Below are 144,179 nucleotides of genomic sequence, written 5' to 3' on the forward strand. Positions count from 1 at the left end.
ATGAATTTAATGTTGTTTTTAAATGTTGATATTTGAACCAAAAACAATTGCAAATTCTTAGTAAGTTTTAGGACTCATCTCCACCAGTGTTGTGCAATTGCATCTAGGATATCTGATTTGGGTACCCAATTTACAAGTTCTCATGTAGGATATGATTTGGGCACCCAATCTATAAGCTCTCATGTCTTGGGGTCTACCATCAAATTGCAAACCAGAAATTCTTTCTAGAGGAGTCTAACAATCATTGTCCAAGAAAGTTAGCTCCCAATTGGACCCAAAGCAAGGATTTTGATTGGTTTGCAATGCTTTTTATGGTCTAAATTTATTATTCAATCTTGGAAATCTACTCCCACATGCTACAATGGTCTCTATGGGCTCACAACTAGTGCCCAAACTAATTGTAAATAATGTCCATGGTGGGAACATGTTCTCATAAGAACATATCCTTGTTAGCTTTAAAGGTTTGCAACAAGTACTAAACCCAATAAATTTATGGCTTAAATCATCTATTCAAACAACTTAAATGGATTTAATGTAGCGTTTTTATGATCACATTTGAAGGAAAAACAATTGCACATTCTTCCTATGTTTTAGGGCTCATCTCCAGGAGTGTGCAATCACATCTACGATATTTGATTCGGGTGTCCGATTTGCAAGTTCTCATGTAGGATACAATTTGGGCACCCAATTTATAAGTTCTCATGTCTTGGGGTCTACCATCAAATTTGCAATTTATAGGTTCTAGAGGAGTCTTCAAAGCATTGTCCACCAAGAAAGTTAGCTCCCAACTTTACCCAACAAGCAAGGATTTTGATTGGTTTGCACAACTTTCTATGCTCCAAAGTCATTATTGAATCTTGGTAATCTACTCTAATGTGCTACACTGGTCTCTATGAGCTCGCAACTAGTGCCCAAACTAGTTGCAAATAATGTCCACGATGGAAACATGTTCTCATAAGAACCTATCTCTATCAGCTTTAAAGGTTTGCAACTAGTACTAACACTGAATAAATCTATGGATTCAATAATCTATCCAATCAACTCAAAGGGATTTAATTTAGCTCTTTTATGTTGATATTTGAACCAAAAGAAATGCAAATTCTTCATAAGTTTTAGGACTCATCTCACCAATGTGCAAACGCATCTAACATATCCAATGCAAGTATCCAATTTGCAAGTTCTCATGTAGGATATGATTGGGGCACCGAATGTATAAGTTCTCATGACTTGGAGTCTACCATCAAATTGCAAACTAGAAATTATTTTTAGAGGAGTCCAATGATTATTACTGAGAGCATTATCCAAGATAGTTAGCTCTCAACTTTACCCAAGAAATGATTGTTGCTGAGAGCATTAAGATAGTTAGCTCTCAACTTTACCCAGGCAATGATTGTTGCTGAGAGCATTATCCAAGAGAGTGAGCTCTCAACTTTACCCAAGCAAGGATTTTGATTGGTTTGCACTGCTTTATATGCTCCAAAGTCATTATTTAATCTTGGAAATCTACTCCCACGTGCTACACTGGTCTCTATGGGCTTGCAACTAGTGTGCAAACTTGCAAATAATGTCAATGCTGGGAACATGTTCTCATAAGAACCTATCTCTATCCATTTCAAAGGTTTGCAACTAGTACTAATATTGGCTATGAATTGATGAGAACTTTTGTTCACATGGTTATTTTGGGTTCGATAGCTACATTTATATTTTTGAATGTAAATGGTTTGCCACAAGTAATTTTTGCAATGACAAAAAATACACAAATAATGATATTTCAATATTTAATGAAGATATGATTGGTAATTTTGCTTGGCAATGCTCTCATCCATAGCTCAACCTAGTTTTGGTTTCCAAACTAGGTGCAATTCCCAAATCCATGGAAACTTGCAAATTGGTCATCTAGATCTAATCCTAAAAACAATTCACGTGTTGGTGGAGACATGATCTAAGTTCTTACAAAGAAGTTAGATTGCACTTCATCTTAGATATGATCTAAAATCAATTGTGCAATCAAAGCAAAATGGTATTGGTTCCAAGGGGATACCTTGGCAAATAAAATCCTTAAGTTCAAATCGGTGGTTAAAATAGCAATTGATATTGGTGAGGGTAAAAGCAATTAATTAAAGGCTTATGCACCATTCCACAAAAGCCTCTACCAACACCAATACCATTGGAGAACATGTAGAATGAAATCCTAACTTATTTTGTCATGAACTTTGTTTAGGTGCATGCTAATCACCATTGCCCGATGCCATGGTATTGTCAATGTCGATTATTATGAGTACACACATATTACCAAATATTCAGTATCTTAAGAAGTACAACTTGTTAGCATATTATTCAGTTCATGTGTGAGCCCATGTTATATTTAGGGATTCAACACTTTTTTAGGAGTCATGATTTTGTTTGTTATGTTGGCACTAGTTTTTTGGGCAACATATTGGCCATGTGGTCATTATTTTGTGAGATGACCTAATTATTTTATGGCTTTAGATCTAGCCAACCAATTCATGCTTTTGTCCTATTCATAGGATTGATAATAGTTTCCTTCTCCTTAGACACTTTAGTGCATACTACATTACTTGTAGGTTCTATTGGAGAGGAAGCTAGTGCCAATGCCTACAAAGCTGGTAACTTATTGTTGTATCTCTATTGTCCCATCTTAATTTATGGATTTTATTTCTCTAGCATTTCCCTTTTAAGATTTTTTGTAGTGTTTATCTTTATGTGGAGTCTCTTGCTTCTCTTTGTGTTGTGCAGTCTACTACAATAGATTCTCTCACTCTTCCATTACTACAACCACTTTTGGCATGGTATCCAATTTCTATTTTCAAGATCTTGGTGTATTCTATTGCTACAAGAATGTTTTCACATTGGTCTCTTGCTAATCAAACTTCCTTGCTTGCCACAGCTTGGGCAACCACTTTGTGGGTAAATTTGGCTTGTTTTTAGCCTTTTGCCACTTGCGTTTAATGATTAGTAGAATATGTTTCTTATTTTTTTCCCATGTGCAATCATATAAGGTTTCATTCAATGCATTTCTTGCCTATATTTTTGTCTTAACTTTTTACATTTTTAGTTTTACTATTCCCTGTAAATTGGATGGTAAGCTTTTTTTGGCTTTGTCTTGATTGTCTTTTGTGTTTGTTAAGTATTTGTCTAGTTTTGAATGATTATTATGTATCTAATTTGATTTTATCTCTTTACGATAATCATTTTGTGGTCATCTATCCTTTATACTATGCGTGAAATTGTGGCAAGTGTAATGTCTATTGTATTCAAGTTGTACTCTCTCTTTGTCTTTCTGTTTTGCTTCATCATTAGGACAAAAAACGTTTCAAAAATGGCACTTGTAAGAAAATGATTAAGTTACTAATTAGTTGAGGTTTTAAAAGAATGAACCTTCCAAATTTGGCCATTTAGACGTGATTAATGAGAGAATATATTATTAATTTAAGAGGTCGATCATTAAATACCTAAGGACATTAACTCATATCAAGGGTCACTTTTCGATCATTATTCTTTCTTTTTGAATGGTTAAATATTCTACTATCACGTTTCCCACCAAAATCACACTTCTTTTTTCATCTACATTCATTTGAGCCATCGTTCTCTCCTTTTCACTTTGTTTCTTAGTTCTCAAAGTAGATTTTACTCTGCCGTAAAATTTCTCACCAAAATCACGTTCAGTTCTTACCAATAGTTTGCATTGGTCTCCCTTCGTCTCCTTTCATAAAATCTTGAAAAGGTGATCAACAATCAAAAGAGTCTGTATATAGAGGACCAACACCACTCACTTGCCGATTGAGCTATAGAGATATGATCCTCCATGGATTTGAAACGAGATCATCTCGTTAGTTTTCAACAGACCCAACTAGATTGGGACATCCAAGTCATCTTTACTTCGACCCCTAAGACATCCATTCTGTAAGATTTTGTTTCAACCAAATCTAAGCATTTTCTTCAATCTCTTTAATTTGATTAATAAGAAAATGGGTAAATGTCCCATGGTGTTGATACAAATTGGTAGGGATAGATATAATAAGGATGAACCTCAAGCTAATAGAATAGAAAGTGAAAATTTTCACCTTGATTTTGGCACTTGAAAATAGAATATCTTCATTATGCAGTGTTGTAATATCAACTTTTTAGCAAGCATTAATGGATGAGACAATGATAATATATTATAATTAGAAGAAAAGAAGTACTTTGATTTTTGGAATATATAAAAGTATTAGTGAGATTGTGTATCATATCAACTTTAGAACTAAGAGGATTTTATGTGTGCAGGATGCTTCGGAGAATATGAAGGATACAACTTCTTACTTGATATTAGCTCTTGGGAGTCTTTTTCTCATCATACCCTCAACTATGATTCTTAATAGCACTATCAGGTTTCAATATCATTGATTGCGATTCTTATTAGCACTATGTAAGAGAGGGGGATTTAATAATGGGAAAATACTAGCTACACTGGCTGGTATATAAGGTGTTAGGGACTTGATTTTTCATCATCAGATTTTAATACAAGTCTCCTTTCATCTTCATCTCCTTCTCCAAGCTCTCATGGCTTTTTTCTCTCTTTTTTCCTAGTCTTTCTCTCTCCTTGTCACTCTCTTTCTATAGTCTTTTTCTCTCTTTTGCACTCTCTCTCTCTCCTCTCCTTCTCTCTCTCTCTCCCGCCTCCTTCATTACAAGTGGTATCAGAGCTCTAGTTCTGATCCATTTAGTTACTTTACATGCTCAGTTACTATCATTTTCAGTTTAAAAATCCAAGAACCTTTAGGTACACAGTGACAGGCACAAAAATGGAGGAGCACTGAAGAGCCACATATCAAGAACCAAGAGGATAGCAGTCAAGAGCATTAATGGAGTTCTAGGACCAAGATTGGAGGCTCAAACACCACATTTAGCAGGTCGTGGGTCATTCTGGGTCAAATTTGAAGGTAAAATTTTAGAAACAGTGGTCACAAGAAGTAGGGAAGAGTTAGTTTTGGTTACTTTTCATATGCAGTCTTCTGTCTCCTCATTCTCAAGCTCTTGCCAAGCTCCCATGGAGGAGAAACACCATGGATCTTCTCAACCTCAGCCCCAGTGATCTTCATCACACTTCCTGAGCCTCACAGGGATCAAAGTTTTCAGTTCAAGTTGTCCAGGATTGGTTGGACCCTCCCTTTCTCTCCAGGAAGCAACCGGTAATTTTCGGCGCAAATTTCGGGCTGCATCCTGGGCAAAACCAACAGCAAACCAGGCCTCTTCTTCATCCTAGCCTTCTTCTCCATCATCTAACAGTTCATTCCAGAAAGATTGAAGCCTCCTTTTCATTCTCTTCAACATCCTTCAGCCTTTGAAACCCTAATAGGTGTGCAGGCCATGGACAACCATGGATTCTCCTTCAGCATTCACTGATTCTTGAGCGCTTTTGCCTTCCTTGGTCCCAGGGACTTGTACCTACAGGAATCCTTGAAGAAGCAAGCATCAAGAGGCCCGTACTTGAAGATGGAGGCAAGATTGCAAGCTGGACATTTGGGGCAGCCATAGCCATAGACCACGACCTTCAATTTCTTCAAGTTCCCTTCAAGATTGGGTCCTGGGGCTTCAAGATTGGACTCTTTACCATCAATGGAGCTTGCTTACTCAATGGGAAGAGCTATGGAGCACGGGAAGGCATTATGGGGTGAGATTTTGGGGCATTCTTCTTCTATGATCTTCAAGGCATGCTGAGAACTACTGGAGTTCCTTTCATTTCCCCATTGAAGAATCACGCTTGAAGACTCAATTCTTGGTTGAAGTTGTCATCATGGAGCTAATGGGAGCATTGGAGACCGATCATGGGGACATTGGCCACTGATTCTTAGCCGTCTCACCAATCTAAGAGGTAATTGACTCTTGAGCTCTCTTCTAATTTCATCCTCTTGCTGAGCCTAAGAAGCCTATTGTTGGAAGAGATTCAAGTAGTCAATCATGCATTCTCAGATTTCACTGCTTGCATGCTGCCAATTTAATTTCAGTTCTCTCTTAGGCTTCCTTGCATTTAGGATGATCCATTCCATGCTGAAAATTCTCACTATTATTTACTGATTGCTTAACCCTAACCTCTTGACTTGTGATGATTGCTTGAGCAAATATTAATCCCTGAAATCCATTGTAAATTAGGTGAGTTGGCAGTGAGTCACTGGTCGGTAAGCCCTCTCCTTATTCCCAATTCAATTCCATACACCTCATGAAAAGAATTACTTCCAAGCCACCCTGCATAGCATGCTGATTGCTTAAATAATAAATGTCTGCCATGTATACTCTGGGTGAGGAAAAATCCCGATGCCAAGCGAGGTGGCAAGACAAAAGAGGGGTGACCCCCCCTTGCTATCAAAGACCCTGAAGGGGTGCATAACCCGGCCCGGGGGGAACTTTGCCCACCTCCCGGTGATCCAGAGCCCAAAGTTGCTTGTAGGTGCAGGTACTCACTTGAAGAATTGAGATATTGACTTGGCACTAATGTATGGATGTATTACTGGCTGCAAATGTATGGAAATTTTATTGAGGATGTATTTGCAGACATGGGAATACATATGCAGTCAATGGTAGTGAATGCAATGCTTGGGATGTATGAGAGATGCTTATGCATGGGGAAATTGTGCTAAGAGATGCTTATGACATGCTCAGTTTTGGAATAAGGCTACAAACAATGAAATTGGATGAATGGGCAATGCATTATGCCACATGGGATGACCCTTCAGTCATGCATTGACAAGATAATCCATTGCAACCCCTTTCTTAACCCTCACAAGGTGCTGTAAGCAGTTTGTTTGCATTTATAGTGGTAAACCTACTTCCCAGGAACTGAGATGTAGGTCTTCCAGAGTGCCCACAGGTCCTACTAAGGGCTTGGATTAGTTTTGGAACTCTATTTGGACTCCACAAGATACTTACAGGTCAAAACAGGTCTCCTATAGGTGTAGACAGGTTGCTGGACTGCACAATACAGCAGTACTTTTCCTATTACAGAATTTTGTGTATAAAATTTGGGAGCGCATGCTTATGCTCAGTTCGAAGAGGGAATCCTTGGCTCCGGTTTGAACAAAAAAGTAGGTCAATCAGAGCTTTCTAGCTCAAGTTACGGGCAAAACAGTGACAAGTGGTCTAACAAGACTGCACCTAACCATGGCAGGGAATAAGGGAAAAACTAAGGAAAATGATGACCTTTAGCAACAAATAAAAGATGCACGCACCCCGAGGGCTAAGACTAACCATGAGGTGGAAGATGAATATTATTCTCATGGCATGGATAGCCTCAGTGCACTCACTAATACCCTTAGTTTGCATGAGACAAGGCATGCTGAGAGGCATAGAGAATTGATGGAAGGCATTGGTCAAATGAAGACCACTATGGACACCCTTGCTGCCCAGCTTACTAAGTGGATGGAATTCCAAATGAAAGGGAAGGAACATGAGGATAGATTGGGAATGCATGCTGAACGAGTGACTGTCCCACCAGTGAATGCAGCAAATATGAGCTCTCAAGGCATTTTGGGGAGAATGGGCATCCCTAACAGCACTTTTGAACAAGGAGAGCCTTCACATAGACAGGAGGAGCCCATGAACCACCAGTGAATGCAGCAAATATGAGCTCTCAAGGCATTTTGGGGAGAATGGGCATCCCTAACAGCACTTTTGAACAGGGAGAGCCTTCACATAGACAGGAGGAGCCCATGAACAATGCAATGAGGGGCAATTTTCAATCATCACAAGGGCCCATGCCATCCATGCGAGCTTCAGCCATCTTTGGCAGAAATTTCTCTAACAATAGTTCATTTTTGGGTAGCCACATGGATGAGCCGCAGTTTGGATATGTGGGATAGCCACCTAATCATGAAAGAGAGCTGAGAGACAAGATTGTCTTCTTAAAATTCAATGGTCAATCATCATCCCCAGTTGAAATTGAAGAGTAGCTCTCCAAGCTTGAGGATTATTTTAACATCCTACCCCGTAATGATGACCAAAAGATCCATTTTGCAACAATCCACTTGGAAGGATTTGCACATACATGGTGGAGGTACATTAAAAGAGAAAATCAGCAAGTGAACTCATTGGAAGCATTCAAGGCACTCATGGCGCAAGTATTTGTCTCACCGATGGAGAAAGAAAAGCTTGCCCGTCGATGGTATAGCCTTGAACAGTGCGGTCTTGCTGTTAGAGAGTACACAAATTAGTTCCTCAACCTTACTATGTATGTTGAGTCGATTAGTGATGATGCCAAGTTATAAAGTATGTGTATGGGATTGATCCCCAACTCTCGGCTGATGTTTCAGCTCAAAACCCATCAGATTTGTTCAAAGCTATTGAATTGGCCGAGAGGTACTCTCGCAAGTATCGTCGGGATGCTTCATTTCAGTATGGACAGCAAAGAGGGGCATCTCAGCCAGTGTTTGGGCAGCAAAGAGGACACATGCAGTCATATTCTAGACAGCAAAGAGGTGTTGTAAGGCCGGGGCAGTTTGGGGCCAGTTATGGTGGTGGTAACATGCTATTTAGCACTCTAAAAATCCCCACATACCCCACTTTTAATGCCTCAAGACCACAAGGCAAATTAAGGACAGCAAACAACCCAAGAATGAATAATAAGCAAGGGGACAATAGAAATAAAAATGCTTCAGCCTTTGGTAGTCCAAGATCTATTCCCATGGATTTGTATAAAGAAAGAAAGGAAAAAGGGCTTTGTTTCAAGTGTGGCGAGAAGTATACAGCTGATCATGCCTCAAAATGTGCTTTTAGAAATGCTAAGGCATGGGTTCACAGCATGTTGGTATTTGAGGACTTAGAGGAGGACCCTGAGGATACACATGCTTTTATGATGACTGCTGAAACAGATGATGCCGATGAAGAGTTTGCTCAAGAAGAGTTCTTTGATCCTGCTGATTCTTTTCCTTTTGAACCCTGTGGCCATTTATCATGGGGTATGGATAGAAAGATCAAACCATATGCTGAAATACATGCTGCCACTGCTTATACCATATCAATGGATTCTTGGACAGGATCCAGAAGCCCTAATACATTGCGTATTAAGGGCCAAATTCATGGGAAGGATGTGTTTATACTCGTGGACAGTGGTAGCAATCATAGTTTCATTAACAAAGTAGTCATGGATAGGCTGAAGTATTTTCCCACTGATTTACAACATCCATTGAAGGTGCAAGTTGCCAATGGAGATGAAGAAATTAGCATACAAGTATGCCTTGCTGTTCACATTCAGCTTGCGGAAAATTTTGGACATCAATTGGATTTAATTGCATTAGAAATGGGGCCTATAGATATTGTCTTGGGTTGTGATTGGCTGAAAACTTTGGGCACTATAACCACGGAATTTTCCTTGCTGTATATGGAGTTTGTCAGTGCGGGACAGCTCATTCATTTGCAGGGAATTCAAAATGATAGTGAATTTCAGCTTATTACTAGCAAACAACTCAAGAAAGAGTTCAAGAAACAGTCCCAAATATTTGTGTTGCAGTTAAATAAAGAAAATTCAGATCAGTCCACTAAAACAGTAAAGAATTCAGCATTGAAAACTCTTTTAGAAGAGTACAAGGACCTCTTCCAAGTACCTATAGCACTATCCCCTAATAGGGCGGTTGATCATCCCATAGATCTGGAGCCTCAGTCAAAGCCTGTGAACAAGCAAGCCACCTTACAGATTGTCTAGGTGCAAAAGAGAAGAAGTTACCAGACAAGTCAAAGAATTACTGGACTTGGGATTCATTGGGCCCAGTTCTTCACCGTATGCTTCCCCTGTGTTATTGGTTAAAAAAAAAGGATGGATCTTTCAAGATGTGCATAGACTACACGGATCTTAATAAGATCACCATGAAGAACATATACCCTATTCCACGCATAGATGACTTGCTGGATGAGCTCAAGGGGACTAAGTACTTTACGAAGATAGATTTGAGGTCAAGCTATCACCAGATCTGCATGAGGGCAGGGGATGAGGTCAAAACAGCATTTCAGACTGATCCGGGGCTTTATCATTTCTTGGTCATGCCTTTTGGGTTAACTAATGCACCAACCACCTTTCAAAGCTTAATGAACAAAATACTTCAACCCTTTCTTTTTAGATTTGTGTTGGTCTTCTTTGATGATATCCTCATTTATAGTAGATCACTAAAGGATCACCTTTGGCACGTGAGGCAGGTGTTTGATGTATTGAGGCAGCATAGGCTCTTTGCCAAGGAGACAAAATATTCCTTCATGCAGACAGAGGTGGAATACTTGGGCCATATCGTTAGTGAAGATGGAATTAGGGCTAATCCTAAGAAAGTGCAGTGTATAAAAGACTGGCCCACACCTGCAAATACCACTTCACTTAGAGGATTTCTTGGTCTCTCATCATTCTATCGCAGATTCATTAGGCATTATGCCACTATTGCAGCTCCCTTGATGGATAGGCTTAAGAAAGAGGCATTTTTCTGGGATGCCATAGCTGATAAGAGATTTAATCAACTCAAAGAATTGCTTACCTCGGCGCCTTTCTTGGTTTGCCTAGATTTTTTGAAAGAATTCACCATTTAGTGTGATGCTAGTGGCAGAGGCATAGGGGATGTATTGTTACAAGAGCATGGGGTTATAGCATTTGAGAGCCGTAAACTTGCTGAAAATGAGATGACCATGAATGCATATGACCAAGAAATGTTGGCTATCCTTCATGCCATTAAGAAATGGCACCACTACTTGTATGGCAGCAAATTTAGGGTCAAGAGTGATCATAGGGTCCTCAAATACTTCCTCTCTCAGTCTAATCTTACCCCCAAACAACGCAGATGGGTAGCTACATTGCAGAACTATGACTTTGAAATTACACATACACGGGGAAAAGACAATGTAGTTGCTAATTCATTATCAAGAATGTGGGCTTGTAAAGTTTCAGCCATTATGGAACTTCATAGTGATTGGATAGAAGAGCTTCAGGAGGCCTATTTGTTAGATGCTGATTTCAGCCACATTTTCTAGAAATTACAGCAGGTTTATGTAGAAGAAAACTCTCCATATCAGCTTAAGAATGGTCTCTTATGGTTTCAGGGCAGGATTGCCATCCCATACACTTCCCCATTCAAGCAAAAGATCATGCAAGAGATGCATTCTTCACCTACAGCTGGTCACTTGGGCATTTTTAAAACTTATGACAAATTTGCTAAAAGCTTTCATTGGAAGGGCTTATGGAAGGATGTAAAAGATTTTGTCTTGAGCTGTGTACCATGTCAACAAAACAAAGACAATACCTTAAAACTAGCTGGTTTACTACAGCCATTGCCTACACCTGAAGGCAAATGGACACACATCACTATGGACTTCATAACCGGCCTACCGGTAACCAAGAAGGGGTGGAACAACATCTATGTAGTTGTGGACAGACTCACCAAGGCAGCCCATTTTATTCCTACAAAGATTCAATATAATGCTTCTCAAGTAGCTAGCCAAATCATGGAACATGTTTTTAAATTACATGGCTTACCACAGGTCATTGTGCATGACCGGGATGCTAAATTCATGAGCAATTTTTTGTAGGCAGTTTTCAGCTCTATGGGCACTTAGTTAGCCCCTTCCACTGCTTACTATCCACAGACTGATGGCCAAACAGAGAGGGTTAACAAGTGGCTGGAAACTTACTTGAGGCATTTCTATTATGATGTGCAGAATACTCGTGGTTGCATCTGGCTGAGTTTGCCTATAACAACTCTATACACTCTAGCATTGGAGTTTCACCATTCAAGGCATTGTATGGCTATAAGGTGTCCCTCCCCACGGTTATCTTCAATGATAAAATAAACCCACAAAGCAAGGAGGAATTGGATAAAATGTAGGCCTTACTTCAGCAGTGCAAAGTCAAATTGAAGAAAGCTCAAGATCAAATGAAGCTTTATGTTGATGAAAAAAGAAGGGATGTTGAATTCCAAGAAGGGGATTTGGTGCTTTTGAAGATGCCCAAGTCCAGATATGCCACCCTTAAGGATGGGTCCAGCAATAAGTTAGCACACAGGTTCTATGGGCCATATCGGATTATCAAAAGAGTGGGAGACTTGGCATATCAGTTAGCACTACTGCCATCCACGAAAATTCATAATGCCTTCCATGTGAGCTAATTGAAACCCTTCATTGGATCATCAGTGGATTATGTTGAGGAGTTACCACCGATAGATGAAGAAGGCATCATTCAATACATACCCAAGCAAGGGAAAAGAAGCTTCGCTCTCGCTCCATCATGGAATACTTGATTAAGTGGCAAGGTTTACAACTTGAGAAAGCTTCTTGGAGGCTAGCTTTAGTTTGGAAGAGTTCCCATACCTATTAGAAGCAGGTTTGGCTGAAATCTAGCTAACTATGGCCATGTTTTCTCTCAGAATGATTGCAGACATCTCTCTGTTTCAAAGCAGATGTTACCTTACACTATGGATAGCAACATACACCATACATGGGATGAAAGTACTCCTCGAGAGCTCTGTTTTGATATATGGCCCACCCCGATCGGAGTCTCCTACAAAAAGTTATGACAGATTTACTACAGCAGGGTTCTGTAGTAAACAGCTTGCTGTCCACTGTCTGCAACTCACATTCACTCAAGATACTTGGGTCAAAATTCATTTTTTATAATTCCCTAATAAGACCCATGTAATGTACATACCCCAATGACCCGACATACGCAATAATACCTCTTCATTCATTTGTATACCCTTGTAATAATGCAGCAGAGTAGTACTCTAATCTGCTCCTATCCAATTAGCATAAGTGCCCAAATTATTTTTGAGGGCAAAAACCTTCGGGTGGGAATGGAATGTAAGAGAGGGAGATTTAATAATGGGGAAACACTAGCTGTACTGGTGGCTGGTATATAAGGTGATAGGGACTTGAATTTTCATCATCAGATTTTAATATAAGTCTCCTTTCATCTTTATCTCCTTCTCCAAGCTCTCATGGCTTCTTTCTCTCTCTTTCTGTCTTTCTCTCTCTTTTTCTAGTCTTTCTCTCTCCTCGTCACTCTTTTTCTCTCTCTCTTTCTGCAGTCTTTCTCTCTCTTCTGCACCCTCTCTCTCTCCTCTCCTTCTCTCTCTCTCCTGCCTCCTTCATTACACACTATCAGATTTCAATACCTAAATGGTAGCTTGATGTCATGGGATGATACTACTCATGCTATCATATCCTGGCAAATCTCTTAAGATCTCTTCCCTTGATTTGTAGGAAGAAATAAAAAGGACTTGACTCTATTTCTTTCTCTCAGAACTCTGATTCTAATGTAGACTAATTTTATACTTGAAAGCATCACTACATTATTGATTACTTATCCTTGTATATCTTTTTTCAAATGTAAAATATCTCAATTTCATTAAAAAATGACCATCAAAATAATCTTTGTGATTATAGATCTCCTTTACTCTATAGCATTCATGATCTTATTTATTTTTTTAAAATAGTTTAAAGAGTATTATATGATATTATACAAAGTCTTCTACATGAAATAACATGAACTTTTGATAAGTCAATGGAGTTAGATAAATAAATTATTAGTGGAGTCATTTATATAATAATATAAACTGTTGATAAATCAATGGAGTTGAATAAATAAGTCATTAGTAGTCAAATTCTTATATAAAACCCATGATAATATATATAATTATTCAATATCTCTTCAATCTTTTTATATAGCTCAAAAGGATAGAATATACTATTTAGCAAAGATAAAATATATTCCATAACTCTTCAAGAAGATACTCCCTCTAAAATAAAAATATTTTAGTGAGTTGACAGAATGATTAGCAAACATAATACTAGTGAGTTTGAGAATCTTTCAAATCTCATTTTTTGAATACTAAAAAGATGGCACTCCGATAATATGCTCATAAGTTTCTTAAAACCATATGATGTGACCTATCATTGGAAAGAGCATAAAAAATGAAATCTATTGAGCTATAGAACACTCAACTTGGAGTTATAGTGTTCAAGTTATGATAAATCCAAAGATTTGGTCGCCTGTCCCAAACTTATAGAAAATTTTCATATTCCCCAATATGGTGTTAGCAAATAAATTATAAAAATATATATTATCTCAAAAATATATACTTATTCAATATCTTTTATATATTTTTAAAGCTTTTAAAGAAGATAGAATTTCTATAGCAAATATATACTAATGCAATATCTATTCAAAAAGATAGTCTATTTTGGATCCAAATTATATAATGATAGGTAGAAAAAAAAAACAAAGAAATAGCCCAAAAAATTTCAAGCTTTAGAATAATGGTCAGATGTGACTCTCTGATAATGTTATGATCTTTATTTTTCATAAGACCTTACATCTATCAAAAATAAATAATTTTTTTTCATAAAAGTATTAGACTCTTAAAAAAATTAAAAAAATTTAAAGAATTTTTTGAGCTAATTTTTTATTTTAAAACTATTTTTTTAAAAGAGAAGAGAATCCTCCTTATATGTTGTAAGGGATAAGGGGAGTTGAGTGTGAATGGTCTTGAGGGGAAGGGAAAACCCTAATCCCAAAAAAGTTTTTTAAAAAAAGGCCATCATGATATGGCGCGAATGGGGGGGGGGATGACCCAACCCTCTATTTGTGTCATATCATGATGGCCTATTTTTTGGTGGGCTTGAGGGAAAGGGGAAACCCTAACCCCAAAAAAGCATTAAAAAATCACAAGAAATAGGCCATCATGATATGGCATGAATAGGGGGATTAGGTCATCACGCAACCCTCCCATTCGCGTCATATCATGATGGAATTTTTCGTGCTTTTTTTGGATTAGGGTTTCTCCTTTCCCTCAAGACCATTCACACTCAACTCCACTTATCCTCTATAGAATTAGGAAGATTCACATGCATACACTCTCAACACCAATGCCACATTGGATTACAAAGCATAACAGGATGCTCCCCCTTAATCCACAATAAAATGCCTTAATAAATCAAGCTACAATAAAATGCAATATATATTCAGAAAGATAGTCTCTTTTGGATCCAAATTATGTAATGTTAGGTAGAAAAAAAAAGCAAAAGAATAGTCTAAAATTTTTTAAGCTTTAGAATAATGGTCACATGTGACTCTGTGATAATTGTATGATCTTTATTTTTAGTAAGACCTTACACCTATTTAAAAAACATTCAAAAAAATTCCATAAAGATATTAGGCTTTTGAAAAAATGTAGAAAACTTTTAAGAAAATTTTGAGCTCATTTGCTATTTTAAAACTATTTAAGCAAAAAGTTCTAATAGCATATCATGATATGGCATGAATAGGGCCCGGGGAGGAGAGGTTCCGTCATCACTGAACCCCCCTATTCGCGCCATATCATGATATGCTATTTTTTTGTGATTTTTTTGTCATTTTATGACCATTTTGCTAAAAAATAGTTTTAAAATAGCAAACAAGCTTTAAAAAATCGTGAAAATTTTTAACTTTTTTTCAAAGCCTAATAACTTTATGGAATTTTTTTGAAACTTTTTTTATGGATGTAAGGTCTCGCAAAAAATAAGACATTACAGGAGGGTTGTACTTTGTACATGCATGTTTACTCCTCCACGATATGGAGCGAGGAGGACCCCTATGGAGATTTCGTTGTGCCACTCTCGTGCCATATCAGGTCATCCATGATACAGAGTGAAAAGTATAGTGCCAAAGATTATGCTTTGCCGCGCTTGCACTGTATCAACTGCTCCACAATACGACGCGAATAGGACCCTACGAAGATTTGGCTTTGCTGCTCTCGTGTCGTATCAACTTATTATCTCCGTGTTGTATTGATTATACTGGCAAATATTACTCTTCCTACCATTTTCTCTCATGCAGCAACAGTGATGACAAGGACAAAGCAGACAACTACCAAGGTTCCAATCTCCTCTAAAGTACTTGATCAGCCAACAAATCAATCTAGACCCTCTTCTACTCAAGGAAGTGAGTCTTCCAAGCCAAGGAGAAGAACATATCTAGGTTTTACTATATGTAGAAGTGTTTTACTAAGATAAGGAAGGCCCAAAGAGCTTTATAGCATGTCATTCCAAAAATAACTTTTATCAAAGTTGTCAAGGATATTTTTGATAGATTGTCAAGAGTGTTGACTAAAACTGGCTTGCAAAAGAAATGGTAGCTTGCAAATGATTCTTTCTCTTTAGAAGGCAGTTGAAGACTTTGTTATTGACTTTATGAATTATGCTTATATTTTTTCTGCTCATGCTCATAAGATCGCCTTGATGAACAAAGATTTTAGTATGATTAGCAGAATAAGGAACATGTTCAACAAGGTATTGCGACCCTTGCCCACTATTCCCCCAAAATTGTCTAGGAAAGAAAAAGGGCCAAAGATCGAGGATGTGATATATCTAAACCCAACAAGGACTACATCCCAACAAGAGTTTGTCCAAGAAGAAAAAACATAAGAGGTCATAAAATCGAGGATGATATTTACAACATAAAAATTGATGTGCTTGGCCCTATTAATTATAAGAGAATGGGTGAGGTGTATGAAAAAATGGTTATCAATATTTCTTACACTTATGAGGAAGAGGACGATCTTAGCATATCTCTTGAGGACAAGTCCATGCTAGTTGTTAAAAAGGATCTTTAATTGTTAGATTCTATAGTTTACTGTTGCATAAGGTAAGGCATTTTGACACTCAAAATTTTTAGTATATAGAATGATTGTGATGTTGATTGCAAATAACACGCATTTATTTTGCTATTATCTCTAGGGCATTGATTGCATCTCTTAGCCAATAAATCTCTAAAATTATATGTATTGGTGATCCATTGTTATCAATGGAATTGTTTTAGAGATTTGGTTCAAACATAGCAATGTCTTTCAAAGCTTTTAATTCCATCACAAACTACCTTATTTGTTTTCATTACATCGGATATGCTCACTAGAGAAATTATCCTCATGATCTCTCTAAGTGGTATCCATGGCCAAGAAAGAATGTGGGTTGAGTGGAATATTTCTTGTTGGTTAATTATTTATTTAATTTGATTGTCTATTTTAGTTACATGACTATCTTCTTGGACACCACATATGAGGATATTGTTGATTCTAAAAAACCATATAACTCTCTCTAACAAGAAGTACCATTGCAAAGTCATACATATACTTGTGGAAAGAAAGTGATTTCAAAAGTCTACATGATAATAGATTTAAAGATACTCAACATAGATGGGGTGAATGTAAGTCTCTTTCATATTGTTGATTTTTTTAGGGACCCTTTTTTAGTTTACTAACTTGTTACATTTTTTCTCGTAGTGCTAAGATTACCCTAACTCATATATGTGGTGGATAAGGGAGCAATGTATTGAGTTGATTTTGGATAGGGCAATCACACTAGTTGACTTCAACTCCCCTCCACAAAGCCATGAAACATGCATAATATATAAAAAGTCTTCCCTCAGTAAAAGAACCCACAATCTGATCAACATAGATAATGTCTGCAAACACCTTATGAATCGTATGGAAGATTCCACTTAAGCTTTCCATAGGTTGCCATTCAGTACATGTTGACAGAAATATATCTACAACCAAGAATTCATTATTAGTACTTGCTTAAATGGAAAAAAAAAGTACATACGTTATCAACTCAAGTCTTACAATGTGTTTGCTACGAAACATGCTCGTTTGGAGGCAAGTGCATATCCTTGGCCATGTAAACATATTGTAGTTTGATAAACCACTTTTCATACATAATTTCGTCAGCTTTGTGGCTATAGATAGTGCAAGAGTTTACTAAACGAGAAGGATGCCTTCTCGATGCCATACTTAAATTAAATTTGTAGAGAAAGAAGCTCATCGAGAAAGATGAATGAACTAAAAAGTAGAGAAAGAAACTCACCAAGAAAGGTGAATGAACTGAAAAGGAATATTCAGAAGACTAATGAAAATATATTGGGCACCAAAAAGTTCTCGACTTTCTAAAAACTCATAATTAACTTCACATCATTTTTATTATGTCATTTGTCAGATTTTCTAAGTAAATAAGAACTTTGAGACTACCAAAACATGTCAGACTTTGGAGATTTTGACTAAAAAGGAGGAGAGAATGACAAAGTGGACTCTACTATCTCCAAAAAAGAGGAGACAAGAATACGATATTCTTGCACATATGGCAAACTCTCTTTGGCCCTTTTCTTAATCCTGTGATTAACAAAAGTGAATTTTTTGAAGCGTTTTTGGCCCTAATGTCTAGTGTCTTATGGGTTCTAGTTGTACTCTCTCTTTACGTCATCTAGTGTCTTACTTTATGCTTGTGGGTTTGGGTCATACCTGTGCTAGGTGTTAGGGGCACAAATCCCTAGGACTCAAATTCCATTAGTGACCTTAGTTTCTTACTTTCATATATGGATATAGCACTTTGAGATCAGCCTATGTAATTGCGTCTTTAAATGTCATGGAAAAGAATACCTGTAGGCTAGGCACTAATTCTGTTATGCAGACATGGGTATTCCTAATGTCAATCGTGTGGATTCTAATATACAGGAATGGACAACACCATGCTTTTATGGACGTTGTTGGATGTTTTCAATGTTTGAGTCATGTTCTTTAAGTGTATGAATCTCTATTTTTGTATTATGGGATCATAAAAGGTTTTCCATTATGGATGTTGAAGTGTGTAGAGAGAATATGTTTATACTTATGTTCTTTATTCTATGTATTCTCTGCTTTCTTGTTGAGCATACCTTAAACAGGTGGGAAAAATGGTCCAACTTATTTCTAAACCCCTTCTTGGGCTCTAACGTAATTAGACTCCTTAATTATTCTCCCTTGACAATATGGCTGTTGTTATAATAGAGTTGATGAGCTTGCTTATATCATCATTGCAAGAATACCAGAAGGCAAGATAGAAATCGGCATATGCAAGTTGTTTGGACTAGGGGCTATGCCCTTCTTCATGTGAGAGAGAGCATAAGCTACTTCATCTTTCAAAATCGGTCTATCCATAGCAACAAAGTGAAGTTTCCATAGGTGGAAAAAATTTTGCAAAACCCAAATATACCTTACATGGTCATAAAAAGAGGCTATAATTGCAAATGTATAGTTTTGGAAGATAGTCACTAACTTGGCTTCATGAAGCCATGACACCTTCATCATTCATAATATCCATAGTCCAATCCTCTTTGTCACTCATTTTTCAATACTCGAATGGCTTTTTATGGGGGAACATTTTTGAAATCCTGCCACAACATCCTCTTCTAACTTAGTTTCCTACAAACAAATGACATAATATTTGCATTTCTTGGCCAATTTGATACAGAACTTCTTTCTCCTCTTTAAGCACAAGCTTCATATATTCCAACTCACAATGGTAACTTTTCTAGATACCCTTTCCATGTAAAGATCAAAATTTCACTGTTTGGATCAATGGTATGTTTCCTAGAGATCCTATCTATGTAAGAGAAATATTTAAGTGTTTGGATCAAGTTCGCACTATTGGGCAAGACCTCTTGCACTTTTAGGGTTAATTTCATGAGGAAGTTTGATTTTTCAGAGTTACACTTTGCTTTTAGGTTCTTTACTTGGTTTGGAGGGGTTGCTATTAAGGCCTCTAGGATTTTCAATTTTTTTGTCCCACCACTAAGCCTTCTCCTTTCCCTTTGCATCTTTGGTTGCTACTAAGGTACCAGTGCTTTTGTTCTTTCTTTGGCCATCTTCTTGTGGGACTTTGCTTTTGACTTATCATTGATGCCTCCATTAGGATGGGAGGTAGTGTCTCCTTGGCCTAATTAGAGTTAGCTTCTTCCTAGGTGTAGGGGTTGGGCTCTTACCCTTAGTGGGAAAAGCTCTAGCAAAGTGGCCTAACTAGTGGCCTATGAAGCAAGTGTCACAGAATGAGTCAAATCTAACTTTTGAGAGGAGTTCAAAACCCATACTATTCTTGACCTCCAAAACCTCTTGCAGTTTCATTCTATGATCTTAGAGTATGTAGATATTATATTCATCTCTTGGGTTAGAGGAAGAGGGTTGCTTAGGGCACCAAAGGGCCGGGGGGGGGGGGGGGCTACATAAAACACCCTATCTAGGTGGCTATATAAAGTGCTTCGTGAGTAAGGCATATTTTGCAAAAGAAACCAAAATGGGACACTTTGTGAGTAAGGAATATTTTGCAAAAGAGAGAAGAAATTAGGGTAGGCAATATACCAAGTTACCCTTAAAGTAAACTAAACAAGGAAGGACCCTATCTCTCTCCACTTAAGATCCAAGGAGAACTTGGTAAAACCTTTCCCCATAAGATTGATGCAGCCTCATTTTTCTATCGTGGTATATGTCTATTATGCATTATCTATTCACATGCAACCTGGTGGAAGCTCTTTTTAAATATGAGAAGAGAAAGATTAAGCAACAAGCACTTTGCTTTTCTATTATATCTAGTGTCTTATATAGTAGGGGACTGGATGAGGTGTATCATTGTTGCATGGTGCCTAATGAGATACCATTCATTTTAGAGGAATGCCATGATTCACAATGTGGGGTTCTCTTTGTTACATGACTTACTACCTAGGAAACTTTTGAATATGTTAAGCATTGTGATATTTTTTAGAGACAAAGTGCTAGGGAAAATCGTAAGACACCACTAAACCCTCTTCTAGTGACCTTGCCCTTTGAAAAGTGGCGCATTGATTTCATTAGACATGTGCATACTTCTTCTACCACATGGAAGTGTTCTATCATTGTGGTGACACACTACTATTCGAAGTGGTCCAAACCTTGTGCTACAATGAAGGATAATGACAATGAGATGACTAGTTTCGTTTTGAAATAGATTATTTGCCATTTTGGTTTACTTAAAGAGCTTTTGTCCAACCATGGGATACATTTCTTGAATAAAATGATTGAGGCTTTGACGAAAGCTCTAAAGATTTAAATACAATAAGACTATACCTTATAATCCCCAAGAAAATGGGCAAGTAGAGAAAACTAATTAATAGATTGTGGGGATTTTATCTAAGACTGTATCAAAGACAAGTGTGATTGGAATAAAATTATATGTGGCTATTTGGCCTTACAACATAATATTCAAAAGAGCTACAAGCCACATCCCTTTTAAATTAGTATATGGGGAAGAATGTGTTCTACCTTTGGAGATTGAGCTACCTACAATAAGATTTGTTGTAAATCATTCTTTGGGTGACAAGGAAGTGTTGCAAGAAAGGTTCACTTCCCTTACACATCTTGATGAGATTAGATTAAAATCCTTGTTACATCAAGAAATAGGGAAAAAATGGATGAAAGCACTTCACAACCTTCATGCTAAGAAGTATAAATTTGCAAAGGGTCTATTGGTCATATATAATGATGGCATCATGAGCTATTCCTAGAAAAGTTAGAATCCAAGTATGATAGCTCTTAAAAGATTTTTTGTTTAGGAAAGAATGTCTCTATAGTCCTTTTAGCATATTTGAAAGGGATAGATCCAAGACTAAAGTAAACTCAATAAGCTAAAGCCCTATCATGTGTAGGGGGTTCACTTTGGACTTGATGCCTTTGTAGGTCTTCCAAGATCTAGCTCAAACTTGCAAAGGATACAAAGACTATTGGATGGGAAAAGCTATTCCTTATCTTGAGCATCCATATTTAGAGCAGCATTACCACACTAAGGTAAAGTTATTTGGTGGAGTAAGGGTTATCACATTATTGAGTGGCAAGAAAAATCTTTCATGTGGGACATTTGAGTCTATTGCTACCATTGGTATCAAGTTTTGTCTTGTATTTCCATTGATTCTAGTGAGAAAGGAGGGAATGTACCTATTTTACATCCCCTCTCTAGGTTAGACTTTGATTATCATAAGTATGAGTAGGGTAATCATTATGGTAGATTACATCAATGAAGCCTTGGTGTATACATTATATTTTGATGGATCTTCTTGAGGACCTACTAAACATATGAGTGAAGGTGTAAAGACCCCCCTCGTCAAGTGGTAAACGAGTGTATTTAGGTACCACTTTTAATAATAATATGGTGGAATACAAGGCCTTGCTTTTATCAGGCTAAATCTAGCCAAAACATAGTGGTACTCGTACATTATTGGTGAAAGGTAACTCGCTATTGCTAATCAACTAGTTGAATGGGACCTATAGTGTAAGGGATCCTGCATGTAACCTTGGATATACTTGAGATCTTTGAGGCAATGACTTGCCAGTTGATTGATGCCAAGAGACATATTCCATGGTTGATTCCGTGAGTTTTTATTCCACGGTGGATTCTGTGAGGTTTTGCAGTGGATTCCGTAAAACTATATTTATTTGCTGGGGCTTGTACACAAGGTGGATTCCTTATGCAAGAAGTTGACGGGGACGCATGTCCTTTTCGAGCACCATGTTAATTTAATGTGCATATGGTGGGTGACTCCACAATGAGTGATTTCGTAAAATACATATTTAAATTAATGGATGTTTATGAGTTTAGAGTGCACTCGTATTAAACTAAGGTTAAGACAGAGTTTAACCTATTTATTTATTTTGTAGTTGAAGATTGTTAGGTATTCACTTTTATCGATTTAATTTTATTATTTTCTAACAATTGTGAATGCTTTAGTTGATGTGTAGAGCAGGCGACGATGGCGTTGGGAAGCACTGGGCGATAGCGTGTACTCAAATTACCTAGAATGAATTATCATTTTTGATGGGCACGCATCTTATCATTAAAGACGTGGCACTAATATTTATTTAGGTACGCTTATTTATTAAAGCACGATAAATATTTATTATTTTGTATGCGCATGGGTGTACTATTTAAATATTTTATTATTGGATATTGTATTTGGACACAGCCCGACTCTTGGGCCGTCTAACTGCTTTATTCTTTATTTGGACAAAAGCAAACACAAAAGCTAAAGCATACTTATTTATAAAATTGGGCTATTTTTTAGCTTTGAGATGAATAAATTTATAAATACATGCCTTGTGGAGCACTCACACAAGGCATGGGGGGGAGATTGTACACAATTGGTCTTTTTGCCTCATGTCGTACAAGTCTACCTTCTTGATTTTTGAGCTTAAAGTAGAGTTATTTGTTCTTGGGGACCTTCCGGTGCTCGCTACGTATGCATCTAGCATCCGATTTGCGTACCAGTGGTATCAAAGCAAAGCTGAGATCAAGGGCTTCCAATTGCTTACCATCTCGCACGAAGGCAAAGCCCTGGGAACAAATGGGCTCTACAGTTAGTCTCGCAACGATCCGTCAATACCAACATGTTCATGGAGGTGAAGAACCCCCTGTTGTGCTATCAGAATGTGAAGAACCACACCTAGGAAGCGAAGGACCACCTCTGAAGATCCTTTGTAAGTATTTGGTATAACAGAGAACAAAGAAGAATCTTTCATTAAGTTTGAGTTTATTAAGCTTAAAAAGCTTAAGAAAAGCTTAAGCTTTTCCAAAACTCGACATCGACGATGGCAGCATGTACTCCCTGGCGATGAATTCAGTGTCAACATACTGCTGTCCTGCCACGATTAATTTTCAATAGTTAAGATTTTTTTTAAAAGCTTAAAGTTTTAAGCTTATTAAAGCTTTAGAATTTCAATCCTAAGTCTTCTCCATAGCAGCAGTTCACACACAACCAATCCCGAACCAGTTCTGCAAATCTAGCAAGCCCCTGTTCGTATCTGCACTCTAATGGAGACAGTTTCCAACACGCAAACTGAAATGCATAGTACATTTCACGCTTAAAGAATGATTTCATCAACTTTCGTACCCACAAAAAGAAGAAAAATCGCAAAAAGCCATTTTAAAAAAAAGAAGCAAGCCTTATAAACCCAACTTTGAGCTATGCTCATCCCGCTAACAAGATTTCGAGTGTGTGAGATTGTTTGAAATTTTGCAGGATGACCGATCAAAATATGGAAGATTTTATGGCCGAATGTGATTTACCGGAACCAACGGTGAAGAAAAAATTGGACCTAATTATGATGCAGCTTCAAGAGAAACGAAGAACACGTCAAACTTTGCAAGTCCAACTGGCTCCTCTTCAACGATCTACTGTCAAACAAGATGGACTGCAACCCAAAGATGTTATACGATGTATGATCGATGCAACACTCGAAGCACAATCCATTAGGAAAGAAGCCAAGATAAGTAAAAGAAATTTCAAATTTCGTACTTTTAATGGGCTACGTGACGAAAAGATTGTTCTTGCTTTTATCAGTCAGTTTGATTATCATTTTCATGAGGAATAGTATGCCGAAAAAGACAAACTCAAGTGTGTCACTAACCATTTAGTGGACAGAGCATCGCTATGGTGGACTGTTGTCCGTAAAAGTATTGATTGTCCTACTACTTGGAAGGCTTTTCAAAAGAAATTTTTGCAGAATTTTCTTCCACCTCAATCCCACGAAAATGTAATCAAACAGTGGGACCTTCTGCAATACGAAGAGATCGTGAGCATATTTCACAATCTACCGAGTGTTCCTGGAACGCCTTATTGCAACTTCGAATGCTCGAAGATGTACCTGAGGCGATCCATAAGCGTAAGTTTACGTCTGGTCTGCTTGGTCACTTTTATGCGGAGGTGAATATGTTTAAGCCAACGACCCTCCAGGATGCCATTTCTTTGGCCCATGATGGTGAAGACAAAATTCGAGGATGAGAGAAGCGACCACAACAATTCCCAACTAATGGTAACTTCGGTACAAAGCAATTCAATTCTAACTTTTGAAGATTCAATCAAAATCACTTTGTTCCATCTTCTTTTCGTAAATCTTGGACACGACCCCCTGCTTTACCATCCAACACAAATCCAAATCCTAAGCTATCTTTCTAGCCAAATCCCAACATATACCTAAACTTCTAAAAGGTGAGAATGACTAAAGCTTGCTTGGAAGTGAGGTATAGTGGAGAGTAAGAGCAAGAAGAAAGAGAGACATAAATGGGAACTCCAATAGTCACAATGTGTGACCATGCCTTTCTTTATTCAAACTATCACTAAAAGAATTAAGAATAAAGTGACGATGACGGGTGCCCGCCACTTGCAGTGTGCAGTGGTGGGTACTATCAGTGTAGTAATATACGAGCAGCTAGGGAGAGGTGCATTTATCCCCAACAACCTTCCACTTAAAGAAAAATCTGCCCCAGTGAGGAGGGAAAAGAAAAAGAAAAGATAGTACAATGTACACATGTACAACATGATGAGGAAAAACATCATCTCATCGAACGCCCATCAATTTCCTGAGGAAGGCAAAGCGCTCAGTAGTGAGGCTTTTCGTGAGCAGATCTGTAGGATTTTTGTCAGTGGAGATCTTGACAAGGTCAATAGACTTGTCCTCCATGACCCCATCTATGAAGTGATACCTCACCTCAATATGTTTCGTCTTCGCATGGAAGATCAGATTCTTGGCTAGTTGAATAGCACTCATAGAATCTGAATGCAGTGTAGGGATAGTATCAATCCCAAGGTCATTAACCAAACGGCCCAACCATATGGCCTCCTTGCAAGCCTCGGTGGTTGCAAAATACTCGGCCTCAGTGGTAGATAGAGCCATACATTTTTGAACCCTAGACATCCAAGAAACAACACCTCCAGCATAGGTAAAGACATACCAGAAGTGGACTTCCTACTATCTGCATGTTCTGCATAATCGAAGTATGTGTAGCCTACAACTCCTATATCCTGGCTGTCACATCAAATACATATATATGTTGTGCCCTTCAAGTATCTCATGATACCCTTTACGACATCCTAATGCTTTTTTGCCAGGTGTAGCCATATAACGTGCCACAACACCAACTGCAAAGGCAATATTTGGCTATCATTGCATACATCAAACTACCCACGGCTGATGCATAAGGGATCGTGGCCATCTTGGCCCTCTACTCATCTATTTGCAGACAATCGGCCTGTGAAACCTTCACATAATAAGGTAATGAACAGCCAATAGGCACTACGTCCTACATCCGGGAACTCTCAAGGACTTTATGAATGTACTCCCTTTGTGAGAGGTAGAGCAGTCCCTGATGCCTGTCGCACTTAATGCATATACCAAGAATGTGAGAGGTCTGTCCAAAATCCTTCATCTCAAAGCTCTTCTTCAGTTGAGATTTAAGAGCATCCAACTCATCATGAGCTTTCCCTGCTATCAGCATAACATCCACATAAAGTACCAAAATAATCCAGGAGCCATCACGGGTTGTCTTCATGTAAAGACACGGATCCATAGCACTCCTGCTGTAGCCCTATGACTACATAAAGGCATCAAACTTATGATACCACTCCCTAGGCGCCTGCTTCAAGCCATAAAAACTTATCTTCAACTTGCACACCAGGTGCTCCCTGCCAAGTTTTGCAAAGCCCTTGGGCTACTCCATGTATATCTCATCATGCAAATCCCCATGCAAGAATGCAGTTTTGACATCCATCTGATACATGTCCAAGTTAAGCTGCACGACTAAGGCCAAAACCAAGCGTAGGGTGGTCATCTTGACCACAGGAGAAAAGAATTCATCAAAGTCAACTCCATACTCATGTTTAAAACCCTTAGCAACAAGTCTTGCCTTATAAGCCAGCTTGGGGTTTCCAGGGGTACTTTTCATCTTGTACACCCATTTGTATGGCAAAGCCTTTTTGCCCTGAGGCTATGCAACCAAATCCCAAGTCATATTCTTGTGCAAGGAGTCTATCTCATACTGCATAACCCTCTTCCAGGAGTGACTATCACCCCTGCGCATAGCCTCATCATAGGTGAGAGGCTCTGCTGCATCTGTAACCAAGACATAATGCATCAAGAACTCAAATCTATCAGGTGGACGTCTATCTCTAGTAGACTCAAGGACTCAAATCTATCAGGTGGACGTCTATCTCTAGTAGGCCATCTCAAGGCAGGCTCTGCTACTTGCGCAGCACTTTGGCCATTTGTACCAACTGCTGCTGCAGACTATCCAACTGGTTGTGCAAGAGCACCTGGCTCCTCCTAGAATATAACCTTGTGTATCTCTACCACCCTCTCAGGCTGCCTATGCATCTTGTCTTCATGGAAGACTACATCATGGCTGCGGATGACTTTTCGCACTTGCGGATCCCAGAGGTGGTAACCCATCTCGCTTGCATCCCCATAGCCAAGGAAAATGCATTTGACACTCTTAGAATCCAAATTAGTACGCTTGTCTTTGGGCACATGGCAGAATGCCTCACATCCAAAGACATGGAGATGTGCATAAGACGGAGGTTTCCCAGTCCATACCTCCTCTGCAACCTAGAAATCCAAACCACTAGAAGGTGATCTATTTATGATATGCATAGTTGTGCTGACTACCTCAGCCCAAAAGCTCTGTGGTAAGCCTGCATGGCTAAACATACTGCGTATACGCTCTTGGATGGTTCTATTCATCCACTCAGCCAAACCATTTTGGAGTGGGGTGGTCAGTGGCTTTATCTGTAATTTCTGCACCAATACCTGCCAAACTTGGCTCTTCCAATAGTCATAATTTGTACCATCAAGCTTAGTGATGTTGAAGATAGCACTGTCAGTGGAAAAAGAACCCATAATGCAGTCCAAAACAATGCAGACAGTTCAAAACTGCTTGTTGTTTTCTGCTATAAACAACCAAAATACCACCAAAACCAAGGCAAAATGACCATGAATTGATAGCTAATGATGTTGCTCACCAAGTACCATCACAAGTACATAAAATCAAGATGATTTTGCATGAAAATTCCACATCAGTCCATACATAATTGTTTGCTATAATAAATTACAGCCAGGTATAATGAGAGCAAACTGTAGGCAAAATCAATGCACCAAGTCAACCCACAGACTATCAAAGCATAACCAGTATCAAGTGGGCATAAATCAACATATGACAGTCATATGGACATTGAGAAAACACCCAAGCATGTCAAACGAATCCGTCAGTAAGCCGGCACACCCCCTGTGTAATAGGTCAAAGTGTATACAACACTAGTAAGACCTAACACAAAGAGGTGTATGCTCAGTAAGTGCAAAGCCCAAATCAGCCCAAGTACATGTATGCGGACCATGGCATATCAATCATGCAACATCCAAGTGAAGAAGATCCTGGTCTCAGAAGACTCAAAGCTCAATAGCATAAACCACCTACTCAATGTTTGTCAAACAACCAACGATGCCACTGGCACAAAAGCCATATGGATCAATCCAAGAAGCTCAAGTAAGGCATATGAGAGCACTGGTGCTGACGAAAGATCCAAGACCAGACATCAGTAAGACATCATGAGCATATAGCTATGTAGCCTCCAAGTATAGCATTCGTAGATATCAATTGTATCCCAAATACAACTCTGGCAAGCCAAGAAATATCCCAAGTAAGTTTCGGGAAGCCAGATGCAAGCCAAGACAAGGCACTAGTAGGAGTCAGCTCCAAACAATGAAACAAGCATGTAGTAGTGGCGTAGGCCAAGCATGTCAAGACTGGTCAGACATAGGTAACATACATGCCATATGTACATCCAAGACGGAGCATCAAATGCATTCCAAAGTTGAGCTCAAGTGCAAATAAAGATTCGGAACCAAAGACAAGCTCGATGTCGTACCTCAAAGGTCAATACTTCATTGCATATCCCAAAGGCATAGCCTGAAGCCAATAGGCATAACCAAAGACAAGCTTGATGTCGTACCTCGAAGGTCAATACTTCATTGCATATCCCAAAGGCATAGCCCAAAGCCAATAGGCATAACCAAACATGAGGTAATAGGCTTCAGCCCACTGTGGTACAACAATGATTTACTATTCAAAACTAAGTATTTTCAGCAAGAAGATCAGTCCAAAATGATGGCATAACATGTGCCTTGCATCCGCAAACAATCGGTGATCAATAGGTATTAAATCACTTGACTAGGAAGCACCAAACAAGTATACGCATCAACTGCTAGTGTAGGATTGACATTTAATGTTTGTAGACTGCTGTAAATTATTTCAAAACAATGCTACAAGACCTCAGATCAATGTCCAAGGCTCGGGAGGCTTCAAAGCATGTCAAGCATCAATGTCAAGGGAGCCAAATTGATCCAGGAGCAAGGCGGCATGACCTTCAACAAGTGGGAGATGAGCTGTCCAAGGAGCATGCACATTAGGTGCAAATCACGCTGATATATTGAGGGATTTTGCTGCTGCCGTTGTTGTGCTGGTCAGGATGGTAAGAAAGCTCTAGGAGGTACCCAAGGAGGCACACAACAAGCCTCAAGTGCCCAAATGTAGGAGGGAGCAAGATCCAAGCTCCAAGGGTTTGAGCTATGGCTGCCCTGATTGACTACAACCTGAGAACTAAATAAAAGCACTAAAAGAACACTTCAATACCTCTATAGCAAAGCCATGAGGATGCCTCAATAGGCCAAGAAGGTGCTAGAGAAGCCGAGGAGTGACAGGAGCTCGAGAAGGTTGGCTATGGCTGCCGGGAAGGAGACCCAATGCTGTAGGTATTTGAATGGGAGCTAAGAATGCCACGAACCAAGCTCGAAAATTCGGGAAGCCTTGCTCTGATACTAGTTGAAAGGTGAGAATGATCGAAGCTTGCTTGGAAGTGAGCTATGGCAGAGAGCAAGAGCAAGAAGAGAGAGAGACAGAAATGGGAACTCCAACAGTCACAATGTGTGACCGGGCCTTCCTGTATTCAAACTGTCACTAAAAGAATAAGGAATAAAGTGACCCCAATAACTTCCAATTATTACCAATAATGTTTTCAAATCCAAACCCATAGCCTGCTATAAGTGCCACCAACCTAGACATCTAGCAGTGAATTGTCAATCTAAAAAGCCAACTATTTACATCAACTACTTGGGAGAGCGACTGAAGATGAAGACCATGAACAAATGCCAGATTTCACGAAAGACAATGACGATATCGGTACTACTTTAGATATTTTACTAGGTATGCCAAATCCTCATTCTTTATTAACGATGAAATGTCTTGTACTTGCATGGTAGAGAAAAGATTGTTTTACATGATGGGAGTACACATGATTTTATTTCTGCAAAATTGGTCAAAGAATTGAATTTATATACTATTTCAACTCATTATCGCATCAAGGTTGCGTTCTTAGGTACTAGATACAATGGTACATAAGAAGTTTATGACTTAGAAATTAAAATTGGTGATTATTTTGAGCGCAAAAATTTCTTAGTTGTGCCTTTGCAATCTAGTGACATTATTTTAGGAATGCCTTGGTATCATAAATATAATCTCGATATAGATTATTCCACGCAATCAATGAAGATTCATTCTAATGGAAAACAAATCACATTACATGGTACGCATACCTTAGATACTTTTCCATTGCTTAGTCACACACAGACTAAACGTGCATTAAGAAAAGATAGAAAATCATATTTAATATGGGTGAATGAAATTAAAGCTAAGGAAAATCAGACGCACCCTAGGCATGCATAATTTCTTTCACAATTTAAAGATTGTTTTGCTGCTGACTTACCACATGGCTTACCACCTACACATCCTGAAGATCATAAAATAGATTTAATTCCAGGTTCTCAACCACCATGTAAAGTACCTTATCGACATAATCAAATTGAACAGAAAGAAATTCAAACCCAAGTTGAAGAATTGTTAACCCGAGGACTCATTAGACTCAACAGTTCTCCTTTTGGTGCACATGTCCTATTAGTTAAAAAGAAAAATAACACCTATAGGATGTGCATTGATTATTGTGCCTTGAACAAGATTCCTGTCAAGAATAGATATCCGATTTCTAAGATAGACGACCTCATGGATAAACTACAAGGGGCCACAATATTTAGCAAGATAGATCTTAAATCTGGATATCATCAAGTACGACTGGATAAACCTGATATTTTCAAAACTGCATTTCGAACTCAAATTGATCATTATGAATTCCTTGTTATACCTTTTGGTCTAACTAATGCACCAGCCACATTTAGTCGTATGATGAATCGCATATTTTTGAAGCATCAACATTGTGTAATTGTTTTCTTTGATGACATATTGGTTTTCAACAAGAATGAGAATGAGTATTATGAACATCTCTCTTTGGTTTTCAAATTATTGAAAGAAAATCAATTATATGCTAATCCTGAAAAGAGTGAATTTTTCCAAATCCACATTGAATACTTAGGACATATTGTTTTATCTGATGGTATTAAAGTTGATCCTAAAAGGATAGAAGAAATTTTGAATTGGCCGATACCTAAAATGTGCATGAATTACGTTCTTTCTTAGGTCTTGCTAGCTTTTACAAAAAATTTGTTAGAAATTTTTCATTGCTTGCATTGCCTTTGACAAAATTATTAAAGAAAGGTATTCTGTATCATTGGTCTGATAATCAGCAAAATTCTTTTGATTTACTGAAGCATGCCTTAACACATACCCCTGTATTGCAACTACCTGGCTTTAATAGACCATTCTTCCTAGTAGTCAATGATGCTAGTCGATCTGGAATAGGATTTGTCCTTATGCAAGATTCACATCCCATTCCCTACTCTAGCTGCAAACTTAAACAATCTAAACTTAAGTATTCTACCTATGATAAGGAATTGCTAGTAGTAGTATAAGCTTTATATCAATGAAAACGCTATTTAATGGGAGCTAAATTTATTATCAAAACTGACCAACAGAGTATCAAACATCTCCTTAGTCAGCCACAAATTTCTGACCATCATGTTAAATGGGTTGCTTTTATTCAAAGTTTTCACCTACTTATCCAATACCAACTTGGAAAAGAGAATGTTGTTGCCAATGCCTTGAGTAGAAGACCAACTATTCATAATATATATTTTATATCTTTTGATTCCCTTATCCCTATGAAAGATACCTATGACCAAGACCTCAGTTTTTAAGCTGATTGGAATAAATTAGTAACAAATAACTGGATTCCAATAGATTCATTGTCTTATACGGATGGATTTATATTTTATAAGAAAAAGTTGTGTGCAACTGTTCCATTTTGATCATTTGTGTTGCACGAAATTCATTGTCCCCTATACCAAGGCCATAGAGGTATTATTTCTACTTTGCGTACATTGATTGAAGATTTTTACTGGACAAATGGAATCTGATGTTTCTAACTTTGTATCTGAATGTTTAATTTATCAAAGAGTTAAGCGACACCATGGTAAGCAATATGATTTATTAATGTATTTACCAATTCCTGAACGACCATGGGAACATATTTCAATGGATTTTATTACTGGTTTGCCTAACACCCATGCTAATCATGATATTTCATTCCATGCAAAAAAACATTAACTGCATCTCAAGTTACTCAATTGTTTTTGAAAATTATTTTCATTAACCATGGTTTGCCAAAAGTTATTATTTCTGACCGTGATTCTAGATTTTGCAATAATTTTTGGACTACTTTGTTTGTTAATTTAGGCACAAAGATTGATTTTTCATCTACATTTCATCCTGAAACAAATACTAACAGTACAATTTTAGATCTTTTGCGTGCATACACAATTTTAAAACCACAAACATGGGATATACACTTGCATTTACTTCAGTTTGCATATAATAACACACCACATATAGCTACACAGAAAGTACCTTTTGAAATCATTTATGGACATAGATTGCCTACACCTGTTACATCATTGTCAAACAAAGTTAAAGCTGCTGATGATATTGCCAATATGTATGCTACTATTTTTGCTAAAGTCAAAGACATGATTGCAAAAGCCCAGCAATCATACACTAAACAAGCTAACAAGAAAAGAAAAGCTATGAGTTTCAAAGTTGATAATTATGTTTGGTTACACATTGAAAAGAAAAGATTACAAAGTGTTGAGAAACACCTTGTTGTTAAGTTAGCCCCTCAATTTTATGGACCTTTCAAAATCAATCACAAAATTAATAACAATGCATTTAAATTAGAATTACCCCAATACTGAAAAATCCATAATACTTTTTATATTAGTTTGTTACGACATTTTAGAGGCCAATTACATGTTCACCCTGTCTATAAAAACCCTCCTTTGTTAGAAAAAGAAAAAGAAATCCTTGAACCTAAAACTATTCTAGATACTGACTTTATGACAACTAGCACTACAAGGGAATGGGACAATAGCGACGACCATTTGCGACGCAAAAAGGCGGTGTCGCTAAAAGCATCGCTATCAGCGTCGTTATTTGCGTCGTGACGCTAATACCGATGCAAATAGCAATGCTAATAGAGACGCTAATAGCGATGCTAATAGCGACACCGGTCTAAGGAAAAAGTTTCGAAAACCCGAGCATAACATTTGCCGAGAAAACATTTGTGAGAAAGAATAAAGGAGAGCGAGAGAGCTTAAAGCTTTGAGAGAGAGAGAGAGAGAGAGAGGGAGCTCATCACCATCGTCACTGCCGCCATCACTATACACAAAGAAGAAAGAGAAGTGTGCAAGGGAGAAGGGAGGGAAGGTGCAAAGAGAAGATACAAAGGGTTTCATCTTCAAGCCTTTGAGGTAGGTGCATTGCCTCTTCTTGCTTTATTTTTGTGTTCTCTTGTTTTCTTTTTTTGTTTTTATTTGCAAAGAGATACATGGAAAGAGAGGGAGGGAGGAAGGGAGGGAGAAGAATGAAGGGAAAGAAAGAGGGAGAGAAAGGAAACAAAGAGAAAGAGGAAGAGAGAAATGAGAGATGAAGGGAGGGAGAGAGGAGGATGAGTGAGAGAAACAACGAGAGACAGAGGGGGGAGAAACAAAGAGAGAGGAAACAAAGAAAGGGAAATAGAGAGAGAAAGAGAGGGGGAGAGAAATAGAGAGGGAGAGGGAAGGAAGAGAGGAGGATGAGGTAGAAAAGAACGGTGAGGTAAAGAGAGGAAGGAGAGTGAAAAGAAGAGAGAGAGAGGGAGAAAGAGAAATAGAGAGATAGAGAGTGAAAATAGAGAGCGAGAGAGAGGGAGAGAGAAATAGGAAAACAATGAGAGAATGAGAGAGAAGGTTAAGAAAGAAAAGTAAAGGGAGAGGGGGGGAGAGAAAGATAAAGAGAGGTGGGGTGACATTTCTTTCAATATCTTTGTTTCTTAAGCTTTTTATTTTCTATCTTTGATTATCTTTGCAATGAGATGAGTTGAGTGAGAGTGGGGAGGAAAGGAGGGAGAGAAATAGAGAGAAGAAGGGAGGGGAAGGAAGAGAGATGGAGAGAAATAAAAAACGGGAGAGAAAGGGACTTCATAAAAAAGTGTTAAAACCCGAGCATGGCATTTTACAGGTTTGTAAACAAGCAAGAGAGAGAGAGAGAGAGACAGGCCGCCGCCACTGCCGCCATCCACACGAAGAGGGAGGAGACAAGTGTAAAGGAGAAGAAAGGAACTCCGGAAGGAGAAAAAAAATAAGAGAAGTACGAAGGGATTCTTCTTCAAGCTTTGAGTTAAGTGCATTATCTCTTCTCTCTTTGTTTTTCTCTTTTCTTTACTTCTCTCTTTCTTTTTGTTGATGAAGAGTGTATAGAGAGAAGAAGTGAGAGAGATCAACATGCGCAAGGGAGATTGAGAGAGAGAGAGAGAGGTCACTGCTACCGCCAATCCACCACAAAAAGAGAGGGGACAACTGCAAAGAAGAAGGGAACCCGTGAAGGAGTAAAAGAAGAAGGAGAGAAGTGCGAAAGCATTTTTCTTCAAGCTTTGAGGTAAGTGCATCATCTCTTCTCTCTTTATTTTTCTCTTTTCTTTACTTCTCTCTTTCTTTTTGTTGATGAAGAGTGCATAGAGAGAAGAAGTGAGAGAGATCAATGTACGCAAGGGAGATTGAGAGAGAGAGAGATGTTGAGATTCAACAATCACACTCACTAAATAGCCTCTTTGTATGAAGCTTCAGGGTCAAGGATATGCAGGCTAACTTATCCCATATGCACAATGGTGCCTACTGCAGTTTCCTACTTTCCTATAAAGCATTGTACTTGCTTCCTTTTCTTAATGCAATGATAGTACTCTTTTCTTTTCAGTGAAGTGTCAATGTCATTGTTCACATACACAAGATTGTGTTTATGAGTCCAAGTCTCAATCTTGGAACCTAATTCACTTGTGTAACAAACAGTATCTTTTCCATCATAAGTCCACACTTCTCCTTCCATCCTCCATAGCTTCCGCCTTTGCCATGCTCTAGATCCCGCATTTCTCACATGGTATCAGAGCCCAGTTGGGCATGGCATTGCTTCTTTAGCCTCTCTTGATTCCTCTCAACCTCAATCTAGCTCAGTATCAGCTCATGACTTCATCTCCCAACTCTACTCTCACTGAAGCTTCCATGGCAGCCATAGCCAGCAGTACCCTGTCAGATTGAGCTGCTTATATCTCACTCCACAGGTCAAATCTCTTGGAGCTTCCTTCTGGAAAAGTATTCCCCAACTCTCGAAGCTTCCCTATATCACATCAATCCAGGACATTTGACCATCTGAAGCTCAGCATTGTGAAAATTCTCAATCTCTGCTCTGTGTCGGCCATAGCCAAACAGGACCTACCTCACTTGGAGCTTCAATAACTTCTCAATCAGGCCATTTCAGCTCTTGATTCCTTCTAGGGATTGTTCTTCTACTCAAGGCACTTCATCCTGGCACGAAAATCGATCACATTGCTGCGCCCTGACCCCGGCATTACAGAAATCGCGGAAACCTGTCCTGAACTGCACTGAATCTGTTCGAGCTGCCTGCGTGCTTCATACAATCCACGATCTTGATGATTATCATGGGGCTTTGATAGCTCATGAAGTCAGTTTCCTAGGCATGTAAAAATTTTTGAAAATGATCAAGTATAGCTCCTACAATCTGAGAAAAACCAGGGCCCTGTCTCAGAAACCCTAATTCCACCATAGCCAAAATTTCTCAAGCTTTTTTTTCTCAGTTTTTCTTTCTCCTGATACTCAACCCAAGCCTCTGTCACTCTAATCCATTGACCCAGCATCAAATCAAGGAGGGGAAGGACCTGAGAAGATTGATGAACGACCGAACGATCCCAAACAAGAAGAATCAAGAATCAAGCCCAACATCGACACTGACATAGTGTGTTTTCACACTGTCACTAACTGTGTCTCTTGACACACTGCATTCTGCTCTTCTACTGATAAAATCTCAGAATTCTGGTGCTGATTTGCTGCTGATCTTAAAACCTCAACATGGGAAAAGACTCTCCAAATGCTCGATTCAAAGGAGTCGGGTTTTACACCTGGCAAACCCGCATCAAGCTCATCTTGATGAAAAAGGGTCTCTGGGCCATCACAAATGGCAAAGAGAAGAAACCTCGGGACGCGGACCTTGCAACTACTTGGCAAAAGAATGATGACAGAGCCCAGGCCATTATCAAACTGGAGCTAGACGACAGTTATATCCATCATGTGGATAACTGTGAGACCTCACAGGATACATGGAAAAGACTTGACACCCTGTTCGGTGCACAATCTAAATCATCAAAGTATGGTCTCCTGATTGAGTTCTTCAGGCTTGAAATGAAGTCCAGCACATCACTTGCCACACATCTCAATTACATGGAAGGACTCCTAACCCAACTTGCAGGAATCAACATTAAAATGGATGAAGATGTTTGCATCGGTGTTCTACTTAAGAGTTTGCCTCCTAAATATAATAATGTATCAACAACTTTAATCAACATACCAAATCCTGAACTTGTTGATATCCAGGCATCACTGTTAGAAGAAGAAAAGAAACTAAAAACTAAGGAAGAACCAAGTACCTCTAGAGATGAGCATGCATTATATGTTGGCAAAAACAGGTACAAAGGCAAGAAGGATCAGCTCTTCTGTGACTTCTGCAAAAGGATCGGACACACCGAGAAGTTCTGCCACGCAAGAAAGAGATCCCAAAAGGCCTATCTAGTCGCAGTCAAAGAAGAAGAAGAAAATGGAGCAAAGGAAGAAGAAGATGAAGATGAAGACCACCAAGATCGGAAGGACAAGACTCATCAGTCCTTCTACTCTCATAATTCTGATAGACTGTTTTAAAAGCCTTGTACTTCCTTGCCCTAATGCTTCCTACCATAAGCTTTGTAAACTCCTTATGTAACTTGGCATTACAGTCACTGTACACTTTGTGAGGCCCCTGTTACAGCCTCTGGATGTCCATCATGTTTTGGTGCCCACACTTAGCCTTTTCTGCAACAGCCTCTAGTGTCTACCATGTTTGTGGTGTGCCCACACTTTGCAGGTGGTTCTCATTATAGCCTCTACACACTTTGTGCCTTTCTAGTTGTGATTGAGGAGGGGTGTTGAAATTCAGCAATCACACTCACTAAACAACCTCTTTGTATGGAGCTTCAGGGTCAAGGATATGCAGGCTAACTTATCCCATATGCACAATGGTGCCTACTGCAGTTTCCTACTTTCCTATAAAGCATTGTACTTGCTTCCTTTTCTTAATGCAATGATAGTACTCTTTTCTTTTCAGTGAAGTGTCAATGTCATTGTCCACATACACAAGATTGTGTTTATGAGTCCAAGTCTCAATCTTGGAACCTAATTCACTTGTGTAACAAATAGTGTCTTTTCCATCATGAGTCCACACTTCTCCTTCCATCCTCCATAGCTTCCGCCTTTGCCATGCTCTAGATCCCGCATTTCTCACAAGAGAGAGAGAGAGAGAGAGAGGTCGCTGCCACTGCCAATCCAACACAAAAAGAGAGGGGACAACTGCAAAGAAGAAGGAGGGAACCCGTGAAGGAGAAGAAGAAAAAGAGAGAAGCGCGAAAGGATTCTTCTTCAAGCTTTGAGGTAAGTGCATTATCTCTTCTCTCTTTGTTTTTCTCTTTTCTTTACTTCTCTCTTTTTTTTTGTTTATGAAGAGTGTATAGAGAGAAGAAGTGAGAGAGATCAACGTGTGCAAAGAGAGAGAGAGAGAGAGAGAGAGAGAGAGAGAGAGAGAGAGAGAGAGGTCGCTGCCACCGCCAATCCACCACAAAAAGAGAGGGGACAACTACAAAGAAGGAGGGAACCCGTGAAGGAGAAGAAGAAGAAGGAGAGAAGCGCGAAAAGATTCTTCTTCAAGCTTTGAAGAGTAAGTGCATTATCTCTTCTCTCTTTGTTTTTCTCTTTTCTTTACTTCTCTCTTTCTTTTTGTTGATGAAGAGTATATAGAGAGAAGAAGTGAGAGAGATCAACGTGCGCAAGGGGAGAGAGAGAGAGAGAGAGAGAGAGAGAGAGAGAGAGAGAGAGAGAGAGAGAGAGAGAGAGAGGTCGCTGCCATTGCCAATCTACCACAAAAAGAGAGGGGACAACTGCAAAGAAGAAGGAGGGAACCCATGAAAGAGAAGAAGAAGAAAAAGAGAAGCGCGAAAGGATTCTTCTTCAAGCTTTGAGGTAAGTGCATTCTCTCTTCTCTCTTTATTTTTCTCTTTTTTTTACTTCTTTCTTTCTTTTTGTTGATGAAGAGATGTATAGAGAGAAGAAGGGAGACATCTCAATGCAAGGGAGATTGAGAGAGAGAGAGAGAGAGAGAGAGAGGGTGCCACTGCCACTACCATTGCCACTGCATCCACTAAAAGAGAGGGAATAACTACAAAGGAGAAGGAGGAAACCCCCAACCTCTGTCTTTTCTCCATCTTGCCCTCCTCTTGCATGGCAAGCACCAAGCAAGCATGTCCCATTTCTCAGCCATGGGAAGGCCTCATGCCAAAGCTCGCCACCTGGAGCACAAGGTGGAGCCTCCTCTAGTGCAGCAACAGGTGCTCCCCATAGAGTCTAACGACCACTAGAGAAGAAGAGGAGATGGAAACCAGACACTATCGCCCTTCGGGAGATAAGGAGAATGTAGTGCGGATACGAGCTTCTCATCCCGAAAAGATTTTTTCATAAGGACGTTGTTTGGGAAGTCATGCAAGACTTGGAGCTGAAAGGGATGGAAAGATTTTGGGCACGAGTGCAGGACGGCCCACCAGTAGGAAGGTAGAGTGCTGCAGCTATGATGACAAAAAGAAGAGCCTACATGATGTACTACATGTACCTTCTATTACCAAGAATCTATTGTCGATTGGACAAATGGCAAAATAAAATTTGCAAGAATCTACTGTCAGTTGGATAGATGATATCAACTGATACACATGGCTGTACATTCGAAAGTACAAGGATGAGGTACTCAATGCCTTTAAGCAAATGGGTTTATAAAGAGAAATGCAAGTCAGATGGTTCATTGGAAAGGTATAAAGCCCGGCTCGTTGCAAAGGAATATGCACAGCAATACGGCCTAGATTATGAGGAGACTTTCAGCTCAGTTGCCAAGATGGAAATGGTGAGAATAGTCATTGCATTAGCGGCTTCTAAGGGCTGAAAATTATGACAGATGGATGTCAAAAATGCATTCCTGAATGGTGACTTGCTTGAAGAGGTATATATGGAGTAGCGTGAAGGTTATGTACACAACTTGAGGTGTATATGGATGCTGGCTAGCAACCCCGTCTATCATGCTAGATCCAAACACATAGAGATTCATTACAATTTCATCAAAGAAATGGTACTTGCAGGATAGATTGATCTACTTCATGTGAAGGCAGAAGACCAGGTAGCAGACATCTTTACCAAATCACTTGGTAAAGAGAAATTTGTTCGTTTAAGGGATCTACTTGGAGTACATCAACTAGTATGAGCTCAAGAAATGGAGTTTGAGAAGGGGGGAGATGAGCTTGATTCTTTTGATCTTAAAACACCTCTATCCATTGAGATTGAGGATGAAGACAAGAAAGAAGAGATAGAAGATGACTTAGACGTAGGTAAAAACAAGAAGGAAGAAGTAGAACTTAGAGACACTACCACTTCCTATATAAGTGTTTTTGGCTCCAACACCATGGTATAACTCTTACAAATGTCCAAATGCTCCCCCAAAAAGACTTGAACAAGTTTGGAATAAGCTGGAGTGAGTAGAAGATCAATGGGACTTATTCATATCTCAGGGTCTTGACTATAATGAAAGTTTGAAGTGAAGCTCTTCTTCTTGGGCCTAACAAGTGATAAAAAAGCTCCTTGAGTAATACTTTTTTGAATTGATTATATCTAGCTTTTGCAATCACATTTTTCTTCTCGGGCATAAGCAAGTGATGAAAAAAGCTCCTTGTGAAATACCTTTTCGAATTGATTATATCTAGCTTTTGCAATTAAAGGATTTAGTTTTTTTTTTTGAAAATCTAATACAAAATTTTTAGACATTAGGTGTAGGTGACATTGGCAAATGAATTATGCAAGAATATTTAGTGCATATAGCTAGAAGGGTAGTCTAATTTTCCCCCCCCCTCTGTAACCGTCACTATTTGCGTCGGAAATTTACTCTGCAATCGTCGCTATAAGTATCGCTATTAGCGATACTATTAGTGACTCTATTAGCGACGCGAATAGCGATGACGGGGGTAATTTTTTCCATGAATAATTCCGTCGCTTTAAACGTCGCTTTATGTTATAGTGTAGAACTGGCTGTAGATATTCTAGATATTTGGTTAAGTTTAAAAATCATCATGTTGAAGAGGCCCAATGGATGCACGCCCGTGACCTAAGTGCTTACCCCTCACTGCTTGCTCCACATTGAGCTAATAGCAATTGAGGACAATCGCTATCCCACCCCAGGGGTATGATGCCAGGAGGCATATTCCATGGTGGATTCCGTGAGTTTTTATTCCACGGTGGATTCCGTGAGGTTTTGCGATGGATTCTGTAAAACTATATTGATTTGTCGGGCCTCGTACACAAGGTGGATTCCTTGTGCGAGAAGTTGACGGGGACGCGTGTCCTTTTCGGGCGTCATGTTAATTTAACGTGCACGTGGGTGACTCCAGAGTGAGTGATTTCGAAAAATACATATTTAAATTAATGGACGTTTATAAATTGAGGTTAGGACAGAGTTCCAACCTATTTATTTATTTTGTAGTTGAAGATTGCTAGGTATTCACTTTTTTCAGTTTAATTTTATTATTTTCTTACAATTGTGAATGCTTCAGTTGATGTGTAAAGCAGGCAGCAGTGGTATTGGGAAGCACTGGGTGATAGCATGTATTCAAATTACCTAGAAGGAATTATCATTTTTTAGGGATGCACGTCTTATCATTAAAGGCGTGGCACTAATATTTATTTAGGCGCGCTTATTTATGGAAACACGACAAATATTTATTACTTTGTATGCGTATGGGTGCACGATTTAAATATTTTATTATTAGACATTGTATTTGGACACAGTCTGACTCTTGGGCCATCCAACCACTTTATTCTTTATTTGGACAAAATTAAACACAAAAGCTAAAGTATGCTTATTTGTAAAATTAGGCTATTTTTTAGCTTTGAAATGAATAAATTTATAAATACATGCCTTGTGGAGCGCTCACACAAGGCATGGGGGGAGATTGTGCCCAATTGGTCTTTTTGCCTCATGTTGTGCAAGTCTACCTTCTTGATTTTTGAGCTTCAAGTAGAGTTCTTTGTTCTTGGGGACCTTCCGGTGCTCGCTACGTACGCATCTAGCATCCGATTTGCGCACCATTGATTTCCCTGTTAGTGTGTTCACTTTGTGAACTCCTTGGCTAATTATACCTTTATTGAAGATATCTTTCTCAATTGTGGTTTGGAGGGGCTTTTATAAGTGTCTACTACTGATCTCATCCTAAGGCTACTCTGGGGGCTGCTTTGCTGACATTTCTTGTTTTGGCTGTTGATGGTTATTGTGGGTTATGATCTAAGTTGCGATTAATCATCTTTCTATTTTTTAATGGACACATTGGATCATTCAATAGCATATTCATCGAATACCCCTTGCCATTTATGCATGGGGGATTAGCCAACAATTTTATGCATTCAGTGTAGGTTCTCAATGGCCCATCCCTTGGTCTAGGTTCTGTGATTTAGAAGACTTTATGTGGGGACCAAGGGTTTGCTTTTAGCAATAGGTTGCTAAATGATGTGCTTTACGGTTATATTTCATTAGGCTAAGAGGGTCATTTTATTTCTTTTCTTAGTACAAGTGCTTTTAATGTATGGGATGTTAGTTAGTGTTGTTTTACAGAAAAGTTCATCCATTTTCAAGGACATTGTGTTGTGCATCAATGTGGACACTTTATCAATACCAGGTGTCTATATCACCTTGTCCCTTATTGGTTATTGAAATTTGTTTAGTGAGGCACGGGTTGGGATCACTTATGTATATCTTTCCATGGATCTAAGGCTAATACTTGGCCTAGGGTTTAAGTATTCTTGTTGAGTGGGATGCCTTGCTTGCTAGGTTCTTGCTTGATGGTACTCATAAGATGACTTTGAATGTCAAGCTTGTCAACTTCATTGTTAATAGAGGGCCACCTTCGGTAGGGTAGCTAGTCTAGTAGAAGTGCTTAGTTTAATTTTCCATCATGATAAAGTCCCCTAATGAGTGAGGGGCTGGGCTTTGAGTGTGGCCTATGGGCTAATATTTGTTCCAAGTCCAATCATGTGGCAAAAGGAAAGAGAAGTGCTAGAAGATACTTGTTGCGTCATGAGGGCTGGTAGGTTCTTGGGTTTAGGAGGCCCAAGACCGATGCCTTGTCCTTGTTGGGATGAGACCTAGCCATGGGGTTATAAAGAAGAAAATAAAAGAGAAAATGATAAATTTTTGGTGTCTTCTTTGTGAGGTTCTTAATTTCATTGAGGTTGATACCTTGATCTCCTAGGGGCACTACAGTACAAAATGGTCATCCCCACCAAAGAAGAGAAAAAAGAAAAAACAAAATATACATGCTATTGGATTGACAAATTTTTTTCTAAAAGGGAAAATGGGCTTAGTGTCTTGTTTGTCATTAGTGGGTCTTGAGTGGTAAGGAGTCAACTTGGATCTCTTGCTTGTATTGTTGAGCCTTATGATGGGTTGGGTTGTCCCTTAGGTGACTCTCTGGCTAGGTTGGGTTGTCATTTTGGTCACCTTTGTGAGTATTGGATGGTAGGGCTAGTTATTGAGTGTCATTCCCTTATGGGGACCCTCATCTCTTGGTCCTTGCTTTGGCCATAGGATCCGTGGCTGTGGGGTTGAGTCTTTATTCCATTCTATTTATATTGTTTTATTTTTCCCTGTCAGTTTGTACTTTCACATGTGTTTTCTTGGCAATATTTGTTTGTGGATTTGAGAGGTTGGGTCGCCCTATCTTATAGTCGCCAATGAGAGGTAGATTTAAAGGTACACTTTTTGAGATTTTGGATAATTTTAGATAGATCCACAGGGCATCTATGAGCGAAAATCAAAATTCTAGGCTTTGTGATTTTCAAAAATTTTAGGCAAATTTACAAGACGTTCGTGAGGGAAAATGAAGATTTTAGACTCCAAAGTGATCTATGGTACAAAGTGGTCAAAGCACAAGAGACGGAGCATTTTAAAGTTTAAGATGTAGCAAATTGAAAAGTCGAGTCTACAAATAATAAAGAAGTGTCAAGCAATCACTTAGGCATTCATTTCACATGTTTGGGATGAAATTTGAGGCCCAAGACCTTAATTTGTGAAGGAATATGGTCCAAGTAGCCTGAGAGACCGGAAATTGGCCAAGATTTAAAGGAATGTGGAGTAATTTTAATGGGACATGGACCAAATATTGAAGAGACACTTAATGTATGAAAATTTTCATGCAAGAATTGTGAAGAGAGAGCAATAAAAGTGGGTGCCATGTTTTCATACTTCCATTGATTACTGCACACATCCTGTTCAACCTTCTTTGCAATTAATAGGGTAAATGAAGCGTCCTCTCCATCCTCTACATGCTCATAAAGATTTCAAGGATTGATTTGAAGAAATGAAAATTTTGATTTTTTAGTGTTTCTATGTCCCTCAAAACCATCTTTCTCTCTTCTTCATTTCCTCTTGCATAATGGTTATTCTTAGAAGAGAAGGGGGATGGACGAAAGAGAGGGAGAGATGAGATTCATGTGAAAGAAATGTTTTTTTGTCATGTTGTTAGTTTCCATGGAGAGTTTCTTAAGTGCATTAGAAACTATGGTAAGTGTTAGTGCCCTTGGAAACTACTCAGCTTATCGTTCATATCATGGCGTATAAGCGATCAACATGCAAGTGGCCTAGGTTTTATAGCAAATAAAATCCAATTGAATTTTTTTTTGAAGGTATATAAAGGAAGGTATGAAGATAATTATCAACACTTAATATTGGTTTTTCTAAGTTTTTTTATTTTCTATAAATAAAATGGCTAAAAAATTTAAAAATAAAAAATAGAAAAAATAAAAAATACCAATAAATATAAAAACACTAAGAATGATCTAGTAAACTTGAAAATGAAAAATATATATATATATTATTTTTATATTTTTAGAAATTAAGATATTTAAGCGTAAAATATGCATATTAGTAGTACATGGTTGGCTCTAATGCTATGCGTAGTAGTGATCTAAATAAAAGAACATGTTAAATTTTAATCAATAATACTAAGATTTTTTTTTTTGTTTGCATATCATATTTAGGGCGATCATGTATGAAATATGTATCCAAAAGTAGCATAAGTGAGGAGAGAGTGAGGAACACTCAATTCTTTTGGGGTGTGTACAACATCGATGCAATACTACATAGTTAAAAGTTATGAAATGATAAAAAGGCTTGTTTGTTGCATCAACTTATTGTTTTCTCATATTAAAAATACTTGTGCACACTCATGAACACTAGGCATTGAAGCATTTTTATGCATATACCATCGCATAGCAAGTGGTTCTTATATTGACCAAGTGGGTGAGGAGATCCAAGCTGATTAGTCTTGAGGATGCAAAGGGGTTTCGAGTGAGGATGAGTGAAGATTAATTATTATGTTTGTACTAAAAGACGAGGAACGACGGGTTAAATCCCTAACTTGGTAGATTAATTGTAACTAGAGACCACAATAATCACCCCGAGTATGTGTGCTTGTGATGTTTATGTGGTGTATTAGACACCTTTAGTTTAGGCACTTCTGCTTGGAGTTTGGGATAAATAGTTAGGAGGTTGGACTAGAATGTAGTGTATTAAGATTTAGAGAGAGAGAGAGTTCCCAGTCTATTGCTAGTCGCTCATGGTCGTAGGGCTGTGGGGGTTGGTGTTGCGAGGTCCATTAGTGAGGTGAGTATGTAAGAACCATTGTCAGCGGGCCCATTTTAAGTCCTGACAATTCTTCATGCAAAATCACTCGTGGCAACCTCATTTTTGGCTAGAGATGCCAAGATCAGTAGTCTTTATTTCTTACTTGTATATGACACTACTACTGATCATGTTTTGGTTGTGATTGATCTTTCACATGTACCTATTTGGTATCACCTTCTTAGGCATATGTCCATAAAAGGAATGAAAGTCACGACTCATTTATAGTATCTTCTACCCCTTGACTTTTTATATTTTAAGAAGGCTTTCTTACATGGGGACCAACATGAGGATATCAATATATAGCACCCTAAGAGTTTGTGAAAAAGGGTAGGGAAAACCTAGTGTGCAAGTTGAGGAAAAGTCTTTATGGACTTAAGTAGGCACTGAGGGAGTGGTATCACAAGTTTGATATCTCCATGCATTCATAGGGTTATTCTTAAAACTATGATATGGATCCTCTTTATACAAAGAAGACACGTGATGGTAGCCTTATCATTTTGGTATTATATATCAATGATATGTGGATTTATGGGAGTGCTCATGATGAGCTATATGCTTTGAAGACTCACTGCAAGAAGAGCTTTGAGATGAAGGACATGGGACATGCTTCTCACATCCTTGGTATGCACATTATGTGCAATCACTCTAAGGGACTCCTCTACTTGTCACTAAAGGAGTACATTTACAAAGTCCTCAAGTGGTTCCCCATACATGGTGGTAAGCCAATTAGCATCTCTTTACCTTCGTCTTTCTCTAGAAGGTTAAACATACTAAAAGAGAAAACTTGGTTACTCATATAAAGAACATACAAAGTAGTAAGTGGTCAAAGAATCTTAGAGGGCATAGGATTATCAACATCTCATACATGGCAATGTGTTTCTTTACCATACCCTATCTACTCATATTCCCAACATGTGAGAGAGAGAGAGAGAGAGAGAGAGAGAGAGAGAGAGAGAGAGAGAGAGAGAGAGAGGGTTTGTGTATCTCAAGCAAATTTATATTGCTTTATGGTTGAGGGATTAGAGTTTAGGCAATAAGAAGGGTTAACATTGTTGGGTGGAGGAGGCTACAAAAAAAAGAGAGGGGGGTAAGGATTTCTTGTGGCAAGTAGCATTAGGACTTAAAGTAACTAATTTTCAAAAAAATTCCTAAGGTGGAGCCTACAGATGAAAGAGATGGGGTTAAGGATTTGCTATGCCAAATAGCATTAGGAGTCAGGGTTTCTAATTTCAACAAGTTCCTAAGTGGAGCCTACGGATGAAAGGGATGGGGCTAAGCATTTGATGTGCCAAGTAGTATTCTGAGTTAGAGTTTCTAATTTTAACAAAATTTCCTAAGATGGATCCCATGGATGAAAGAGACATGGTTAAGGATTTGATGTGCCAAGTAGCATTAGGAGTTAGGGTTTCTAATTTCAACAAATTCATAAGGTCTTGAGGAGCTAGAATTTTAAGCAAAAATGTAATACTACATTGAGTGGTTCTTTATCAATGACACAATAGGGTTTCTTCTTCAAATTATGGGGGTGAAAAGAGCATGGCATTCACTCCCTTTCTCTTGAAGGCCAAACATATTAAAAGAGAAAACTTGGTCACTCATAAAAAGAACATATAAAATTGCAAGTGGTTAGAGAATCTAGAGGGCATAATGTGATTAGCATCTCACACATGGTAACATATTTCTTTACCTTACCCTATGTATATATATTCCAAATGTATAAATGTGTTTGAGACACACACACACACACACACACACACACACACACACACACACACACACAAAATCTATGTGTGTGTGAGGGGTAGGTCAAAATGGCTAGAGAAAAAAAGAGAAAGTGAATATGAAACTATAATTAAACTTGAATAATTTATATATTAAATTATTACTATCCTTAGCATAAATGTACTAAACTTTAAACTATTACTATCTTTAGCATAAATGTACTAAATTCTTTCTACCTTAAACCACACACTAGTTGTCTTTTAGAAATCTTATATTTTCATCTAATGAACCCTTTTCTAATTGTGATATAAATTAACCTTATGTCAGTCTGTGGAAGAAGACCTTCTCCATGCATTAAATCTAGAAGACTTGAGTGCACCACTTATAGAGAAAACACCCATGCACCCACATATACACACACTCCCTCATCTCCTCGCATATGCATTGCACATGCATTCTTGAACACAAAACACACATGCATCTTTAAACACACCATTTATATAGAAAATACCCATGCACCCTAACATATACTTCCTCTCTCATTTCTTCACATACATTTGAGTCAATAGTGTCTTTATGCATGCATGTGCACACACACACACACACGCACACGCACACGCACACGCACACGCACACGCACACATGGAACAATAAACTATAGATGTTTAAAGCTAGAATTCTTTCTCTTTATGTGTGTGATTAGGCCTTAATTTGAGTATATGAACTTAAATTTAAGACCTATGTATGTATGTGTGTGTGCGTGCATGTATGTCTGTTAACATGCTAATACCATGCTAACAATGTAATTATATGTGAATCAAATGTATGTGCTAGAGAGAGAGAGAGAGAGAGAGAGAGAGAGAGAGAGAGAGAGAGAGAGAGAGCAATAAAGTATAACTCATCAAGCCTAGAATCTAAATCTATAAAGTATTTAATATCATAAAACAAATCTATAAATTAAACATTAATGTATGTGTGTTTTAGAACATAAATATACTACTAACATAAGCTTGGTATTAAGGTGCTTTAACATTTAAATCTTTAGATTTCTAAGTTGAGTCTTCACATACACTTGGGTCAATAATGTCTTTACATACATGCATGCATATATATATATATATATATATATATATATATATATATATATGTATGTATGTATGTATGTATGTATGTATGTATGTATGTATGTATGTATGGAGAGAGAGAGAGAGAGAGAGAGAGAGAGAGAGGAAAATAAATTATAACTAATCAAAGCCTAGAATCTAAATCTACAAAGTTTTTTCATTCGTGGTGTAAGAGCCACGTAGGGTTAATATTATAGGGGTAAGAAAGATAGGGTCCATCTTCAAGTTATGGGGACAAGAATAGCCTGGGGTTGCCTAAATTTTCTAGAAGGTTAGATATACCATATGGGAGCAAGAAGGTTCTCTTTGTATGAAGGGTAGGCTAAAATGGCTAGAGAGAGAGAGAGAGAGAGAGAGAGAGAGAGAGAGAGAGAGAGAGAGAGAGAGTTTTAAACCATCATTGAACTTGATTAATTTTCATCTCAAACAAGTACTAACTTTGAGCTAAATGTACTCTATTCTTTCTACTTTAAACTAAGCAATAGATGTATTTAGAAAGCTTATTCTTTTCTCTAAATATACAATTTTCGACAAAGTTATAATTTTGCCTCATATAAGTGTACGTGGATGGCCTTCTTAGAAGCAATAATTTTATCTAAAATACTTGGGTTTGTTGAAACATGAATCTATAGCATGGTAGGAGTTATGAAGGATGAAAGATGAAGTTAAGGCTCATGTTAACATAGACAAAGAGAGACCAACTATTGCATAAGTGAATTAGGTTCCAAGATAGATTAGCTTGGACTCATAAAGACAATCTTGTGCAATGAACTGACACTGACTAGGCACTAAGTGAAAATATAAGGCATCATGATATTGTATTCATTCCATTGTCAAGTACAATGCTTTATAGAAGTTGGTTGTTCCACTCTTCTCACTATGCATATGGGATTTAGGTCGTCTCTTCCTGGAGCATACATAATTTATCATTTCTCAACACCCCCCCTCAAATGATGAGTCCCTACACTTGCTAGCTTTCGCCCCCCTGCATGATAACATGGCACGGGAGACTAGCTCATAGGCAGCCTAGTCAAGTTAAAGATTGAAACTTTACATCTTGGGCAAGGGTTTTGACAAAGAAAATCCACTAAGGGAAACATAGAGATCCATTATGGGAACAAATTCCTTAGAACATTCTGTCAGAGTTGTTGATGGAAGCAGAAGGATCTTCTTTTTCTTTTTCATTCATGAATTGGTTCTGGTGCTGGTCATTCTGCATCTACTGTGCTCTTTTCTTGTGAAAACATTCACTGGCTATATGGCCAATCTTACCACAATAATGACATGTCATTCGACTTTTGTTATCGGTGTTGAATCCTCGACCTCTTTCTTTAGGTCCAACAACTCCTTTGGTGTATAAGAGATTTTCCCTAGATGATGGGATACTATCTTTTGCATTCTTGTTCTTTTGTTTGTTCTCTTCATCAAGAAGAGACTGCTCAATATCTTTAAGTGAGAGACTAGGAACATTACTTAGTGTTGAAACAAGGTTCTCATATGGTTCGTGATTAATACTGGCAAGTAGCACTGCTATTGTCTCATCCTCATCAATGTTCTTTTTAAGAGTCACTAGTTGAGTTTTAAGGCTCTTAGACTTATTGTTATGTACAATCATAGATGAATTGTCTTTTACATCCAACTTATAAAACTGCATAAGTGATTTTATCTTCCAATTCTTTGCTTGTGTACTAAAGTTCTTGTCAAGTTCTTCCCATGCCTTCTTTGGATCCTTGATGCCAGAGATGTAGTGTAATATATCATCTAATAGACCCCAATCAATAATACCTAGAGCTTTGTTGTTAATCTCCTTCCATGGCTTTGTTTTAGCCTAGTCTTCTACATCATCTTCCTCTTTAGCATCTTCTACATTATCTTCTTCAAAGAGATCCCATAGGTCTTTCCTCATGAGATGGTACATGGTCTTCTTCTTCTAGGCATGAAAGCCTTCCCTATTAAACTTTGCTATTTGCTCAAGCTTTTGACCAACAGCAGTCAACTTCAAATAACTACCAAAGAGGTTATATCTCAATGTGTCAAGAGACACATGATGATTAATGTTTAACAACACTGCATGAATATCAAGGAGATACTATCTTGGAGCTCAGTGTTGGGCATTGATGCTTAATCTTTTTCTTGAAACTTTTTCTTGTTGGTTTGGAGAGGAAATCTCTATTGGAATCTTAGGTTTGAGTGGCAGAGGCTTCAACGAGGAGGAACAGTGAGAAAAAATCAAGCTTTAAAGCTTTAGCTATGATTGCCAGTTAGGGTTTTAAAACAAGGGCTTAGTTTTTCACTCTGTGTGGGTTGTTTACACCATTATTTTCAAAGTTTTTTTAATGAAAAGAAAGCTTAGGTATTGGCCTTCAATTGCCCTATGATGGCCGCCTAGATTGCACCTCGCGCTATGCGCATTGATGTACGAACTGTCACAGTATTCTGAACTATGTTGTTCCTAGTACATGCACAATGCCATGTTTTATAAGGCGCAATGTCGTCGTTTGATGTAATAGCAGAAAGTGTCTTAAGCTGAGAAGCAACTTTGTTGAAGAAAGCAAGAGCTGAAACGACTTGTATGGTGAGATCTAAGTGCTCGACCGAAGGTAGATGTAGTCTTGCTATGGCTGCCAAGCAGGGTAGTGAGAAGAAAGAGTAGAAAAAGGGTTCTAGATTTGTCCTGAGCTAGTCTGATCTCAAGCTGAGCTAGATAAGAGTGAAACGAAGCGGAGGAGTAGTGCCATTCCCAACCGAGCTCTGGTACCATGTTGAAACACTTATCTAGAGTATGGCAGGAGTTATGAAGGATGAAAGATGAAGTTCAGACTCATGTTAACATAGACAAAGAGAGACCAATTATTGCGTAAGTGAATTAGGTTCCAAGATAGATTAGCTTGGACTCATAAAAACAATCTTATGCAATGCACTTACATTGACATTGATAAGGCTTTAAGTGAAATTACAAAGCATCATGATATTATATTCATTCCATTGTCAAGTGTAATGCTTTATAGAAGTTGAGTTGTTTCACTCTCCTCACTATGGATATGGGATTCAAGTCATCTCTTCCTGGAGTATACATCATTTGTCATTTCTCAACAGGGCTAAAGGATGATCCATTTTACATTTTGAAATGAATGACTTCATTTTTGAATTTAAAACTTCATCTCTCACATAATGAATATACAAAGTAGTAAGAGATAAAAGAACTTAAAGGACAATGTGTTACTTTACCTTACGCAATCTAGATACATTCTTGGTTCGTGTAGGTGTGAGAGAGATATAGTGGGAGGACTCTACACACACACACACACACACACACACACACACACACACACACACACACACACACACACATTGTGTATGTGTGACGGGTAGGCTAAAATGGCTAAAGACAAAAAGAGAAAGAGAATATTAAGCTGTTAATCTTTAACATAAATGTAATGATTTCTTTGTATCTTAAACTAAACAATAAATGTATTTTAGAAATGGCATATTCTCATTTGAAGCTATGATTATTGAGAGGGTTGTAAATTAGCCTCATATCATGATAGGTTTCAGTCTCTCAGTCTCTCTTTTTTCCCCACATCTATGCTAATGTATACAATGCGTCATTCTACAACTCAATCTTAGGCACCTAAGTATGCACACACACACACACACACACACACACACACACACACACACACACACACACACAATCCCAATGTGCACAATGTGCCACAAATTGATATAATTTAACTATGTTTGTATAGATGTTCACTTAAAAACTCATTTGCATGTATGTATATAGGTATCTTAAACTCCCTTTTGTGAATTAGAAACAAGTTTGAGTATCTATCTTGATTTTAGACAATAAGAAGATTAACAATAAAAGAGAAACCTTCACCACTCATGAAGAATATACAAAGTAGTAATAGGTTAGTGAAACTAGAGGGCAATGTGTTACTTTACCTTACTTGATATGTGTACCTAAGTATCTATTCTTACACACACACACACACACAAAGGGTTCTAAACCCTAATACAAAAGAGTCCACACACACACACACACACACACACACTCACACACACTCTCTCTCCACACCTTTATTTGTAGTATGGGTTATTCCCCAACTCAATATATTGCACCCAAGTTATAATTTAAATCAAATGCGTACATGCGCGCGTGCACACACACACAATTGTATAATCTCTTCTTATGTGGCGAGAGAGAGAGAGAGAGAGAGAGAGAGGCCTCTAAATTCTAAAAGGACAGGATCCTCTCTCTCTCTCTCTCCAAAATTTACAACTATTTCTTGCTTTGAAGTATTATTAGGATAAAAACTTTATTAAAACTAATGTTGGATATTGATATAGAAACTTTATAACACACACACACACACACACACACACAAAACTAACAGTAATTGAAGCACATGCTTTTGTGTTACCCTACGTAATGATGCTGTTGATGATACATCATGAAAACACCAATTCTATCAATTCGTACTTTAAATCGTCAACGAATTCTATCAATTTAAGAATATGTTAAAAAATAGAAATAGAATGTGTAAATAATATATAAAAAACATTCACCAACCTGGCCAATTGATTAATCCATTGTCCACATCAGCAACGCAGGCACAACCACAACCAAGAAACATGGCTTGTGATTAATCACAAATAAATGTAAAAAAAATCAAAGCAAAACAGTAATGTAATGTGTATGGGACAATGCATTCGTGCGAAGTGCATAGCTGGCAGAGAGAGAGAGAGAGAGAGAGAGAGTATATGTCGAGGAGGGCAAGAGGGCGGGTCTCGCTGGCAGGTAGTGCAGGAGCTACCCCGAGGCAGCTGTCGGGCGCTCGCGGTGGTCGTAGAAGGCAAGCGGGGGTTCACCAATGACGAGTAGCCAGGCTATTCCTCCCAGCATGTACTGCTACCGTCATGGTCTTGACCTCCCCTCAGGACGTTTAGTAACTTCCCTGCCCATCAACTCATCTCCTGGCTACAAAGTGGTGTTGTTGGCACCGCTACGTGTCTTCACGGTCTGACCTTCTGCAGCATGTTCTTGTGACTGGGCCACAAAGAGAGAGAGAGAGAGAGAGAGGTGCTGATGCTGTGAGTAGCCATGTGTCTCGCTGTGGCCACCGGGTTCTCGTTGCTATGACTGGGCCCACCATTGCCATGATATTGGAGGGTTTACCTGTCATGAGTTGCGAGGCTTGGCTATGTCAAGATCCCTGTAGCTTTTGTGAGATATGGTGAGGTAGAGGAGAGTACATGAAGAGAGTGCAGAAGACAGCAGGAGTAATAGACTAGGAGACAGCAATTGCGAGCACAGAAGAAACAGGAGCAGCCGTTGGGCGCGAAGCCGAGAACTAGGACGTGACTGGCGGGACAGCTGGCGGTCGAAGGAACTGGAGGCAGTGGGCGGGACATAGTCGACATGGCTAGTGCGAGCGGAGCTGGGTATCACGGAACTTGCGAGCGTACCTTGACAACGGCCTGCAAGGCGGGAAGCCCCAAAGAGAGAGAGAGAGAGAGAGAGAGAACGTATCTTGATAATGACCTGTTGTACACGATGGGGACGACCCTCGTACAGAACACAGAGAGACAGGGAGAATCGAGAGCGGAAGAAGCAAAGTGAGTTATTGTGGTGGACTATGTCGCCTATTGACAATACATTCGAATTTGGCAAACCAAGAGATCTTGCTCAGGTTTGGAAATGTTGAGAGAGGTTCGGGAAATGGCAAACCAAGAGTTCATAAAATAGATATTATAGTTTGGTTAATGTAGACACAAGGCACAAACATCATATCCTTTACCAACGCCAGTGTAGAATCTAAATCACAATTAAATAATTGGGATATTGCATTGTTGTCGATCATCTCAATGAATGTAGTCAATTCATGCATACTCAATATGAATAGTCGTGCAAAGACAATGTTTGCAATTATCATCTCACTATCCTTCCTCTATTGATCAATAGAGCATGTTGATAATCATGACCAATATACTTTTGGTATGGCAGCAAATGAAGGACAATGAGGAGCGTGCAACCATCAAATATGGGGCAAAATACGAACCAAAAGTAAACTTCAAACGCCAACTAACCAAAACATTACAATATACAAACATATACATCACAAATGAGATATTTTTAAAACATTACAATGTACGAAAAACCATCGGATAAATAAGAAACTCTTCTATTGATAATTCAAAAAGCAATTTAATTCCACCTTCACAAGATTTATATGTTAAGGAAAAATGCCACACAAATTCTCCACTAGGGCATAGGGCAGGCCGAACGCATTTGCCAAAAATATTGCACATGGTGGCAAAATGTTTTCTTGACCGGTCACGTGCTCGCATACAATCTCTCTACTACCATCGCGCAGGGTGACGGTTTGAGCGAGAGAGAGAGAGAGAGAGAGAGAGAGAGAGATGGCCACCACCCCAGCTTCGGAGTTCAAGTCACCAAGGCTTGCTCCATTTGCATCCCCGTCTTCTAGCTCTGCTTCTTCGTCCTCCGTCGCTGCTGCTGCCGCCTTCGTGTCCCCGCGCTTGCCTTCTCGCTACTTTCGCCCTACCCTCGTGGAGCTCTGCGTGCCCCTCCTCGCCAGGCAACCGCATGTCCTCTCCCTCCTCGCCACCGTTCCCCCTGACATCCGACCCCTCCTCGTCTCCAAGCTGCCTCTCGACCTCTCTCTCGATGACTGCGCCAAGGTAATTCTTTTGTTTCTATGTCGATTTGATCACAGTTTGTGAAAGCATTGCAGTCTCCCAGTAACCAGATGAATGAATGAATGAATGAATGAATATGAGAGAGAGAGAGAGAGAGAGAGAGAGAGAGAGAGAGAGAGAGAGAGAGAGAGAGAGAGAGAGAGAGAGTTGCCGTCGTCTGCTGCTGAATCTGGGTGGTGGACTAAGATGTCCATACCAAGAAAGTGAAAAGGCATGCTGTTTAGCAACACGTTGGTGCTTTCGCTGACCCTCAGGATTTCGTATGTACGTATGTACATTAAAAGGATAAGCCCTCTCAAAAGCAAAATACGAGCGATAAAGGACATCTGGATCAAAGTTGCCATACAGTGCCAAGCCTCAAATTGATCGATCACAGGATCCACCCTCACGCCTTGTGTTTGACAGAAAGGGCAAGGTGATTACTCGTTCAGATAGGTCCTACCCATGCTTTGCCTCTAAGAATGAGGATTAGGCTTCCACCTCAAAATCTGAGTCTCATGGGCAGAATGCATTTGCTGTCTTAGCAGACTTCTTGGATGATGGAGTGCTTGAGGCATTGGCATCCAACTTAGGCCAAATTAAGGCAGAAATAAGCCTCAGATTTACGTTTTTTTGACATTGTACATGAAGATCGCCACTTGGAATGCCTGTGGGTTTTGCTCTTGCAGCAAACAACATGATATCTGGTGTGTTTTGCATGAAAATAAATGGGGTATGCTTTGTGCTATTGAGCATGAGAGAGAGAGAGCAGTTCAATGTAGATAATGGAAGAGACAGGTAAAGCAGCCATTTGTGGCATCTTCTCCAAAACCTAAGAATCGATGACTATATGCTACTGTGGCACTAAAGTCCATACTCAGGAAATGAAGACCCCGACTTGTCTAGTCACTTGGCAGGAAATTCAGACATCAAGAGTTCGTCATACTTGATGTAGAAGATACATCCACCATGGGAGGTCTCGGGGTGTTGCAGCATACTGCAGTTGAGGAGACCCCCTACACAAAGCCTCTAGATAAAGAATTCCAGGCTTGCTAAAGTCTCGACCTCAATTGAAGCAGCGTATCAGGCTACTTAGATTTACTAGTATTGGAAGACCATACTTTATTTGCGTTCTCAATCACCCATCTCTTATCGTAAACTATCTTACGATAGACCTAATTAGTTGATTGCCTCAGAAAAATCATCCACGTACACTAAAGCCCTATCCGAGCATGGGGACAAATCCTCAAATGCGTGCAAAAGGGATGCTGCCAAAGAAATTCCTCCAAACCAGCCCAAATCAGCTGGTTACTCTGGGGAACTTGAATATTCTTTCATTCATGGAGCCAACAGATCAACGTTGATTAAGCTGGTACTTGCTCAAGATCCAGAGATCATTATTACAAGATGGCACGACACATAGGGGAGGCAGGCAGACATAGCTTATTGACTTCTTCCAAATGGTGACCACACACAGTACCAGCACAGAGGGGGGTGTGACAGTCCAAGGAACTGAGATCAGAGCAGCACGTTGACCACACAGACCGGGGTACTAGACATAGAGGCTACACTAGAGAAAGATGAGGGAGATCTGCCGACGCCATGGCCAGTAGTTAAAGCAGACAAAGTCACTAGTGATGACCATTTTTGGACGTAAGGATTGCAAGGACAATAGCTTCTTTCAGTCCCATCTCCCATTCCATACGACTCTATAGTCACAAGTGATGGCAATTATGCCCCACCCCCCATCCCCTGTCAATATCCCATTTAGCGTCACTTGTGACTATGCTGGTAGAGAGGGGAGTCAGACCAGATACTACCCCTACACTATCTACTTAGGGATTTATGACATACCCTACTCCCCAATCCCCACTGGATGGAGTTAGTAGATCCATAGATTCCAAAGAGAGAGAGAGAGAGAGAGAGAGAGAGAGAGAGAGAGGGGGGGAATTTTTAACATTCTGCTGTTGCACGTGCAATCTGCCCCTACGCACAGACAAAGAAAGCAGACCTGCCTCTGTACACACAGAGAGAGAGAGAGAGAGAGAGAGAGAGAGAGAGAGAGTGGACGAGACGCGATAGAGGAGCAGCGATGGCGGGCCTTCAACCCCCGTGACCTAGCGACCAGATCGTGGTCTCTGCGCAGCCGCCGAACCTGTCCGTGCCTGCCGCTGCTGCGCCCGTCGGTACTTGCCGCTGCTGCGCCCGCCTGTTCCTGCCGTTGCTACGCCTGTCGCAGGTACGCCCGCCCGTCGGTACCTGCGCCTGTCAGTCTCTGCCCGTCGTCTTGACCTGCGCCCGCCTTCATCCACGCCTCACGACTGCTCGCCGGACGTCTGCTGCGCCTTTGTGTGCCCGCCTTCGTCGACGTCTGACGTCTGCCCTGCTGGTTAAACGCTGCCCGTCGCCTGTACCTGCAGTGCCCTTCCACTCTGCACCATCGACGCCTGCCCTGTGCCTGACCCCGTGGCGCCTGCCCCGTCGACGTCTGACCTGTGCAGAGTGCTCCGCCTGTGGTTGACTGCTCTGCGTCAGCGTGCAGGGCTGACGCAGCCCCGTTTAAGCCTCCTGTGTTTGACCCGTTACACGGCGCCCCGGTTCATCTACGCGTGTCTGGCCTGTTCTTCGTTGCAGTCCTGTTGCTGCAGCCGGGTGGTGCACTGATTTTGCAGGTCTGCGGGACCTGCACAGCGAGTGAGAGAGAGAGAGAGACAACGAGAGAGAGAGAGAGAGAGAGAGAGAGCTCGTCCTCTGTGTGAAGACAGCAGTATGGCTGGCCTGGATTTGGATTTTCTTGACCGGACGGTGGCAGCCCTTGGCCTTGATTCCGATGCAGAGGAGCCGGAAGATATGGTGCCATGCACGGAGGAGTTGCCGCCGAGTTCTGAACAGCCGCCTGCCGGTAAATGCTCCAAGCCTACGCCTGATGAGCCAATGAGTCCTCCGGAACGCTCCTATGCGCAAGTGGCCTCTGATCCGGTGGATTCGCAGGAAATCGACTGGGAGCATTTGCTGGACTTCGCCAATACTCTCCTTGGCGATTATGTCCAGCATAATACCGAATCTTTTTCTGTTACGGGAACGGATGATGTGCTGGAAGCCACGGTGGACCCCAAATCAGTCTTGCGATCCTTCTCGGTGTTCTATGACCGTGCAGTTATACTTTTCTTCACTGGCAGGATCCCAGTGCTTTCGCATATTCGCCAGTGGCTGCACCATCTATTGCAAGGGGAGTCTGTTGAGGAGATCTTCCTTGGACCTCGCGGGTTTTATGAGGTCCTGCTGAAATCGGAAATGCATCGCGCTGAGCTCCTGTCCAAGTTGCCGCTATTCTTTGATCGCCGCTTGGTTCATGTTGTGCCATGGCGCCCCATGGCCGACTTCCAGCGTCTGCTTCAACGCGAATGCCCGGTGTGGGTAGAGGTGGAAAACTGTCCGGTGGTCTATTGGCCCATGTTGAAGGATGCGATGGCAGTTGTGGGAACAGTGCTGGTTCCCCCAAGCCTCAGGGTGATGAACCGCAACCGTTTATGCATGCTATGGGACACGGCCAGGAAAAGGCCCGCGTGGCTTCGCCTCAATTGTTCGGGCATGCATCCTTTGTATTTTCGCTTAAAATGGGGCAACTTTGCGGGCCACTGCTTTTCATGTGGTAAATTGGGGCATTTCATGGCCGAATGCCCTGAAAAGCAATCGTCTTCGGATGATGCGCAGGTTGTGCTGCCCAAGGACGACATGGTGCTTGATGCCACGCCCCAGGAAGCCCTTCAGTCTCCTCATGTCATGGATAAAGGCAAACAACAGGTCCTAAGTGTGGATTCCCGTCGCACTGACTGGATTGAGGCACGTCCTCAAAAAGGTAAAAAGTTGGATGCAGGCCTGGCGGATCCTGGGCCTCCCGCTTCCTAGGATTCCGTGCGCACGTATACGCGCCGGAAAGAAATGGCCACTTCACAGCAGGCTCCGCGTCCTAGGGCCCCGTCGGGCCCCCGCAATCAGTCTCCAAGGAGAGCCTATACCGACGGCCCCAGAGGCCCACCTGCCAAGCTGGCGTTCGATGCCAAAGGAAATGTTATTACACCCTGGGATCGGCGTTATCCCCGCCCCTCTCCCAAGGCAGTGGATTGCCCTTCTACCTCCAAAGCAGGTCGCCAGAATTCTTTTGCAGTATTGGCTGATTTTCTGGATGAGGGTGTCCTGGATGCTCTCGCGGAAAAGGTGAAATCGAGGCAGCAGGTGCCTCGTTCCTGACTTCCTTCTTTGAGGATACATGAAGATAGCCACGTGGAATGTGCGAGGCATTTGCTCTCGCCATAAGCAACATGCCATGTGGACCGTCTTGCACGAGAACCAGTGGGATGTATTGTGTGCAGTTGAGCACAAAAGTCACGGTGAAGCAGGAAAAGTGATGGATTGTCAGGGATTCCGCCTGTTTTATGCAGGGACCCATGCTACGTACTATTCGGGCGTGCTGATGATTGTCCATGAGAAATATCAGCCTGTCCTTGTTAAAAATGATGTGCAGGGCCGCTTTCTGGTGATCGAAGTCTTATTTGAAGGAGAGATTTTATGGCTGTTGGGCCTCTATGCTCCGAATGATCCCGCATCCCGACGGGATCTTTGGTCCACTTTGCAGGGCTCCATGTCACTCGGCCGAAGGGGATTCTTGATGGGAGATTTCAATATGTGTGTTGACTCTTCTCAGTCCACTTCAGGGCATTCGGTAATGGATACGCCGGAAAGCCGGGTGTGGAGTTCTTTTGCTTTGCACGTGCTCAAGCAAGATCTTTGGTCGTGGCTTCACCCTTCTTTTTCAGGGTTTACTTTTCATTCCGCACAATATGCAACTACCTGGTCGCGGCTGGACAGAATGTATATCATGCAGGGCGATGACTTTCTTCCCGACATGCTGGAAATGAAGGTCTTGCGGCAATATGCGTTGTCGGACCATTTCCCCCTCCAGCTTGAGATGCGGGCACACTCTATTGCACCTTTTGTGCAATTCCTGGATAGGCTCCCTTTACGTTTCAACTCCTCTTATTTGAAGCATTCAATTTTCCAGGGCTATATGCAGCAGCTGATTGAGAGGTTCTTATTGGACTTCGCCTCTGAGGGCTGGCCTTCATTTGCACGGCTGCTCTCTAATGTGCAGCGGGTTGCTCGCCAGTATGGGATCCATCATGCCTCGCTTTGCCGCCGACGTCGACATGCAGCAGAAGACTTACTGGCTTTGGTCCGTTCCTTGCTCCTGGATTCCCCTGATGATGATTTTCTGCTGTCTCTGGAGAGGCGGTTGGCCCATCTTATTCAAGTGTTTCAGTTGAAATCTTATCAACAGGCCAAGTTGCACAACTTGATGGACACAATGCAAGATAGCGCCTGCCAGTCTCATAAGTTCTTTCGCGCCTTGCATGCGTCTCCGGCCCGCGAAAATATGACCAGACTCCAGGATTCGGAAGGTCGCATGGTCACGGATCCGCAGACCATTGTCACTATGTGCAGAAACTATTTTATGGAACTTCTTGGTTCCTCTTCCTCGCCTTCTAGCCAGGTTACGCATGCCCGTGCGGTCTTCTATCATCTGGTCCACCAGCAGGTCCCAGTTGATATGCAAGCCGCTTTGGAGACGGATATTTGCGAGGAAGAGGTTATGGACGTTTTGTTGCACCTGCCGAATGATAAAAGCCCTGGCTGGGATGGTCTCACTAATGAATTCTTTCAGACCTCGGCCACGCAGTTGGCAAAGCCATTGGTGGCCATGTTTCAGCAGGTGTGGGAAACGGGGGTCATGCCCTCCTCGTGGAAAGAAGGCCTTATCAAACTAATTCCAAAGGTCCCTTCGCCGTCAAAGTTGCAACACTGGCGACCAATCTCTTTGATGGGCTCCATGTATAAAATCTACTCCAAAGTGCTGGCGAATCGGCTCCACAAGCACCTTCCAGCTATTGTGCATCCTCTCCAATATGGTTTCATTAAGGGCCGCAACATTCTGCATAATATCTTAAATGTGCAAATGGCTATTGACTATGCGCGGCACTCCGGTCAGGAAGTGGTATTGATCCAATTGGACTTGGAAAAGGCGTTTGATTATGTGGACTGGTCTTTCATTGCAGACCTCATGTCGGCTATGGGCTTTGGTACCCGAATGTCCCGATTGATCTACACCATTAGTGCTGAGGCTTCCTCCAGAGTTATGCTTAATGGTGGAGTTACAGAGCCATTTGTCCTTGCACGCTCGGTCAGACAGGGTTGTCCTTTGAGCCCTCTCTTCTTTGCCCTGGCGACTCACCCGGTCCTTTCAATGTTATCCTCCATGGCAGCCTCTGCCCAGCTGGCCGGGCTGTCTCTTCCGTTGGGTTAGCACTTCGTTAGCCAATCTTTGGCTGATGACACCTTTATGATTTTGCAGGCGGACAGGGACAACATTCGAAGGGCATTAGATGTTTGGACACTCTTTGGTCAGGCCTCTGGGCTTCGCATCAATGCCCTTAAGTCAGCCCTTCTCAGTTGTACGGAGCCTGATTTGCAGTCCTTAGGCTGGCAAGGCCAGGTGGTTTCCCGTGGCTCCATTGTCAGGCATCTTGGATACCCATTGGGGGTGGATGTACGGCCAAAAGCCCTGCTGGAGTGGATTTCACAAAAATTGGCGGCGAAGTTTATGTATTGGAAGTCGCAAGCGTGGCCATTCCATGTCCGCCTCAAAGTGGCCCAGACAATCATGCTTCCAATGCTAACGTATTTCCTGCCTTTGTTGCCTTGGACTCCTACTACTTTGAAGGCCCTCACTCATCCCATCCGTTTCATGCTATGGAAGAAGGATTCACTGCAGGCCGGCATTTCCTGGATTTCATGGTCACACGCATGTACCCCTAAGCGCATGGGTGGCGGAGCGATTTTGGATGCACACACTCATATGTTAGCTCTCCGTTGGTCCCTTTTTCGTGCCATGTGTGTGGATCATCACCCTTGGACCCTCATAGCCCGTTATTTTCTTGAGGACAGCGGGCTCCGCCATGGCAACACACGGCTTCGGGCCTCCTGGTGGCATGTCCTTAATGCTGACTCTCGTGTTTCCAGTCCCTCTTCCTCTTTGTTACTGCACTTGGTCGGCTCTTGGAAAGTGGTGCTCCAAAAGGCCCGTTGGCACCCAGTTGGGGACCGCTTGCAGACTAACTCCTTTCAGCTGGAATTGTTGGCAGTATCGAGACTCCTTTCATGGGAAGATAAACATCAACTCAGACCAAGATTTAATCGCATGGCCCGTTTAGGTGTGATGTCGGTTGCGGATGCTACCCTTGCCACTCGCAATGTCCTCGTATCATTTCGGACTGCTCGGCGACTCTTTAAGATCCCGCGTGGATACCGTGATTTGTGGGAGCAGCTTTTGTCGAAGCTTCAGGGTCGGCAACCCTTTCCTGCCTTGACTGTGGATCGCCCTTGGCAGGACTGGGACCTTGCAGGCCGCCTGAGTCTGGAAAAGGCCTCTACTAATCAGGTGTATCATCTTCTTGTTCAAGATCACCAATGGCTGGGAGAGAAAGCTAACACTGTTTGGGGACTGCGGAAATCGCTGTCATGGTGGCACAAAACGCTGATGGAGGGCTGGCTAAATAAGACACCTTTCAAATGCAAGGTTTTTCTTTGGCGGGTAATGATTGGTGGTCTTTCTCTGGCCTCGGCCCTTGCCAAGCGTCGCATCTCGAATGGCAATTGTTTCTTCTGTACCACACCGGCGGAATCGGCCCGACATCGTTTTCTCTCTTGCCCGCTCGCCAAGAATATCTGGTCACTCTTGTCGCACATTTGGCGCGCGGTGGTGGGATCCTCGCTAACTCCTTTCGACTGGGTTTTTGTGCGCCCGAAGTATTCCGCACCGCCACAGTTACATGAGAAGATCTTATTTCACTTTTTCAGATATTGGGGATGCTGGCACATTTGGACCACGCGCAATGCTTTTCTCTTTGATTCGGCCTCTAATGTACCCCGACATATTGCCAGGCTTAAAGGGCTCTTGCATTGGCAGCTAGATATCATCCGACACTCCGACTTGCTCCCTCGAGAGGATTTGCATCCGTGGCATATGGCAATTGCCTCTGGGTCGTTGCCATGATTGGTGTAACTTTTTCAGTGCATTACTACGGGGCTTCCCCACACGTTGGCCTAGGGCCCTCGTGTATCTTGTAATCAGAAAAATAGAGAGAGAGAGAGAAAGAGAAAACCTCTTCACATGATGGCTTTGTGTCATCATGTATCTTGTAATCCAGTAATCTTGTATTTTTTTCGTAATTAATACAATTACCTTTTACGAAAAAAAAGAGAGAGAGAGAGAGAGAGAAGAGAGAGAGAGATTACGGGAGACTGCGAGAGCGATGGCGGAGAGACGGACGGCGACCTGCCATGACCCTTCTGCTGCAACGACCTGATGTCGTGTGCTGGCTCGATCGGGCCTGCGCCTGCGCTATTCTGCCCCGCTTCTGGACGCAGGCTGAGGCAGCCGCACAGCGAGAGGGAGAGAGTGAACGAGTGGAGGCCATGCCCCTGTTCCTGTTACGTCGACAACTGAGGACTGCGACACGCTCGACCTCGACCTGCGTCCTGTCTCTCCTCCTGCTCAAGCCGTCTAATGTCACCCTATCTTCCTGTGCGTAGTCAAACCACGTCATCGCGGGTCCCTGCTTCTGCACGTCGACCTTCAAACCACGTCATCGCGGGTCCTTGCTTCTGCACGTCGACCTGTAAGTACCCACACAGAGAGAGAAAGAGCGAGTGAGAGCCCACGACCTGCAGGCAAGTCAGACGGTGGCTCTAATCTCATTTCTGCTCTTGCATGTCTGCTATTCCGTTTGCCCTGGTTTTGTGTTGCTGCCCTGCTCTGCATCCAGCAGTCGATCTGCCTTGGGATTACACCGCCAACATATCTGCTCTGCTACTGGACATTCGACCTATGTAGAGACTTTCTGGCTGGACAGAGGTGCAGATTTCTATCACAGCAGACAGAGATCTGTGATACAGCACAGACACAGAGAGAGAGAGAGAGAGAGAGAGAGAGAGAGAGAGAGAGAGAGAGAGGGATGCTTGTGCTGTTTCTGTCTTCTGAGAGATCTGTCTTCCATGAGCTTTGGGCGTTGCATCCGACCTGCACAAGTAGTGATACAATATGGTTGGTTTGGATATGGCTTTTATCGACCAAATGGTGGCAGCCCTTGGTCCGGATTCTGATACAGAGGAACCAGAGGATATGGTTCCTTGTACAGAGGAGATGCCTCTTGGTCCGGACTTCTAGCCTGCGGGCAAACGCTCCAAGCATATGTCAGAAGAGACAATGGGTCATCAGGAGTGTTCTTATGCTCAGGTTGCCTCTGACTCTGTGGATTCGCAGGATATTGACTGGGAGCATTTACTGGAGTTTGCCAACACTCTGCTTGGCGAGTATGTCCAACATAATCATGAAGCTTTTTCTGACTCTGGAACTGAAGATGTTCTGGAAGCCACGGTGGACCCGAAAAATGTCTTGCGCTCTTTTTCGGTGTTTTATGACCATGCTGTTATACTCTTCTTCACTGGCAGGATTCCAGTGCTTTCCCATATTCACTAGTGGCTGCACCATTTACTACAAGGGGAGTGTGTTGAGGAGATTTTTGTTGGGCCCCGAGGCTTCTATGAGGTGCTGTTGAAATTTGAGAAGCATTGGGCTGATCTTCTATCTAAACTGTCATTGTTCTTTGATCGCCGTTTGGTCCATGTTGTGCCATGGCGCCCTATGGCAGACTTTCAACGCCTGCTTCAACGTGAATGCCCGGTGTGGGTTGAAGTGGAAAATTGCCCGGTTGTCTATTGGCCTTTGTTAAAGGATGCCATGGCCGTTGTGGGAACTATTCTGGTCCCCCCAAGCCTAAGGGCCATGAATCGCAACCGTTTGTGTATGTTATGGGACACTGCTAGGAAAAGGCCTGCATGGCTTCATATTAATTGCTCTGGTATGCATCCTTTGCACTTTCGTTTGAAATGGGGCAACTTTGCAGGACACTGCTTTTCGTGTGGAAAATTGGGGCTTTTTATGGCCGAATGCCCAGAGAAGCAACCATCTTCAGATGATGAGCATGTTGTGCTGCCTATGGAAGACATGGTGCTTGATGCTCCATCACAGGATGCAACCCAGCTACCTAAAGTTCTGGAAAAAGGTAAACAACCTGTTTCGGGTTTGGATTCCCGTGGCAATGATTGGATAGAGGCACGTCCCAAAAAAGACAAAAAGGTTGATACTGGCCTGGCGGCTATTGGGCCTAATGTTTCACAAGATTCCATGCGCACGTATATGCGCAGGAAAGAAATGTTGTCTTCAGAGCACGCTGCGTGTACTATGGTTTCTTATGCTCCTCGTAATCAGTCTACTCGGAAAGTATATACCAACGGTCCAAAGGGCCCACCCGCTATGTTGGCTTTTGATACTCGAGGGAATGTGATTACACCATGGGATCGTCGTTATCCCTGTTCCATCCCCAAGACAGTGGATATTCCGTCTACCTCTAAAGATGGTCGTCAGAACTCTTTTGCCGTGTTAGCTGATTTTTTGGATGAGGGTGTCCTTGATATTCTGGCAGAAAAGGTTAAATTGAGGCAAGTGGAGTCTCGTTCCTGATTTTCTTTTTGAATACACATGAAGATAGCCATGTGGAATGTGCGAGGCATTTGTTCTCGCCATAAGCAACATGCCATGTGGACTGTATTGCATGAGAATCGGTGGGATGTCTTGTGTGTGGTAGAGCACAAGAGTCACGGTGAAGCAGAAAAAGTTGTGGATTGCCATAGGTTTCGCTTGTTTTATGCATGGACACGCCGGGCATTATTATGGTGTGCTTATGATTGTACATGAGAAATATCAGCCGGTTCTTATTAAAAATGATGTACATGGCCGCTTTGTGGTGGTGGAAGTTTTATTTGAAGGAGAGATCTTATGGTTGCTGGGCCTATATGCTCCGAATGACCCTTTATCCCGCCGAGATCTTTGGAATACCTTGAAGACCTCCTTGTCACTTGGCAGACGGGGTTTTTTGATGGGGGATTTTAATATGTGTGTTTATTCTTCACAGTCCACTTCACGGCATTCGGTGGTGGACGCTCCGGAAAGTCGGTTGTGGCATGCGTTTGCTCTTGCTGTACTTAAGCAAGATCTATGGTCCTAGCTACACCCTTCTTCTACAGGGTTTACTTTCCATTCGGTGCAGTAAGCAGCTACATGGACGTGGTTGGACCGAATGTACATCATGTAGGATGATGATTTTCTTCCTGAGATGCTGGAAATGACAGTCTTGCAGCAATATGCCTTGTCAGGCCATTTCCCTCTCCAGCTTGAGATACTTGCACAACCCATTGCACCTTTTATGTATTTGTTGGATAGACTCCCTTTACGTTTCAACTCCTCTTATTTGAAGCATTCACTCTTTCGAGGCTATATACAGCAATTGATTGATAGATTTTTATTGGACTTCGCCTTTGAGGGCACTGCTTCCTTTGAACGATTGCTCTCTAATGTGCAGCGGATTGCTCGGCAATATGGGATCCACCATGCCTCTCTTTGTTGGCGGCGTCGACACGCAGCGGAGAACTTACTGGCTTTGGTTCGTTCTCTGCTGGTGGACACTCCAGATGATGAATTTCTGCTGTCACGGGCGCTGCGTTTGGCTGATCTTATTAAAGAGTTTCAGTTGAAATCTCATCAGCAGGCCAAATTGCAAAATTTGACTGAGAATTTGCAAGATAGTGCTTGTCAAACTCATAAGTTTTTTCGCGCTCTGCATGCCTCTCCTGCTCGAGAAAATATGACTAGACTCCAGAATTCAGTGGGTCAAATGGTCACTGACCCTCAGACTATTGTTAATATGTGCAGGAATTATTTTCTAGATCTTCTTGGTTCTTCTCAGTCACCTTCTGACCAGGTTACGCATGCACGTTCAGTCTTCTATGATCTGGTCTGACATCACGTTCCACTTGATATGCAAACTACTTTGGAGACAGATATTTGTGAGGAGGAGGTTATGGATGTTTTGTTGCGCCTGTCTAAGGATAAAAGTCCCGGTTGGGATGGTCTCACCAATGAATTCTTTGAGAGTTCTGCTACCCAACTGGTGAAGCCATTGACGGCTATGTTTCAGCAGGTTTGGGAAACAGGGTTCATGCCTTCCTCATGGAAAGAAGGGCTTATCAAATTGCTTCCAAAGGTTCCTTCGCCATTAATGTTGCAACATTGGAGACCAATCTCTTTGATGGGTTCGATGTATAAAATCTTTTCCAAAGTGCTGGCGAATTGGCTCTACAAACATCTCTCGGCCATTGTGCATCCTCTTCAATATGGTTTCATTAAGGGCCGCAACATTCTGCATAATATCTTAAATGTGCAAATGGCTATTGACTATGCAAGGCACTCTAGTTAGGAAGTGGTATTGATCCAATTGGACCTGGAAAAGGCTTTTGACTATTTAGACTGGTCCTTCATTGTAGAACTTATGTCTACTATGGGCTTTGGCACTCGGATGTCCTGCTTGATCTACACCATTAGTGTGGCGGCTTCTTCGCGAGTTATGCTAAATGGTGGTGTTAGAGAGCCTTTTGTCCTTGCACGCTCTATGAGACAGGGTTGTCCTTTCAGTCCTCTCTTCTTTGCCTTGACGACTCATCCGGTTCTTTCGATGTTATATTCCATGGCAGCTTCTGCTCAGTTGGCCGGATTGTCTCTTCCTTTTGGTCAGCACTTCATTAGTCAATCTTTGGCTGATGACAGCTTTATGATTTTACGTGCGGACAAGGACAATATTTGCAAGGCATTAGATGTTTGGACGCTCTTTGGTCATGCTTCTAGTCTACGTATCAATACTTTCAAATCAGCCATTCTCAGTTGCACGGAGTCCAATTTACAGTCATTGGGCTGGCAGGGACAGGTTGTTCCCCATGGTTCCATTGTCAGGCATCTTGGGTACCCTTTGGGTGTTGATGTTCGGCCAAAACAACTACTACAGTGGATTTCACAGAAACTAGCAGTGAAGTTTCTGTATTGGAAGTCGCAAGCATGGCCCTTCCATGTTCGCCTCAAAGTGGCTCAAACAATTATGTTGCCAATGCTCACATATTTCTTGCCATTGCTGCCTTGGACTCCTACTACTTTGAATGCTCTCACTCGGCCCATTTGTTTCATGTTATGGAAGAAGGATTCATTGCATGCATGTATTTCGTGGATTTCGTGGTCGCATACATGTACCCCCAAACGCCTGGGTGGTGGGTCTATTTTGGATGCCGAAACTCATATGTTGGCACTTCGTTGGTCTCTTTTTTGTGCCATGTGTGTGGAGCATCACCCGTGGGCCGTTATAGCCCGTTATTTTCTTGAGGACCGCGGGTTGTGCATGGGAATACACAAATTCGAAGCTCCTGGTGGCATGTTCTTAATGCAGACTCGCGGTTTTCGAGTCCTTCCTCATCCCTGCTTGTTCATTTGGTCGGCTCCTGGCAATTGGTTCTCCAGAAGGCGCGTTGGTATCCAGCGGAGGATCGCTTACATACTAACTCTTTTCAACTGGAATTGTTGGTAGCCTTGAGATTACTTTCATGGGAAGGCAAACATGAGCTCAGACCAAATTTTAACCGCATGGCCCGTTTGGGCTTGACTTCAGTGTAGATGCCACCCTTGCTAGTCGTAATGTCTTCATATCGTTTCGTACTGCCAGGAGGCTTTTTCGAATCCCTCGTGGATACCATGATTTATGGGAACAACTTTTGTTAGTGCTCCAGAGTAGGCAACCCTTTCCTGCCCTTGCTGTGGATCGCCCTTGGCAGGACTGGGTCCTTGCAGGTCGGTTGAATTTGGAAAAGAACTCGGCTAACCAGGTGTACTATCTTCTGATTAAAGATCATCAATGGCTGGTTACTAAAGCTAATACTGTATGGGGGTTGCGGAAATCTCAGTCATGGTGGAAGGCAAGTGTGATGGAGGGCTGGGTGAACAAGACACCTTTCAAATGCAAGGTCTTTCTTTGGAGGGTAATGATTGGTGGTCTTCCTCTTGCCTCGGCCCTTTCCAAGCGTCGAATCTCTAACGGCAATTGTTTCTTCTGCACCACTACTGTGGAATCGGCCCGTTATCGATTTATCTCTTGCCCTCTTGCTAAGAAAATCTGGTCGCTTTTGTCAGCAGTTTGGCGAGCTGTGGTTGGTTTCTCGATGAGCCCTTTCGATTGGGTTTTTGTACGCCCAAAATACCCCACACCGGCATAGTTGCATATGAAGATCTTGTTCCATTTTCTTAGATACTGGGGATGCTGGCACAATTGGACCACTCGGAATGCCTTTCTTTTTGATTCGGCCTCTAATGTTCTGGGACACATTGCCAGGCTTAAAGGCCTCTTGCTTTGGCAGATAGATCTCATTCAGCACTCTGACATGCTCCCTCGGGAAGACTTACTTCCTTGGCATATGGCAATTTCCTCTCTGTCTTTGCCATGACTTGTGTATCTCTGTCCGCGTTTTGTACTGACAGTTTACACACCATGGCTTAGAGCCATCGTGTATCTTGTAATCATGTAAACTTGTACCTTTTTTTCGTAATTAATACAATTACCTTTTACGAAAAAAAAAGAGAGGAAATTTAGACACTGCACCACAGAAACACAGAAAAGACAGCATGTGTGAATAGTAAGGCAAATAACAGCTGTGAACTAGCCATGATGATGTCAGGGATTAACTGCTGAAATTCAGGTACCATGCACACAGATCACAGAAGAAAGAAAAGGTGTGAATAGAAAACAATGGCAGCTGTGAACAAGCAGTGAATGCTGGTTAGGGATTAAGCACTGGAACTCAGTTTTGTCAACTCTGTGCAATAATTGCAGTTATCTAACTCTTGCAGTCTTCAGGTGTTGGCAGCAGTTTGCAATTATATTTACCAATGGCAGAGATCACTGCTGTGGGAACCCTCAGACAGATGAGGGACAAACTGACGAAAGATTATCAGGGAGCCAATTGGAATGGTGGTACAAGTTACCTTCATTGCCCTTCTCACCTGGGTCAGATGGATTGTGTTTTGGTCAAATGCACTTTCAGGAGATCCCAGGTGAATTATCATTGAGTCTAGATTGGCCTCTCGTTGACAGTAGATGGTGGCTCAGGCTGCCTGTCTTTAGGAAAGGGCTGCAGTACTTTTCGCTTTATGGGATAATGATCGGTTCTTTCAGGCCTGGTTGGAGGTGGATGTGTTGCCAGAGGAGGAAGGCGGTATACTATAAGTCCAAGCAATAGAATGTGACATACTGGCTTGTTGGACAGTCCTTAGTGAATGAAGATATTTATGAGTTTTAGCTGTCATCTCTCAACCACGTCAGGGGTTATGGTTGCTGTCTGTTAGCAGTTCTTGTCCTTGCTGTTCATATAGGATGTACGTGCCGATTTTCAGGGCTTGTGCTTTGTCAATGCAGGCTTTGTTGTGAGACATTTTAATGTAGTGGTTTGCCTGCTCATGCTACTGCCCTGTACTCAGTTATGCATGTTGTGGAGAAACACCTAGGGGATGTCTTAGCAGTAATGGCTCTCAAACAAATTTATTTTCGTGGTTCAGTTAAAAGGGACTTAATTAATACATAGAGAGGTACATAGGACCATTTGGATAGGATGCTTATAAGAACTTGCTGAATTATTTTGAGGCTGTTTCTCCACGAGAGGTGTGTGCTTCAAAAGAATGTACTTGCTATACAAGAATTTCACTCCTACCTTTACAAAGTGGATTGTGAATACATCAAATGTTGTCTCAAGGGTTCTAAGGTATAGGATGGATGGATTTGATAGCTGCTCTGCTATGTGAAAAGGGTGATCTCATCCTGATCTTTAATGATGGGTAGGGCTAATGGCATCTTTGGTCCTGCAAATTTGCCCTATGGACCAGATTTTGACATGTCCTTTTCTTCCTTGAAAAGGGGCTTGTAATTGTATGAGTGGCTGGGAGTCTGAAGAGGTGGAAGAACTCGTAGAAGAAGGAGTCACATCCGCCAAAGGGGAAAGGGAAGCCGTAGTAGGAGGAATGGGTGGGGTGCGAAGGGGTATCCTGGAAGGAAGAGAAGGTAGAGAAGGTGGGAGGGGGTCCGGCGATGTCGAAGAAGCACCTGTAATAGAACCATCAATCGGATCCTCAGAGGCCGAAGCCTCATCAAAGATCACATCCCTGCTCACCTCAACCTTCCGTGTCGTCGGGTCGTAGAGCCGATATCCCTTCGTGGCCGTGCTATAGCCCACGAAGATAAGCTTTCTCGACTTAGAGTCGAACTTCGTCTTCCTCTTCTTGTCCACATGGACAAAAGCATCGCACCCAAAGATGCGAAAGTGGGACACGGAAGGCTTCTTCCCAAAGAAAGCCTCATAAGGAGTCATGTCCTGTAAAGCCGAAGTCGGAGAGTGGTTGCGAATATGCACCGCTGTAGCCACCGCCTCACCCCAAAGGAAATGAGGAAGACTCCTATGCTCCAGCATAGATCGGGCCATCTCCACCATGGTCCGATTCGCACGCTCCACCACACCATTCTCGGATGGTGTGTTCGGATGGGAATACTCCACCCGAATACCATGATCCCTACAAAACTGAGAGAAAAGGTGAGAAGTGAACTCGCCACTGTGATCAGCTCGAACGCCACGAACTTTGGAAGTTGTTTGGGTCTCCACAAACACCTGCCACTCGCAGAAACGGGAGTACGCCTCGCTCTTGTACTCCAAGAAATAAGGCCACACATAACGACTAAAGTCGTCCACAATCAGCATCAAATACCTGGCCTTCCCAAGGGAGGCCGTGCCCATAGGTCCGCAAAGATCGGTGTGAACCAACTCAAGCGGAGAAGTAGCCCTCCTAGAGGCAACCTGAGGGTGAGGCTGCCTATGCTGCTTGCCCCGCAAGCAGCTAGGGCACAAAGTGTGAAGAGGAGGGAAATCTGGAAGTCCCTCCACCAGCTTCCTCCGAGAAGCCCGCCGAATAGAATCGAGGTTCACATGACCATACCGAGCATGCCAAAGCAGCCCAAGCTCATGGGAAGTCCTCGCAGCCAAGGCTGTGAGCGTATAAAGCCCACCCTCCTGTGTACCCGTCCAAAGGGCATCACCTGTAGACGCATCCTCCACTGTGACTGCATCCTGTGTAAAAATGACTCGGGTACCTAGCTGAGTAAGGCCATGCACAGACAATAGGTTAAAACCCAAATCAGGTACATAGAGAACTTTGGCGGAGGAAGACCGCCTGTCAGAAAACATAGGTAGAGTCCCCACGCCTTGAACAGGAACTGTAGAATTGTCACCAATGGTGACAGTGCCCCCTCGGGAATGAAGATCCTGAAGCCAATCCTGTCGGAAGGTCATATGTGAAGATGCTCCACTGTCCACGAGCCAAGGCTTCTCCAGAGTAGTAGAAGCTAGGGCTGTATCCTCCTCAACAAAGACATGCACAAACGCAAACTCTGTCGTGGCTGGGGCCGCCTTGGAGTCCTTCTCCTTGTGGTGAAGGGGTGTCCGTGAAAGAAAGGGATGATTAACTATACTCAGCATGCCCAAACAGAAATGTAACTGTTTGATGATGAACTGTTGCAGAGTGCAGATGGAGAGACACGTCACTTGCTGAATGGCTGCAACTGGAAGCAGTTATCCCTTGAAACTGATGTCTCACCTTGAACCTTTGATCAGCAAAAAAGGTGCTGTCACGATATGGGGCAGACCTTAGATTTAATAATGCAGCTAAGGCTGCCACAAAAGTCACTTTTTAGCTGGGGAAGGGCTGAATGCTGGTGCACCAGCCAATGTGATCAGCTTTGACGACTCCTATTGGGAGAAATGGAGGTCCAAACTGCAATGCTCCCAGTCCACAGAAATTGTCCACTATTGGGCAAGCTTCAACGGTGAGGCTGGAGTTTATGTTGTGATACATTAGAAGCCCCATCCAGTTTGGATCCTTAGGATGTTAATATAGGAAAATGATAATGCACCTGATGTAAAGGTTCTTGCTTTAGCCTGCATGCAATTTCAAAATGCTGTTAAAGATAGCAACTCATTTGGCATTTCATGATGATTAAAGGGCAACAGTGATAGTGATACTGGCTTAGTGCATTTATCTGCGGTGCTGGAATTTCACTTTCTTTTCAGCCATGTTTGTTCATGTGTCTAGTCAATTTGTTACATATAAATTTCATTTTGTGGCTTATAAGTGGTATATCTGCAATCTACCCATGTAAGGCTGCTAGCCAGCAAGCAACCTAGCTGACATTTAGTTTCCTACTGATCTGCAGTATTCTCCATGTAAGGGGCTGGTTGGACAGTAAGCAACTGAGTCAATATAGGTGTAGTTCTGCTGATCCTGTTTACGTTTTCCCTGAACCCTCTGTTGACATGATCAATTTTCCTGACCTACCTTGCTCCCTGGTCCCATGCCATGGTTAGGGTTGGTCACAGGTGGTTTTTGGTGATTATAGATGAGATTGGAACAGCCAAGGCAATGTCTTGTATGCCTTATTGCATGAAAAAATCACTATTGTTATATCCTGCTAACTTCGTGGGCTATTTTGTTGTGTCATGTGGAAGCAAACAGCTCACAGACTTGATTTTTCTAGATTTTAGTGGGTAGTTTTGAAATCATGCAAGTCTGAACATGTAGCCCTGATCCAGATCAGGACACGATTGTCATGATCCATTCAGAGCCACATGCCTTTTACAAGTGAAAACATGTTAGGACAGTAAGTTAGTTGCCAGAGCTCAGATTAACCATACTGTTGGAAATAATCTGGTGTTTTCTCATCCTTACAGTTCATCCCTGATGAGGAGTATTGGAAGAGAAGAGCTACGGTAAAATGGAAGTCTTGTGACTTTTCCTGCCATGGGCGGTCTTGGAAGCAACTCTACTTTGAGCGTAATCTAGCTGATGAGCTTGAAAGGTTAACAGCATAACATACTCTCTCATTTTGATGATAAATGAGTGATATGCTCTGTCTACAATATTCATTTACATGCATGCTCTTTGTGCTAACTGGCATCTGACATGATTGATTATTCCATGCTCTTCAAACCCATCGGTTTCTTAAGTGTTGCATGTTTCCATAATCTAAAAAGAGATGTCTGGATTGGAAAAGAAAAGTGATTATAACCTTTAGTGTCTTCACACACCTAAATTAGAGGAGGGCTTGTTGTGGTGTATTTATTAGACACAGCAGTTGGGAGGAATTCAATTCTTTTTAGGGGCAGCTGGAGGTGAAGGAAAGTATGACCACTTTCTATACAAAGGTTTAAGAAGGTTTAAGGACTTTCCTGCCAAAGGTCCAAGAAGGTACAGGCAGCCTTTTCATGCATTTTCTGTGCTTTCTGGCTCCCTGTTCTTTTTGAAAACCTTGGAAATGGGGACTCATGTCTCTTGTGCTTTCTGCCTTGCTGTTCTCTTTAGAAATCTGGGAAACAGGAATTGACCCTCAAGTGTAAATGTGTGTTCATATGTCAATGTGCTTGGGAGAGATCTTATAGCTATGCTCCTTGCAGCTCCAAGTTTTTATTTGACCATTTCCTATGTTGTCTCAATGCTGTTGAAAGTCAGAGGGGTCCTCCTTTCAACATCCAGTCAAAATTGCTGAAGGTCTGCAGCGATGTTTTGTTGTATTTGTGATTGTCTATACACTAATATCAATACCGATTCATCCAGACAATTTAGAACTCTGTGGAGAGTAGGCTTATGCTTTTAAAACACATCAATTAAATAATTACAACCATGATGATCGGTGCCTTATCTAATGTGTAAACATACACTTAATAGAATTTTATTTTCTTGGAAGGAAAAAGACTTTAGAAATTTGTGTCTTAAAAACTTCAATGGTACAGCTTTGATCCTACTTTAGGAGATGGAACCAAGTTGATAAAGCTTATGGAGTTAAGTGAGCCATATGTACACAATCTGCGTATCTGTCAGCTTCCCTCACATTTAGCAGCATCAGTCCTTTTTGGTGGCCTAGGCAGGTATGCTTCTTCATATTGAATTTTCTTTTGTGTACGTACTGTGTGGATGGTGGTCTCCTTATCAAGACAATAAATTTATAGACTGATATTTTGAAATGTCAGAAGCTTTATCACCTCATTAAAGATTCTCAGATCAGCTATTTTAATATTGGGAAGCTAGTTTTTGTTTTTTTTGGTTGGTGGGGTGGGAGGTGTCAATAAATTGAATTGTGCTTGTACAACTACTATAAGATTAGTGCTTCCTCAAAGCTATCTTCTATTTGCAGCTTCTTTATTGGACATTCCCAAGTATTGTATGAAAGCTTTGTTTAGTAAGTGTTTCAAAGAGGCAAATCTTCCTGCTTGTTAGCTTAATTGGCTTTCTGCAAAATATTTGTGATGTCTGCAAAACATGCTTTTTACTAGATTGTATTAGGTTGAGAGTATCAAGAAGCTAAACCTTTTTCAAGAGTGTGGATGATACCTTCTCCCTTTTCAGGGACAAGTCTGATGCTGGACCCCTAATTTTACTTGTCACTTCAAATAGGAACCTGGCTTCATTGAAGTTGGAGTATGGATGGAGAAATGCTCGGATGCTCTATGATCCTGCTAAGTTTGGGATGAAAATTTCTGATTGCCTTTCATTTTCTTCTTCTCTTTGTCTTGCTACAAGCTTGACTGATCTGGATCTATCATGCAATCTTCTTGACGATGAGAAGGTGACACTGAATTTCCGTATTAAACTAAGGTGTGTTTTTACCTATTTGAATTGTAAGTAACAATTGCCAATTATTTTGCCATCCAAACTGCATTTACAGGTAAAAATATTGCTCAAAGGAATGTCGATGAACCCAACCCTGGTAAAACTGAATTTATCCCACAATCGGATAGCAGATGCAGGTGTTGTTGAGCTCTCACTATACTTACAATGTGACAAGTGTGTTCTTGGAGGCTTAAACCTTGGTGACAATAGTTTTTCAGCAGAAGGTAAAACTTTTAGAGTAGTTGGAGTATGGCAAGTGTAATCTTGGAGGTTTAAGCCAAGATGACAATGGTTTTTTGGCATATGTTAAAACTCAATGATGTCTTTGCAATTTCTATTTTAAATAGTCAATGCTTTGATGTTGAGCTTGGTCTGATAATTAGCTTATTGTCAAGATGCATGTGACTTTTCTAGCATGTGGCATGAACTTGAGCACTCAAGTGTTACTGTCCAATGAAGCTGCAGTTCAGTGCATATAGATTGGCAAGTTGGATATAAAGAATTGCCTGTACTAGATGGTTAGGCTAAGTGACTCTAAATGCCAGGTCTATGCTTATAGCAGCCACATCTAGTCATTGTGAGATCTAACAAACTCATATTATGTTTCTTAGATGTAAACTTGCCTTGGTCTTCTCAAATTTCTTGCAACATATTTTGAACAGCTGTGCGCTGTTAAGCCACCAAAAAAATATACCAAAATCAATTCTTGTTTGTTAGCCAATTTTATTTGCCTTTTATGCAACTCCAAAAAGCAACCCTAAAAATGTTTTTGTTGGGTTTTCATTCCACCCAACTCTATTTAAAGGGATCCAAGGGGAGCCACTCGTTATCCCTTCATGCCAAGTTATCACACTTCCATTGCCACCAATCTTGTCGGCGTCTATCGCAATCACTCACCCTCATCATCCAAGCTTGCCATTGATCATAGGCATTGCTGTTTGCTATGGGCATGATCATCCCTTGTGGAGATCACTAGGATTTGCAAAAGAAAACACAAGGTGCATGAATATGACTGAAACACAACATACACAGAGAAGAATGCAAAACATAAAAGTGAAAAATAAAGATGAAACTGAAGGAATGGTGAATACTAAATAATGAATGCAGGAATGTACACAATGTTCAAAGGAAAAGCAATCCAACAGCTGATGGGTCTCTTGGGAGTGGGTTGAGGGGGAAGTGTCAATATTGTTATCCTTTGTGGTGATGGGTCTTGATCACAGTAACCATCGTATTGAAGCAAAAATGATAAGGATCCAGTAGATTGGAATTGAGAGTGATGCAATGCAATAGCTGCGGGTTGGTCAATGCCGTAAGTTGGAAACATAACTCTAGTAGGACTTTGAGGCTTGATAAGGTAGATGTATTGAAACCAGCCTTCCTCTTTGAATAGGGTGATAAAACCTGATTAAGCACATAATTACAACAATTAATAACTGAGCATAAATTTAAATGCAAACATTACCTTAACAATCTTGGACAATAGACACTTGGTTAGCTCCAAAACTGGTGCCCTATTGTCGGAGGGGTTTTTGTCGAAAGGTCGAATCCACTGGGGATCAGAAGTAGAAGGAAGTAGAGATAGGAGATGGAAGAGAAGATAGAGAATACCCAAGTGGTAAACACAACAAAAACAAATCACAATGAATTGAAACAATATGTATTGAAAGAACCTGGAATCTTTGCTCTACTTAGAAGCAATCTCCAGGCATTAGTTCTCCTGGAGCTCCTTCGTAGACCAAAAACGTGGATCAGAAAAATCAGCTCTTTCTCTGCTGCCCGGAACCCAAATCCGATGGCTCCGTTGGCTCCGAAAGGGGGGTAAAATCGCAGGACACTTGATCACGGATTTCCGAGATCACTCCTTCTTTCAGTTCAATCTGCAGTTTTCACCCTGTTTACAGCGATCGCGACGCGCGCGATTTCATCAATCTGTCCTTCTTGTGAAAATTTCCTAACTGGCTGAAAAAGCAACTAGCTTTTTGCATGCCATCCTAATCTAGAAGCTTTTTCTAACTTTTTCGGATTTTTATAATTAATAATAAAAAAAATAGACTAAAATTATCCAAAAATCTAGTATTTTTGGATAATTCATGCAACTCGCACTAGTACTAATGGCTCAGATCACATTGACTCTCTAGATCAATAGAGAAGTCGGATGATGATGCATTCCATACATTTTCACACTATGTCCTCATAACATCATGACATCCACCCCCTCTGAACCTGCACATCCTTCGGTATGTGCCAAAATCCTAGTTGTCACCGGATTCTGAGTCCTCCTCATCCTCTGCAACCATATTCTTTACTTCTTCATCTTCCATATCTTCCTGGCTAGCCCCTGTATCATGGCTACTATTTTCTTCGAATTCTGGCAACTCATAAGCAATAGATTCCCGCCTTTTTAATAATTTGATTCTTTTCGCTGCTACCGGAAGTTTTATGGCTGTCCCATCCAGCTCATTTAATGCATAAGTAGCATTATCAAACACCTGTCTTACCACATAGGGTCCAAACCATCTCTTGGAAACTTTACGCATGAGACTATGTTGGCTATCTAAACTGCTATCATAAATTAATATTCAATCCCCATCTTGTATGATTCTTGGTCTCAGTCTATGTCTTTTGTCAAACCATTTCTTGTTTTGTATCCTTGCTGTCCTTAACTTTATAGTTGCTACCTCTATGTCTTCTAACTTTCTTTCCAACTGTCTAATGCGTAAGGCCAAAAACTCCTCTCGATTCAACTCCTCCTCCCAAGGTAACACACTCCATGTGACAGTCATCTCTTCTATCGGCATGATAGGTTTTTGACCATACATAAATTCTGCAGGCATATATCCTGTAACAGCACTATGAGTTGTTCTGTCAGCCCACAAAGCATAAGGGAGCAATCGTGGCCACTTTTTTATCTTCTCTCCACATGCTTTTGCCAATGCCTTCACAATAGGTGGATGACCTCTTTCACTTTTGCCATTTTCTTCAGGGTTATAGGCTGAAGTTAAAGCAAGCTTTATCCCCAACCGTGCAAAGAAATCATGAGCTTCATTTGCATCCAACTCACTCCTATCTGCTGTAATTTTTCCCACACAGCCATATCGACAAAAGATCTCTTCTAAGAGAAAAGTACATACGGCATTTGTCGTCTTAATACGTAGAGCTCTTCCTTCCACTTGATTAGTCAAGTCTTTAGGAGCAAGCACAAGATATCTCATTTGCCAAAGACTTGTAGGCATTGTGACCAAATCTACCACCCACTTAAAATGAAGAGACAATGGATATGTGGGTTGCAATCCATCCCGATGTCTCACAGTTGAATACATTTGACATGTCGTACATGTTTCCACAAAGTGAGCAACATCCTTATACATACCCTGCCACCAATATCTTTCTTTGATCTTTGTAAAAGTACCCCAAACACCTCTATGACCAGCCCACAAACTTTCATGAAATTCTTGCATTACTTTTACTTGTGAAGCTCTGTCACCCAAAACTCGCAATGGCATACCCTATTTCTTTTTAGCATGTTTCCATAAGTATCCATCTTTTAAGGCCTTTGATGATAGCATAAACTTCCCTTAACATGGTGTCGGTGCATTTGGTGTCAAGAGTCCACCACGGGGGTAGGAGATAGTAGGGTGAAGGTAGATTCAGGGAGAGGAGTAGACAGAAGAGAAGGGGTTGGAAGAAATTGAAGACGTAGAAGAATACTCCCAAAAAGAATTAGAAAATGTAGAAGAATACTAATAGGGATAAAGCCTGTCAGTTTATTCCTGCATTATGAGAAGATAAAACTCTAATAGACAAAAACGTATATAAAATAATACCTTCCTCTATGTTGCTCAGATCGCTAATCTCATGCTTCCATTGGCTCCGAAAGGGGGGTAAATTACTAATACACCTGGCTAGAATTCTTCCAGATCACTCCTCCTTCATCTCCCCTTTCGGAGTGCTATTCATTGCCTGAAAACAGCGATTGCATGTCATGCGATTTCGTCAATCTCTCTTTTTACATAAAATCCTCTGAAATTGGGTGAAAGCTACATACTTTCTTTTACATGTCATCCTAATCTAGAAGTTTTCTATAGTTTTATGGATTTTTACAAGAGATAATATCTAGAATATCAAAAATTGGCTAAAACTTGTATAAAAATCTAATATTTTTGAACCATGGACACTAATACTAATGTCTAAAATTGCATTGGCCCAACAACGGGTTTGAAGTAAAGATGGAAAAAGAGTTGTGCAGTTAATGATAGTCATTGTGAATCAACCAAGAAACAAAGATACATTGCGGGATTCCCCTCTCCCCCCCTCTCCCCAAGCTATTGCCTCTTGGCAGTGATGCTTTTTCTTCAGGATTTATTGGTCTTACAGCTGAGAGTTCTGTTTGTTTTCATAAGGTTATAGAGTTGCCTAGAGCTTCTAGGTAGTATGTATGCAAGAAAGAGAAAGAGTTGAGAAAAGTAGGTTTATTGTTGGATGATGAGTGCATTGATGGGTTGTATGATGGGCTGTCTTGTGACGGATACTATTATGCAGATTGAAGATATGCCGAAAATTGAGGTGCAAAGTGGTTCCAGTTTTGTGTAGGTTCATTCCTTGGATATGTATCATGAGATTGTTGATTTTATGCAGCAAACAGGGTTGGATGCCGAGTCTTTTCAGCAAAAAGAGTCATTGGTGATGTATTTCAGCAAACTAAAAAGAGGGCTGAATTATTTCAGTCAATAGGGTTGCAGGGGGACTGTTATTTTAGCCAAAAGAGTCTGATGCTGATTTCATATCAGCATACAGAGTTTGGGGCTGTTTGTATGCAATCCAAAGAGAAGAGGGCTGATTTAGATTAGCCAACAGAGTTGAGTATTGTTCATTTGCAGTAAGAGTTGGGTTTACTAGGGGAAAAGATTGAAGCTAGGGTTCAAATCAAGCACAAAACGGTTGACAAGAAAGTGTCTACTAATGATGCGATGATGAAGTGCGTAGATGCTATCATGTAAGGGAGGAAAGATGCTAGCATTCAGTTGTGCTCATGGTCAGTTCAACAATGGTTTATGTAGGGAAAGCTGTAGAGTACAAGATGTTGCAGTGGATTTTGGATTACCATTTGCTCCTGGAGGGCTTAATAAGTTCGTGAATTTGGTTGCAGAGGATTATATGATAGTTGGATGTCGTAAGCTATCAGTGCCTTATGATCTGCGTGGAAGTGTTTGGGATTGCTATGTGTTTTTGAGGATGCTTGTGATTTGGGTTTATGATCGTGGCAAGAGAATGATTATGCGTATGCTCCTTTGGGTGAATATTAATGTTTGATCCTGGTGGGGTATATAGTGTGGCACATCCAAAGGATGTGTAGATTTGGAGGGGTTGGATGTCGTGTGCTTAAATTATTCAAAGAAGGAAAAACAAGAAAAAGACATCCATAAACATATTTCAGATATATACCTATGGGATCCTTACTCATGATTTTGACAGATTTTCTAGGTTTAGAATTGGCCTTCAAAATAGTTTGAATATTCATTATTGAGTTATATTAACTTAATATCAATTTTGGGTGGATAAAAATACATGCAATGAGTTACCTTGAGTGCTACAAGGCATTTAGACCTAAAAATACAAAAAAGCAACGTGTTTTACGAAAAATGACTCTTTGACTATTTTGAGACTATTTTCATAATTCTCCCTACATAGGCTTGTAGAGCAGGTCTGTTCTTATCCATTTGAGTACCGGAGTGTGTGTATTTTGGATTCATATATAAAAATTAGAGCAGAATCAAGTGGCAGAAGAATTTAGGACAGGATTGCACTCCTCAGGGCTTTGATATAGGGTTTTTGGCTTCTATCAAAAGAGTGTTTATAATTAAAGAGGGTGTCCAAAGTGTACAAACTCTTTTACAGAGATTAATATGCAGAGTATTTTTTTGGTTCTCTTGATTCTTTCTTCCATCTTGTCTATTTTTCTAAACCTTTGTGGTTTGTGGCTTAACACATATCCCCCTTGACATCACTATTTTTATCATCATTTTATCTTGAGGACAATGTATAATTCCCTTGCTGAATTTACCATTGCTAATGTCATCCTTTTTATCACAACAAAGGGATGTAATATGACTTTTTCTTCCACAATAATAACAAATAATATGAGAATTACTAGAATCTTTGTTCTGCCAACCTTTAATTCTTCTACAGTTACATGATCACTTAGCTATGGTTCCTTTCTTCACCTAAAACAAACCCATAGGCATCTTTTTCAATAAGGAAGCTCGTTACACATAACTCTATGATGGGTGGTGGTTCTTGTTTAGCTTCTCAATAATAAGATTTCCATAGTTCTTAGCCATTATAACAAAACCGAGTATCAAATAGCAAAAAAATCTACTGTAATCTTTCATAGGATATGCTCAATGATAAACCATGTAGCCCTTTTCACTGATAGCTCAACAATACATATGATCTACAACCTGTTTCTAGATGACACTTGTGTTCATAATCAATGTTCTTATGATGCACGTGTTGAGCTTGCTATCTCAACAAGAGATTGATATTAGTGGATCTAGCCTTACTAAGGCTTTTATAGGTTTAGGAGGAGGCAACAAGAAGGACAAGAGGACCAAGAACAAGACGAAGAAGCAAGTTACACATTCTGAGTCTTCCTCAAGCTCTAACACAAATGCAGAGAAGCCTAAATGTCCACACTATGGGAAGGATACCCATCTCGAGAAGTGTTGGAAGAAATATCCTCACCTTTGTTTCGGAGTGACGGATGGAGCTAAAGCATTAAAGTCCTCCTCTACTTCTTTACTAGCTACAGCACAAGAGTCTGTGTTCCTTCACATCCTTGAGATGGAGGAGCCTTCTTTGGTGGCTATCTCGTCTTTTGAGAGACCTTGGCTTATTGACAATGGTGCTTCAAGTCTATGATTCCTTGAGGAGGTTTATTGCAAGATCTTCGTCAATTAGAGGATATAATCATGTCATTTTTTGTGACATTTGTTCAGTGCCTATTAGTGGTGTTGGTAGTTTGCCGCTATGACCTAACTACCTATTGAGCTTTGTTTCCAAAGTCCTATGTGTTCCAGCCTTGGGCTTCCCACTCCTCTTAGTTCATGGCCTTACTAGACTCAGTACCCAGATTATCATTGAGCACACCATCTTTATTGAGGAGTCTTCTTCAGGAGCTATTTTAGTGACAACTTGGTAGGAGAGAGGACTTTACAGGGTCCATTCCCCTTTCATCGTACAAGGTCCTTTGAGGCATGTTTCCATAGTCACACCCATTCTTGATCATACATTATCTATCCACAAGTTCCATCCAATCCTTCATCATCTCCTTTGGTGGTTCCCCCATTTCTTTGCGAGTAGGATAATATCAGTGATGTGATTGTGGATTCCTTGGTCCCTTATATTTTAGAGGGGGATTCCTAGGATTGTGAGAAGCTTTTTCATTGATGGACTTCATCACCATTGTCACTTCTTTTGCTACCCTTGGATCCATTCCATCTTCTTTAGCCTTTAGCCACATCCAAGATTTGAGAGGGGGTGTTAGGAGTTACATGTGTCTTTCTCAGTATCTCTTGCTGGAAATTAGGAGCTATGACACTCAGTGTGTCATGTGTTTTAATGGAGGAGGTAGATTTTTTAAGATTGTGCATTTTTTTTCAGTTGGTCTTAGGTGTATTTATACTAGCTAGTTATTTTCCAGCATATGCATTCTTTTTTACTGGGTCTACATTGCGTTCATAGTGGCCAGGATGGGGCAACAATATTTTCTTGATTATTTTATAAGGTTGACCAACTTTTTGGATATATTTTGGCAGCAATTGGCTAGTTTTCAGCCCATGGCCTATTTATTGTTGTTTTTGTGAAGAAATGCTCTAAATGCAGAAATCACAAAACCAATCATACAACAAAGCATAGATTGGTAAACACAAAACACAAATATGGCTAGGGTTAGGGTTAGGGTAACTTAGAGACAATGAACACATGAATAATACAATGAATGAATATTGAATATACAATACTCATATAGTAAACACACTATGCAGTGAATACTGAACCTTGAACTCTCGTATCTTTGGGATCAAGGTGGAGGTTATGAGCTTAAGAGTGTGTCGTACTCTGAATGGATCGTGACAAACGCAACCATGTGGCGAGCACAACCAACAAAAGAAATGATGTTAACCGAGCTGTAGGTGTGAAGGTTTCTTCATAGTTAATACAGTGCTTTTGCCTGCACCTTGCACTACAAGGCGAGCCTTCTATTTGTCTAAAGTACCATTAGCCTTTAGTTTGGTCCTAAAAATCCACTTCATCCTAATGACCAGTTTGTGATGAGGACGATTTACCAATGTATAAGTCCCATTTCAATCGATACTATCTAGTTTCTTTCCCATGGCCTCATGTCAGAAAGGGTCCAGGAGAGCCTCTTGCCAACAATCCGGCTCAAAATTTGCAATGCAATTAGCTGTAAACAGCAATGTGTATGAAGCTTGATGAGGAGTGAGCTGAGTGGACCTTCTAGGACCCTCCAAAGTGTATCCAATGGAAGGATCCCCAAATCTCGTATGGTTTGTTAATACTAGTGAGGTAACGGGTCTTGCGGAGGACGCTTGGGAGCTGAACTATCTGCAGGAAGGTTAGGAGTGGGTAGTAGACCCGGCTCAGTATGCACAATATCAAATGATATGAGCGGAGGTGAGGACAAAGAGTCCAACGCAAAGGACTGCACTATTTCCCTCCCATCAAAGATGACGTCTCTCCTAATTAGCACCTTGTTCGTGCAAGGATTGAGAAAACAATAGGCTTTTGCTTCGGAAGTAGAGCCCACAAAGTTCAAGAGATTTGCTCGAGGGGTGAGCTTTTCTATCTTATCATCAAGAATGTGTATAAACACGACTATCAAAAACTCTAAAAGTGAGAAATAACAGGCTGAGAGCTAAAAAATGTATCGTATAGTCTTTTGAGGAACTACCATAGTTAGACATTGGTTAAGGATATACACTGAAGTCTTAATAACCTCAACCCAAAGGCGCTCAAGGACCTCTGCTATGAACAACATAGAGTATGCCATTTTCATGACTATCCGGTTTCTACGCTTTATGACTTCATTTTGTGTAGGGGAGTTGGTAGTGGGGAGTTGGCGTGCAGTGCCCTGCTCTTGTAGAAACTTAAAAAAGTCGTGGGAGGTAAATTCGCCACTAGAATCACTCCTCATAGTACCCACACGACAACTAGTTTAGTTATGGACCAATACCCAAGTACTGAAATAAGTGAAAGCATAGGACTTGTGCTTTAGGAAGTACACCTACATGTAACTAGAAAAATCATCCACTATAAAAGGAAAGTACAATGCGCCATTAAAGGCAGCACTGGATATGGAACTGCAAAGATCTACATGAATGAGCCTAAGGGGTTTAGTAGCATGAGTGTTTGACTGCTGAGGAAAGGATGTACGATGTTGCTTACCTGGTTGACATGCTTTATAGATCTCTTGAGATAGTTTTAGGTGTGGAAGGCCCCCAACCATCTCGTGTGACAGGATAGCTCATAAAGAGAGTCGTAGCCAAGATGTCCTAAGTGAAAATACCAAAGACGCTTAAATTCCATGGGCTTACATCTAGTGACTACGGCTTGGAAGCGATGGAACTCCGAATCAACGGCAGTTGGCTCAGTAAGAAGAAAGTGTATCATGTGATAAAGGCCATTAGGCTATACCTTGATGCAAGCAATCATTAAACCAATTTGAGAGTCTAGAACCTCGATTGTGGTCATGGTGAAGAAACTTACTCGCCCCAACTAGCAAAGCTGCTGAATGGGCAACAAGTTCACCCCAAGTTAGGGGACATGATAGACATCATTTAGCAAAGTGAGATCTCGGCCCAGGTCAATGAAAAAACTGACACGATCTTGGGCTTGAATCTTGAACGAGGAGTTAATTTCCTACACAAACACTCGCAGCTGCAAGGGATTCGGAAATGAAAAGGTTTGCTATAGGAGTCATGTGATAGGTAGCTCCATTGTCCACAAGCCAAATAGGTGTTGAGGTGCTCGGTTATCACGAGTGGTCCTCTACAAACACCTCATCAAGAGGCAACTCGTATATGTGAATGAGACTCCCATCCAATTTCTCTAAAGAGACGATGTGAGCCTTTGCAGACCAATCAGACGAACCCTTTGGAGTTGAGTAGTTTGTCAACTGTGATGACTGACTGGTGGCAGTATGGATCTAGCCATGCCACTGCCCTTGCTAAGGGTTGTCATTGGGGTGCGGGGGTTTGATACTTGGATTTTGGCTGTGCGTCTCTTGCCTCAGATCGATACTTGTCAAAATGGCTAGGCTTTTGACAATGTTGACAATACCTATTCTTCTTAGATACATTTTGCGATTCAAGTTTAAGAGTAGATTGAGGGGTTTCTTGGGTTCACTAGCCTTGTTTTGATTTTGATTTTGATTTAAGTTTTTTTTTCTCTTGCCTTGTTACCCCCTTTGAGAAGATGCAACTAGAGTCCTCTCTATCGAGGTTGTGTTATGAAATTGGTTGAACATGTGTAATGCAACAACTGATACTCAAACTCATAAAATGTGGGAATTTCAGGCTATGAAATCACATGTTGCACAAAATGGAATATTTTCTTGACAGGTTAAGGAACAAGGTAACTTGATCCTTAGAGGACTTAGGAGCCCAAATGATTGAGAACTCAGCAAGGAGACACCGATACTCAGCCAACTTGAGTTTCAAGTCATCATTGTTTGTGATTTTGAAGTTTGGAGCTCATGATCCAAATTGATGTGACGGGTCCTATCTTGAGCCGCATAGTTGTTAGTCAAGTGTGCCCTATGCTTGGATGCTAGGTCGAAATGCTGGAGGTAAGAGTGAAACTCATGCAATAATCCCTCCATAAGCTCGACTATAAAGAAAGCATTACGAGCCTTCCATAAACGGACGACCTCTTATGGAACAAGTGCGGGATCAGGTTGGGGTTCCAACTCCTGTACTAAATCCCATAGGTTTTAGGAGTCCAAGACATGCCATTGAATTTAACCAAGTGGTGTAGTTTGACCTGTTGAAACGAGTCTTATCATTAGAAGCATACTTGGTGGACGAGGAGCTAGAACCATGAGGTATCTATGAAGATGGATAGGTGGGATAAGATGGTGGTGGTGTTGATGAATAATGAGGAGGGGGTACCAAAATAAACATAGGTTCACATGATAACATAGGTGGAGGTGGAGGCATTGAGACATGATAGCCTTGTCCAAATGTCGGTTGGGGCACAACATAATGACCGGATGGTCCACTACATAATGCCATAGAGGCGAATTGTGGTACCAAACAATCCACACTCTAGTATGTCTGGGATGCACTCCTAGAGGGATAACTTGAAAGTTTGTGTATGGGAGGTCGAGCCTCCATCATGGATACACTACTTGGAAATGCAAATGTAGAGGCCCTAGAGGCTGTGCCTAAATGTGCAGAACCCCTTAGTGTGGTGTGTGGTGGATAATGTGGTACACTTAATGGAAGAGGAAAGAAAGGTGTAGCGGAAGATGAGGAAGGGATGGGTGGGAGCCCAAATGGATTTGTGATGGATGTTGCTGTGAGAAACATGATAGGTTCCTTTTGTCCATTAGAAGATGCACCTACTCCAAATTGATCATGCGAAATAAAATCATTTGAAGGAAAAGAAAGGGATGGAATAGTTACAAGTTCTTCTTTCAGTTTCTTACCTAGTTTTGAGTTCATAAAGAAATACTTGTCTTTCTCATTACTTAGAAACCAAAGTTGCTTTGAAGAGTCCCTTCTTGATGAGCATCCCTTGATCCACCAAAAAATATAGAATTAGTTGATATAGAATTAGAAATAATAGAATTTATATGTGGCATTGGAGAAAAGTGTATTGTGGAAGTGATGTGTAATCCGAGCCAGGTTTCACTTGCGGATAGCCAGTCCCTAGTGGAGATTCTAAAGGTCTTGCAAGGTCATTAGTTCTGTGCACCAGATCTAAAGGAGAAAACTCAGGCTTACCTTCAAACTCATGTTGAGCCCTATGCATAAGGATGAGATCATACTTAGTGGCAGAAATCTGATATGGTTTGTGGACTCCATGGTAGTCCACAAGTAAATTGGGAGGCCCATTCTTGATTGTTTCTGTCCATATTTGGCTGTGGAGACTAGAGTGGTGTTGTGAATTTTTTCGAATTCATTTGACCCTTTTGTTGTTCCTGCTTTTGTGGATGAGCTTTCCGATCAGAGGCCAAGGTTTCTTAGAGACTACCTAGCTCTGATACCATGTGAAGAAATGCTCTAAACAAAGAAAACACAAAACCAATCGTATGACAAAGCATAGACTGATAAACATAGAACACAATTAGGATTAGGGTTAGGGTAACTCAGAGACAGTGAACACAATGAAAATAAAGTGAATGGATATTGAATATATAATGCTCATGCAACAAACATACTATGCAATGAATATTGAACCTTGAACTCTCGTATCTCTAGGATCAAGGCAGAGGTTACATGTTGTAGAGTGTGTCGTACTCCGAACGGATCTCGAATTGCAGCAAGGCAGTCTATGAGTGTTGAACACTAGAAAACATAGCCAAGGAAGGTTGGATCCACTTGATGCAAACGGTAGTGTGGGAGAGAGAAAGACTAAAAACGCAAGTACCTGAGGAGAGAGAAAAACTAGGCGGTAGTTGTTGGATACAAACACATCAAATAGAGGAGAGAGAAAGTCAAGGTGGCAGCCACAAACAGTAAATGCAGCTTAGGGAGGAGAGAGAATGCCAAGGTGGTAGCTCTAGACTGTAAACACAACGTCTAGACGGATATGTGCAGTTGGGCGACAGGCAAAATCAGCAGATCGTCAGTGAAGAGTAGTTGCTAGTAGTAGGAGAGCCTCTAGATGCACTCTCTAGCATGGATGAAGGAGATGGAGGCTGAAATTAGGTGCTACATGGTAGAATACGGTTGGGGGAAGCTCTTGACCATGATGTCCTCCGCGAACGGATGTGGGCAGCAGCGATATTTATAGAAAGTTTGGGGCACCCAAATTAGGGTTTTGCATGTGGGACATAGTAACTCTCTAGAATCACGTTAGTTGATTTCTTCATTAATTAAGCGTATCTTGGGGCTGTTTGAGTCAGGCTAATGCATTTTTAGCTTAATAGTTTCCCCCCACATGGCTGATCATTCACACATTTTCTATTGTAGATTTCAGCACTCTACGACATTTAGGGATTCTTGTTTATCTTCGGGTGCGACCTTCCATCATTGGCTTGATCCGGTGCCCTCACTAATGCCTTGGGCTGCGTACAAGGAACGATCAATCCTCTTTGTATTAAGCATGCTTTTGGAGTTCAGAGTAGATTTTCTTCTTCCATTCTCTTCTTTGCAAATTTTCTCTTCTCTTCTTTCTTTGTGTTCATGTTTCTCTTTTATTGTGCACTCTCAATGCAAGGTAGACTGAAGCCAATTGAAAAGTTGTGCCTAGGATGGGGACTACCCACATGACTTGTCCAAAGACCTCAGTCTCCTTCAATTCCTTCTTCATGGTTCAAATTATATGACATGTTCCTTGAAGAGCACCACATGCAAGGGGTATAATTGGGGATGCAATGGATAGTTGCATCAATGTCGGATCAAATATTGCTATTGCATGCATGTCTCTTAGAACCTCTTACTACTCGACCTATGTGTTGACTAGAAATTTGGGAAATGCTGCCACAAACGTCCTACAACTGAAGCCAAATGTAACCACAAACAACTGGGAAAACACCTTCGAATCTGGTAGGAACCAAACCAGTGTGAACAGGCTGGAGTGGACTGGTGCAAATGCACACTAATCTCCACTTAATGTGCATAGTATGAACATGATTCACACACAACAAAGAATGATGGACAAAGACAGTGATAGAGCTCCCAATGTCCTCGTCTTACTAAGATAGAGGCTCACAAGCAGGAGATGTACACAAGGGAAGACAATGTGAAACATATCTCCTAACACACTGACTTGTGGAATTGGTTGTGAGCATCAGCTATGGCCTATGAAGTTGAATGAGAGCATGCCTTCTTTTACCCTTATCCATGTGTTTGCTAGCCTTCTTCTTGCACTCCTTGGGTCATAGTCCTGTTTTCAAAAGATTAGCAACAAAAACCACTTCTTGAACATTACAAGGCCCTTCTCTAGACCATCAGCACCGTCTTTATAGCATGGATACTTTCAGAATAAGAAGAAAACAAAAGTGGATATCTCCCATGGGGCACAAAAATCATGATATTGTGCTTTTGGACATGAATGTTGTTGTGCCTCAGTATTAAGTGGTAACGGAGATATCATCAATGATCACCTTATCACATTTAGTTTCGATTTTATTCTTCCTCAATGCATATTATCAATGCAAACAAATTATTCACTTTTTTCCATCATTGTAAAGGTAGTTGAAGGCCACTGGTATTTAGCACAAAGGAGGTAGCTACTGCAAAGTCTCCTCAACGTTGCTGGTATGGCAGCGAAGAATACGAGATCTGTGGAGATATGCTAGGGTTTGCAAAAGACAACACAGAGTTATGACCACGATTGAAGCACTCAAACACCAACAGAAAGACAGAAAACTGAATGAATGAGAAGTACAGAATAACGAATGAATGTGTATAGAATGCTCAAGGGCAGAGTTGTCCAATAGCTGATGGCTTTCGAGGGAGCGGGCTGAGGGAGGTGTTAGAGTATGTCATCCACCGAAGATGGATCTCAACTCCATAAAAACCACCTGTTGGAGTTGGATTTGATGCAAGTTTGGGTTGGCAGCAAATACACAGCCTATAGGAGCATACTAGGAGGAGCAGGATGGTCCACCAAGAGCAAGGTGACAACAGTGGAGCCTGAACTTGTGCAAAATGCAATCACCCTCCAAGTGTAAATCAGTAGGGTGGCAGCTGGAGAAGGCAAAAGAGGTGCCAAAGATGTCAAGGAGACTGTGCACCGGATGCAGTGAGTGACCAGCAGCCATGCATCAGTTGAAGAAGCAGAAACGCAGGCTGAAAGTGGTTGAAGATGATGTTGAAACTGATTGATGACAGCAGCTAGGGCAAAATGCAGCCAGTACACGCCTCCAGAATGACAGATGACAGCTGAGGATGCCTACTGCAATAGCTGACAGCTGCCTAGAGACAAATGCAGTCCAATGGAGATGGAAAGGCAGCTGACGGATGTTCATAGCAGCAGCTTGAGAAGAGTGGGCAGCAGCAGGCGATGAGCTGGTAGCCATGTGATGATGAATACTAGATGTAAAGGAAGCAACTAGGGTAGAAGAGATGACAAGGGATGCAAGTGACCTAACACACTCTCTATTCGTGGAGATGGAACCAACCAAAAGTAGGGAGTTTGCTTATGGGACATTGAGACACAGCGAATGCATTCAAGTTTTGGGGTTGTTTGATGAGCTAATGAAGGTTTAATGTGTAATGCAGGTTTCTTATCTTAACAAGATCCTCTATGTTGCTTTAATGAGGCACTACTTGGTAAATAAAGTTTCCCTCTGCAAATCAGGTTATAATTAAATCAACTCCTGTTTTTGGTGAGGGTTTTCAAAGAGAGGATGGACATATTGCGAGTGATTTTGATGTAGGAAAGGATGTTTGCTTTCTGATGTGGGAAATGCAAAAAAGGAGAGTAGTAGATTGGTACATGGTTAGGCATTTAGGTATTCTCAACTTTGCTCATGTTAGTTACTCTTTACTACAGGTGCGAAGTATTTGGCTGAGGCTCTTAAGAGCAATGATGTTCTTATGTGCATTAATCTGGGATACAACAAATTAACTGATGCTGGAGGCAAAGTTATATTCGATGCTTTACAAACAAATACAGAACTACAGGTCTGTTTTTGAGACATACTTTATGTAATGTTAGAATAAAATGTGAGGTTCCAAATTGAACCCTGGCAACTGTTTTATCAAGGCAGGATTATAAAGCACATGAAACTCAACTCTAGTCTTTAGCCAACAATACCTGTAAACTCTTAAGTGTAGTTTTTCTGTTGCACTCCCAGATAGTTCATGTTCTTACAGGTCCAACTGATACTTGTTCATCATTGCTGAACCTCACAAGGATTTGTTCAGTTCAAGTTTTCTGATAAAAGAACTGCATTAAGGTAAAGTGATTTCTTGATTAGGTTTTGGATTGACAAGGGAAACCTTTGCTTCTTGTGGTGGTGTTAGGAGTGCATGTGGCTTTTCCCATTTAGGAGAGAACCTTTGCAGTCACTGTGCTTCTTGACTAGGTTGCATAGAGTATTGGGTGTCGTAAGATTGTAAGTCCTTACTTGAGCCATTCCTAATATTGTATGTCCTTCTGATTCAATGCTCGTGCCTAATTGAGGGGGTGGTGTTTGGATAAGGCAAGTTCTTTAATTTAACATTCTGTACGAGTTTTTCCTTCACAATGGTGGCTTGTACAAACCAATTGAGTTTCTCCTCCTCTATCCTGAGAAAATACATATCTCCCAAACTTGCAAATGGGCATCCTCTCCTTCATCTTCTTTGTGTCTCCTTGGAGTTTCCCTTAGTGGCCTCTCAAGAATTGGATGTTATCAAGCCGAGTGTCTGGAGTCCTCTCTGTCAGAATTGCCCTTTGCTGCTCAACCATGCACGTCTGAAATCTGCTCTATCACAGGAGTCTTTGCTGCTCTGAGCCTGTGAGAAGTCTGGTGTTGCTCTAATTTATCTGCATCAATATTTGTTGCCTGACTGTTCTAGACAGGAAAGGGCTAATCTACCTAGTGGAAGAAAATCCTTTAAAAAGAATACATCTTTCTGGATCATCTACTTGGGTTTCATCGAAGAGCCCCTCCTCAACCTGCTGCTGCTGCTGCCTTCACAGCTCCCTCACGCATCCCTGCCTCTTGACCTTTGCCTCTTGCCTGTCGCCTTCTGCACTCTTGAGACGTCATATCTCGACTGATTGCTGCTTCTTTTGTACAACATGTGAAGAAACTTCTTGTCGTCAATTTCTTTCTTGTCCAGTGGTGAGAAAAGTTTGGTCTCTGCTGTTTGCTATTTGGTCTGGAGTGGTAGGGCTATCAATGTCTCCAAAAGGACTGGGTTTTTGGAGAGCCCAGGTTCTCAGATCTTGTCCAGCCACATATGATAGTTCTCTTCACTTCGTGCACTTTTGGGGCTGTTGGCACATATGGACTATGTGGAATTCATTCATTTTTTATTCTGCTTCTAGAGTACAGAGCTAGATTGCTTGTCCAAGAGGCCTTCTTCATTGGCAGCTTGACATCATTGAGCTAGGAGATATTCTTCCTTGACAGGATCTCCTTTCTTGGGTCTGTTGTTTCCTTGGTTCCCTTGTCAGTCATATAGACCATGTGTTCTTGTAGCCATCTTATGCTTCTATATTTGTGCTTTGGTGAGCAATACAATTACCCTTTGTGCGCACGCATGAGAGAGGGAGAGAGTGAGAGTGAGAGAGAGAGAGAGTGTGTGTGTGTCTAGCCGGCTTGAAAGGACTTCTTCATTGGCAACTCGACTTGATTGAGTTAACTGATATTCTCCCTAGACAGGATTTGCTTGCTTGGCACACTGTAGTTTCTTCTGGCCCCCTTTAGTCACTCTACTTCCTTTGTACCTTGACTGTCATATCTCTATATTTATGCGCGATGGCCTACAGCCATCCTGTCTTCTGTAACCGTGTAATCTTTTTTCGTAATTAATATAATTACCTTTTCAGAGAGAGAGAGAGAGAGAGAGAGAGAGAGAGAGAGAGAGAGAGAGAGAGTTAGCATTAGGTGGTCTCTTTAGTGAACCTGCCCCGAGTTTTGTACTCAGCCTAGAGTCATCCTGCATCTTCCAATCATCCAATCTTTGTCCTTTTTTTGTAATAAATACAACTACCTATCATGTAGAGAGAGAGAGAGAGAGAGAGAGAGAGAGAGAGAGAGTGTGTGTGTGTGCACGAGCATAACTAATGCTTTTAAAATTTTTCATCTAGAGAATGGACATGGGTAGTTGTGGGCTTGGAGAAGAGACTGCAGGTGCATTGGGACGGCTCATGAGCAGTTTACGGCCACCTCTGATATTTCTCAACATATCAGCAAACCCTTGCATTGGTGCAAAAGGCGGCACTGCGATCTTGGAGAGCATGGTACGTTTTACTTTCAATGGAGTTACATAAATGAAGAAATACTAACATCTAGGCTTGCATCTCTTATGAATAAGTTGGTGCAAGAGAACCACAACCTTTGGAGAGCATGGCATGTGACATTTCTGATGTTTTTGCATCAATCGAAAGTTAATAGCATTTTAAGCTTGCACTTATTATGAACAAGTCTGTGCAAGAGCACTGGCACTGTTTAGCCAAGGGTGGATTATGCATCTTCAGTTTTCTCTTACGACTATTTGGCATTTTTTCATTGAGTTCTGTTGGTTTGTAGGACTCTAAGGGGTATTAATCACATTGATGCACTAAGTTTGGTTTGGATTGAGGGCTTGAATAGGGTCTTGAAAGCAAAGGGGAATTACCATTCTTTTATGCTTAGGTGGTTCTAGTGCTTTCCTTCAACTCCCGTGAAGCTCACTACAATCTGCATTTGCATATATTTTCTGTGTCAATTCTTTGTATGGCATGCAGCTTAGCAGTTATGTACAACTCTGGTTGTCAAGTAACTTTCACGAGTTTGGGTTTTGCAGTCGTTCCATGAGTTAGGTGTCATGATGTTGTTTCCATTTCCATATGTCAGGATCGTGCATATGTTGGATATGATGCAAATAAGTTCATTCGAGGGGAATCAAGTTCATTTTTAGTGTTTTGCATGCTCTACTTTGAGCAAGACTAGAACAAGAATCGTATAAATATTCCTATACTCCGTCACTGTGGCATTTATCCTTGAAATCTAAGGCCCACATCAGGCTGTGGCAATTTTATTTCTCATGTGAGCATCGTGCATACATTGGGTGACAACGATCCAAAATCTCTATCAGCTCTACGATTTGATGGAATCAGTATGAGACCAATTGATTTTGCATTTCCGTATGCACTGTAGTTGCGTCGTTTGTGAATTCTAGATTCATTATCTGCTATTCTCCGCAGGAAGGTGGAAAACCACCACATTATCTTGATGTGCAGCTTTGTGAAATGGGGGACGAGCTAGTAAAGTCCATTGCTGATGTTGTGTCGAGCAGAAATCAGGAGAGATTGGTTGAATCTCTCTCAAAATACAAAGGATCCCCGTAACAGAGGGCTCGTGTAAAATTAAAGTCTTTCTTCCGTATAGCCCTTACGGCATGTACATATTTACTTAACTTTCTCCGCCATCCTTAAAAATTCAAGCCTAGAAAAGTGCAACGCACATATAATAGAGATTGTCGCAAACATTGTACGATTAACAAAACTTCCATGAGCTTGTCACAATGCTTTTGGAAAATGTTGCAAGATTAAGATCATGACACTCTTGATACATGCTAGATGGTGCATAGCCCAAATGTGAGCACTAACACAACTTGTGCTAGGGCTATTGCACCCTTCGATACACTCAAGCTAAGTATGAGATGAGGCCCTATGTATATTGTCAAATAAAAAAGAGATGAATGTACCTTCAGTTTAGCCTTAAAGAGGCTTTTTTAAATTGACATGAGTCCTCTAATGAAACTTTTTATATTTCAAGCTCAACATGCACCAATATTTGACAATTGTAAGAAGCTACAAACTTGGTCTTAAATAAAGACTTTTACTTTGTACAATGTTCATAAGGTAGTTCCATGGCACATTCCATGTCTTTCAAATCATATTCTAATCTTCTTTTGAGATGCATCCTTAGGCAAGCTTAGTCCTTTGGTTTTTACTTTTTGGGTGGTCTATGCTAGAATGAGCTTTGGGACTCTTTGATCTTTGGCGGTTGATGTTTGGGTGATTCTCATAGATGAAGAAAAATTCAAAGCAAGCTTTTAGAGTATATGCTTTAGGTGAGCTTTTTGGGCTATTGTGGTTTTAGTTGAACTTTTACTCAATTACTAGCATTACGAAAAGCATTACTAAGAAAGTGTACTCTTCTTAAAAACTCTTCTTCATGTCAGTTATGGCCTACATCCTAATATTTATTGTAATAGAGGTTGCCCTACCAATAGTGTCTACTCACATGAGCACCATCATTGGCCCAACAAAATTTGATAGATTAGCCCAAAGTAATTCTTATCACTTCTTTAGAGAATTAGTGTATGATATTGTTAATAGTCATGTTTATCATACCTTGTCATCTTCTACTTGTGAGCCTCCAGTCTAAGTCAAACGAGAACTTTAAGAGCTTTGACATGTCTGTCACTTGTTTTGAAGGAGGAGATAGCTCATTTTAGAGCACTCAATTTATTGCTTCTCAGTGTATTCTTTTTGAGTTAAAATGTTGTGTGCATTTTTCAGGCAATTACTACTTTCGGCAATCTGCTTACACTTCTTGGGCATTGTCATTGTAATTTAGGATTTTTCTAGGGTCAATCCTAAATTTTTGGTATTCTATTGGTGATTGATTAGCCTTTATTGCTAGTTGGTCAACATTTATGCTCTCTCTTAATGCAGGTTAGTCATATTTGGGCATTTTTAGTTATATATAGCATGGTCCTCCCATCATTTAATCATCTTTCTCCTTGGCATGTGCACACTTTGACTTTGTTATTTTCTTCTGTCTTTGGTGCTATTGTCATCTTCAGTCAGATTTGGTGCCCTCGATGGGGGCTGTGGGTTGCGTGCGGGATTGATTAGTCTCCTTTCTCTTTCTCATTCGTATCAACATTCTTTCTTATTCAATGCAAATTTCATTATTCTTTTCTTACAATCTCTCTTTGTTCCTTTGTCTTTATGTTTTCATTCCTTTTCATTCTGCACTCTCACATGGTATCAAACCATGGTATAATTGTTAGAGAGAGACATACTGTCCCTGATTCTTGCAAAGGAGGCCATCCACATCTACATTTTGCTGAAAATGTAGCCTTTTTTTCTTGAAGGGATAGCTTTTTTGTGGATGGGATAATATTTCTCCCTTAAGCAGATCATCTACATCAACTTCTTTGTGATTCTATAGCCATTTTCTCTTATTTTGGGGTTGTCTATCGCCAAAACATAAATTTTTTGTGGATTCTTGCAGGATCTTAAAGATGTCTTACTATCAATTTCATGACTTTGATGATATAGATGAGGAGCTTTCTTAGCAGTTTTGCAAACGATAATGAGATTAACATGCACATCGTGAAGAATAGATGTCACCTAGCCCATTTGTTTGGGAACCCTCTCCTCCTCGTTCTCCCCATGTCTCACAGAAGGCTAGTTCTGCTAGCCTTTATATGCCATTCATTTGGGACTGAATGACAAGGTCAAGCTCTAACTTCGATTCAGAGAAGCCTCAATGCCCACACTATGGGAAGGGGACACATCCAAAGGAGAAATGTTGAAAGAAGTATCCTCACCTTTGTTTGGGACAAAATGGGAACGAAGGATGAAGCTAAAATATCCAAGCCTTCTATCTCTACTCTAGCGGTTATCCATGAGTCAGTGTTTCTTCATATTGTTGAGTTGGAGGAGCCTTCCTCAATGGTTGCCTCATCTTTTGAGAGGTCTTGGTTGGTTGATAGTGGACCTTCTAGTCATATGACTCCATGAGGTGATTTGTTGCATGATTTATGTCCTTTTGAGGGTTTAGTCATTGTTGGTGACATTGTATTGATGCCTATTTGTGGTGTTGGCACTTTGCCTTTTTTTCTTGACAACACTTTGAGCTCCCTTTCATAGGTCCTTTATGTTTCGGACTTGGACTTTCCATTCCTCTCAGTTTATGGCCTTGTTAGGCTTGGTACCCGAGTTATCTTCAGAGTAGAGTGTTTGTATTGAGGATTCTTCTATAGGGGCTCTTATCGCACAACAAGTTGGCAGGAGAGTGGGCTTTACAGGCTTCACTCTTTGAGAGGGGATGCTAGTAGTCATGTTGGTCATGCCTTGTCATCTCCTACTTGTGAGCCTCAGTTTGAGCTAGACAAGGACTTTAGGAGCTTTGACTTCTTTGTCACTTGTTTTGACGGAGGAGGTAGCTCATTTTAGAGCACTCAGTTTATTGTCTTTTAGTGCATTTTCTCCTCCAGCCCGGATTTGTGTGTGTATCTCCTAGGTAGTTACTGCTTTCCATAGTATACCTATGCTTGTTGGACATTGTCATTGTCATCTAGGGTTTTTTGCAGCACGGGTCGATGGGGGCTGTAGGGGGGATACATGGACCCGTGCATTTTTAAAGATTATTTGGGCGCATGGTTCTAAGCGTCTATCTCTAACCCGTGCATTGTCATCTATGACTTCCTAGGTTTCGATGACAAGCATGCATCATCCAAATTAGTTATTCAAATAAACATAAAAAATTAAGTGATCGGCAAGTCACTGGGAGAGAATCAACACGTCCCCAAAAATCTGGGGCCCATATTGATATTTATCTTCAACTGAATGATAGAATGCCTCCATATTTAGAGTGGAGGTGAGGTGGTGCATACTCTTTGGCTTTTCGGAATGCACAATGTCATTTCTCTCTCCTCTCTAACATTCAGCTCCACATCGAGCCTTTACTTACGCATGTTTGCAGCTCTTGAGCTCACCAGGGTAGTCTCTGCAAGTTCACAAACTTAGGTGTGATTGGCCTCTTATCCCCTTCCGTCAATTTCCATTTTCTCAAGTTCCACTAGACTTGGTATCCCCTCAATTCTCTCCATTGCGGCAATTGAAAAGCACAATGGCTAACATACCAGCATAGGTGCACACAATAGGTGCGCACGCACACGCACGCACGCACGCACACACGCACACACACGATGATTGTCTTGTTATTCTTTGTAGGTTTATGGTGCAAAGACCTATGCTGGCTAGAACTAAGGGTGCAATGTGAATGAGCAAAAGTGGTTGCCATATGGTTTAGTCACCTATGGTTTATGTTTCACACTCACTTGTGGTAGCGGAGGAGCAAAAGCGCCTACCACATGGGTGTAGGAGGACATGCGTAGAACAAGAGTGGTGGAGCTTGAGCACTTGCTATATTGATGTGAAAGGACATGAGTATACAAAGATATGCATAGGACAAGTGGAGAGGCACAAGCACCTTGTAAAGGACAAGGAGTGCAGGCAGGATAGGAGCGAGAGTGTAAATTATTGCAGCAAGAATAGGTTGTGGCACATCACTAACAAACTACATCATCCAAGTTGTTGGGTGTTGACAAAGAACGAATTAGGAGCATGACGAGTGTAGGTAGGTTCAAACAACTTCCTCCAATGCTTTTGATTCGATTTTGCTTTGAAAAAACACTTTCACATATGGTTGAGCTAGCTAGCAATGTAACAATAATTTGCCAGAATTTAAATAGCTTAGGGTACATTTGCTTCCATTCTATCTCATTGCCACATTGACTCCAAGCATCAAGAAGCCCTAAAGAGGGTAAGAAGAGTATGATCTTGTAATAAAGCTTAACAATTGTAGCTCACATTGCTTTTGATCAATGCGGCACCAAATTTAGCTATCAATCGATTTAAAAACTCATTCGCTTATTGATGATGAATCTCATCATCCTTATGATAATGTTTGGGAGAACAAAGTTTGGCTACATTGAAAAAGAAGAAACCACTGAACGTGATTCCAAGTTGGAGATAAGTCTCTCCACAAATGATCTTCCTAGAATAATTGACTTATCCAAGCTTCCACTAATATCATTTGTGAGAAGAGATGTGTATGACAAGATGTGATGTTGTTGCCTTCCTTCCTTGTTGGCAAAAAGCATTACTCCTTGATTGATCCAAAGGAGCCATGAGGAAAGAAGTTTTGAGATGCTACCAAACTTTTTCCTCTCATCACAGCATTTGTCTTTTAATAAATATATTGATACATACACATCTCTTACTATAGTTGTTGTGTCGACATTGTCATATTGAAAATATATATCTACCAATAAGTGGATAATAAATTGTAGCTCAAACATTGGCTATCTTGTAAAGACTTGGATATTTCCCCTTCCAACAAGCTAGTAAACTGGGCATGATTTTAACCAACCTACAAATAAGAATACTTTCATAAAGACTTTCAAAAGAATATGCAACAAAGCACAATAAGTTAGATAAAACTACATTCTCACAACCTTTCCTCTAGACAACTACTTTACACCATGCATTTTAAGGACTTCATATCATTGTGCTAAGAATGTACCCATCAACTTGCATAATTCTTCTCAGTAGAGAGATGAGTCTTCTAACAATTCGCTAACTTTATTAGCAAATTTGTCCACATATTTAAATTTTCCAAAGTGCTCGCATGTGTCTTTGATTGCAAGGGCTTGTCTATGTGCCACATAGTGTATACCAAAGAGATGAGGCTCCTCAACTTGCAATCTCACAAAGAGACTTGTTCTTACCCTCACCATGGTTGAAGCACCATTAGATGCAAAGCTTACCATCTTGTTATGTGAAAGTTGCATAATTAATAATACTTCCTTTATTTCCTTTAGCAGTGTTTTTGCTTTCCCATCCTCTATTCCAATCCATTTCACAAGTTTAGTTACATACTTTAACCTTATTTGCATTGGTTAGATATGAGATATAAAGAAGTAAATATTTTTCATACATTCTATTCGTGCTTTTATCTAGTAAGATGGAAAACACTAGTCTTTCATTCACCTCATGTTTAAGTTATAAAACTTACATTTTTCTTCAAAGCTTTCTAGGGACATGCCTTTTTTAAATACATGTTGTAAGACTTGGTTGATACTTATGATTTGATTTTTTTCTTCATCTATCATTAAGTCTATGTGTTTTTCTATTACCTTTGCCTAACTGTCTAAACAATTATTTTTTAGAATTCATTGTTTATGTTTTTCTAAAGCCTTATGTATTTGCAATGCTTGCCTCTTTGAATTGTTACGCTTCTCTCTCTCTCTCTCTCTCTCTCTCTCTCTCTCTCTCTCTCTCTCTCTCTCTCTCTCTCTCTCTCTCTCTCTTTGTGGGAGCTTCTTGCTCAACTGCCAAGACCCACGGTCCACTTATTGCTTTAAGCGTTTCAAGCTAAGTGCAATGACTACCTCTCACATAGCCATATACGCTCTTATACCTACGAGTGTAGTGATCTTACCTCTATGCTCGGTTGAATTGCCTCATCCCTCAAGCACTCCAATAGCTCCACTATCCAAGGTGCAAGCTCAAGCAAGCTCGATTCTCAAGCTCCAAGCTCTATGCTCCATTGCCGCGTGTGAGACAAGAGAGATAAGAGAAGAAGAAGAAGAGAGGAGAAAATGGAGAGCTTATCCACCACAATTCCTCACCCTTACTCCCTCACTCCCTCATACTCGTCCCTCTCTCAAGCACAAGCTCAAGCAAGCAAGAACAAGAAAAAGAACACAAGAGGAGAGCTAGTTTTTGGCCACATACACAAGAATAAGCTTCTTCATTCACTTTTTTCCTTTTATACAAAGCCCTAATCCTAATCCCCTTTGGGCACCCATCCCTTTTACAAATGCTTGGCTATTTTAGCCTAGTTCCTCTTTTTCTATTCCCTTTCTATTTGCATTGTGCCTTCACCCATGCTCGTTTACATTTATAAATTGCATAGGAGGAAGCATAATGCTATTTTATAAGGATTTAGAGTACTCGTTTATATTTAAAATGCATCTTTTTTCTTTTGTGCCTTCCTTGAACTTTTAAGGTTGTCCTTGTACTTTTGGCATTTTTTCCTTGTATTTTTTCAGTCGGGTAGCCTTTTTCCACTTTGCCTTGCGTCTTTTAAATTTTATTTTTACTTTCTTTGCACTGGGATTAATATTACTTCCCTCCTAGCTGAATGTCAGTCCCATGGCACTTGCTGCACTTGTTAGTGAGGGCTCGGGTGGTTGAAGGGTTACCATATGGGTTGGTGATAGGGCTTTGTGGAGATTGGACGGGAAGAAGAAGCATCATAAAATTGCATGAGAGATGGAAACGGCCGAGAATATATGTGATTGGGTAGTGAGGGTTTCTGATGTCGATGGTTAATTGCAATTGTTAAGTGTGCATGAAAAAGAAAAATTTTGCGATGTGTCTACCTCATTGTGCAGTACTTGCATGGTGTCTATGCCAGTGAAACTGGGAGTTGGGTCAAATATCAGGGAATCTTGTGGTGTTGTCCCACACTTGAGGACCCAATTTGTGTACAGGGAAGGTGTTGTGGTTGTGACTTAGGGAGATAGGTCTAACGAGCATAAACTCCCTAGGTGTGTCCTCCTTGATGTGCCCTAAGTAAGCTCTAAGTATAAAGTGTGACAACAAGGGCTACGGGGTTAGGTATGGAGCGCCGATTGAGACCACCGGAGGTATCTAACTTGAGAACCCTTGGGTGTAGTGTTTGCAGCACTATGACATAAATGGGACTTGAGTTAGATCAACTTGAGTCAGATCAACAAGTGAAAGAATGAGTGTAGGAACCCCAAGCCCCAGCAAGGAGAGTTCTTCTGAGGTTCAGTTAGTTGAGATTAGGGGAGCATGTTGCTCCTCTACTCCCAAAGACGGTGCTAGGCTTGGATGCCACAGCATAGAGTGTAGCGCCCTCCTTGCCAGCTCTAGTTTCTTTTTAGTTGTTTCAATGTCTCTTCTCCTTTCGACCGCGTGACATTCAATGCTGTACTTAAGAATGCATATTGTTGCTCTAGCATTCTTGTCTTGACAACAGCTATAGCTTTGATTTTCGCTAGGAGACGTTCACTCCTCGAAATGGGACAGCTTGTAGGCTAAATCTTTAATTTCATTTTCATTAGAGAAATCTCCTCCTCCTCTTGTTTCCTTATTTGTTCTTTCCCCTCTTCTTGCGTTTTCTTGCACTCTTTTTCCAGTCGATTCAATTCCTTCTCCACCCTTTGCAGCTCTCGATTTTCCTTGGAGATGGATCGAGTTTTTCTTATGGGAATTTTGAGAGTGGTCTTTTCCCTCTCCCCTTGTCTTGACAATTTTAAGTCTTACCACTCACCGACTATCCTCTCGCTTGAGGCTTCTTGCTATTGAGATGATTGGTCATTCTTCTTTTCACTAACAACTCTCTCCGTGTTGTCTTGTTATTCCTTGTGGACTTCGTCTTCCCCCCATTCTCTTGCTCAAAGTGAGATGGTTGGGCTGGTTGGGGTGGAAGAGCGATGCTTCTCTTGGATTGGTGATGGCTCTGCGGTTTTCCTCTTGGACTCCGTTATGGTAGCCAGTGACTCCTTTTCTACCACCCTTGGTGTTGTGGCTAGTATCTTTGTGGATGTAGTCTCACCACAGCTTCCTTGTTCACCAGCTCTTCCAAATTGCTGATGTTGTGATACTTCAACTGGTTGTTGTAGACTTGTGTTTCAATGGCCAGGTGGTACCTAATGTGCTCTTCTTATGAGAACAGAAGTTGACTTACCATCTCAAGTTCCTGCTACGGTACAATAGCTTACAATTAGCTCCTTTGAGAGTGCTTTTTGTAAAAAAGAAAAAGTTTAATATCAAATATCATGGAATGGTGCGACGTTTCAATAAAGAATGCGAACTTTTTATACTTCAAACAATCTACACATTCCAAAGTACAAATTCCATACAAGTTTCCTTTGTTCATCCTTTTTTGCTAAGTTTCCTTTATTCATCATTTTTTTCTTTTGAAATTGGCTTGTCTTGGCAGGGTGGGGCAAGTTATGACCCCCCTTCTTAGACCTTGCATTAGGTTCCTCTATTGATGGCATTGCAGGCTTTGATGGAGTTGCACTGTCCTTGTTGAAAGCTCTCACTATCATAACATTGCCAATGGCGAGGTGAATGCATTGTGAGTCATAGTTGACATTGCAATGTGCTTGCTTCTTGAATGCATGTCCTAGAGCAGCGATTCCTTACCAGTGGCCTTGGTGGTAGGCATCGCATAGAAGATCATACATAGGCTTTCAAACTCGATAGAGACTGCTATTTTGCACTTTCCTAGTAGTAAGTAGGATTGTCCCCCAAATGGGTTGAGTTTAGTGTTGGTAGACTGTTGGGGCTGACCAATGAGGGTCCTAATGATTGTGTGTAAGGATATTACATCCACTAGTGCATCAAAGGCATATGTCATGTGACCGGTGATCAATATGTACAAGTATGCAAGTGTCACTTTGTCCTCATGCTCTTCCTCAATCTCAATGATGGTGGTTACTCTTACGTTTACAGGTAGGTTCAACATCGGAGGCTCATGTGGTGGGTACACTAGTGTTGGTCGATTGCTAGATCTCCTAGCCATCATGTAGAGTGGTACTAATGGTGGGATCCTACTCTTTGGTGGCAGTTGAGATGATGTGACTTGTTGCCCTGACATCTTGCTTATAATCCTCCTCTTCATTTGAGAATGGCAGATCAATGGTGGCTAGCACATGTATCCAATCCCGCTCGTCTTGGGATAAGGGATATACTTTGTTAGTGGCCCATAGGATTTGCTGACTTGTGAGTCTCCTTTCAATATAGCAGCAGAGATGGCATCTAGGTCTATCGTAGTGGTCTTCCAAGCATACATCTCAACTCTTACAACCTCCAATCTATTGCCTAATAATATGAGACCATTATCCCGATCTTTTATTACTCGTTTATTTTGCATCCAAGGTTAGCCTAGTAGGACGTTGTAGTCCACTCCCTTCACAATTATGAAGCGCACTGAGAATTGGACTCCCACTATCTTCAAGGGCCAGTATTTGACCACTCTAAATGGTTTGACCTTCATTGCATTAGTCAATGTGACATTAGACCTTGTGGTCTCCACAGGTGGGCTACCCCAAGCCTATACGATTGCATGACCAAGTACACTAACTCTTGCTCGTGTGTTTACAATTTCTTTTCTTGTAGCATCTTCTAATGCATTGATAGGCAAGACTTTGTGCATCTCTGTGCCTTCCCAAAAAGCATTCACGTGCAAAGGCTTAGGCACTGAGTTCAAGGTTAAGCTTGGTATATGTGTTACTATGTCATAGTCAGACAAGTAAATCACTCCAAGCTCGTCATGTCGTTCTACCCACTTCTTAAACCCTTGCCATAGCATCAAGTTCTACCTAAGTAGTAGATCTCCCAAAGGTAGTGAGCAAGTTGCCAATTGCGTGCTTTTCGTTAGGCTACTTGACACTCTTTTTCCAATGAACTTGGGTAGTCTACCCACCTGTGGTGTCTAGGCTCTATCTAATATGGTGTTATGTGGGGTGTGGATGCATATTTTTATTTGAATTGAATATGCGAGATTGGTGTGCTCACACTGGAGAGCTCATCAATCTCATCTTTAGTAACACGTTTCACATCTTTTAGGTGCGATTGGGCTTTTCTCACCCACTCCTTATGTTGGGAATAAAGGCCCTCGTGCCTTTAAATGTGCTCGGGTGTGAACACACCCTTAGCACTTGTACTTACACATATATATCTATCTAAAAACCTAAAGGTACACACTCGTCATTGTACCTAAAAATGTGCTCACTCTCTACTCTGCTCTATCTCACTCTCTCTATCTCTTACTGCACGTAACGACTCACTGTCTCGATCTTCGTGTCTGACCCGTCTCTACAAACTGGTATCAGAGCTTATGGTACAAAGACCGATATATTGTGCAGGAAGTCATTGAATAGATCGTCAGGCAAAGGGCTGTGCAACTGAGATCGTGCGCAAAACGAACTAGTGTGTGTGGCGACTAGGTAGTGGGGTCTATCAACTAGGAAACCAGCGTCACGTTGAAGACTAGTGGGCAGCAATCAGACCAGGTCTGAAGACACGTTGCAGGTGACACTAGACGAAATGGGCTGTAGAGGCGACAATCCTCAGGTACGTGACAGGTTAGCGATTGGAGGCAACAGCTCCCATGGCATTAGGCCTACAACGCGATTGCAAGCGATGTGTCATGACGAATGCTGCAAGTCAACGGGGTCATGAATTCATTTTTTTTCTTCGTCAAAATTCTTCTTGAATTTTTCCTTAGCCTGATGAGGGTTCATGCACATAAGCACAAAATCTCATATCTGTGCAAAATTGAGACAAAAATTTGAGGCTTTTCCTGAATTTGGGGATCTCAACGCAGAATTGGACAATCTGACTCAGAAATTGCAAAGTCGATGCACATTTGCCTAGGAATTTTGGGGCTTTTCACATTTTAGTGAAATTCTTTTAATTTCACTGAAATTAGTGCATGCAGCACTTGGAAAATTTGGGGATTTGTCCAGATTTGGTGCGAGCAAGATGTAACAGTGATATATGTATCAGAAATTGCAAGAATTTGTGACATTTTGTCCTCGACATTTGGGGATTTTCATATACATACACAAATTGGGTTGAAATTTACCCAATTTCTCGACATTGATGTACATTGGACCCTGTGCAATTTGGGGCTTTTGCAGTTTGGGCAAAATTTGTGCAGCATTTGGTCAGTTTATGTACATGCAAGTTGAATTCCACGCAATTTGGACATCAACACTTGGTAAATTTTGGGGGTTTTGCTGAAATTGCTCTATTTTGGCAAAATTGGCATGTTCTATGCATGACAGAGAAAATGCAGATGTGTGGTTGATGCTTTGAGCACAAAAATTTTGGGCCTTTTGACTATTTGTGTTAAATTTATGCCCGTGGGTACATGTACAACAGAAATTGCAGCTAAAATTTGGGATATCTCATGTAATGTTATGTATATTCCCTTGGAACAATTGTAATCAGTTGGATAATGCTGTAGCACATGGCTTGGTGCTTCTGAAAATTTAATTAGAGATTTGAAATCTGTGCTTCTACGTGGTTATTTATTGTTGGTTTGTACTTGTTTGTACCTTGGTCACTTGGGTGACAGTTTTGGGCATGCATTTGCTGTTTTTGGGTCACATTTGGGTTGAGAATCATGGCCGGTAGCAATGACAGCAGTAATCTGATGCACATAAAGAAGCTTTAAGGAGCACATAACTTTGCAGTTTGGCAAAAGCAGTGCTACAATATCTTGTTGCAAAAGAAGCAGGCAAAGCCGATCAAAATACAAGGGGCAAAGCCCGCAGATATGGAACATGACGATTGGGATGAGTTAAATGAGCTTGCATGCTCAACCATAGAGCTATCGATTTTTTATGCCTTGCTATTCAACATTGAAGGTTTGGATTCTGCATATGCTATATGGACTAGATTGGAAGAACTGTATGCACAAAAGAGTGCTGCAAGCAAAGTGTATTGACTGAAAAAGCTTATGGATTTGCGTATGAAAGTGGGTACATTAATATCTACTCACTTGAGTGAGTTTAACTCCATTTTCAGCTAGCTGGTTGCCTTGAAGTTCATGATTGATGAGGAATGTAAGGCTACTTTCTTGCTTTGCACTCTACCAGAGAGTTGGGATACATTCAGGACTGCTATGGGCAATTCTAATGTGATCCTTTTGTATACTGATGTAGAGAGTACTCTACTCATGGAAGAAATGAATCGGCAAGAACAATGCATCCAATAAGTCTTTCAGTGCTTTGCTTATTAGGGGCAGATCACAGCAAAAAGGCAAATACGATAGCAAGGGACGCAATAAATCACATGGCAAAGATATTGAATGCTCTCATTGTGGCAAGAAGGGTCACTTTAAACGTGAATGCTACAAATGGAAGAAAGAGAAAGGAAAAGGCAAGAAGACAGATGATAGCAAGGAAGAGAAGGACAGTCAGCCTAATAAGAGCAGTGTCAAAATTGAAGAGGTGAATGTAGTCACTCATGACAGTGATAGTGGGAGTGACGTACTCTTTGTCTCTTCACACTTTGGTGCACATGCTTTACTTGCAGATAGAGATGATGACATGCATACCTAGATTCTCAATTCAGTGCTTTCTTTCATGTCACCCCTCATTGTGAGGGTTTCTCTGACTATACAGGGGATCAACATGTTGTCGTCCATCTTGGGGACAACTATACATGTGACATTGTAGGTATTGGTAGTGTGCAGTTGTAGTTTCAACATGGCTCTGTCTTCACACTTCAACATGTACGACATGTACCTCAGCTCAAGAAGAGCTTGATTAGCACAGGGCAGCTAGATGATGATGGTTTTCATACCACCTTTGGTGATGGAAAATGGAAGATCTGTAAGGGATCTAGAGTGATTGTCAGAGGTTGCAAGAGTAATACTTTGTATCCACTTCACGTATCTAGTGTGCGTGACCATGTTACTGTGACCAAGCAGCCAAGTGTTTCTTTGTGGCATGACCGGTTGGGACACATGAGTCAAACATGAATGAAAGTGCATTCTCATTTGGGTTACTTGCCTTGTCTTCTTTATGCTGATTTTGAGCATTGTGATTATTGTATTTATGGTAAACATGCACACATGTCTCATAAAAAGTCTATTTCTTTGAAATCTTCTCCTCTAGAGTTAGTACATTCGGATGTATGTCAAATACTAGGATTATCTTTAGGGGGAAAGAAATTTTTTGTCACCTTTGTCGATGATGCTACACGGAAAGTATGGGTTTACCCTATTCGTAGCAAGGATGAAGTGCTAGACAAGTTTAAAAAATTCTTGGCATTGGCTGAAAATCAGACATATAAGACACTTAAGTGTCTTCGCTCTGACAATGGTGGGGAATATGTGTCCAAGGCCTTTCAGGCATTTTGTGATAGCAAAAGGATAAAGAGGGAGCTCATTGCCCCTCATAATCCACCCCAAAATGGAATTGCAGAGCGTATGAATCAGACGATACAGGATAAGGTCTGTACGATGTTGCCTCATGCTGCATTACCCCATGGTTTTTAGGCAGAGGCTGTTATGATAGCTATTCACTTAAGTAGGTCTTTGAGGGGGGGGGAGGGGAAGTTTCCCAAGAAGCGTGGTCGGGAAAACCACCTTCATATGCTCATTTGAAAGTGTTTGGCTACGAGGCTTTTGTGCACATTCGTAAAGAAAAACACAGCAAACATGAGCCAAAGTATTGTAAATGCATTTTCCTAAGATATGGTGATGAGGGTGAAATGGGATATAGATTATGGAATCACGAGAAAAGGAAAGTGGTATGCAGCAAATGATGCTATCTTTCGGGAAGATCGCATGCATAAACATCTCGAAAAGACTGAGGAGGTACGTAGGGTTGTATTCTGGGAAGAAATACATTTTGGACAACAAAATGTGCCCAATGTACACAACAACAAATACTTGCTGTGAATGAATCTGTAAATGCAAGAAATGATGCTGTCAGCCAGCTATTGCCCATGATAATGAGCTACTAGATGTGCAGGAATAGCCAGGATAGCAAGTTGTTAATGTTAATTTGCAAGCTGAAATGCCAGGATATCATGTTGAAAATGGAAATTTGCAGGAGCAACTAGCAAACAATGATCATTGGGTTAGGAGATTGTCTAGGCCTACTAGACAACCTGACGTTGTTCTTGGTGCAAATACTGTGGCTGATTATGTCATGTTGACATACTGTGGTGAATCATCTTACTTCAAGGAAGTAATGGACAGACAGGACAACAAGAAATGGTATAGAGCCATGTTGTTAGAGATGGAATCTCTTGAGAAAAATGGCACTTGGGACTTGGTGCAATTGCCTAAAGGGCAGAAAACCCTTCCATGCAAATGGGTTTACAAGATGGTCACTTTTGGTTCCTCACCAAAGTACAAAGCAAGATTGGTTGCAAAGGGGTACAAGCAAGAGCATGGAATTGACTTTGATGATATTTTCTCTCATGTAGTCAAGATGACTACATTGAGAACCATTTTGGGCTTGGTTTCCATTGAGGATATAGAACTCATACAGATGGATGTAAAGACTGCATTTTTACATGGTGATCTACATGAAGACATATATATGCAGTAGCCTGAAGGGTTTGTGGAAAAAGGGAAAGAGAAGATGGTATGTAAACTCAAAAGGAGTTTGTATGGGCTGAAACAAGCACCAAAAGAATGGTATCATAAGTTTGATGCATTCATGTAGTCTCAAGGATTTCATATAGAAGTCAAGTGGATCACTGCTTGTATACCAAGAAGGCAACAGATGGTAGCCTGATTATCTTAGTTTTGTATGTTGATGACATGCTGATTGCTGGCATGGATACTCATGCCTTGGACTCCCTGAAGCAAAGTCTTCATGGTGGTAGCTTTGACATGAAGGATCTTGGTGATTTGATGCCAGGAGGCATATTCCACGGTGGATTCCGTGAGGTTTTACGGTGGATTCCGTAAACTTAGATGACCGGGGCTCATACGCAAAGAGGATTCTTTGTGCGAGAAGTTGATGGGGAGGCCTGTCCTTTTCGGGCGTTTCATTAATTTAGTGTGTACATGGGTGATTCCATAGCGGGTGATTCCGCAAAATGCATATTAAATTAATAAACGTTTATGAGTTTAGAGTGCGCACTCGTAATAAATTAAGGTTAGGATTTATTTCTAACCAGTTGATTTATTTATGTAGCTGAAGACTGCTAGGTATTCACTTTTGTCGGTTTAATTGTGTTATTTTACTAACGATTGTGAATGCTTCAGTTGATGTGTAGAGATAGCAGCAGTGGCGGAGGAAAGCATTGGAGTCTAGCGGGTTTTCGACTCTTGGACTAGATTTTGATAGGCGCCACGCCTATATTTTGTTATGTCTATTGAGACATCGATTATTTATTATTATTTTGTATGCGCTTATGCGCCTGGATATGTTATTTCTATTTGGACATTGAGATTGGGCGTGTCAGACACTATGGGCACCGTCCATTAGCTTTATTTTCCTATTTTTGGTAGAAAGCAAACTCAAAAGCTAAAAGCTTGTCATATTTTTGTAATTGGGCTATTTTTGAGCATGAAGATTGGAAATATACATTAAATACATGCTTTGTGAAGCGCTCACACAAGGCATGGGGGAGATTGAACCCAATTTGTCTCTTGCCTCTTGTCGTGCTTGCTTTTACATGGGTTTTTGTGCTAAAAAGTAGAGTACTTTGTTCTTGGGGACCTTCCGGGATTCACCACGTGAGCTATCTGCGACCGATCTGCGCACCAGTGGTATCAGAGCGGAGCAGAGATCAAGAGCTTCCAATCGCTACCAATCTCGGGCGAAGGCGGAGCTCCAGGAACAAACGGCCTCTACAGTCAATCTCGTCGCGAACCGTCGATACAGGCAGACTTCTGGCGATCAAGAACCCCTGTTTCCACTGTCAGATCGTGAAGGACCAGGCTCTGTAGGCGGAGGACCACTCCCTCATCTCCATAAACAAGTCGTGGAAAAAAAAACAGTAAGAAGCCATATCTTTTTCTTCAAAAATCTTAGTCTACAAGCTTAAAAGCTTAAGGAAGTAAAGAAGCTCCACAAAAATTCTCCACGAGGTATCTGAGGCTGTCCGAAATTCGCGCGACGTCATCAAACACCTCCTCTTGACCTCCACGATCTGCGCCGTTTTCAGTCGCCTCTCCCTCCCTAATAAGCTTAAGCTATTAAGCTTATTAAGCTTAAGCTTAATTCATTAAGCTTAAGTCACACAATACTTTGCAAGTTACACAGGGCAGAGAAGTCGATATACTCCGGGTCTCGCACTCCTGAAGTCAAGTTCCTTAAGTCGACAGAAATCAAGTACTGCAAGTTCTGCAAGTCGGCCTAAGTCCAGCAAGTCGACAACTCTGCAAGTCTGTTAAGTCTGCAACTCTGCAAGTCAGACTAAATCAGAACTGACTAGTGCTTAAAACTCATAGAAGACTTGTTCGTATGCAAAAACTCTGAACTGGAAAGTTGTTCGCAGCAAGCTGTTCTACCTATCTACAAGTTCGTTGAAGTACTTTCAGCAAACGGAGACAAAAATATTGCAGAAGAAAATACCCAAAAATACATAGCCTTGTAATCCCAAATTTGAGCTACGCTCATCTCGCTAACTGATTTTGAGTGAGAAAGGTTTGTTGAGTTTTACAGGATGACTACCCCACATATGGATGATCCTATGACTGAAGACGATCTACCCGAGCCTACCATGGAGCAAAAGCTGGATCTTATCATGTTGCAATTGGAAGAAGAGCGAAGAGCTAGGCAAGCCTTGCAAGCGCAATTGACAAAGCTACAAGGAGCGTCCACTGATAAAGAAGAACCCCAAGCTGAAGATTTGATTCGCCGTACCATCAACGCCACTCTTGAAGCACAAACCATTCGCAAGGAATCCAAGATAAGTAAACGAAGTTTCAAGTTTCGCACTTTCAATGGCATAAGAGAAGGAAATATTGTTTTATCATTCATTAGCCAGTTTGATGACTATTTCCATGAGGAAACTTATCCCGAAAAAGATAAAATCAAGTGTGTTACTAATCATCTGATAGACAGAGCATCACTTTGGTGGACTGTAGTCCGCAAGAGCATAGAATGTCCTGCTACATGGGAAGATTTCAATAAGAAGTTCATGCAAAATTTTCTATCACCGCAATTTCATGAGAAGGCTATTAAGCAATGGGATTTACTTCAACAGAGAGATCGTGAGCCTATTCCACAGTATACAGAGCGTTTTTGGAATGCACTCCTACAGCTACGCATGCTTGAAGACGTACCAGAGACGACACATAAGCGGAAGTACATGTCTGGACTTCTTGGACATTACTACGCTGAAGTGAACATGTTCAAGCCTGCTACCCTTGAAGACGCCATCTCCTTAGCCCACGACACTGAATATAAGTTACGCGGAAGAGATCGACGACCACAGCCATTCCAAGCAAACGGTAATTATGGATCTAAACAATTCAATTCCAATTTCAGAAGGTTTAAACCAGGTCGTTTTTCATCACCATCTTTCCGCAAGAATTGGCCTAAACCACTTGCATTACCATCCACTGTCAATTCAAATCCTAAGCCTATTCCACAAGCAAATCCAAATATACCCAGACTCCCAGCCATTGCAAATAATGTGACCAAAGCCAAGCCCATCGTATGCTACAAGTGTCACCAGCCAGGGCATCTCGCAGCAAATTGTCATTCAAAGAAACCATCAGCACATATGAACTACCTTGGAACCATGGACGAAGAAGAGCATGAGGATATGCCAGATTTCACTGAAGAAGAAGATGATCCTACTACTACTTCCGACACTTTACCAGGTATGCCTACTTCACATTCATTGTTAACTATGAAATGTATGGTGCATGGAAAAGAAAGAATTATATTGCATGATGACGGTAGTACCCATGACTTTATTTCAGCAAAATTGGTAAAGGAATTGAAACTGCATACTGTACCTACGAACTATCGCATAAAAGCTGCATTCTTAGGCACTAGGTACAATGGCACACAAGAAGTTCAAGATTTAGAAATTCAAATTGGTCCATATATTGAAAGAAGAAATTTCTTAGTTGTCCCATTACAGTCTAGCGACATTATTCTAGGAATGCCATGGAGACACCAACATAATCCCAATATAGATTATTCCACACACACAATGAATATAAATTTTCAAGGAAAATCTATTACATTATTTGGTATGCATGCATCTCATATCTTTCCACTGCTTTCGCATACTCAAGCAAAACGTGCACTACGCAAGAATACTAAATCATATCTCATTTGGGTAAATGAATTGCATGCAAAGGAAAATCATATGCACCCTAGGCATAAGGAATTTCTTGCATATTTTAAGGACTGTTTTGCAGAAAACCTACCACCAGGTTTACCTCCATCACGTCCAGAAGACCATAAGATTGACCTAATACCTGGCACACAACCACCTTGCAAAGCACCATATAGGCACAATCAGATAGAGCAAAAAGAAATCCAGAGTCAAGTTGAAGAATTACTAAATAGAGGCTTAATTCGACCTAGCAGTTCTCCATTCGGTGCACCTGTGCTCTTAGTCAAGAAAAAGAATAATACTTATCGGATGTGTATTGACTACCGAGCACTAAACAAGATCACTGTAAAGAATAGGTATCCTATACCTAGAGTTGATGACCTTATGGACAAACTGCAAGGATCTTCTATGTTTAGTAAAATTGACCTTAAGTCTGGATATCATCAGGTGAGGCTAGATAGATCCGACATATTTAAGACTGCATTCAGGACACAGTTTGGCCATTACGAATTTTTAGTCATGCCATTCGGATTAACTAATGCACCTGCTACTTTCAGTAGAATGATGAATCGTATTTTTCTAAAATATCAATATTGTGTGATTATTTTCTTTGATGATATTTTAGTGTTCAGTCAAAGTGAAAAAGAGCATTATGAGCATTTATCATTAGTTTTTCAATTACTGAAAGAAAATCAATTGTTTGCAAATCCTGACAAGAGTGAATTCTTTAAGACAGAAATAGAATATCTAGGTCATATTGTATCAAAAGAAGGAATTAAAGTTGATCCTAAGAAAATTGATGCAATATTGCATTGGCCTGTTCCTAAAAATGTACATGAATTACGCTCATTCCTTGGTCTTGCTAGTTTCTATAGGAAGTTTGTACGTAATTTTTCATTACTTGCTTTACCATTGACCAAACTTCTTAAGAAAGGCATTGTTTATCAATGGACTGAAAATCAGCAGAAATCCTTTGATTTACTCAAATGTGCATTAACCAATGCCCCTGTTCTACAATTGCCTGACTTTAACAGACCATTCTTTCTAGTTGTGACTGATGCTAGCGGATCAGGAATAGGAGCCGTGCTAATGCAAGACAACCATCCAATAGCATATTCTAGTTCTAAGCTGAAACCCTCTGAGCTTAAATATTCCACTTATGACAATGAACTCTTAGCAGTTGTCCAAGCATTAAAACAATGGAAGCATTATTTAATGGGTTCAGAATTCATGATAAAGACCGACCAGCAAAGCATTAGACATCTACTTAGCCAACCCCAAATTTCTGACCGTCATATCAAATGGGCTTCATTCATTCAAAGTTTCCATCCTATCATTCAATACCAACCTGGAAAAGAAAATGTAGTTGCTGATGCATTGAGTAGAAGACCTACAATTCATAACATTTCTATCATATCTTTTGATTCTTTAATTGCTATGAAACACACATATCACCAGGATATTACTTTTCATTCTGATTGGCAAAAATTAGTTCAAAATAATTTCATTCCTGTTGATTCGTTGTCATATAATGATGGATTCATGTTCTTTGAAAAGAGACTGTGTGTTACTATTCCATTCCGATCTTTTGTTTTGAATGAAATTCATTGTCCCCCATATCAAGGTCATAGAGGTATCATTTCTACATTACGCATGTTAACTGAAGATTTTTATTGGCTGCATATGGATGCAGATGTATCTAATTTTGTTTCTGAATGTTTGATTTGTCAAAGAATAAAGAGACATCATGGTAAACAGTATGGATTATTAATGCCTTTATCTATTCCATCTAAACCTTGGGAACATATATCTATGGATTTCATTACTGGGTTACCAAATACTAAATCTAACCATGACATGATTTGGACAATTGTAGATAGATTTAGTAAGCAAGCATATTTCATTGCATGTAAGAAAACTTTAACAGCATCACAAGCAGCACAGCTATTTTTGAAAACTGTTTTTACTAACCATGGATTGCCGAAAGTGATTATTTCAGATAGAGATTCTAGATTTTGTAATAATTTTTGGATTACACTGTTTGCAAATCTAGGCACAAAGATTGATTTCTCATCTGCATTTCATCCAGAAACAAATGGACAAACAGAAGCCACAAATAACACCATTCTAGATCTTTTACGTGCATACACTATCTCTAAACCTCAGACATGGGATACTCATTTACATTTATTACAGTTTGCTTACAATAATACACCGCACACATCTACAAAGAAAGCACCTGTTGAAGTTATTTATGGATATAGATTATCTACACCTGTTGCATCTTTGTCTAATAGAATACAAAGTGCCGATGATATTGCTGTTATGCATAACACTATTTTTGATGAGGTTAAGGATATGATTGCTAAAGCCCAACAATCATATACCAAACAAGCCAACAAGAAAAGACAAGCCATGAATTTCAAAGTTGATGATTATGTTTGGCTTAGAATAGAAAAGCGTAGACTGCAAAGTGTAGATAGACATCCAGTTGTCAAATTAGCTCCTAGATTCTACGGACCATTTAGAATCATTCATAAGATTAATGACAATGCATTCAAGTTAGAACTGCCATCTCATTGGAAAATTCATAATACATTTCATATTAGTTTATTGAGACAATTTAGAGGCCAATTACCTATCCACCCTGTCTATGAAAACCCACCTTTACTAGAAGAAGAGACTGAAATACTTGAACCTGAAGCCATCATAGACACTGACTACATGACCACTAGAATTGGCCGAAGGTATTCTAGATATTTAGTAAAATTCAAGAACCATCTTGTAGAGGAAGCACAATGGATACACGCTAGAGACTTAAATGCTTTCCCCACTCTGTTAGCTCCACATTGAGCTAATAGCAATTGAGGTCAATTGCTATCCCACCCCGGGGGTATGATGCCAGGAGGCATATTCCACGGTGGATTCCGTGCCACGGTGGATTCCGTGAGGTTTTACGGTGGATTCCGTAAACTTAGATGACCGGGGCTCATACACAAAGAGGATTCTTTGTGCGAGAAGTTGATGGGGACGCCTGTCCTTTTCGGGCGTTTCATTAATTTAGTGTGTACATGGGTGATTCCACAAAATGCATATTAAATTAATAAACGTTTATGAGTTTAGAGTGCGCACTCGTAATAAATTGAGGTTAGGATTTATTTCTAACCAATTGATTTATTTATGTAGTTGAAGATTGCTAGGTATTCACTTTTGTCGGTTTAATTGTATTATTTTACTAACGATTGTGAATGCTTCAGTTGATGTGTAGAGATAGCAGCAGTGGCGGAGGAAAGCATTGGAGTTTAGCGAGTATTCGACCTATGGATTATATTTTGATAGGCGCCACGCCTATATTTTGTTATGTCTATTAAGGCATTGATTATTGATTATTATTTTGTATGCGCCTATGCACACGGATATGTTATTTCTATTTGGGACATTGTATTGGGCGTGCCAGATTCCATGGGTACCGTCCATTAGCTTTATTTCCTATTTTTGTAGAAAGCAAACTCAAAAGCTAAAAGCTTGTCATATTTTTGTAAATTGGGCTATTATTGAGCATGAAGATTGAAATATACATAAAATACATGCTTTGTGAAGCGCTCACACAAGGCATGGGGGGAGATTGAACCCAATTGGTCTCTTGCTTCTTGTCGTTCATGCTTTTACATTGTTTTTTGTGCAAAAAGGTAGAGTTCATTGTTCTTGGGGACCTTCCGGGATTCACTACGTGAGCATACTGCGACCGATCTGCACACCATTTGCTGCTTGAAAACTGTGATCGTGCCTGGCGCGAATTCGGGAGCCCTTTTTTGCACAAGATCTCCAAAACTAACTCAAAAGCCACTTGCTTTTTACAAGATACCCTATTCTAAAAGTTTTCTATACCTTTTGAGGATATTTACAAGATAAAATGTCCAAAATATCAAAAATAGGCTACATCATTTTGAATTATCCATAGTATGGATACTAACACTAATAACTAATATGACATTGACTCTCTAGATTAATAAGAAAGCTGAATGATGATACACTCAAGGGTTTTTCACACTATGTCTGTGTGTAGTGACATGACATTGTGGTCACTAGAGTAAGTACTACATATTACGAAGCTTTGGAGTGAAAGTTGAGACTCAAGATTGAAGGTGTGAGGGGAACTGTGCATTGTGTAGGTAGTAAGTATAAAACCAAGAAACTAAATGATAGAGACATTAGAGTGTAGAAGATGAAGACTTGTCAATGTTAGCCTATATTTATAGAGGCAAAACCCTACCATTGAAGTTTGAAGCACAAAAATAATAGTTATGATTCATGAATTTTGAAAGAATATCTATATGTTTATCACTATTATCTATAATTCTTAAGAAATATGAATCTCTAGAATCTATAATCTACTCATGCTTATTTTAAATTCACTATGGGTATTACAGTGATGGTCGGATAGGTAGTGTAAGTACATACTTTCATGTAAGGGTAAATTTTCAATAACCCTTATTTTCAAGTTTAAATAATATCCTATATTGCTTATTTAAAACTTGGGTTTTTTCTCAAAGGGTGTTTTTTAATTGACCCTTATATATTAATAATAAAATATGTATATTGCCCTTTCAACATAAATGACCTATGAAACATTATTGTTATTTTTTATGGCCAATTTTTTAATAGCCCTTTTTGAGAAGGCCTAGTCCCTTTTGGAAGGGTACTACGACCTTCACATTTAAGTGCTTATTTGTAGGCATAACAGACTGTTTATCTCATGGTATGAAAGCATACTTTTATTAACTAGGATGCTGCTAATTTTGGCCAACCACAAACCATAAACCATAGCGAATGAGAGAAACTTTTTTCCCACATGTGCTCCTAAAGTGATTGGTGATAAACCCTTTTTCCAAAAATCATAGTTCATTTTTTTTTGTTGGAAAAAACCATGGTTTTCCAACGATCATGGTTCATTTGTTTGGTATCTCATGTCGAGGCCTATCAACATATTGTATATCTCAACCTCGATGTGATTCTTCATAGTTTCTGTAATACTTTGCACCAATTCGAGGACTAGAAGCATGGCATAACTAGTTGGCGGTTGTTGCCTACTATCAAAGCCTAGCTTTCCCTAGCCAACTATCAAAATGTAGGTTTACTACTACTATAAACACACTCTTGTGATTGTTGCATTATGTGTGTATGCATGTGTGTGTATATCTATAAGAGAGAAATATCCTTAACTCCTTTAGTCTCCCCAAGACATACTCTACATACTTTGGGATGATGTGCATCAAAATGTGTTGATTATTTTGTGATGATAGACACCACAATTTGTGATGATCTATGTAGTGGTTGGTGTGTTGATAAAAATTTTGCAAAGCAATTTTACTTTCTTACAATCAAATTGAGACGATACACATCAATGTAGCTTTGTAGGAGGGTTTCAATGACATTTGGAGGCAAAAGCAACAAGTTCACTTCTCACAAGGTGCTTCGTGGTAGCCAAAGAAAAGTGGAAATAGCAATGAATGCTCATTTACATTGCATGATTCTAGAGATATGATGAAGGAATGTTTTCACAACTCCTTCAGTTCTACTTCAAATATGAGCATTTTATTCTCACAAGGTGCTTTGCAGTAATAATATGAAAGCAAAAAGAGTGATGAATGCTACTTTAAATTGCATTATCCTAGAGATGTGATCAATGAATGCTTTCATATTTTCTTTAGATGTGTTTCCAAATGTGAGTATTCATTTGTAACATATAACATCGATATGATAAATACATATATGACAAATATTAGCAAATTTAAATTTTAAATTTAACCTTTAAAAAAATAAAGCAAGCATTAAGTGAAAAACTATTTTTTGTGTGAAAAAATATGTATAGATTTTAAGTGCTCAAGTAAATGGACTTCCATTATCGTTGTTGATGTCTAAGATGGCTCGTTCATGTTTATGTTGACTAGGTAGGGATATTGTGATAGGTCCGGTTATCTCCTTAGGTTATCATGCGTGTCCATTGTGTGGATCATAGTTAGACTCTTAAAGGTCGTGGAACATGAAGAAGATAGTATATCAAGGACATGTCACTTTCTTATTGAGAGAGGATTTTTAAAGCCTATTTTGAAGTGGAAAAGAGATCGGGAGGCCACAAAAAATCAAATTTTCATGCAAAATGAAACGGTTGCGGATCAATGAGCTAGAGTTTTCCTAGATGGAGTTTGATGCCAAGAACCCAATTTAAGTCTCGGTTTGTCAATCGGAGTCCGTTTGAGCCCCCATTTAATCTTTGCAAGGTTTTTCATTATGAAGCAGCTATGTAATCCGGGAGCCAAAAAGTGTGTGACAGCGACTAGGTTTATAGATTTCAATGCTTTGAAGCCAATCGTCTACTTAGATCTTGAATCAGAGTTTGTTTGGGCATCTGTTTGCAAAAAAACCACTTTACCAAAGTGTAAAACCTCCGAGCATGAACTAGATCTTTTGGGATTAAAAGCTTAAGCTTAATTAAGCTTAGATTTGAAGAGTTATGCCATTTCTCAAAACATGGGATGGGGTGTGGGGGTACCGTTCTTTTCGGTGTCCCCCCAAAATCATTAAAAAAAAGTCAATTTTCTCCTATGCATTAGGGAAGGAATGCTCCAGGCCTTGAGATGCTTGATTTCTTCACCCTCCATTGCTTCGAACTGAGCAAACAATGATGCACTAATGGAAGAGATCTGATTTTATTTTTTCTCTCCTCTCTCCTCTCTCCTCTTGTGGTTTGTTCTCATGGATTAGTGTATGAGAGAAGGGGATGAGCTAAGATGAAAGATTTCGATCGTGCAATGATGTGGGAGCATAAAGGGGCATAAATCAAGATTGGATGGATCATCAACGGTGGTTGAAGAGCGTCAACGGGCCTCCAATTTCGAAATACATACGTCATAATGCACGGTTTTATGAGTAAGTCATTGATTGTATCGTTTTATGATCAATTTTACTTGAAAATGATTGTATTTGATTTCCAATGTTTTGATTTATCATAGCAATTATGAGAAAATCACAAAAAAGGAGTCATATAATAATTTAATGCTAAATATACAAAACCCAAGAATATGCAGTTTAAGAAAAAAATGTGTTTTTTTTAAATTTTTATCGTACGTATGTTGTTCCTATGGATTGAAATATGCTAAGAAAATAATTTTCAGTAAGATCAATCAATCTAAACTAGTAAATTGGTAAATAAAAGGATTTTCTATAAATGAATAGCAAAAAATAGAGAATAATATATTTTTCACATTCAAAAAATAGAAAAAAATAAGGTTTATGTTTATGAATGTGTGGTAGAGTTGAGACATGAGGTGTAGCCTCAATTCAACCCTATCTCTATGTTAAAGTGGGTTTTGATATGCTTTTGTAAAAGAAACTGTAATATTCCCCGTACCCCCCATGCATCCCCCCCATGAGAACCCCCCTAAATTTTTTTAATTTTAAACAAGAGGGAGAGAGAGAGAGAAGGAGGAGAAGAAGAAGAAGAAGAAGAAGAAGAAGAAGAGGGAGAGGGAGAGAGAGAAGGAGAAGAAGAGAAGAAGAAGAAGAGGGAGAGAGAGAGGGAAGAAGAAGAAGAAGAAGAAGAAGAAGAAGAAGAAGAAGAGAAGAAGAAGAAGAAGAAGAAGAAGAGAGAGAGAGAGAGAGAGAGAGAGAGAGAGAGAGAGAGAGAGAGAGAGAGAGAGAGAGAGAGAGAGAGAGAGAGAGAGAGAGAGAGAGAGAGAGAGAGAGAGAGAAGCTTCTGGAAGCTTCTTCTCCCCCCTCCTCAAAGAGAGGTCACACACCCCTCTTGTCATTTCCAGAAATACGCCCCTCCCCCTTCAATCTCTTCCTCCACCCAAGGAGAGGCGGCGAATCTTGCATAGGAGAGTGCGAGAACTCTATCACTTGTACACGCGTCTTCGAGTATGGCCCCGAAGTGTAGTTCCACAAAGATGACCGAGAACCCTGCAAGCGTGGATGGAGGTTCGAAACAAGGTGGCACCGCAACCACGAACAGTTCATCAGGCATCAATACTACTGGGATCACGACATCACTCCAAACCCAGGTTACTCTATTATTAAAAAACACATTCATATGTATCACATTAAATTGCATGTTTGATAATTTCCTAGGTATGAACTTAGTTGTGATGTATGTAACGAGCAAGATAATTTCCATTGTAAGTGGCATCACAATAGGTGAAATTGATTAGATAATTTCATCGTAAATTACCAAAAATTCTTGCATAAAGTGTATTGTGCCTTGTACAAGTTCTTGCTTAAAAATGCATTTCAGAGGACATTGAAAGAAACAAAGTGCATGTTCGTGTCGCAAGAAGGATTCTAAGGTACATGTAATAATCTGTTGAAAAGATTAAAAAACAACTAGGCTCATACAATGATCACATAAAGTTAGATCATTCAAGAAGGTCATAGATCGTGTAAATAATTACATAGAGGATAATGTTAAGATTGCATGCATAGAAAGTACCTTCACATGTGTGGCATAAAATAACGCATGGATCATATTAAAATTGTAAGTATTGAAATGAAGGCAAGGCATTACGTTGCGTGCCTTAAAGTTGTTGGGAAAATTCAATGTTGTCTGTAATCTACCAAATGGGATTGAGATCCATGAATCCCATGACAAAGTCCTTGGTGACTTCAAGAGGGATAGATAAAAGCTTAAGCGCCTGTGAATGTTATTAAGAGGGCTTAAGAAGATTATACTTAAGGTAGAGTAGGACTGTTCTAAACAGAACCATCTTGACCAACCATGGTTAAGGGGATGGACAATCTTGATCAATTAAGATCAAAGATAAAGGCACATAGGTACTTCAAGGGATCTAGAAGATAACCAGCAAGTTGACCAACCGAGAATGACGGGGTTATCCATGCTCTGTCTTACAAGGGGACTTAAGGTAAGGATAACTAAGGCCGATAGGGTACAAACCCTAACTCGAAGAAAAAGGGAAAACAAGCAACCTAGCTTGTCAAGCCCTTGGGATCTCGCCAAGTTGCGAACGATCCAGGATCAAATGCTGGAAGCATTCAAAAAAAAGGAATCACACCTTAGCAAGTTGGTCTTACAAACGACCTCTGAGATGATCCTGATTGTACACTTAAGTACATTGTTTGAACTTCTTTTCTCAAGGAACTAACTCAAGGAAAAACACTTAATGCTTCAAGTTAAAATCCTAGAGGGAGAAGTAGGAGTTACCTCCGACTGTCGACCTGGCCCTATCCAAGGGGGTTGTTAGCCGCGCCGGGTATGTGAACCGAACCCACCATGAGAGATCTCTCAGTGGGTGCTGCTTGGAGCAGGAGGAAGCTTGGGTGCCAGGGGAGGCTCTGGCTGTAAATTCCTTGCCTCCAGATCTCTCACAAGAGGCCGACGTGACTCGAGATGGGATCTCGAGGCCCGTGTACTAGTCTACGGGCAGAACTTGGAGTAGCAATCCTGTTGATTGCTGGGATAGCCTTCGTGTATGATACTTGATGTATTCCGGGACTATGATAAATAAAGATTAGATATTTAAAAAAAGAACTTGCTTGACATTGTTTTTGTGTCAGTGTCTAAGTTACGTGAAGGAACCTGTGATTAAATTGATTAATTAAGTAAGCTGCTTTTGCATGTCAAACATAATGTGGTAGGTAATTAGATAACTAAGCAAATCGAGGAAAGTGCGGTGGACATGACTTAGGTCCGTCCTATGGAAGGGTGGTCCCGGTTAGCTAGGAACTTTTCTCAAAAGACGTGATAACAAGACTATGAAGACCTAGCGTCAGTAGAGTTAGAATCCCAATTTATGCTGTTTTAGGGGAACGGAATGGGACTATGCCTTATGGGTAGAGAGGTTGAGCTTCACATCCCTCTCATTTCCCATTCTCCATGAACCAAGTGCAACATAAATCCACTTCGACTCTATTGTTCCTACTCAAAGTGAGTCATCTGGAGCTCGACGCTAGCTACTTCCTAGAGACTTTGCTAATAGGAAAGAAACTCTGACTTCAGGTCGGTCTTAAGTGGGAACGGCTGGACACTTTCGCTCGGGGTAGACTCGGGAAGACCTAGATTGCAAACCCTGTGACATTCCTTGTGAGTGCCAGGCAACGCTTTCTAGACTCTCTTCCTAATGGACTGCTAAGATGTGTCCCACAAGTGGACGAGCGGACATGTTACAGAAAAATACATAAAACATATACCTTAAATCTACCAACGAGTATATAACTCTAAACGATAGGGAGAAGGGGGTTTCTGAGTGGTTAAAGTATGGTAAATTCTAAATTTTTATGATGCATAGCATATAGGGTTCATTATTGTCTAAAATTAAAAGGGTCTAATAGCATGAAAAAGCTCGATTCTAGCCCCAAGCAAGGAAGCAATCACATATTAGAAAAAAAGCACAAAAAAAACTATTTTTGCACTTTTACGATGTTGATTGTTAATGAATGCATCCAAGATATAATGCCATATGGAGAGTGCAATGAAATTGTGTATATGACTACCATGCTCACCTATTTGTACGAGTGATGACCTTCGTTGAGAGTGTGAGGTATTCCAAGTTGTAGGGTTAGATATTTGGTTATTTGGGGAATATTCTGTGAGGTCTATCTATTATCTCCCGGATCGTTCAATCAAAAGAGTGGAGTTTATTTGGAATGTGTTCTATGTTCATGGCACACTTGGGGACAATCCTCGAGAGGTGTAGGAGAGCTGTACTAGAGCTATGGTGATTAGCCAAGGGGTGCTTCCTTTGTGTGTGCCTATGTGGTGTATAACACTAATATGTTTAGGGACTCCCTTTGTGGAGTGGGGAAAGGACATTCGTTGGGCTACAAAAACATACAAACATAAAGTTCTTAGATGCTCCTGGCCACGAGGCCGTGTGGGGTGGTTTTTTAAGATATGTAGTAGAGGCTCAGCTAGTGCCATAGAGCCAATATTGGGCCCGTTTTAGGTCCCAACAGCAGGTAATGCATTTTTCAAGAGCTTCTTTAGTGGCGGTTTTCGAATCTCGATCAATAGGTAGGGACCAATTTATTAGTGTATGCCAAAAGACAGTGAGATAGATCCAAAATACCATCAAGCTGAGCTCCAGAGGCAAGAAAGAGCTGAACGGGCTACACGATAGACCAAAATTATTAGAATATATTCTCCATAAAGGAGTGGTCCAATATCCCTGCAAGGGAGGGTCTTAGCAAGACTAATTCTACGCATAGTCCGTTATTAGGAGGAGGAAGTTCTAGTACCTCCCCTCTTCTAATTAGTCAGCCTACTTTGAGTGAAGTAATAGTTTTGATCATGCAAACTCCTTTAGCAAATCCGGTTGTTAGTATGGTGCAACCCATTGCAATCTTAGCAGGAACATTAGACTTTCCAGCCTTAGGGTTCTCTCTACCCATTTTTAATGGGTTAGTAGAGGAAGATGTTGAACTTCATATCAATGAATGCCAAAAGTTAATGTTTAACTGTCGAATGTTCAAGGCTATGAAAAGAAACTAAAGAAAGTATTTCGTAAGTTTTGCAAACCTATATTCCTATTCCAGCCTAGTTGCAATACTTTTTGAATGGGCTAGACTTTGCCATTCAAGTGCAATTGAGCAATGTTGCTCTTGCTAGCATTGATATGGCTATTACAAGAGTAGAGGAGGTAGAATTGCAATTACAAGCAGCCTATACCTCTAGGGCAAATTGGAATTTGAGTCTAGGTGTTGGGAATACTTTAGCACTGACGAATGGAAGTCAAGGGATGCTCATGAGTACTCCCAATGGGAGAGGAAGCATGATTAAAAATGTGCCCATGTTGCCAACTCCTCCCAAGTGTGACCATGCCTATGGCTAGTCAGATGGCTCCACCAAATGTTGAAAGCCAAATGATAAATCCTACCCTTGTCCTAGGAAATCAACAGTCAATTCCAAATCAAGTGCTCTAGCACCAATGGAATGACATGTAGACAATCGTGGCTATCAGCCAAGTGCCTCGAATATCCTTGGCAAAGTTAAGGATATGATGAAGTACTATACTGGCATAATCACTGAAAAATATAGACAAATAATTATTGATGTTAATTTCCTTAAACTTCTGTAGAATTTGATGAGGAGTCAATGCCTTGAAGGCGGTGCTCCCTCAAGATTTAGCTGTAAGTTGCGTGATGGCCAACATTTTCCTAGGAATTGTCCAAATGTTAAATATGACGTATGCGAAAAGTTCATCCACTTAGCTAGTACCTGTTGGAGCAATATTAGTTCTCTCAAGCAAGGAAGTAAACAGCCAGGTCCAGTTAATCATCAAACATAAGAAAATAATCTCCAGCAAGATGAGAGACCGAAACAAATACTACAAAGGCGGAAAGCTATCGTAGAGGAGCTGCCTAGTGGTAGTGGAGTTAGTCTTATAGAAGCTGTTTGTGTCAGTGGCATTGAAAATTCTAATCTATGGGTCATTACGAGAGGTCAACAGAGCAGAGAAACAGACAAAGATAAGGTAAAACATGTCGAGGGAAACCCTATGCAAGATGATAAGGAGACGCAAGTTCTTAACCTCGATATGGAAGGCAAACCTCTAAAGGCCGTAGAAGGTAAACAGATTCAAATAAAGGGTTGCTAAAGAAGAAAAAAAAATCTAAGAAGGAGGCACCAAAGCAGGTTCAAAGACTAAAGGAGAGAATGGTCTGGCAAGAAAAAAGAACTCTTGGTAGTTATCATGAATTCAATTTTGCAAGTTCTCTTTGTGATGTTAAGTCGGATGTAAGCCTCCTGCAGTTAATTAAGTTGTCTCTAGGAGTGCATAAAGAATTTAAGAAGATTCTTTGCAGTGGATATATCATTGAGCCCTTGGGAATAGCATGACTAGGAGATGATTGGTTTGAACATGCTGAAAAGCATTGTCCAAGGGTAGTAGCATGCGTTGATAATGGAATATTAGTGAATCATACTACATTCGCAGGAATGAAACTCAAAGGAATTGACTAGTGGACATGAGATCCTTTGTCAACATTATGAGTTTAGAACTGATGGAGAGGTTGGGATTGGAAATAAAAAAAGATGCCTCCATAATTCTCTGAATGGTTGATGACAGTTTGAGACAACCTGAAGGTTGTATTACTAAAGTCCATGTGATTGTTGCCAATATGGAATGCATTATGGACTTTAGGGTCATTAGGTTCGCACCATGACCTAGCTATCAAGTACTACTAGGCAGGCCGCCATGGATCCTCAAAGTGAGAGAGTTTCTTTATCCTCATTAGAGTTAGACACATTAGATGCTCCATTTGCTAGTGAGTTGTTGTCAAGTGACGAATCCAACGAGGGGTCCACTACAGAGGATATCTATCAGTAACTTTGAATGAGCCAATAGAGGCTCAGGAGAGGATAAGGGATGCAGATATAATTGAGTTAGACCTTGTTGGTACGCTGAATGATTCACCACCAATCAAATTAGGATCCATGCTCAGTTTGCAAGAAAGGAAGGACTATATGTCCTCAATTTAGGAATTCCATGATATCTTTGCTTGGGAGCTGAGAGGAATTCCTTCAAGCATGGCTATTCATACTATTCCTCTAAAGGAAGGTAGCCACCCTGTGCATCAAAAAGTAAGGCGTATGCCTTTTGAATTAAGGGATGGACTATTCGAAGAATTGACAAAACTACGAAAAGTTGGCATGATATTTTTGGTATAACACACAGAGTAGTGTTTACCAGTTATTATCAGGAAGAAGAAGAACAATCAGATTTGACTTTGCATATATTTTAGGAAGCTTAATAACCATATGGATAAGGATTACTATCAGTTACCATTCATTGATTATATTTTGGATCAATTAGTGGATAGGGAAATCTATTCATTTATGGATCATTTTGCTGGATATAACCAAATGGCTTTTGCGGAGGATAAAAAATTGAAAACGACATTTATCATTGTCTTTGGTACCTTTGCGTATCATGTGATGGATTTTGGGTTATGCAATGTGCCTAGTTTTTGGCAATGTACAAATAATGAGGCTTTTGGTGACATCTCCCCCGAGGAATTAAAAGTCTTTATTGATGATTTGGGGGTAGCCACCACAAGGGAAAGATAGTTGATCATTCTAAGGAAATGTTTTGAGCATTGCAGACAATTTTGCATCGCTTTTAATCCTAGGAAGTGTGTCTTTGGGGTGCCCTATAGGTTGTTACTAGGCCATGTGGTTAGTTCGTCTGATATTGTGACAGACCTCTTGAAAAGATAAAGGTTATAGTTACTATGAGCTCGCAACGTATTCCAAAAGGGGTACACAACTTTCTGTCATTAGTGGGATATTATTGGAGATTTATCAATGCACTAGTAGAAAGAGTATTGCCATTGTGACGAACCTCCTATCTTTTAAGTGTTTGTTTGAGTGGAATGAAGCATGTCAAGTATCCTTTGAGGGTATGAAGCAAAAACTAGCAAAAGCACCAATCCTAAAAGCACCTAGAAGAGGTGAAGTTTTCTATATATTTTCAGCAGCCACAATGCATAATATCAACTGCTATTTAGCCAAATTTGGAAAGAGAAATGGTATCATCCAATAGCCTTTGCTAGTAGGAAGTTGGGGATATCTGAAATCAAATATACTTATATGGAGACATTGTACCTTGGCATGGTTTTTGTGACAAATAAATTTAGACACTATATTCTCTACAAGAAGGTGGTATTCTTTATGAAGGCAGAATGGCTGAGACTATTGATGAAAAAGCTACAGCTGTCTGATCGTTTAGCAAAGTGGTTAATCACTTTGCAAGAGTTCGATTATGAGATTAGGAGTAAGTCATCAAAGATGTAGAGTATTGTGGAATGTCTTGTAGATTTCGGGGAGCTAAAGGAAAATTTGGCTGAAGGAAATGACATTAAAGGTCTATTCAAAATTGATAAAGTTTCCATCCCTTCTTGGTATGCAACTATAACACATTATCTATCTACAGGGGAATTTGGGGTTGCTCTATCAAAGTCTGAGAAGAGAAAGATTAAGCACCAAGCACTACACTTTTCGATTATAGTGGGTGTCTTGTATTGGAGAGGAGTAGATAACATTTATCAATGTTGTATAATACTTGAATGAGATACCATTCATTCTTGAGGAATGCCACGATTCAGTATGTGGGGGACATTTTTTTGGATGGCTTACTACCCAAAAAGCTCTCCATGCTGTATATTTGTGGCCATCAATTTTTAAGGATGCTTTCAATTATGTTAAGTGCTATGATGTTTGTCAAAGATGTGATATCAAGGAGAATTGTAAGCGACCTCTAAATCCTATTTTGGTTACATCACCCTTTGAAAAATGGGGTATTGATTTTGTGGGACCAATATACCCTTAAACGACTGCATGCAAGTGTTATATCATTGTAATGATGAATAACTTTACAAAGTGGTCTAAAGCTTGAGCAACGGTGAAGGATAATGCTAAGGACATGGCCAATTTCTCATGGAGAAAATTGTTTACCATTTTGGTTCACTGAAGGAGATAGTGTTTAATCGATGGATACACTTTTTGAATAAAGTTATCGTAGCCTTGACTGAAGCTTTGAAGATTAAACATAATAAAACTACCATGTATGGTACTCAAGCCAATGGCCAAGTTGAGAGCACAAATAAATAGTTGGTGGAAATCTTATCCAAGTATGATAGTGTTGGAAAGTAAGCGTGATTGGGATAAGAAATTGTATGTGGCAGTGTGGACTTACAACACGACATTGAAATGAGCTATAGGGCCATACCTTGTTCAAATTGGTATATGGGGAGGAGTGCATTTTTCCATTGAAAATAGAGCTACCCACACTATACGTTTTGCTCTTAATCATTCATTTAGGAGAGACAAAAGCATTATAGAAAAGATATATATCTCTTGCACATCTTGATGAGATTTGGTTGCATGCTTTACTACATCAAGAAGTAGGGAATAAGAGAATAAAAGCACTTCACGACCTTCGGGCTAAGAAGTATAAATTTGTAAAGAGTCAGTGTTTGTGCTATAATATGATGCTCATCGTGAGCTATTCCCAAGAAAATTGAAACCCAAATGGAATGGACCATACAAAATTGTATGTAGAGAAAAAAATGGCTTTACAGCCCTTCTAGCAGATCTGCAGAGGGGGAGGGGGATAGAGTTTAAAACTAAAGTTAACTTTAATAAGTTGAAGCCTTACTATGTGTAAGGGGAATGATGTTGTAACGTGTCCACATGTCCACTTGTAGGACACATCTTAGCAGCCCATCGGGAAGAGAGTCCAGAAAGCGCCGCCCAGCACTCCCACGGAATGTCACGGGGTTTGCGATCTAGGTCTTCCCGAGTCTGCCACAAAGCGGAAGCATTCTGGCCATTCCCACTTAGAATCGACCTGAATCGGCATTTCCCTAATTGTCAAGTTCCTCGAAGGCAACTAGCGTCGAGCCCCAAACAAACTACTTTACGCAGAAACATCAAGATCGAAGCAGATTGATACTGCACTTGGTTCAAGGAAAATGGGAAACGAGAGGGATGCGAAGCTCGACCTCTCTACCCATAAGGCATAGTCCCATTCCGTTCCCCTAAAACAACATAAATCAGGACTCTAGCTTCCTAGATTCTGGGTCACTGTTACCCTGCTGTCAATTCCTTTTGAGAAAAGTTCCCGGCCAACTGGGACCACCCGTACGATGGACCCATGGTCACATCCATCGCACTTTCCTCAGGTTTCTTTAGTTATATATTTACCTACCACATTTAGTTTGACAAGCAAAAACAGCTTCCTTAATTAGCCAATCAATCATCGGTTCCTTCACGTAACTTAAGCACTGACATAGAAAAACAATGTCAAGCAAGTTCCTTTTCAACACTTGATCTTATTTATTAGTCTTTGGAATACATCACATAATCCAGCCCGAAGGCTATTCCATAATCCGCCTAAAGAAAATTCCATAATTCGCTCGAAGGCAATTCCAACAATCCTCAGGGATCGCTATTTCAAGTTTCTGCCCGTAGACTAGTATGTGGGCCTCGAGATTCAATCTCGAGTCACGTCGGCCTCTTGTGTAGGACCTGCAGGCAAGGGATTTATGGCCAGAGCCCCATGGCACCCAAGCGTCCTCCTGCTCCAAGTAGCACCCACGGAGAGACCTCTTGCGGCGAGTTCAGTCCACATACTCGGCGCGGCTAACAACCCCCTTGGATAGGGTCAGGCAGACAGTCGGGGGTAACTGATGCTGCCTCGCCCTCTAGGCTTTCAACCTGAAGCATTAGTTATTTTCTAGCATTAGTTCCTTGAGCAAAGAAGTACAAATAGTGCTCCTAAGTGTACAAACACAAGCATTCCAGTGGTCATTTGTACGGCCAACTGCTAAGGTGTGAATCCTTCTCTCCAAATGCATTCAGCATTCGATCCGGGATCAATTGCGACTTGGCAAGATTCCAAGGGTTTCATAAGCTGAGTTGCTTGATTACCCTTTTTCCTTGGGTTAGGGTTTATACCCTATTAATCCAAATTGTTTCCACTCTACGTTTCCTTAAATTAAAGACAATAAATCATGGGCAACCTCGTCGCCCTAACTTGATTGGTCAATTGCTTGCTAGGCAATTCATAATTACCCTAACTTGGCAAATTGACCTCACAGAAGGGTGATGTAGCAGGATGTCTACTCATCCTTTAGAAAATTAGACTTGTACTTAGAACTTGCCAACCCTTGTTCTAAGAAGTGGCAATACTATTTTGTGGTTTAGACACAAAACCATGTGACGTTGCAACTTGTTGCACAAGATAAGTGTCGCACTTAACTTGTGGGATTATTTCTCTCATCACACGGTATTCCTTGGTCAAGAATACCTTTGGTCAAGATGTAGGGTTTGGGAGTTCTCTCGATCCAACCCAACCCTAACCCTGCTAGGCCGATAATGCTCAGCCCTAGGGTTTCTAATTTCCTTGCAAAAGTCTAGTATTAGGCCAATTGATCCTTAGGGTAAGAACCATAGATCGTTCTTGCATGGGCGTTTAACTAACCCTAACATTCTGTGAATGTGGGTAGGACCTTTGAGGTCGGAAATATTAAGTCGGTTTTCCGAGTGCAATACTAAGCAGAATTTTATCGCAGCTTAGCTCTATCTAGTGCATTGAGGTGATCATCATTTGAGTTACATCATTAGAAGCGATTTACCTAATTGATCTAATTGTCTTGCGACAATACTTTTCCTAAAAGATGTAAATAATTGCAAGATATAACATTCCATGCAAATATGCAATTCATAGACTTTTTCCTTCTATGCAGCTATAAGTTCTACAATGATCGTTACTTTTCCTTGCCTAGACTATAATGATTGACAATTGTTAACCCTCAAACGAACGAAGGTGGAAAATCCAGAAAAGCTAAAGCAGAAGACAAAGACAAAGGCCAAGGCAAAGAGAAACGGAAGACAAAGACGCACAAGGAGAAGAGTCCTAAATAAGGGAGAAAGGCGCACAAGGAAAAGCTCAAGTCAAAACTTTTGTAAAAGAGCGCAAGCGCATCATGGTTTAATTCAAGGAGCGACGGGCTCTCACCCGTGCAATTTGTAAATGTAGACGGGCGGTGGAAAGGAAGCTAGGAAGATAGAAGGACAATGGGAAAAAGGGCCTAGGCTATGGCCGGCCATATAAAAAAGGGGAAAAGGGGATGACCGCCCAAAAGGGATTTAGGGTTTTGTATATAAAGTTGAAAAGTGAATGAGAAGCTCATTCTTGTGTGTGGCAAAAAGTGGCTCTCCACTTCTTTTTCTTCTTCTTATTCTTACTTGCTTGAGCTTGTGCTTGAGAGAGGGAGTGTGAGAGTGTGAGGGAGTGAGTGTGTGAGGGTGAGGGACCGAGGAGGAGAAGCTCTCCATCTTCTCCTCTCTTCTTCTCTTCTCTTCTCTTCTCTTGTCTTGCTCGTGGCAATGGAGCTTGGAGCGTGGAGCTTGAGGATGGAGCTTGCTTGAAGCTTGCACTTGGATCGTGGAGCTACCGGAGTGCGCGGGAGAGGAGGTAACTCAAACGGCACGGAGGTAAGCTCACTACACCCGTAGATATGGATGGCGCGTCGGTTATGTGAGAGGTAGCCATTAGTGCTCGGCTTGGAACGCTTGAAACAATAAGTGGTCCATGGGTCTTGGCGGTTGAGTGAAAGCTCCCACATTTTGGTTCCGTTGTCGGGACCAACGGATTCAAGCCTTCAACGCTTGCGCGCTTCGAATCGAGCATCAAAGTAAGGGGTTTCCCCCGAACTGGTGCTTGAGATAGGTAGAAAGTGAGGGGGATTGAAGATGGTATTCAATCTCCTTGGCAAGTAGGTTTTTTGCTTTCTTGAGATTTACGTTGTGGAATGAAGTAGTGTAGGTATTTACTTTGTGATTTGGGTGCATTAGGGTAGGAAAAAAACAAAGAAAAAGAAGAAAAGCAAGCATCACGGTTTATGCTGTCATAACAGGACATGAGGGTTTGATTCGTTTGCTGATTTGCATTTTGGAGTTTATTGGCTATCCCAGGTATATAGATCTCTTCCCCATCACTCTAGCATCATTCCTGTGGAATCTTGTAGCTTACAATAAGTAATACCTTAAGATTTTGGACGAATCCGTGCTCGAAAGTTCATTGGGCTGGCGGAATCGGACACCCCACTCAGTGTCCGATTCCCAGAATCGGACACTCGGACAACCGTCCAATCAGACCAACCAGTCCGACTCGGACACTCGGATACTCAAACACTCGAATGCCCCGACTCGGACGCTCGGACTCGAACCAACCCTGTCCGATCGGATGAATTAGGACACGTCAGCAATCGGACCACCCAGTCCGGTTCGATTTCCAGAATCGGACCAGCCCATAATTGGACCACCCAGAATCGGAATAGAGTCCAAAATCGGATCAGTCCAGAATCGGACCATCCTTGTCCGATTCATTGGACACTCGCCCGTCCGATTTTGAAAATCGGACACTCGGACTCGGACCACCTCGTCCGACTACTAGAATCGGACCACTCAAAATCGGACACCTATCAAAATCGGACGTCCGATTCCAGAAATCGGACGTGACCAAAATCGGACCACTGGTCCGATCGAACCACCCAGAATCGGATGTCCGATTCTGATAATTGGACTCTTGAAAATCGGACATATGAGAATCCGACAGAAAACTGTCAAAATTGGACAGGTATCTAGAACACAAACTTTGATATATCTAAACCCCGAGATTGACCCCAAAGGCTACGTAGAGCTAAAGGCACATCACAAATCCATCATCGGGCTAAAATTTAGAGCACGTAATTCAAAATTTGGCTATAAACAGTCCTCCAAATTGCTCATGGTGTTTACCGTAACGGCCCTGCGGGCCGGGGGGAATGCCCCCCCGAACCCCTGTAGAGGGGGCTCTGCCCCCTCCGCACCTCCCCCAAGTAGGTTGGAGAGAAAACGCGTGCCGTGACAGGTCCTCCAAATTGGACCCTAGTATAGTAATGGCTCTACATGAGCATGGATTTTCACTTGCAAAAGAGCAACCAAAAGCCCATACCCAAACAGAGAGAAACAGAGACCCTAGAACCTCAACGGGCCAATCTAGCCATCCAGGGAAAAAAGGCCACACCACAAGAACACATGTACATTGTGTTCAAACTGCGTCTAGTCGAAGTAGAATGCAGCATCATCAAACTATCAATGCGAGGATGAATAGACATGACACTCTTGACGATAGATGTACCTTGAGCAACACTGCATAGACAACCCAAGACATTGGTGGAGAATCCACGTCTGGTCATGCAAGTGGGGACTCAAGGGCATCTGTCAGAAGGCTTTAATTTACAAGCCAAGACCCGGAAGATGAAGACATAGTACCACCTGCTTATCTTAGGGTCAAACTCACCACAAAAAGAGAGCATACTATTGATGCTCTAATTGATGAAGGGGCAGATTTTAACATCTTGACCTATGAATCATGGACCCTACTAGGCCAACCAGAGCTGACACCGACTAGTGCAACTCTTAGCCCTTATGGGGGACACCCACAAGCACCCATAGGGAAGTGCAAAATCCTTGCGAAAATTGAAACGGAAAGCTTGCCTATCCTATTTCATGTTCCTCCAAACAATGCTAGCTGCGGGAAAGAAACCCTCCTAGGAAGACCCTTCAAAAGGGCGACCAAGTGTGAGGCCGACTATGTAGCACAGAGGATACACCTGACACTACCGAGTGTGAGGATAGTCACAACCTTTAGCAAGGGTGACCTCATCAAACCTCGAGGGAAAGGCAAGGAAGGTGCTGATGTAACAGTCAAGCCTACTAACGAGAGTAAGGACTTGTTGGAAAAACTGATACAAGCACAGGTCGAACAACGAGAACCAGTGAGTGAGGCCAGGGTTGAAACAAGAAGGTCAAGAAACAATGCCAAGGACAGGCTTGGAACTTACAAATATCGTAGAAGACCCCAAAAGAAGCCCAAGCCTTATAAACGCACGCATTGATGGCGGGTTAGCACAACGCCCCGATAGATATCCAAAGCGTTGCTACGTGCTCAAGGGTACTACGCAGGTAACCGATGGATTTGGGTACCAAAATCCCTTGCTAAACCACCTCTATTAGCGTAAGGCCAGAGTGCATCAAAAGCAATGAAGCACAGGAGGAAATCTAAGAGAAACTCCAGGTCTCGAGGCAAGAAACCAGACATGATTGTTCGAAGGAAAGAGCCTCAGCCTAGCATGCTAAATAGACAGATGTCATATGTAGGCATTGAGCATGCACAAAAATCGGTAGTGCCCAAGATCCTTTGATTTTCCAAGGGAAGAACAAGCATCATAGGCACAACATTGCTCAAGGCAAGGCTGATCGCTCAACAAAGAAAATTGCACAATCGTCTAATAGCCTCGAGCAAATCCTTCAGCCAGTGCCAAGTCCACCTAAGAGTCCTAGATCTCCTACATCCTCTTTTTCCAAACGGACATAGGAAGCACAACAACGGTCGTTGATGGAGGCTGCTCACTCCCAACCTATGTCTCCATTAAAGCTTCCAAATCCCCAAGAGGGGAAACATGACACTGGCCACAGCCCTTGGCCCAAGGATATGCCTGTGCAACCCAATGTTACCAGATCAACTCATGCTCGATCTATACAGATGAATGCTCAAAGGGCAACAAGAGATGCGACGACTTCTGATCGCCCTAGGGACTTGACACAGCAATCCACCAAGGGTAGCCAGCCCACTAAATTAGCTGCTACTACTTCCAATCAGGAAACACAGCAGTCACAACCCTTGGCCGTGACAATGCCCCTTGTGGAACATGCCCTTAGTACTTTACTTGTGGAGGAGGTGTCACAACCAACTTCCTCAACAACTCCAGCACTTTCAAAGTGCCTAAAGCCTAGGCTGGAGGAGTTACACACAAGGGAGTTGGCTGAAGTGCTAGACTCTCCGAAAAGGGAGGTAGTTGTGCTCTCACAACCTAGCGAGGTTGTTCAGGCCACGGCCATGTCCCGTAAGGACACACTAGAGAAAGAGAATGCTGAGGCCCAACCAAGCACATCAACGGTTGACCTAGTCCATGGTCTTGAGTCGTTGAGAGATGTGCCTTCATTGACCAAGAAAAAGACGAGAAAACATTGAAAACAACAGCAGCTACAGGTGGTTGTGGACCCCAAGAACATTGAGACCAAGAGCGCTGGAGAGATGAGGACTAAAGCATCGGGACCATCCACCAATGAGTCCACTGATGCCTCTCCTAATAGCGGTGAAACCTCAGACACATCCGTGTGCTCTGAAAAATCAAAGCAGCTGTTGCCATCAACAGTTGCTTTCAACACTCAATCCACCGACAATAGAACTCACATCGACCAATCAAGAGTGGATACAACGGTGTCACAATAGGGTGACAAGGTCATACTAGTCACACCCAAGGAGAACCATGACGCAATAACGAAGCCTCAAGAGAAATAAGGAAACCCCAAGAGTATGAGCAATCCTAGCATTGACCAATCTTGCTCATATAGGCCTGAACCCCCAACTATGCTGAAGCCTAGGCAAACTCCTAGAACCTTGCATGAAATAGCAACCGAGAAAGCCCTCGTTGAACATAGAAGTGTTGCAGAATGCTTAACTAAGTTGGATGCTAAGCTCAAGGTGTTTGCATGAGTTTACGCCCTTGCAGACGTGGGCACAATCCCCAAAGAGCAGCTCGAAGAATACTTACCATTCCCCTTATCTTGGAAAGAGCAAGAACATCTTGACGAGCACTATAGCAAGCTCTTACATGAACGCATGTGACTCATCTCTAATGAGGAGGCTGACGAACTACGCTTAACCGTCACGTTCAATGAAGTGCTTTGCCGACCGAATCTCGTAGACATAGAGCAACTAAGGCGATTGTCAGTAGGCCAGAGTCAATTTGAGCAACGTTGGTGCGAATGCCATGTTGTAATGGCCGAACTAGGGGCTCAAATCATGACAGTCTCTGAGGAGTGATTGGCCAAATGGCGATCCCAAAGGGACCCAACCTATGTGGCACCAACTTCCCTTCGAGTGCTGACTGCCATTCGGGGTACGGACTTGGCTGAACTAGCCAAGAAAACCCTCTCCTTGATAAGGTTCTCATTGAGAATGAGTTACATGTTGCCAGTAGACTCGGTGCTGCTCGATGTGGCAAAATATCTATTGGTACTGAGTAAGCTGTCACAAGTGCTGGATGCATGTGCCACACTCCAGTACAATCCCGAGTTCTACAATTGGTTTTTATCCTCGTAAAGTGACATGGACTCATGGATATGTATATAAATAAACAATGACTTTAGTAACCCTATATAAATATCATCAACACACACAAGCATTAAAAACCCAAGCGCAGATAGGAGAATCGGGGCCAATAGGCTACGCTAGGCCGGTCCCCCTTTCACCAAATCATGTCTGCCTCCGGGCAAAGGGCATGCATCCGCATTGCCACCATGGAAAACCCTGACCAACGTCCCTCACGATGTAAGCAGTGCACAGTCCCTCTCTACACACTTTTTCCTTCTCGGTCTATCCTTCCGAGGATGAGCCCTCCAAACATAGGATCACCAACGGATGTAACTTGGCGTGAGTCAAGAACTGCTCATAGTTAGAGGCCAGAGGGATACCATTACAATGAGTACAATACGTTTTGCGCCTTCTCTTTTAGTCATGCTTCCAGAAGGAACGCATGGAGACCCATGGACATCTGGCGTGTAGAGACACTCTTCGCAGACGACGGGAGCACGTGGCATGCACCCCTCCCTCGGTACGCTATGTACCCACTCTCAAAAAATATGCAAAGAAGCGAGGGCCTAAGCGACACTGACTCGGACGAAGGCCAAAGAATCCCTGGGCCAAGAGAGTCGAGACTCAAAGAAACACACAGCAGGTGGCAACGCTAGTTGCACAAACCCCCAACGTATGCTCGGGCACTAGGTGCCCACAAAGAGAAAAGGCAGCCCGTGACAGGGAAGAATTTAATGAACTGTTTAAAGACATTTTGGAAATGGTCATAGCCCTGGACTACACCATTCGTATCCCAGCCGACATGTTTTCTGCCCAACCTCAAGGGAGCCCCGTACTAGCACCGACCCGGTCCCCTAGCCAACCGGACTCACCCCGCCTAGTACCTATCGACTAAGCCCCTATGATGTACAAGTAGCTTGGCAAGTCATCATGCCAGAACTTTTTGTTTTTGATGAGTAAAGGGGCAAGATCCCCACTTGTACACACTTCCTTCACCTACCGTTAATGTATGCGACCTTAACAAGTAATGGGATAGGCATCATAGCATTCTGAAAAATTATGTCTTAACATGATTGTATTGGTTCGATGTACTTAACGCAAGCGAGCATATACTCTCACGAAGTGACAAGTGGATGCAAAATGACACAGGTCAATGTCTAGAAGCATTTAATATCCAAGTCACCACAAGACCACCAACCCCACAAAGAACCATTATGGAGGAAGTGACAGGAATACCAAGAAACAAAAGCCATGACAGAAACTCCACTGGATGAGAACCCAAGGACACCTCTGCAGAAAAAGCACATATTGCAACTGAGCATGGCCAAAGCATACTCATTGATTACCTCCTCCTTCTTGGCCAAACTCTATGTTCGGGCAGGAGCCACGCTCTCAACAAGGGCGAATGTCTCTTCATCATCCAGGATTCAATTTGCAAGTTGCTCTGCCCTTGTCCATGCACAACTCACTCCAAGTGCTACCTCAATTGTTCGATGTCTCACATGTTACAAAGAGGTTTGCAAAATCTCAAGTGTATCTCTTCATCTCAACAACAGTTCCTCTAGCATCAAGGCTAGTGACACAATCATCTCTGTAATATCAATTCTTCATAGCCTTTGAATCCCAACATTTCTCAATCCAAATGGAAGGCTAATAGCCTCAATGTATGGCATTGATTGTATTCACTTTTTTCACAAAAAAAAAAGAAAAGAAATAAAGAAATAAATAAATAAATAAAGAAAAAGAAAAAGAAATGGAAAAAGAAAAAAAGAAAACGCACACGATCACAGCACCACACCTAGGGGTCCTCAAATTAGGTACGTCTAGTGACCTTGGTTGCCTGGCTCCGTCCCTAATTCCCTAGCCCTTTGTACATCCCCCACAATTGTTCACGGCACATCAAGAGCAGGGAGCTCGCCTCGCCTATGGTTAGACTTGTCACCCTGAACCATTTGCCATTTCTTTTGCACTCCATCTCAATGCCATTACAATCAACAGTGGTAAGCAAGGCATGAAAGACAATGGAAAAGTACACCATACTTTTCAAGCACTACAAGTAGTCACTACCCACCAAGAGCTAGACATCAAGGAGCTCAATTATGCTACATGGCCTTGACAAGACCATAATGATGTCTCAAGCAATCTTCAAGTGTACTCCCCATCTTCATTGATAAAATTTTCCATCAACTTAGCCCCTTGCTTCACTGACCCATTGCTATACAAGGAACCAACCGATAGTCTTCTAACTAAGTAATATCTAAGTATGCAAAAGCACTCACATAATACGTGCATCGAAGTATATACATAGTTTGGGTCTTCAAGTGCAGGATAATACTCTCAGCTTGCTTAGAGTTCGACCTGTCTCCCAAACTAATTGCACTAGGTCTTGTGCACAATAGAGAAGACTAGCACTACCCTTAGGGAAAGACCACATGAGAGGTTTTCAATTGCAAGTGTTGAAGACTCCAACAAAAGTGTCGTTCGCTCTTCATCAACACCCAACTCTGAATGATTATCCCTTACCATCCGACAAGCCCTTCTTGTTCTTGCTTGCTTGAGCTTGTGCTTGAGAGAGGGAGTGTGAGAGTGTGAGGGAGTGAGTGTGTGAGGGTGAGGGACCGAGGAGGAGAAGCTCTCCATCTTCTCCTCTCTTCTTCTCTTCTCTTGTCTTGCTCGCGGCAATGGAGCTTGGAGCGTGGAGCTTGAGGATGGAGCTTGCTTGAAGCTTGCACTTGGATCGTGGAGCTACCGAAGTGTGCGGGAGAGGAGGTAACTCGAACGGCACGGAGGTAAGCTCACTACACCCATAGATATGGATGGCGTGTTGGTTATGTGAGAGGTAGCCATTAGTGCTCGGCTTGGAACGCTTGAAACAATAAGCGGTCCATGGGTCTTAGCGGTTGAGTGAAAGCTCCTATAACAATTCAGTGCTAACTCGTATAAACCCTACGTTGATTTACATCAAGAACTATGCATATAAACCCTTCGTTTAATGCGTTGAATTCAAGCTTTAATATGAAAATGCATCCTTTCCTAAATACAAACTTCGATAAAAGAACTCCATGCATGAGCGAATGCCATGAGACCATTAATGATTTAACCCATCCTTTAGCACTTAACCGACCTAAAATGTAACCATCCTTGCATGCAATTTGCAAGTTCATAATTCCTTTCCATGCATTGCAACGATTTGGACATCATTCAATGGGCGTCTAAGATTAACCTCTATATGAACCATGACCATGAATTTACTTCATAAGTGCATTATGGTACATAATCTCTATCCTTCTTAGCACGATATCATCTTCTAAGTTATGCATTATACGTTCAAGAAGATTGCAACTACCCTTGTTCATGGGAGAGCGAGCAACTTCAAATATTCGACATGCACTAAACTTTGTAAAATGAATGAATAAATGCATTTATAACTTCTCTACCAAAATTAAACATGCCTAATGCGTCATTTTATGCGGAATTAATTTTTAAGAACCTGGGCAATAGGACTTGGGGCGTTGTCCACACGTGAACTCGGGTTGGAAGCTCCCGTGTGTGCTCCTCGTGACTTCTACTTAGGAGCCATTTATGCGATGAAATTTGTCACAACAACTCCCCCTTGGATTATTCGCATTTTCCAAAGTTTCTCATTCTGCGATCTCCCTCTTCTGCATAGGACACGGCTTTGCGATTGTGGGTCTAAAGCACCCTGGGAAGGCACGGGTGAATAGGGGCTATGGGAAGCTTTTATAGAAGCTTCCAAAGAAGCTTCCAAGCCTCTGGAGTACTAGAGATGACGTGGAGAGAGAAAGTGTTGATGGAGAGGATGATGGAGATGATGACGAGGATGGAGATAATGATGATGATGGGGGAAGAGGCGATGGCCTGGCGGCAGCGGACTGACGACGACTTCCACAGGGTGGCGGCGGGCAGCACGGCATCTTCAGGCGGCAGCAGCAGCACGTTGGATCCTTCCTCCCTTTTTTCCCTCAAGCTTCGAGGGGGAGGGGTCATATAGAATAAGGGGGGGGGGGGGGAGGGAGAAAACCACACACATGGCTAGCTACGTGCCTCCTCCCTCCCCCATGCTCTCCACCACTCAGCTCCTCTCACACTCATACTCCCTCTCCCCGCCATGCGTCGGCTGAGGGGGAGGGGGTTATTAATAAAAAAATTTGCACAAATTTATCCATTATCCTTTTGCTTTTCCCGTGAAGGGTGTTCCCGCGTGGGCTTGTAGTTTCAAGCCATGGCTTTCTACACACAATGAGGTGTGGCATTTATTGAAGCACGCGGGGTAAGCAGTTAGCCATCAACTTTTATCGTTGCGGGAGATTACTTTGAGTTGCTTTTTGCGCGGGTTCTAAAATTATTAATATTTCGTTCAAAAATATTACATTTTCTCCCCCTTAGAGGAATCGAGATGTCCTCATCTCGAGAAGAACTAGGGGTGTTGTTGGTTGAGAGTACTTTCTTCCATCTAAGTGGCATCCTCTTCGGGATAATCTTTCCACTGGACGAGGTATTCTCTCAAGGTCCTGGATCTCAAATGCCTCTCCCTAACATCTAAGATCCTGTCAGGCTGTAGCTCAAGGACCCCCTTGGCTAGGCATTACAACTTGTTGATCATCAAGCATGTGACTAGGGTTAGGTACATACCTTTTCAGTAGGCTGATATGGAATACATTATGAACTTTTAGGTTTTCAGGGAGTTGCACTCAGTAAGCATTAGGCCCTAGGCACTTGAGAATCGTGTAAGGTCCACAATACCTTGGACTTAGTTTTTTTCATTCACCCAAAGATAGGGAACTCTTCTTTGGACGTACACGAATGAAGACCATATCTCCTTCAATGAAGGATCTATCTTGACGTTTCAAGTCTACGTAAGCCTTCTGTCTGTCCTTGGCGGCTTGGATATCCTATCTTATTGACTTGATTTGGTCATCCATGTCTTTCAACATCTGCTTTGAGGCTTCAACCCTCAAAGTTGGATCCGAAAAGTTTAAAGAAATACGACAGTCGTGCCCATACAATGCTTGAAAAGGGGTCATCTGGATGCTTTGTGGATAGGAAGCATTGTAGGCAAACTCAACCAGTGGCAAATATTGAATCCACTTTTTGGGTTCACAACAATAATATGCCCTTAGCATATCCTCAATAACTTGGTTGACTCGCTCCGTTTGACCATCGGTTTGGGGATGGTAAGCTGTACTGAAACAGAGTTGAGTCCCAATGGCCTCGAAGATGGCCCTCCAGAAGTGTGATGTGAAGAGAGAGTCACGATCACTGATGATTCTTCTGGGTAACCCATGCAGTTTGAATATCTCCTTGATGAATAACCTTGCAATGTCTGAGGCTTTATAGTTTGTCTTAATAGGGATAAGATGTGCAACCTTGGTGAGCATATCCACCACAACCATAATGGAGTTGTATCCTCCTTGAACTTGGGGTAGGCCAACAATAAAGTCCATACTAATGAATTCCCATTTCATTTGGGGAATGTCAAGTGATTGCAATTTCCATGGCATTTTGACATGTTCGGTCTTAATATGTTGACAAGATAAACATTCAATGACATATTTGAGAATGTCACTTTTGAGCCTCTCCCAATAATAACTCTTACTGACTGCATTAAGGGTCTTAGTATAGCCAGGATGTCCTGAGAAAGGGGATGGGGTTCCCAAAGTATCTTCTGCTTGAGTGATTGGCTTGTCGGTATACATAATCTCGTCCTATAGTAGACAAGTCCACTATTGATAGAGAATTCCTGATACTTTGTTTGAAGCTTCGGGTCTTGATCCTTGATAGGGATCTCCCTTAGCAATTTCTGATAGGTTGGGTCATGGCATGCCTCTTTTTTAGCTAGCTCAAGAATTGGGTTGTTTAGCATGGATACCTTTGTGGCTAGAGATCTAGCTGTTGATGGATCTTGCAAAATCAGAGAATTGAAAAATGCCTTGCGACTGAGTGAATCGGCAACTACATTCTTCTTTCCAGGCTAGTATTTGATTTCAAAATCATATTCCTCCAGCACTTCAATCCATCGACGTTGCCTCATATTGAGCTCATTCTGGGTAAAAATCCATTTAAGACTTTTATGATCTGTCACTAGGGTAAACTTGTTACCCAGCAAGTAGTGTCTCCAAAGTTTGAGAGCATGTATGACAGCCAACAGCTTCAGATCGTGGGTAGCATAATTCCTCTCATGGCTTTTCAATTTCCTTGAAGAGTATGCTACAGGATGACCTTCTTGCATAAGCACACATTCTAAGGCAAGTGTGCTAGCATCAGCTATTACTTCAAACTCCTTACTAAGGTCCGAAAGTTTCAGGATGGGTGCTGATACCAAGATTTACTTTAGTTTATCAAAGTTGGATTGTTCAGCATGTGACCATACAATTGATACTTGCTTCTTCAGTAGATCAGTCAAAGGCGCTACAATCAAAGCATAGTTTTTGATAAAGACCCTGTACCATCCTGTCAATCCAAGAAAACTACGTATTTCTTTGACAGTTGTTAGTGTTGGCCATTCTAGAACGTCTCTGACCTTGGCCGGATCTACTGAAATTCCCTCTGCTAATATAATGAATCCCAGATATTCAATATGTCGCTTGAAAAATGCATACTTCTTCTTCTTGGCATAAAGCTTGTGTGCCCTCATTCTTTCAAGGACAATGCGAAGTTGGGGTTCATGATCTTCTTCCTGCTTGGAGTAGACTAGGGCATCGTCAAAGAAGACAAGTACAAAGTCATCAAGATAGGGTCTAAAGATATCCTGCATTAGCCTGTTGAAGGTAGCAGGAGCATTTGTCGGCCCAAATGACATGACTAGGAATTCAAAGTGTCCATACCTTGTGCTGAATGCCATCTTTGGTATATCTTCTTTCTTGATCCTTATCTGATAATTTTCAGACCTAAGATCAATCTTGGAGAAGATCTTCGCACCTTGAAGACGGTTAAGAAGTTCATCTATTCTTGGAATGCAGTATTTGTTCTTAATGGTTGATTGATTCAACCCTTTGTAGTCAATGCATAGCCGAAGCGTTCCATCTTTCTTCTTCTGGAACAGCACTGGAGCTCCCCATGGCAAACTGCTAAGACGGATGTAGGCTTGGTCTAACAGTTGCTTGAGTTGCTCCTTTAGCTCAATCGCTTCTGGGATGGACATCCTATATGGTCTCTTTGCAATTGGTGCAGCTCCTGGCGCTAGCTTGATTTCGTGATCGACTTCCCTTTGAGGAGAAAGCTTTGTCAGCTCTTCAGGAAATATGTTTGTGTACTCCTTTAGCCATGAAGGTTATTCCCTAGACTCTTGATTCTGATCTAGCTTATTTAGCTTAATCAAATAGACAGGTAGCCCCTTTCTAACTTCTTTTATTATCCGAGATGCTTTGACTAGTTGAATTTTTGGCTTCCCAGCCTTTCCTTGAGTTGTGACCAATTCCCCTTCAGAATTTCGAAAGGAGACTTGGCCCTTTCCACAGTGAATGTGGGCATCATTAGGTTTAAGCCAATCCATTCCAAGCAAACACTTGTGTGGATACCTAGGTTCATAACCCTGAATCTGATCGAAGTTGACCTTCCACCCAGTAGGAATCCTCACATTACATTAACATGCCTAGTTCATCTTTTGGCCAAGTGACCTAATCACTTAACTCC

General features: G+C 41.0%; 1 protein-coding gene across 4 annotated transcripts; it reads left to right on the top strand.

Annotated features, from left to right (window-relative positions):
- Positions 1-52,619: 52,619 nt before the first annotated feature.
- On the top strand, positions 52,620-94,980 carry LOC148014775 (uncharacterized). Of its 4 annotated transcripts, XM_087667098.1 has the most exons (9): positions 52,620-53,530; positions 53,845-53,904; positions 73,353-73,480; positions 74,412-74,546; positions 75,073-75,244; positions 75,344-75,512; positions 91,036-91,166; positions 93,286-93,438; positions 94,384-94,980. In XM_087667098.1, the coding sequence occupies exons 1-9, from the start codon at positions 53,378-53,380 to the stop codon at positions 94,525-94,527; spliced, it is 1,245 nt and encodes a 414-aa protein (XP_087523224.1). In that variant the 5' UTR covers positions 52,620-53,377; the 3' UTR covers positions 94,528-94,980. The 4 variants fall into 4 exon arrangements, with proteins under 4 accessions (XP_087523224.1, XP_087523225.1, XP_087523223.1 ...); XM_087667097.1 differs by lacking the exons at positions 52,620-53,530; positions 53,845-53,904 and adding an exon at positions 54,051-54,542 and having other exon boundaries at positions 94,384-94,979; XM_087667099.1 differs by lacking the exons at positions 52,620-53,530; positions 53,845-53,904; positions 74,412-74,546 and adding an exon at positions 54,048-54,542.
- Positions 94,981-144,179: the final 49,199 nt, after the last annotated feature.

This window comes from Lygodium microphyllum, chromosome 25 (assembly GCF_053477565.2).
Source record: "Lygodium microphyllum isolate KBCC chromosome 25, Lygodium_microphyllum_v1.1.10, whole genome shotgun sequence".
NCBI lineage: Eukaryota > Viridiplantae > Streptophyta > Polypodiopsida > Schizaeales > Lygodiaceae > Lygodium > Lygodium microphyllum.

Coding starts and splice junctions, on each gene's coding strand:
- LOC148014775 (XM_087667097.1), top strand. CDS start 54,261: ATGGCCACCACCCCAGCTTCGGAGTTCAAGTCACCAAGGCTTGCTCCA. Junction 73,481..74,411: donor CTAGCTGATGAGCTTGAAAG/GTTAACAGCATA, acceptor TCAATGGTACAG/CTTTGATCCTACTTTAGGAG. Junction 91,167..93,285: donor AAACAAATACAGAACTACAG/GTCTGTTTTTGA, acceptor TTTTTCATCTAG/AGAATGGACATGGGTAGTTG.